We start from the raw sequence: 144,179 nt of genomic DNA on the forward strand, positions 1-144,179 counted from the left end.
ATGATACTTTGTACTTGTCTCATTCTCTCCAACTCGGCCTCTGCATCAGCTTTCATCTCCTCCTTTGATTTTTCATATAATATCCCTTTTCCTTTTCCTACAACATCTGTCTGAGATTTTGATCTTGAACCTCCTTCATTTTCTCCAATAACAACACCTTTGGAAACTGTTTTTGTGGTAATTGTAGTTGAAGAAATCGGTTTCGTAGGTATAGGAAGAGTGGCTATAAGCTGAGTCGATATCACTTTTCCAACAGTTTTTGCCTCCTCTTCTTTACTTCGTCTTTTCTCTCCCCCTTGCACCCCTGTGTAAACAGGTGGAGCACTCTTCGGTAGTAAAGAAGTGAAATTCGTAAGTGGAGCAAGAGCTTTTTGAATTGCTTGTTCTAAAGTATTAATCTTTAGAGACAAGAATTCAGGAGTAAGGATTTGAGTTGATGAAGAATGCAAAACTGCTGTTTTAAGCTCTGTTACTAACTTTATCAGTTGATCAAACTTCTCCGTTGTTTCTGCTTTATGAGCTTCAAGAACAGGAATATCAATAAGCTTTTGGAGTTTGGAAGAAATCTCCACAATCTGCTTTTGAACATCTACTTGTTTAGTATGAATATCCTGAAGATCCTTCGCAAGTTCAGACTTCAACTCTTGAATCTTGAAGTTTACATCCTCACGAACTTTCTTTACATCTTGTACAAAAAGAATATGACGTTCTTTTGTAGCAGCTTTTAGATCTTGAACAACAGAATTAAAATTGATCCCTTGTGCTTTAAGTCTAAGCTCATTATTTTTGTCTGTTTGATCAACCTTCTCCATGATACATTTCTCAGCCCCTTTTATCATGACATCAACCTCCATGGCTGATATAGAAGATATTCTACCAGAATCAGCTTGCGTTTGAATAATGGTCTTCAATTTCTGATTCAGAATTTTAAACTGTTTTCCTGTCATCAGCATATGATCAGGAATATCTTCTTCATCTGAATCAAAAGGAATATCATCAAGTATCCCTCCAAAGGCACCTCCTTCAACTTCAATATCAGACAACTGTTGCGAAGGTTGAGGATTTTCGGGTGATTGAGATGGAAAAAGTGTTGTGAATGGGTTTTGAAGAGCATGATCAAATATTGATGAAGTGGTGGATAAAGTGGTAACAGGTAATGAAATGGGTAAAGATGTTTGGATTGTTGGTGCAACACTCAGGATAAGTGCCCCCATATCAGATACGTTAACAATAGTATCTGAAATAGGTACCTCCTCAGAAACTGATTTGGTGAGAACTATTTCGAGTGGTTTGGTTTGTGGTAGAGTGGTAGAAATTTGCGAAGTGTGAATAAGTGGTAAAGAAACATTTACCATAGATGTGACGGCTGGAGTTTCTGGAACAATTTCTTCATCAGATGATTCATTGCGAATCACCATCTTCCTCCTTTTGACAAGCGTACGTTGCATATTTTTGGCAACATCTTCAGCTCGTTGTCTTTTCTTTCCTGGAGACACCGGTGCGGGAATACTACGAATAGTAACGCCTTTACTACTCACTTCAGCTTTGCGAATTTTCTTCAATACCTCAGATTTAGAAGGTATGAGTTCTTTCTTCGACTTTGATAAAGTTGCTTCAGTTGGAATAGCTTCATCTTGTACTTTTGGTGAGGATGAACCCTTCGCATTTTTCTTACTAACCTTCTTTTTCTTTGATGGAGTAACAACGTCTGGTAATACTCCAGTCTGATCTGATGTATCAATATTTCGCAAATATCTTACCAAAACTTTGTGAGTCGGAGAAACTTTGCGAAACATCGCATCTGGAATACGAGCCACATGAGAAAAAAATTGCCTCATCATCTTCTACAGTCTTTGGAAATTGATAGAAGGAAAATTCAGCAACTTCAACATCTGTCATCACTGGAATTGCTTCTTTCTCATAAACTTTTTCCAGAATTAAGCTCCAGTATCTTGCACATGAAATCCCTTTCTCCGAATTTGTATTTTCAAGACTTTTAACAAATTCCTTCCACAACTGAGTTGCATAGTCAACATTGATATCATAGTAGATGCCCATTACCATAGCATATACTTCCATTCTTCCTCTATCCAGTCCGACTGTTCTTCCTGTAAGACATCTTAGAAAAATGCCAAATAGGAAATTCCAGATACACGGCAACCCAGACTTTCTGAAGTCACTGATTTTCTCAAGCTCCGGTTGATGCCCCATCTCATTGAACATGTGAATGATCTGCGAGTTGACAGGTTTGACAAACGGAGAGTTGTTTGGAATCTGCAAGATTTCAACAAACAACTTATTGGATAGTTTAACCTGTTTGTTGTTGGTTAAATTGAAAGTAATCACATCCGCCGTGTGATTGTATGATGCCGTTGAAGCTGCCCGAGATAGCCATACCATTGGAACAGAGAATGAACTAAACATAGCAGTTGATAGAGGGGATCATTTCAGAGCAACGATAAGCATCTTCAATTCTTCAGGATAATTGGAAACATTTGGATCAACTTGGTAATTTGTGCTTTGAATCTTCATCAAGGATTGAGAAAGAACCTCATCAGGGTTGGAATGAGTGGCTGCCATTGTTAGGGTTTTGAGAAAGTTGAAGTTTTGATCAAGGTTTAAACTTTGAAGTTTTGTGAGAGTTCTTGTTTGCATAACCGTACATAGTGTTCTTGATCCCCCTTTTATAGGTTACTCAAAATTGATTTGAAATTAAAGCGGGATACATTTAATGTTATCCGATGTGGCACCTTGAAACTCGGATCATGACTGCAAAAGATAACTATGTTTCAAAAGGTAACTGTCACATCTCCTTGAAAACCGGATAAAATACCAACCATTTTGAGTATACAGCCTGTCAAGTTTCCGTTATAGAATCTGAACCGTTAAAACCCTTCGCATGGAAGCAAGGCTCGTTCACTTTTAGGATTTAAAGTGAAATCATATGCCAGATTTGCGAAATCATCAGTCTGAGTTGGTTTTACTCAGAACCTCAAGGATTTTGTGTGTGCATTGTGTCAACAGAATAAGATAAGAAACAAGAAAATTTGGAATGTTGTGATGTCAAAAATTTAATTTGACATGAATGCAGTAAAACCCCAGGCAAAGGTTGCTTCGTTAATCATCAAGATAGATAATCAACAGCTTGTGTAGTTTCCAGTGAAACAATCGAATACTTGTAGAGAAGTATCGAAGGGCCTCTTTTAAAAGACATTTTGGATTGGTTTGAAATTTCATTACATATCAGCCTTAACATAAGGTGAGAAATTGTAAATGAAATTACTTGTTTGACCAGTGTAGTCAGTGACAATTTGGCTTGTGAAAATATTTATCATGACTAGGATTTGTGAATAAAACTTACACTGAAATCATATTTAAAAGAAAATTTGTTCTGGATCTTGTTGGGTAACAAACATTCTTGGTTTTGAATATTTGATCAAGACCACACATGCGAATTGAATATGATTTGAAGTTTCGAAATTTTTGATACTGAAACAAAGGTTTCGTAAAAATCTGGAACAAAGTTCCCCGTCAATTCCTTAAGGTTTATGATTTTGGGGTTTCACTTCCATCACGGACTCATGATGTTAGATCTTAAACACAGACTTGTGATTTGTCTAGGTTTTGATTGGTTTGATCAAAGACCTCAAGGACTAATCTCTTCAAAAATTTGGAGTGTAAGAATTTTTTGGTTTAAAAAGATTGGATAAGAATCGAAGTGTACCTCTGTTATAATGAACAAAACAGAAAACTCTTAACTCATTTGAGAAGAGTAAGGTAGCTCTTTTTGACTTATGTGAATATAAGCCTTTTTGGGAAGAAATTTTCATGTGATAATTTCATTAAGGCTTTCTTTTCACACATAGAGTCGTGTTGAGGCTTTTGGTCTACATACAACAGCATGCTTCTAGGGACATCTTAACTAGTTTTTACAAGAAATTTAATACCTTCCCATAGAAACAAATAAGTATGACCTCTTCGCATTTTAGACCTGTATTAAATTCTCAGCACACAAAGTTTAAAGAACAAAGAAAACAAAATATTTTTGTGATTTTTAAATTTTTTTTTTTCAAAATTAAAGAACAAAAAAAATAAAATCTTTTTGGATTTTTAATTTTTCAAAATTAAAAACATAACAAAATAAATTTTTTTGTATTTTTTCAAAATAAAAAAAATTATTCGTAAACCTTACCTTAGTTGTTATGAGCTCAGATGTGAAAAGATGTGGATGCGAAGCCATGCGAAGCCTCTGAATGAACAGTAACCTCTGAATAATGTTGACACTTATCTGCTTAACAAAACTTTTAGTCTTGTGTTGTTGAAATTGAATTCGCATTAATCATCCCCAAACCTGCTAAAATTCTAACAAATGATTTTTCATCAAGAGGTTTTGTAAAGATATCAGTAAGTTGTTAAGTTGTTTTAACAAAATGAATTTCAATATTCCCATCTTCCACATGATCTTTGATAAAATGATATCGAAGAGCAATGTGTTTTGTCTTTGAATGTTGTACTTAGGGTTGTTAATCGGGTTAACCCGATCGGGTTTCAGGTTAAACGGGTCGGGTTAGTCGGGTTTTTTTAGAAAAAATATTCACCCGAAACCCGACCCTAATAAGGTACGGGTTAGTCGGGTTCGGGTTAATCGGGTTTCGGGTTTGTAGGGTCGGGTTAATCGGGTTAGTCGGGTTGAGGTTGAAATGTAAGATGAATTTATGTTGTGCTATTTTAATACATAATCCACATGTATAGGGACTTAAATTGTAAAGTTGGTATACGATATGAATTTTTGGAGTTTCTTTTACCATATTAGTAATGTAAACAGTAAATAAAATTCGTAAAACTGTTACAACACAACCATACTGCATTAAGAAGAGAGGAAAGTTATGTCATTTTATACATCTCTATACATAGTAATTTTACTATCTGGTTTGTTTAAATAAGAAATATGTATTAGGTATAAAATCTCATAGGATCTTGAAATCATGTCATTCAATGCAGTAAAAAAAATTTTGGTAATAAATTCTTAATCGGGTTATTCGGGTTGACCCGAAACCCGAATTGTTTTGAAAAAATCAACCCTAAACCCGACCCTAAAATAATTTGGGTTAGTCGGGTCAACCCGAATAACCCGATTAAGAGTTCTAACCCTATTAAACCCGACCCTAATCACCTTATTCGGGTTCGGGTTGGATCGGGTTCATCGGGTTCGGGTTTTTTTGACACCCCTAGTTGTACTAGATTATGACAAATGCGAATTGCACTTTGTGAATCACAATACAAAGGAATCTTTTTCATGTTTATTGCATAATCATGAAGTTGACTCTGAATCCAAATAATTTGCGAAGTACAAGTAGCCGCAGATATGTATTCTTCCTCAGCGGTTGATATAGGCACACAAGTCTATTTCTTTGATTGTCAGCTCAGCAACTTTCCATCCAATAGTTGACATCCACCAGTCGTACTTTTTCTATCCAAAGTACATCCTCCTAGATCGGAATCTGAAAAAGCTTGAATGAAAAATCCTGTTTTCGCAGGATACGAAAGTCCTAAAGAAACGGTTCCCTTTAGATAGCGAAAAATATTTTTCACTGCAGTCAAATGAGGTTCTCTTGGATTAGCTTGATATCTAGCACAACAACAAACCGAAAACATAATATCAGGTCTACTTGCAGTTAAGTACAATAAAGACCCTATCATTCTACGATATAGTGTTAGATCAACAGCAGGAGCATCTAACGAAGGAGTTAGTCTTGTTCCTACTGCCATAGGTACTCTGAGTTTTGTGCTATTAAGCATTCCAAACTTTTCAAGCAAGTTCTTCGTATATTTTTCTTGATTGATTAAGATTCCTTCCCTGTTCTGTCTTATGTTTAAACCAAGAAAATTATTAATTTTTCCCATCATGCTCATTTCAAACTGACTTTTCATTAAATTTTCAAATTCAATTGACCATGCTGGATCAGTTGAACCAAAGATAATATCATCAACATAAATTTGAACAAGCATCAGATGACACCCAACTTTCTTGCGAAATAATGTGGGGTCGACTGATCCTTGTTTAAATTTAGATTGTTTCATGAAATTTGTAAGTGTTGCGTACCAGGCTCTTGGTGCTTGTTTTAACCCATATACAGCTTTGTCAAGAATATAAACATGATTAGGATGTTCATTGTTTACAAATCCTGGTGGTTGTTCAACATACACTGTTTCTTCTAGTTTTCCATTTAAGAATGCACATTTAACATCCATTTGATAAACATCAAAGTCTTTGTGAGATGCATAGGCTAAAAATATGCGAAATGCTTCAAGTCTTGCAACAGGTGCAAATGTTTCTTCATAGTCGATGCCTTCTTGTTGCGAATAACCTTTAACCACTAGTCTTGCTTTATTTTGAATAATATTGCCATCTTTGTCGGTTTTGTTTTTAAAAATCCATTTTAATCCAACAATTGAAACATCAGAAGGTTTAGAAACTAATCTCCAAACCTTGTTTCGTTCAAATTCAGCCAATTCAGATTGCATAGCAACAACCCAATCTGAGTGTTCCATAGCATCCTTTACTGTTTTTTGCTCTATTTTCGAAATAAATACATTAAACATACATAGTTCTTGGTTTGCATTCAGTACCTCATTTTTCGCACGAAGTTGAGCTCTAGTCAACATACCTTCTTGTGGATTACCAATTACCTGTTCTTTTGGATGATTTCTTGTCCATTTCTCAAGTGGTGGAAAATTAGGATCAAATTCTAATTGTGCATCTTCATACATATCTTCATTTTCAGATCCTGCAACAGAAAAGTTATCATTAAATTCATGAAACTCTGCATTTTTATCAAGATTAATTGTCTCTGTTTCATCATGCTCCCCCTCAACATGATATGCATCTTGATACTCCCCCTCAAAATGATGTTCCTGTTGATTCTGCGAATGCTCCCCCTCAACTTGATGATTCATAATTTCTTTCTCCCCCTCGAAAGTTGGCTGACAATCTTCATGAATATTCGTCTGTTCCTCCTCCATACGAACATCAGGTGTGCTTTCACAAGTTATCGATGTTGTAGTTATCGTTGATTCATCAGTGTGTTTTGAGGATTCTGATGTTTGATTATCAGGAGCATTATTTTCTGCGTCAATTGCCCTGTCAGGAATTCCGAAAATTAAGTCATAATCAAAATCATTGATTTCAGAATTATCAAATTGAGTATTTGAATCCACAAGTATTGATTTATTTTCAAATTTACTATCAATATGTTTAAGATAGTAATCATCAAATGTTAAATTGAAAGTTTCTTCAATTTTTCTTGTTCGTTTATTAAGCACTCTGTATGCAACTGAATTCTGTGAATATCCTAAGAATATGCCTTCATCAGCTTTAGCTTGGAACTTGGACAAATTATCTTTGAGATTCATGATAAAGCACCTGCAACCAAAAACATGAAAGAATTTTACATTAGGTTTCCGATTATTGATTATTTCATATGGAGTAACATTGAATCTTCGATGAATGTATGATCGATTCTGAGTAAAACATGCTGTGGACACAGCTTCTGCCCAAAAATATTGAGGTAGATTCGCATATGTTAACATGGTTCTGGCTGCTTCACATAGAGATCGATTTCTTCTTTCAACTACACCATTTTGCTGTGGAGTATATGGTGATGAGAAATTATGCGAAATGCCTTTGCTTGTGAGAAAAATATCAAGAGTTTGATTTTTAAACTCAGAACCATTATCACTTTTAATTTTTCATACATTCTTCTTCAGACTAATTTCAATCTTTTTGATAAAATCAATCATCGTCTGAGCAACTTCAGATTTCAACCTGAGAAAAAACACCCATGTGAATCTAGAGAAATCATCTACAACAACTAAAATATACCGCTTTTTATTTATTGTTGCAACAGTTGATGGTCCACATAAATCAATGTGAAGAAGTTCCAATGGATCTACTATTTTTGAATCTATCACAATTGGATGACCTTTTCGATGTTGTTTTCCTTGTTCGCAAGTTGCACACAAAGAATCATTGTCAAATTTTAGTACTGGTAACCCTCAAACTAAATCTTTAGTTACAAGTTTATTTGTATTTCGAAAGTTTAAATGTGACAATCTTCTATGCCAAAGCCAGCTGAGATCATTAGATGCTTTTGATAGTAAACACACAACTGATTTTCCCACAATTGGTTTGATGTCCAGTGTAAACATATCACCCTATCTTTTGGATTTGAGGAGTATTTCATTTGTCTTTGCATTTGAAATGATACTTCCTTCTTCATTAAATACAACTTGATTTCCAGTACCCACAACAAGTTGTGATACACTTATCAAATTATGTTGAAGTCCTTCAACATAAGCAACTCTGTTCACTGTGAAGTTTCCATTTATGACTTTCCCATACCCTTTCACTTGACACTTGTGATTATTTCAAAATTTGACAACTCCAACATTTTCCAAGCTTCTGTAATCTCGCAAATTTTCCTTTCTTCCAGTCATATGACAAGAGCAACAACTATCTATATACCATTTCATATCATATTGCTCGTCACATATCACCTGCATTTATTGAAAGAATTTAGGAACCCAAGACTTATTGGGTCCATCATTAGTAGAATGAAACAAATTTCTGGAATTTAAAAACCATGTTTTCACTTTGTTTGTAACAGAATCCATTATATCAACATCATCAGTTCTAGATATTGAGATATAGTCATTCAATAATTTTGGATTTCCATTGATTGTAATCTTATCCTTCACAACATTCGCATTTTTGATAACTGGTTTCCATTTTTGAACCGGAACCTGCGAATTATGAGATGATGCACTAGCAATTGAAGAATTATTTGTGAACTTATCAAATGCACTCTTGATTTGTTCTTCTGAAAACTTCCCACTTTGATATTTTTTTTCTTTCCCTTCAAACCAATGATTGATCATACTTACATCAGATTTTCCTTTTGTATATGAAACTTTGGTTGGTTTTGAGATTGAAGGATTTGGAAAATTTGGTTGTTTTGGTGAAAATTTCTCTTTGGCTTGAGTTGAATTTTTCAAACTTGATGAATTATTCGTGAATTTGCCAACAATTTGAAACTTTTGATTATTTGCAAATTTTTGCGAATTCTCAATTTTTCGATTGTTGTCATACTTGCGAATATATGGAACCTTGTCAACAGAGTTTATTGGTTGATGAAAACTTGAATTTATTTGTGTATTTTTGTTTTGAGATTGTTATGTTTTCAAAATTTGTTCTTTTTCATCTCTTGATTTGTTATTAATTTGCCAAAATATTGCTTTTCTTTTTGAAACATTATTTCCTGTTGAATAATTTCCAACCATCAATTTGAATTCATGTGAATTTAGTTTCACTTCAACCTTTGAGTTTTCAACTTTTTCAAAAATTTTGTTTGATTTTTCACCTTTAACCACCCATTTTTGTAATGATTTTTGTTTTTGAAACACATAAGGATTTTGTGTTAAATTGTTTTCTTCTGTGTTTTGGTTTGCGAAAAAACCTTCTGTCGTGGACTTTTGATTATCTTTTTCAATCATTTGTTGAATTTAGGATGAACTTTCTCAGCATTTCTAGTAGTGACAAAAACTTGATTTGGAAAAATGGTTTTATCAGTACATACAAAATTTGGATATACCACTGTGTTGGTTTCCAAATAATGTGCTCCTTTGTTATTTAAAATTTTGTCAAATTCTTTTGTATTTTCAAACACTTGATCAACCACAATTCTTTGAGGTGTTTCAGTTGAAACTTTCTTTTCTTCTTTGTTTTCATCAGTGTCATCAGATTTCTAGCTTTCAACTTCCACATTATCAAACTTACAATGTTGCAAAGTTGAAGGTTTATCAACTTCATCCTCTACTATTGAATCAACTATTATTTCTTTACCTTTGATCTTAGATGTGATAATAATGATTGACAATTGAGAACACTCAACTTCTTCTTCTTCTTCTTCTTCTATCTCACTGATTTCACTCACTTTATTTGAATTTTCATCAATATCAGCATAATTGAATTGTGAGGTAAGAATTGAATTTTCGGTTTTCTTTATGATTTTTACTTGTTCACTCTTTGTCAAACTTTCACTGACAATGTTAACCAATTCATCAACATTCAGAAATTCATCAATTTTGACAATACCATATGAATATCTATCATCAGGTATTTTGTCAAATTGAGCAATTGTACTTTCACAATCATAAGAAACAACATCAACTTTTTCACGTTCATACTCAAGAAAAGGTAAAAGTTTCCTATGTTGTTCTTTGCTAACGTCAGAAGAATGATGTAAAGCAGTTAATTTTGCATACAATCTTTTTACTGTAAGATTATTCCTATCACAATCTATATTTTTGACTTGCATTTCCAGTTTTTCAACTCTGCTCTTCTTTATTTCTAAATCTCTTCGTGTCTCACTTAGTTGCAAATTTAATTTCTTAGCTTCATTACTAGTAGACATAATAACAGAATCAAAATAAGCCATAGTATCATCAAATGAAACAATTTCAGCATCATAAGCAGATAAAGGAATATTAAAAGATTCAAGAATTGCACGTACCTTGGTTGTCATGGGTGACTTGTCAGTGGATTTAGATACAAAACATCGCCCTGAAATGTTCTCTTCGTAATCCTCAAAACTTGCGAACATTGCCCCATGTGTGGGATGTCTCATTTCCTCGTCATCAGATCCTGAAGACCAGATCTGATAAGTTCCACTTTCTTCATCAGCCGATTCTCCCTTAGCAACTAAAGACACTCCTTTGGTCTTAGCACGTAATTCTTCAATCTTTTCGGAGTAGTATGCTTCATCTTTAACTTTTTCTTTCTTCTCTTCTTTCTTTCGCAACATGCAATCAGCTGCGAAATGATTCGCACCATTGCAATAATGACAGTAAATTCCTGAATCACCCTTCAACTTTTTCTCTTCATTCGCATTTTTCTGTTTTTCATCTATTTTCTCCATTTTCTTCCTCTCCTCCCCTCCAGTTCTTGTGACAGCATTCTTCACATCACTATTCTTTCCTTTTGGATTAAAAGGCTTTTTGAAAAACTTTTTAACTCTGTTGTTTGAATAGAATGCTACAGCTTCATCATCAGAGTTCATAAAAAATCCTTCTTCATCTGAACCATCTTTTTCATCAGTTTCTGATACCTTTGAAACAAGAGCCAAAGGACCACCAATAACTTGTTTTGATTCTTCATACATTTCTGAGACCTCACATTCATGTGTTTTTAGTTGATTGTAGAGATCATTCAATTTAGTTGTATCAAAACTTTGTTGATTCTTAATCATCATGCTAACACTTCTCCATTCCTTGCGAAGACCCATAATGAAAGTTAAATTGAATTCCATGAGAGATCTAGTGATACCATACCTATTGCAGCGAAACATAAGCTCATTCAAATGATCATAGTAATTTTCGAGAGTTTATGTATCCTTTTGTCTGAATTCCTTCAGTTCAACTAGACATTGCTTCACAGAGTTGATCTTCATCTTTTCGCTACCTTGATACTTTTCTTTTAGAGTATTCCAGATATCCTTGGCTGTTTTACAACTACGAATGTAATTGTAAACCACAGGAGGTAGAGCACCTCTTAGTTCCCTCATGCACCTCTTTTCATTATTCTTCAGTCGTTTTTGTTGTTCTTCAACATTAGTAGATGCAGTGGATGGTCCAATTGGTTGAACATTAGCAGGAGCTTGTACTGTTCCATCGATACAATTCCAAAGTTCTTCATCAATTCCATTTAAGTAATCTTCCATTCTATCAGCCCACTGATCATAGTATTCTGGAATTAACATCGGAATTTTGGTTGAGGAACCAAGAAAGTGAGAGAAAGAAGTCATTGTATTCATGTTGAAGTTCGCCATTGATGAACACAGAAAATATCCGAAAACTTGAAAACCTGATGAATTTCAGAATTTGATCAAATGAATTGATCACAAATCACTAATCGATTACTCGAATTAATAATTCAAATACAGAATCAATTCAAATCTGAAGATCAAAAGTGATTTTCAAAACCAAAAATGCGCGGAAAATTTTGAGTAATTTTTGCAACTCAAAAAGCAAATGATTCTTATACGAAAATCAGATCTAAGCAGTTTGAATCCTGCTCTGATACCAATTGTTGAAAATTGTTATCGAGATTTTAGAAAAAGAAAAGATAGATTTGAATGATTGATGATTAAGAACACAATGAGTAAATATTAATCAGATCTGATATTGATTAAGACTGATTACAGAATAAGCAGAAAAGAGATTTATGTTTCATTAGTTCCTCTCTACTTCTAACCTTAGTCCCTATTTATAGGAAACATGAGTGTACAAAAAAATATACTAAGTCTAGACATTTTCACTTCACATAACAAATGACTTAGTAAAATAACATAAAATGCGAAACAATACAATACACTATTTTCGACTTTTTACAATTTACATCTACATTGTGAGCATCATGCCATGTGTGACATCCCCAAAATCTCGGCCAGAAAAGACCGATTTTCATTTATGCTTTTAAATAATTTCAGAGTAAATCCTTTTGATTTGAAAGAGTTGCGGAATTTGTTCCCAAAACAAAACATGATAAAATAATATTTATCAAAGCATTTCATCAAGAGATGCATATTCATTATATAATCAAAACTCAGGATGTCATGTTCCGATACAGACCATAAAGCATAAACGATAACATTACAAGTCATTCAACAAATATATACATATACAGACTTGTAAACAAAACAACTTGATGTTTCAACCATCTTATGCCCTCGCGCCACTACCTGTAATACAATTAAAACTGAGTGGGTCAGGCTTGGGAGCCTGGTGAGCATATAGGGTTTTCAACCCACAATAAATAAGTTATATTTAATTTCACCAACCAATCACTATCCCGATTACCCATTCCCGTTATCCTCACTTTACGTCCCTAAAACAACATCTATCTCAAGGGACCTAATCTAGGATTTTCATCGGGACGGACATCACTGCTAAGGGGTTTCCTCAACAATAGATATCCTAAAGGCAACCATGAGGGGATAGAGTACACCGGTGAACACATCGTTCACAACACCTACAGGTTATGAACCTGCTAGCGTTCCACAAGACTGTCTAGAAGGAGTCTGTGGTCGTTATCCATACTTTGCTGAATAACTAGATCAACAACAACAACATCGAGGCCTCTCATCTGTTTATTACACACCAACTATCTACCCATGTTCTACCCAACATATTAGTAGATAAGAATATATTTTCATACATAGTTTAAAACCTATATATCATTTTCATTCAATATATATATTCCATATAACAGATGAGGCATACCACATAACACGTATTTCATAGAAAGCAATTCAGATCTATGAGATGGAATAAAGTGAATATCCATTCACGCATACAATCACAAAATATACACATAGCAAGTATATCGCATAAAATACTTCATAGTTACTTGTTAGAAGTAAGTAACTGCACCCACACACATATAAACCACAATTTACTTAATACACTCAAACCGCACTTGTATTATTATCGTGTTTATGAAAGGTAGTATACACTCACTTGATCAGAAGTTGATCGGACAGCACTACGACTTGCAGAAGTAGTAATCCTCAGCAGATCTGGAAGATCTCTACAAAAATCGAACTTCTCGCGGGCAGAGCTTCGACTCGGGAATCGCACTTCTCGGGCTCTTCGGGATCTCGGGACTTGCTTCGGGTCTCGGGGATATTACCGGGGCTTCGGGGTACTTCTGGCACGCAAAATGATGTAAAACGGGAGAGAGAAGAGAGAAAATAGCAACCATAAACGGCTGGCCCTTCAAATCTATTTATAGGGCAAATTTGGCCCTTGCCACGTCGTGGCAACCTTGTTCCACGTCGTGGGCTTGGTCGTCACTGCATGCGTCATCCCAAGTTGCATCTGGGGGCCTTCCGGAGGTGACAGGACACTTGCCACGTCGTGGCACTGCTTGCCACGTCGTGGTCTCTGACAGTTTTGGGGTTTCGCGCCCCGAACTTCAGAAATTCATAACTTTCGCATACGAACTCCGTTTTCGACGTTCTTTATATCGCCGCGAAGGTGAGATTATGCTCTACAACTCTCATTTAGACTCCATTGGCTAATTTTGACTTTATTTTTAATATAATATAAGTACATTACTTATATATTATCTTTAGTAGGCCGGGACAGGAAAACTCCATTCCAAATTCATAACTCCTTCATCTGAACTCCGTTTCCGTCCGTCTTTCCGTCGTTGCACTACTATCGATGAGATCTTCAATTCTCATTTAGATCACTAAGTATAGTTATCTATCTACCTTAAATTCACTATTTACGTCGCGCTGGGTCGTGCCGGTTCTGTCGCGAAACTTCGACAGGTCATAACTTCTTCGTTATAACTCGGATTTCGGCATTCCTTATATATTCGGAAACCTCATTTAGACCACTACAACTTTATGTAAAGATATCGGACTTATCTCATACTTTACTTTTGACGCTTATTTTTATTCTTAATTAATCAAACCACATAATTAAGCAATTAGGCACAAAACACATAATACTCAAATAATATACTTCTATTATTTCAAAACGGGTTACAAAAGTTAACCTAGACTATTACATTGCTAAAAACGGCAAGCCCGGAAACACAGGCGTTACAATTCTCTCCACCTTAGAATGATTCCGTCCCCGGAATCACACATCAACAAACAAATGCGGATAGCGACCCATCATGTCACTCTCCATCTCCCAGGTGAGATTCGGCCCATTCGTGTGTTTCCATCGGACAAGCACTAACCCAACCATCTTGCGTCGCAATTTCTTAGTCTTTCGGTCAACAATTGCCTCTGGTTCTTCAATCAACCTTTTGTTCTCATCAATTCTCAATTTAGAGATTGGAATTATGTCGGAAACTTCTCCTGTGAACTTCCTCAAATAACACACATGAAAAGTGTTATGAATTCCATTCAGTTCTTCTGGTAGTTCGAGCTTGTAAGTCTGGTTCCCAATCCTCTGAAGAACTTTAAACGGTCCAATAAACCTTGGACTCAATTTTCCCCTTTTACCAAATCTTATAAGTCCCTTCCACGGCGAGACTTTAAGCAAAACCGAATCTCCAATTTCAAAAGTCATCGGTCTTCACTTCTTGTCAGCATAGCTCTTTTGACGATCCTGAGCTGCTAACATTCTTTCCCTAATTATTTTCAACTTTTCAGCAGTTTGATGAACCATCTCCGATCCCATAAACTGCTTTTCCCCAACCTCAAGCCAACAAGACGGCGTACGACACTTCTGTCCATACAAAGCGTGGTAAGGTGCCATCTTAATGCTCGAATGGAAACTATTATTATAGGAAAATTCTACCAATGGTAAGTGTTCATCCCAATTACCTAGGAATTCCAGAGTACATGCTCTCAGCATATCTTCAAGCGTTTGTATCGTTCGTTCGCTCTGACCATCAGTCTGCGGATGGTAAGCTGTACTTAAACACAACTTGGTACCCAATTCCTCTTGTAGACTTTTCCAAAATCGTGAGGTGAAACGGCTATCACGATCCGACACAATCGTTAACGGAACACCATGAAGCCTCACAATTTCCTTCACGTAAGAATTCGCAAGCTTCTCCATAGACCATTTCTCCTTGGCCGCTATGAAATGCGCACTCTTAGTGAATCGATCAACGACCACCCAAATCATGTCGTGACCATTCTTTGTTCTGGGCAGTTTAGTGACAAAATCCATAGCAATGTATTCCCACTTACCCATAGGCACAGGCAAAGGTTCTAAACTCCCGTACGGTTTCTGATGTTGTGTCTTGACTCTCGCACAAGTCACACACTCGGCCACATACTTTGCAACATCAAGCTTCATCGTCGGCCACTAGTAGTAGGGTTTCAGGTCCCTATACATTTTAGTGCTACCGGGATGAATCGAGTACATGGTTTTGTGAGCTTCTTCCATCAGAAGATCTCTGACTCCTCCTGTCTTAGGTATCCAAATCCGATCTTGGAACACCTTCAGTCCATGACTGTTTACACCGAACACCAACGTTTTGCCCAAACGTTCCTCCTTTCTGTTATTCTTCTCAGAAGCTTCGCTCTGAGCTTTCTTTATACTTTCCAAAATAGTCGAGACAACTTCAATTCTCAACGCTCTTGGCCTTTTCCTTTCAAGATTGACTTTCCCACTGAGAGCATCAGCAACAACATTAGCTTTACCGGGGTGGTAAAGTATCTCACAGTCATAGTCTTTAAGTAATTCCAGCCAGCGTCGTTGCCTCATATTCAATTCCTTCTGATTAAAGAGATATTGGAGACTCTTATGATCAGTGAAAAGTTTGCACTTCGTGCCATAGAGGTAATGCCTCCATATTTTCAGAGCGAAAACTACCGCTGCCAACTCCAAATCATGAGTCGGGTAATTCTTTTCATGCTCTTTCAGCTGTCGAGATGCATATGCTATCACCTTTTCTCTTTGGGTCAAAACACAACCCAATCCAACACCAGACGCATCACTATAGACAGTGAAGTCTTCAACTCCAACGGGTAGAGAAAGTATCGGTGCCTTGCATAGCTTCTCCTTTAGCTTCTCAAATGCTTCCTTATGCTTCTCACCCCAAGCATAAGTAGCTCCTTTGTGGGTCAAAGCTGTCAACGGAGTAGCAATCGAAGAAAAGCCTTGGATAAACCTTCGGTAATACCCGGCTAATCCTAAAAAGCTTCGGATCTCCGTGGGACTTTTCGGTTGTTCCCACTTCGTTACAGCTTCAATCTTTTCTGGATCAACCATTATCCCTTCTTGGTTGACCACGTGACCCAAGAATTGGACTTCACGAATCCAAAAATCACATTTGGAGAACTTTGCATACAGCTTCTCCTTCTTCAAAACTTCCAACACTTCTCGCAAGTGTCTGCCATGCTCCTCCTGGCTTTTCGAGTAAATCAGAATGTCATCTATGAACACTATCACGGATTTATCAAGAAAAGGATTACAAACCCTATTCATTAAATCCATGAATGCTGCTGGAGCATTGGTTAGTCCAAACGACATAACCAAAAACTCATAGTGTCCATATCTAGTTCTGAATGCAGTCTTCTCGATATCTTGCTCTCTTACTTTTAGCTGATGATATCCTGACCTTAGATCGATCTTCGAGAAATAGCTCGAACCTTGCAATTGATCAAACAGGTCATCAATCCTCGGCAATGGATATCTATTCTTTATTGTTGCCTTGTTCAGCTCTCGGTAATCAATGCACATTCTCATACTTCCATCTTTCTTCTTCACGAGTAACACCAGAGCTCCCCAGGGTGATGAACTAGGTCTAATGAAACTGTTGTCCAATAACTCCTGAAGTTGCATCATTAGCTCCTTCATCTCCGTCGGTGCTAATCGATAAGGTGCTTTTGCAATTGGCGTCGTTCCTGGCAACAAGTCAATACGGAATTCCACTTGTCGATCAGGCGGTAATCCAGGAAGATCTTCGGGAAATACTTCCGGATAATCACACACCACTGGAATATTCTGCATCACCTTCTTTTCCTTCTTAGCATCAATCACGAATGCCAAGTATGATGTACACCCTTTGGTCAAACATTTTCTGGCTTTCATCAATGAAATGATTCCAGAATTCACTTTGCGTTTATCTCCATGCACCATAAAAGAATCTTTCCCAGGCGGGTTTACTTTGACTACTTTCTTCTTGCATAAAATTTCGGCGTCATTGGCGCTAAGCCAATCCATTCCCAAAACGATTTCGAAACCATTTAGTTCGATAGGCAGTAATTCCTCGTGGAACTTATTCCCATTCAGATCAATTAAGATGTTTTTCATGCGATAGCTAACAGGTACAAACTTGCCACTAGCAACTTCGACTAATAAGGCATTATCTAGTCTAACAACAGGCAAAGCTAGCTTTCTACCAAATTCATGCAATATAAAGGAGTAGTTGGCTCCAGAATCAAATAAAATTTGGGCAGACAATTCGTTAACGAGAAAGGTACCCGAAGCGACATCAGCTTCATCTTTAGCAGCTTCCAGTGTCATCTGGAATGCTCCCGCCTTTGGCTTTGGCGGAATGTTGGGTCTAGCTGCCTCCTTCTTCTTCGGGCAGTCTCTCGACATATGACCCTCCTCACCACAACCATAGCAAACTTTCTTTGTGAGGGTACACTCATTGGCATAGTGCCCTGGCTTTCCACACTTGTAGCATGTGTTCGCCACCTCACATTTTCCATGATGCTTCTTCTTACATTTGTCGCACCATTTCGCTTCACCTCCACCTCCCCTCGAACCAGACTTCAAGAACTTGTTTTTCTTGTTGGACCCTAAAGTTCCATCGAACTTCCTCTTTTCACCAACATCTATTCTTTCCATACCCTTTTCCTTCTGCTGGGCCTCCACATTCTTAGCTGCACGAACAACCGTTTTCAGAGTGGTTGCCATTTTGACTGTCGGACCAAAGTCGGCAGGCAGTCCATTAGCAAACCTCTCAATCTTGGAGAGTTCCGTTGGCACTAGGTACGGAAACAACTTCATCTTCTCAGTAAATGCAGTAGCATAGTCATCTATGCTCATCTTCCCCTTCTTCAAGTTTTGGAACTCATTGTTTAGATCAATCAGATCTATCTCTGAACAATACTGCACCCTTAGTTGTTCCAAGAACTCCTCCCATGACATTTTCAAGGCTTCTCCTCGTGGCATAGTATCTGCCAACAACTTCCACCAACTCAAGACTCCAGTCTTCAGTTGTCTAACTGCAAAGACGGTCTTCTGCTTGTTGCTACAGTTGCAACTTTCAAATACCATCTCCATTTCGGAGATCCAATCCATTATCTCAACAGGCTTTGGGCTCCCAGAAAGACTTGGCGGCTTGGCGCCCAAGAAGTTCTTGTACATTCGCCCATCCTTGTTGTTTCTCCTTTCCGGATCGTTCCTTCGTTCCCCTTGAGTCCCAACTTGACTCATCATGCGACTATTGTTCCCTTCCTCCGATTGCTCGGGAATTAATTCGGGTTCCTCAATAGGTATGATAGGTTCATCCCTATTATTATGCAACATTTGTCGCATCTCCTCCCTTTGTTCAGCTAGCATAGCCCGAATCATGGCTTGCACCGCAGCCATTGTTATTGGTTCTGGTGCTGCTGCTACAACAGGTATCTGCTCAATTACTGGCGGTTGATTCCTGTTTTCATCTGCGTTTCCAACGCCACTCCTTGTTCTCACCATTTTGATCTACACACCGAATAAGGTGAAATTAGATCCTTATTCACGATAGGTATTCAAATCATCCTTATCACTCCGAATCGTTTACATGCTAGTTCTAATATCGTAGACGCACGCTTAGAATCCTACACACATAAGGTTTCTAGATCCGGTCGGCAACAGACCGTAGATCCGAACAAATAATATCATATATGGCAACATATAACATTTAGCACATAAAGCATTTTAGGCAACTTTCCTAAAATAAACTAGTGCTCGTGTCTAAAATCCAACAGACACACATCTTAAAATTCCACTTAGCATTCTAAGTTTAAGTCTAGAAATCCTACAAATTCCTAGTTCGCTTAAACTAATGCTCTGATACCAACTGTGACATCCCCAAAATCTCGGCCAGAAAAGACCGATTTTCATTTATGCTTTTAAATAATTTCAGAGTAAATCCTTTTGATTTGAAAGAGTTGCGGAATTTGTTCCCAAAACAAAACATGATAAAATAATATTTATCAAAGCATTTCATCAAGAGATGCATATTCATTATATAATCAAAACTCGGGATGTCATGTTCCGATACAGACCATAAAGCATAAACGATAACATTACAAGTCATTCAACAAATATATACATATACAGACTTGTAAACAAACAACTTGATGATTCAACCATCTTATACCCTCGCGCCACTACCTGTAATACAATTAAAACTGAGTGGGTCAGGCTTGGGAGCCTGGTGAGCATATAGGGTTTTCAACCCACAATAAATAAGTTATATTTATTTCACCAACCAATCACTATCCCGATTACCCATTCCCGTTATCCTCACTTTACGTCCCTAAAACAACATCTATCTCAAGGGACCTAATCTAGGATTTTCATCGGGACGGACATCACTGCTAAGGGGTTTCCTCAACAATAGATATCCTAAAGGCAACCATGAGGGGGATAGAGTACACCGGTGAACACATTGTTCACAACACCTACAGGTTATGAACCTGCTAGCGTTCCACAAGACTGTCTAGAAGGAGTCTGTGGTCGTTATCCATACTCCGCTGAATAACTAGATCAACAACAACAACAACATCGAGGCCTCTCATCTGTTTATTACACACCAACTATCTACCCATGTTCTACCCAACATATTAGTAGATAAGAATATATTTTCATACATAGTTTAAAACCTATATATCATTTTTCATTCAATATATATATTCCATATAACAGATGAGGCATACCACATAACACGTATTTCATAGAAAGAAATTCAGATCTATGAGATGGAATAAAGTGAATATCCATTCACGCATACAATCACAAAATATACACATAGCAAGTATATCACATAAAATACTTCATAGTTACTTGTTAGAAGTAAGTAACTGCACCCACACACATATAAACCACAATTTACTTAATACACTCAAACCGCACTTGTATTATTATCGTGTTTATGAAAGGTAGTATACACTCACTTGATCAGAAGTTGATCGGACAGCACTACGACTTGCAGAAGTAGTAATCCTCAGCAGATCTGGAAGATCTCTACAAAAATCGAACTTCTCGCGGGCAGAGCTTCGACTCGGGAATCGCACTTCTCGGGATCTTCGGGATCTCGGGACTTGCTTCGGGTCTCGGGGATATTACCGGGGCTTTGGGGTACTTCTGGCACGCAAAATGATGTAAAACGGGAGAGAGAAGAGAGAAAATAGCAACCATAAACGGCTGGCCCTTCAAATCTATTTATAGGGCAAATTTGGCCCTTGCCACGTCGTGGCAACCTTGTTCCACGTCGTGGGCTTGGTCGTCACTGCATGCGTCATCCCAAGTTGCATCTGGGGGCCTTCCGGAGGTGACAGGACACTTGCCACGTCGTGGCACTGCTTGCCACGTCGTGGTCTCTGACAGTTTTGGGGTTTCGCGCCCCGAACTTCAGAAATTCATAACTTTCGCATACGAACTCCGTTTTCGACGTTCTTTATATCGCCGCGAAGGTGAGATTATGCTCTACAACTCTCATTTAGACTCCATTGGCTAATTTTGACTTTATTTTTAATATAATATAAGTACATTACTTATATATTATCTTTAGTAGGCCGGGACAGGAAAACTCCATTCCAAATTCATAACTCCTTCATCTGAACTCCGTTTCCGTCCGTCTTTCCGTCGTTGCACTACTATCGATGAGATCTTCAATTCTCATTTAGATCACTAAGTATAGTTATCTATCTACCTTAAATTCCCTATTTACGTCGCGCTGGGTCGTGCCGGTTCTGTCGCGAAACTTCGACAGGTCATAACTTCTTCGTTATAACTCGGATTTTGGCATTCCTTATATATTCGGAAACCTCATTTAGACCACTACAACTTTATGTAAAGATATCGGACTTATCTCATACTTTACTTTTGACGCTTATTTTTATTCTTAATTAATCAAACCACATAATTAAGCAATTAGGCACAAAACACATAATACTCAAATAATATACTTCTATTATTTCAAAACGGGTTACAAAAGTTAACCTAGACTATTACATTGCTAAAAACGGCAAGCCCGGAAACACAGGCGTTACACCATGCTGTGGGCACGTCCGGACAAAACAGATGTGATAAGTCATGCCACCATGTCGTGGCCTTCCTTGGCCATGTCGTGGTCTTCATCAAATCTGATTCCTAAAAGCTTCATAATGGATAAAGTTTCCAACTTTATCCATTAGGATGGTCCAAACCACCAAGATCTAGGCTTTAAGTCTCAAAAGGACCCAAAAATGCACCTTTCTCAACTTAATCCATTAGTCCGAGTCTCTCACTTTTAGTTTTATCCATGATAATGCCATAATCTTACAAGATCGAAACTCTAATACACAAAAATGGCCTAAAGACTAAGATAACTTACATGGATAAAAGGGAGGGCAAAAGATCATAACTTTCGTAGTCCATGAGATCCAAGAAGTATTCCAAACTGATCAAAAGATGTTGGACTCCACTCAACTCCAAGATCATTCATAAAATAAACCAAAAGTGCCAAAGAGCACAAAATGAAGAGATCTGGAGAACAAAAGAGCATGATTGGAACTTTATACTTACAATGGTCCATAAATGTAGTACATTTGATGGATCCAAACTTAAAGCATCATTCCTTGCAACCAAAAGAACCATCTTGATCTTTACACTTCATCAAAATATCATAAAAAGCATCCAAAAGAGGAGAGATTAGAAGGGAGAAGCTCAAATCTTGAAGATTGAGGCTAGGGTTTTCCAAAGGGGTTCTAAATATGATGGAGGCTATTAAAATGCCAAAAAATGTGGAACCTTATGCTTGTATACGTTGAAAACCCTAAAATTATGGGTTTGGGCATGATAGACTGCCATTCTGTGGCCACATTTCTCCACTCCATAGCCTGCCACGCCGTAGGCTCTAATCTCCACTCCATGGCGACGGTTTTTCACCCAAATCCATTCCAACTTCAATTAACCATAACTTCTTCATTTCAACTCTGTTTTTGGTGATCTTTATATGCAGAAAAATGTTTTGACGAGCCCCACAATTGTACCTAATTACTTTTGACTTAGAACACACCAAAATAAAATCCTTAATTCATGAAAGAAGTCTGGAACATCATTTTTGCCATTCTACCCTTTGATTCCAAGACACAAACCAAGGGCTTAGATCACATAACCAATATTATCAACATCCAATAGGGTCTAAACCCTATTCCCTTGAAGCCCAATGCCTTTACTTGATCCATTTATAGCCCGCAATCCCGATATAAGAAACTTCTCGAAACAGGATGTTACAATATGAAACTACTCCAGCCTTATTGACATGTAGACATCAAGATGGAAATTCTATGTGTGCACATGTTCTAAAAATGAAATCATACATTGACAAAATGGAAATGATAGATGTGGTATACCCAAAGAAGAAAGCCAATGATTTGGTTCTTCTTTCGCTTCAATAAATATGATTTTGTTTATAAGATTAAATAGAATTTTAGTACTTTTGAAAAGGTTTAAGTAGTAGCAAAGAGTAGCAGAACGACTATTAGAATCTATTAAGCAAAAAGATAAAAGATTCTTCAATCTAAAAAGAAAGACGCATACTTTAGTATCACGTTTTATGATCATCTTCACAATTGACTCCTCCTAGAACATACCAAATAGGACGGGCCCTAATTGCAATGGTAGCTTCCTATACGCCTTTACCTTTTTTTAACGACATAAACATTTACATACATCTGTGTTTTCGTCTTTGTCTCTTTGGCTTTTGGTATAAATTAAAATCAAAATCTCATCACCTCTATTATGTGATATTTTGTATCTAGGCTCTCATCGTCACACTCATCAATCTCACGGTTATGTAATTATTCACTATGTCGCTTTGTCCATTGGCTTTGTAGAAAAATGTTTTTTCACCACAAAATTTAGGTAATCTTATATTTCTATTTTGATAAAAGTGTATGGTTTGTGTTTTGCATGCAATTATTGTTTTCTTTTCATATCATCATGCAATTTTTGTTTATCAACTGTTTACAGCATATTGATTAACGTTTTAGAGAAGTTGTTCTTATTTTGCTCAATGAGTAATTTATAATATAATAACAAAAGGAACTCTTTTTAGTTTTGTAATGTCTATACTAATTTGATTATTGTTTAATGCATAACTATACTTAAGAGACAATATTTCATTTGGAAATTTTAATTTCTGTTTTGTGATTAAATTTTACTAAAGTGTCATTTAAATTCTAATTTTTGTTTTCTTTGTTTATTTGTTAGATCATTTTGTTTCAAAGATCAAATGTTTTTATTAGCAGCTTGAAACAAAATTGATGGATTTATTTATTACACTACATATTTGACAGTGCATGTTGCTATTAGAAACATACGAAGGAGAAATCAAAGTTATCTCTATGGACTACAATGACTCAAGAAATAATCAAGAAAGATTGATTTTTTTTGTTTGAACGGCAAGGAAAATATTATGTACAAAAAAGAAAAAGAAATTAAATATCCTCCTACTTTTTTTTCTATTTATATTCCTACCAATGTAAAATGATGAAAAATGTCTTAAAATATTATTAATTTTATCAAAATGTGATATTTGTCGTCACTTCAAATGGATATGAAGATAAGTAGCATGAAAAAGTAAAATAATATTTAGTTTATCAAAGGGACACAAATAGAGGAGATAGATGCAAAGAACTTTTGAGCACTACTAGAAAAAAGGTTAATAGAGTACAGTTGAAATTATGAATATAGTACGTACATAGAAGGCGTATTAGTAGAGGGGTGTATTAGATTATATGTCTAATAGAGTACGGCTATTTAGCCGTACTATATGTATCCTATCTACTTTTTACAAGCATCGCATACAATCATCTAATACGGCATATATACACATCTAATACACGAATACACAACCGTACTTGATATGAATCCTCTCAAACATATACCCATCTAATACACCATACGATCTCCTCATACAACCGTACTAGATTACTCGTACAACTGTACTAGATGTCAAGATATCAAAACCAGACTCTTTCCTAGCAACCATCCTTAATTGCATTCCAGCCCTATTCAGCATCCAATTACAAACTTCACGTTCTTTGATTCTAAATAAAGGGGACAACAGTCAAAACTAATATCAGCAGATACCTGGATATATCTTCTATCTTCTGGAGGTAAAATATAATTGAAATTTCATCTTCATTTTCCTTCTTATGAATAGAGAACATATGGAGTCAAAACACTAAAGTTCCTGTTTACATAACCAACAAAATCTAATCTTAAGGACAGTGATTGATGAAATAAGTGAATAGTTGGAAAATTACTTACATATATGAGACCATGTTACCGACAGTTGGAGCATTTGGCATTCTCATATAAAAGGTGATACTTCAAATTTCTAGGCACATTAATTGCAGATTCCTTGACAGTCAAAAGCAAACAAAGCCTCACCACCTAGGGGCACAGATAGAAAATTAGAGAAGGGAATAATAAGAACAAAATCATGTGTGTGTGTGCCAGAGGGTAGAAAATACATTTTCCTTCAATTATAAGGATGATGAGCATGAGCTCTTTCAAGTATCCTAGAAAAGGACACAAAAGGACAACAAAATATTGAAAGGTCAATCCAAAATAAGACTTACTTGTGACCATCACTCATAACATCTTGTGTGCTAATCTCCATGATATCTTTTAGGCTCCTCATTTTTGCATTGGCACAAGGTGTTCACAGAAAGCTGAAGTAACCCATATAAATCTTGAATGTAGCATGCCAAGTGTCCTTATCTAAGGATTAAACAGCACATAATGATGATGTCATATTTCTATTTCAAAATTTGGTAAACTAAATATATATGCATACTAACCTCACCCAAGTGGCTGAAGGCCACATATATTCCACCACTAACTAAAACACTCTTAAAACCAAAATCTAAAAAAATAAAGTTCGTAACTTATATTATATTACTATATGTTAAGAGAACTTAAATAGAAGATTTAAAAAGATATAAAGAAAAAAGATTATTTGTTGTATTGTTATAACACACACACCTCTGCTATGCCATACTAGTGTAATGACACATCTTTCGATTGTGCAAGTTCCACTTCTTTAATCTGTTTCTTTAACTTCTCTTGAACACCTTTTTTATGCAATAAAACAACAAGAAACATGGTTTTGAAATTTTGTTATTGTTATAAAATAATATAAAATATATACAATTATCATACCTGGTAATTGTAAAAGAAGAAGAGATTGAATTATTTTCAAGTTTTGCTACAGCAAGTTCGTTTTAAACTCAACCAAAGCATCTTCTCTCACAAGTAACTACAAATAGATGTAACTCAAATAAAACTCAAAAGAGTACATAAAATTACGTTACATATGTTTAACTGGCCTCATGAAGGCAAAAAAAAATAATTATTTTCAAGAATACACACCATGAAAATTGGATCCCAAATAGAAATAACAATGTCAATATTGTAGGTCACTACAAAATGTTCAAATAAATACGTAATCAGATCTTAATCTAATAAAAATCACAATTAAGAAAAGTTCGTATATAAGTTTTTAGATATTACTGTCAGGAAAGAACTCATAGTTGCTAACATGCATTTTCACATTATCAAATCAAAAATAAACTTTATATCCTTACTTGAAAAGAGAAAAGATGTCCTCATGTATGCCTCTTCCAAAATAGAGGTTTGGCTGTAAAAATTCACAAAATTCAGAATGAAACAAGAAGCATGTAGCATCAATAGAAACTACCAACACGTAAATGAACTTGTTTGAACAGAAGTAATGAAATAATGCTTAGAAACATGCTCCTTATTTACTTATCGAACATAGGGAGTATATACATAGAATTCATAGCAAATTGAACTAAGAAAGCTTTGTTGAAACTCGGTCACTTCACCAAAATCATGATCCTGGGGAAGAACAAAAACCTAATTTCATTGAAGGTAAAACAAACAACATTAAACCCTAACATTCTAAAAATTAATTTTGTGTTCATTGGACCTAATTTCTTAAAAAGCCCTATTCTTACAAACTAATTTAAAACTACCCTATATACGTATAAAGAACTCACCCTCCATGATCCATTCACTACTACCAACAAAATCACATCCTAACCATCTTTTATTTTGACCAAATTTATAGTTTTTAATGGCAAAATGTTGTCACACACCTCTAACAGAGAAGCCTATTATTTAAAGCTTTCTAAGATTTATTCAAAAACACAAAAATACATTACAAACTCATAACAATAGTAACCTAAAAACCCCGGCGTATCCTTAGACATTAGTTGCTCATACTCTTGTGTACAAACCTTTAATGTCAAAAAAATCATTCCCACATCCATTAGAATATAATTATATATATAATATACCCATAACATAAATTAATGCCTTTTGTATTGAAGATTGAAGAATACCTTTTCAGTTATGATACCAGATATTAAATTAGCTGGTGTAACATCAAAAGCTGGATTCCAAACACAAATCTCAGAAGCTGCAACTTGTTCTCCCATACCACCACGTTTGTTAAGTAACTCCTTTGGCGACCTTTCTTCTATAACAATTTCATTTACGGAAGATAATGACAAGTCAAGGGGGCCGCAACGTAAATTGAACACCATGATGTTTAGCAGATAACGCTAGGCTATATGTTCCAATCTTGTTCGTAGTGTCACCTAAAATCAAATTTAATTTTTTTTAGATTAAAAGTAACAAAGGATTTGTGGGTAAAATAGTAATAACATACCATTAGCAGTAACACGATCAACTCCAACAATGACAACATGGATAGATCTAGTTTTCATTAAAGTAGCAACTGCAGAATCTGCTATAAGAGTTGCGGGTATTTTGTCATGAACTAATTCATAAGCTGTCAATCTTGATCCCTACACTTTCAGAAATGAACAAAAACAGTATTGATCGAGTCAGACATTTCATCGAACACCTAGGGTGAACACACAACTAAAGAACTATTGTAAAGCCCGAAAACGGATCTACCAATGATCAAAGACAAATAACAGAAGCAAAAGATGAAACAATAAGCAAATAACAAACGAACCAAGCTTGCATACGCCTTAAAGCAATAAAACGTCAGATACAACTTGGAGAAAACAAGAAGGCATCAACAACCTTTAAAATCTGACACAACGCCCTATTTATAGGCCTGACTTACAACCGCAAGGAGTTTACGGCCATAAGGAGTTTATGACCATAAACACATAACAACCGTAAACTAAACAAAATCGGTTTTTACTACCCAATCACTACCACTACCTAGTATGCCTAGACCAAACCATTACAAAGGGTCTTTCAATCTCCCCCTTGGTTTGGACTAGCTCGAACCCATTCCTTTGTCGACAATCATCACGTCCATCTGGCCCATCGCTCCATTCCATATTCTCTTGCTTAGAATCTCCACGATCATTGTTGTGTACACCTTGGCTCCTTCCTCATAAACCTCTTCAACAACTTTAATTTGAAAGTTGCTAAGATAATGAATATCCCATTTCCTGAATTGCAGCAAGTCTCTGCGATCGTACAAACAAATACACCCATTCTTAAGTTTGATGACCGCTCCAGATGTATTTTCATCATAAACCCAGCATTCCAAAGAACTGAGATCCATCTTGATAGCCCTGAAGCATAGGAAACTGCTTGACTTGTTTCGTTGCGGGCCACATCACTACCTGTAACGGCTTGTCAGTGGACGGTTCCAAGACATCTGGGTGTTCAAATATAACTGATTCTGCCGTCGGCATCGATGGAAATCCTTTCTTTACTTGATCATCCAGAAAGTGCTTAAACTGAGTAACTTGAGGAGTGTTGAAAAGATTGATGAACAGAGCTTGAGACAACTCCGTCAGATCAATTCTTGTAAACGACCTAAATGCATGAATATCCTTATACAACTCTGAATTACCACTCTTACGAATGACAATCCACTTTCTGAGAGGGTCATGAAATCCCCAGGCAGCCACTCCTGATCTATCCCCAAATGTATCCCGGAACCTAACAACTTCAAGATCAGTAACAATTATTAAGGGTTCGCTCTGAGATGTATTCCGATTAGTATTCCGTTTAAACAGTAATTGTCCTCTCTGAACATCATCTTCTTGATTACCACGAATAAGTTCTCGAATGTGTGGAGCCAATGGAGGTTCATCTACAACACGTTCAGCAGTACCAGAGGACTGACCGACTGGTAGGTCAACCGAAAAAGCTTGTACGTGAAGGTTAATCCTTTGTTCTTCAACAGACGTCTGGTATCTCTCACCAAGATCAACTTCAAGTTTCTTCATTAGCTCAAAATAGCTCGAAGTCAGCAGATTAAAATGATCTTGTAAATCGGAGATCTGCTTGCGTTTCAGCTTCTTATCCTTTTTGAGTTCAGCCAGTTGTCCGCCAAGACTAGATTTATCTGATTGTAGCTTGGATACTTGGATACGAAGATCGACATTCTCGGTATGAAGCTCTGCCACCTGAATATCGAGTTTAATATTTTTCTGGCTAAGAACCGAAATTTCTTTCTGCAGACCAGCAAGAGTAAGATTGTCATCCCTAGCACCACCTTCTTCAATGGAAACACCCTTTCCTCAAGGATCTGGCGATACAAGTTGTTCTTCAGCCATGTGCAATGCCAGCCTTTCAGAAGCAACATCTCGACGGTATCTAGGAACTGAGAAACCAGGCGGTGCAGAGGAACCACCAACATCAAATGTTGAACTCGGACCAGTAGGAAACATCTTTGTATTGGTGAGCCTTGTAGTAGTAGCAGTGAAAGGTGGGGTAGGAAGACCACTAACCAAACTTGTCATCAGTTCAGATTGTCTTGCATCAAGTCTTCTTCTTTTAGATTGTTGTTGATCAACTTCTGGAGAAAACACACTCACAAACGGTTCGGGAGTAGGAGAAACGGACATAGGAGGGGAACATCCCATAACCATCTCCATAGGAATAGAAGTCGACACTATTTGCTTTGAAGTAGGAGTTCGCGTATCAAACGTCTTGCTCGATTTCCTTGTCTCAGTTGTGTGAAAACCAATATCATCAACATTATGGAAAATTGTGTGAAGATTTTCATGAGACACAACATTAGCACTGCTTGCCAAAGAAGCTGCAATATCATCGCGATCAAAACTAGTTAAATCAAGATCATCAAAAGAATCATTTCTCTCTTCACCAATACTCATCTCTCCACTAACTTGATCATCACTCAACTCTTTTTCATGTTCTGAGACAGTTTGAACTTTAGGAGTTGGTGAGTCTTCTTTCTCGGTTTCTTCATCCTTAGATACATCTATAACAACGTTGGATGGAGTTGATTTCTCAGCAGATGCTTGCTCCGAGGATGTTTGCTCGGACGACTCGTAAGACTCTGGTGTTTCATCCAGTTCAGTAAAGTTCCCAAACTTTTCAAGAGGATATAGTCCTTGAAATATGACTTTGCCTTTCCGATTTTGTTTGATAAGTCCCACCGTGTGGGGACCCAAGGACTTCATATCCAATGTTTCTCCCATCTTCCTCACGTTTGGAAATTGAATGTTAATGAACACTTGTACAAAACGGGGATACAACAGAAAAGTATCCCGAGTAGAAGCTCTGATGTTGATAACAAATTCCTCAAGGATGAACTTTGAGAAATTAAAGCGAAACCCAGCAACAAGAGATACCAGAGCACCAGTTGTGCGCTGAGAAATCTCATCTGCCCCAGACCTCCTTCCCGAGATGCAGCTTACAAAAACATGGCCTAAATACCTCCAGTATGGATGTAGCAACTTTTTCAGCGTCGGCAGAAAGGTTCCCTCGTAACTCATTTTTCGTAGAACCCTTTGAACATCTTCGATTCCAATCTCTGTCGGGAAATTGGGTTGATCATCAATTAGCAGCGCTTCACGAATAAAGCCTTCATTAATGACAATCTCTCGACCCTGTACTTTCGCCTTCACCGTAAAATTGCCATCATCATCCATGTGTGTCTCTGCAGTCGCCCAAAACTCACGTATTACGCTTTGATAAACCATCGGATTGATAGTGATTGCGGATGCTAAGCAACATTCACTCAAACGATGAATCATCGAACGCATATCCGAATGAATAGCCGGAGGGTCCACGAGTACAATTGCTAAGTTGTGCATATCTGCAAATTTTAAGTTCGCCATTGCCTGCACTCAAACACAACTGTAAGTTCGCTAAGTTGTACAATTGCTAAGTTTACGGTCTAAGAACCCTTTTGAAAAGTTATCACACAATATTTCCTTATTTAATACATCCAAAGTTTAAGCAGTAAACTCATTGTTCTAGGGCCGTAAACTAGGAGTTTACGGCCGAAGAACAGTCAATTGAAAAATCGCGAAAAATCGATCCTGCCTATCGAATTGATGCACAATACTTGAAGATATGTAAACGTAAACATCCGTAGCATCAATATAAATTAGAAACAAGTCCAAATCTCAAACACTTGGAGTTTACGGTCGGAGCTTACGGCCGTAAGCTCCGTTGGATCTATTTTTGCGATTTCTGGCATAATGGCATGGTGAAACACGAAACAAAATACATATTTGTGATCTAGAAGTGATTACCTTTGTGATGGTGTAAGGGGTTTTCCGAAAATCAAAGAAAATTTTTTGAGCTTTTGAGAGGGTTTAAGAGGAGTTTGCGGCCGGAATCTCGTGAATGAGGAGATTCCGGCAGTGAACTCCTTTTTACCCCTTTTCACCCTCACTTACCCTCTTATCTGATAACTACCCAGTATTTCCAACTTCCAACAATTAAAATTAAAATTAAAAAAAAAAATTTGAGGATTAATTTAATTTCAGAAAAATAAAATAAAATAAAATAAAACCTAACAAAATACAATTTAAATAAAAAAAACGAAATAAGAATAAAATTAAAATAGTAAAAGTAATAAAAATAAAATTAAAAAATTAAAATTAAAATTAAAATTAAAAAATAACATTTTAAAAATAAAAAATTAAAAATTAAAAATAAAAATAAAAATAAAAAATAAAATTGATAAAAATATTTTCACTAAAAATCATTTTTACACAACAAAATTTAACCACTTTAACTTTTGTGATGCTTGAATCAAAGTTTTTGGACGGCCTTATTCCACTTGTCGGTACCCTTATCTTCACATCTTCGTCTGACCGATTGCCAGTATTGTGGTCCACTTAAACACGAAAGATTTGTGACGTTTTTGGACATTTTACCAATGACATGATTCAGGCATATATCTAATTGTAAATTTCTGTAATTATGATACCTCCTAAATCTTAAATAAATTCACCTTATGACCATTTAACTGACTACAACCAGGGATATTGTTGTCCACCTAAATCGAGCAGCGAGATCTACAGACAATCTGTATGAGTTCAATTTTAAGTGTACTGGAACGTGTTTCCCGCTTCCTGATATGCCCCATCCATCAAGAACTTCCAGAGTACTCCTTACACCGGGTGAGCAGACAACCATTCAGAGAGAGAAGAGATTCAGAATTCTATTGCTAACTACTTCAGAGGGGTTGAGAAGAAGAAGGTTGCATATGCTGTGTACCAGGTCGGATTAGAAGTCGCACAAAGGAGACAGCATATGGCTAACAGATAAGAAGTATTTCACACACACACACACATACACACACACACACACACACACATATATATATATATATATATATATATATATATATAGCCTACAGAGAAATAGAGTTGCATATGTTGTATACCAGGTCTGATTAGAAGTCGCGCAAAGGAGACAACATATGGCTAACAGACGGAAAGAAAGAAAATGATATTCTACAGACCTAATTTATCGGAATTTACCAGTCGCCCCATCCAACCAGAATTAAGGACAGAATCCGCTCATCGAGGAAAAGTTAAGCCACGGTTCCAAGTACGGGTTCAATTAATGTGATGAGTAGATTCTCATGTATATCTCCCTGCTCAACCTATCCGAGCGTCGTGACATCAGGTTAAACGGATCTAACTAGGTCAAAGTTCGTCAAGTCCTTTAAATTCATTAGGTTCAACTTTCGTAGTCAAGTCCATTTAAAATCTTTCGTGCCTACCAGCACATCGAGTACAGAGCGTAGACGATTCAACTTAGGTACGTTACGCAGATTCAGGTTGCCCTTTATCACTTGTTAATTTCATTTCCCATCATAGTACTTACAGCCGAAGTTGTCAACAATAAATTTTTAAATGCTGAACAGAAATGACACTATTTTTGGATTTTTTTTTTAATTTTTCTTTTTTGTTGTTTTTGGATATTTATTTCTCCCCCTAAATTTGTGCATGGGTGAGAATACGAAACAAAATAATGCGCAAATTTTAAACTATCCTAAAACAAAAAAATTTAAAATGTAAACTAATAAAGCCAAAATTAAATTGAGAAAAGAAAAAAAAACAGAAAAAAAACTTAATCTTCAAAACGTATCATTTTCAGAAATCCGACAAGCACATCGAAACGAACTTTGTTAAATGGCTTTGTGAACAAGTCCGCCACATTGTTATCAGTGTGGACTTGTTTGATTCGAATTAAAGATCGTTCATAACAGTCTCTGATAAAGTGAATTTTAATGTCGATGTGCTTGGTTTTAGAGTGTTGGACTGGGTTTTTAGCTATTTGAATTGCCGCTTCATTATCACAATAGATAGGGGTTTCGAAGTAATTCAAACCATAGTCCAACAGCTGATGTTGGATCCAGATAACTTGAGAGCAGCAAGCTGATACAGCAACATATTCCGTCTCTACTGTTGAGGTCGAGACAGTGTGCTGTTTCTTGCATTGCCATGAAACTAATCTGTCACCTAGGTATTGACATCCTCCTGAAGTTGATTTCCTGTCAAGCTCACAACCTCCATAATTACTGTCAGTAAAAGCATAAAGATTAAATTCAGAATTCTTCGGATACCAAAGACCCAATTTAAGGATTCCTTTGATATACCGAAAAATTCTTTTAACAACAATAAGATGAGAAAGTTTAGGATTAGCCTGATATCGTGCGCATTGACATACTGCAAACATAATGCCAGGTCGACTTGCAGTAAGATACATCAGCGATCTGATCATCGATTGATAGAGAGTTTGATCTACGGACTCGCCTTTAGGATATGGAGACAGGAGAGGTCGTTCAGCCATCGGTGTAGAAGCAGATTTAGCATCGTGAAGCGCAAACTTCTCAAGAATATCCTCCACATACTTGGCTTGATGTAGCAGGATTCCGGTTGAATTTTGTTTAACCTGAAGCCCCAAAAACATGGTCATTTCTCCCAATGAACTCATTTCAAATCTTTTCTTCATTACACTTTCGAACTCTTTGCAAAGCTTTTGGCTTGTTGATCCAAAGATTATGTCATCGACGTATATTTGTACGAGTATCTGGTCCTTGTCGACATGCTTTATGAACAGTGTTTGATCGATAGTGCCGCGAGTATAACCATGTTCGAGCAAATGCTTTGTTAGGGTTGCATACCATGCTCTAGGAGCTTAATGCAGCCCATATGACGCTCTGTCCAACTTGTAGACATGATTAGGATACTTCGAGTCGACAAACCCTGGAGGTTGATCAACGTAGATTTCTTCCTTCACCTTGCCATACAAGAAGGCAGTCTTGACATCCATTTGAAAGACAGTAAAGTTCATATACGAAGCATACGCTAGGAAGATACGAATAGCCTCCAGGCGAGCTACTGGAGCATAAACTTCAGTGTAGTCAAGACCCTCGACTTGTTGAAACCCATGAACTACCAGTCTGGCTTTGTTTCGCACAATAACTCCTGAATCGTCCTATTTGTTGCGATAGACCCATCGTGTGTCAAGAGACTTCTTGCCCTTCGGTAACTCATCTAACTTCCAAACACCGAGTTTTTCAAATTGATGCAATTCTTCAAGCATTACATCCACCCAACTAGGTTCGTTTAGAGCCATTTCTACATTCTTGGGCTCAATTTGAGAAATAAAGCAAGAGTACAGACATGTATTCACGTCTCCACTCTGAATTCTAGTTTTAACACCATCATCTAGCTGGCCAATGATGTTTTCGATCGGATGATCCCGTTGAATCCTAGAAGGTATTTCTTAGATGATGTCATTGAGAGAGACAGGTAGAGTGTGAATGTTGAGACCTCCTTCATTTGCTGGTTGAGTAGTACTAGATGGTTCTACGACATACTCGTCTGCAATAAAATCAGGGAAGAGTAATTCCATAAGGGTTGAAGAGACGGCGGAAGCATCATTTGGAACGAACTCTTTCTCTAAAGATATGTGAGGTGTCGATTCAGCATCAGAATAATCAGTGTGGACTGATTGAGGACTATCATGTTCTAAGAACGGCCCCCCTTGAGGAGTAGCGGAGGACTTTCCCGAAGATGTTGCAGAAGACTCCCCCTCAGTTGCAGCAGAAGTCTCCCCCTCAGATGCAGCAGAAGATCCTCCCTTGTGCGAGTCAGAGGACTCTCCTTCAAGTGAAGCTTTAGATTTTCCTTTCGATGAATCAGAAGGTTTAGATACAGGCTTGTACACGACTTCTTCGTCTTCATCTTCAGAGATACTCTTCCAATGTGAACCAGTTCTAGATGCATCATTTGAATACACGTTTAAGGATTTGAAAAGTGACGTATAATCAAACAACCAATCCAGAACCACTCTTGCATTTGTCTCATTCTCTTCCAACCAACGCACGTCATAGGATTCCACAATCTGTTTGGTTTTCTTATTGTAGACTCTATAAGCGGTGCCAGCAGCATACCCTACAAAATAGCAGTCATCGACTTTGGCATTAAACTTCGGGTTGGCATCTAGGTGAAGAAGGGTGCAAGGACAGCCAAATACTCGGAAATGACTGACTGACGGCTTGTGTCCATAGTAAATTTCATACGGAGTTTTCATTTGAGCTTTATTGATAAGCAATCGATTATGAACATAACAGGCAGTGTTTATCGCCTCCGCCCAAAAGAAAATAGGCAACTTTAAGTCACATAGCATCGTTCTTGCAGCGTCTTTGAGTGTTCTGTTCCACCTTTCAGCAACACCATTTTGTTGAGATGTATGAGCTGAACTAAATTGACGCAGGATACCCTTTTCAACGCAGAAGTGATTGAGAACGGAATTCTTGAACTCTGTTCTATTATCGGTACGAAGCGCCTTCACCCTATGATTGGTCTGATTCTCAACAAGTACAACGAACTTCTTGATCAATTCAGTGACACCGGCTTTGTTGGATAGAAAGAAAACCCACGTAAATCGAGAGAAATCATCAATCACAACTAAACAGTAAGAACTTCTGTTGATGCTTAGCATGTTCACTGGACCAAACAAATCCATGTGAAGTAATTGAAGAACCTGACTAATTGAGTTAACCTGTTTTGGCAAGTGCGGCTTTCGATGGTGCTTTCCTTGAGCGCATGACACACATTTTTCAAACGTGATAAAGTCCTTGACAGGCAATCCACGGACCATCTCATTTTTCGCAAGACAATTTAGATTCTTGGCGTTAGCATGACCTAATCTTCAGTGCCACAACATTGCAGTTTGCTCGGAGATCTTGGAGAATAGACAAGTAACTTGTTCTAGGAGATTGCTATTCATATCAATAATATAGGCATTCCCATCCCTTTTTGATTTTACGAGAATCCATTCTTCAGGGATGACAAAGCCTGGCTTTAAGACCATGCATTCCTTGTCAGTGAAATGCGTAGAATAGCCCTTGTCACAAATCTGGGAAACGCTTAACAGACTGTGTTTCAACTCGGGAGCGAAATTCACGTTTTCGAAACTTAGAACTCCATTTGACACGGTTCCTCTTTGAGTGATTTTCCCTCCATCTCCACCCGCAAAAGAGACATACCCCCCCCCCCCCCATTAAATGATTGAATGATATGCAGTTGGGTGATATCTCCCATCATATGTCGGGAACAGCCACTGTCGACGAACCAGGGTCTGACGACATTTCCCTGCAACTGTCCCTGTAAAATGTGCGGGTTTAATTATATTTGGGCACCTAGGTCATGATCTTCCTGGGTGATCCCGATGCCTTTCCAGACTTATTGCACTTAAACTTCTCTGAGGACACAGATGATGTATTAGGAGCAGGTTTGGGCCTCCATTTATAATTAGGTTTTCTGAAAAACTCAGTTAACTTTGTCATTTTATGCTTAACAATCTGCTTAAAGCATGTGTGACTTCTACCAGAGTTGGTTGAAGATCCACCACTACTTTGGGATGAGCTTGACCTTGGCGTGGCTATGCTCCTTTTTGGCAGACTGCTCGGGACATGGTGATTAAAAACCTTTTTAAGTCTGTGAAAAATATCCCTTTTTCTATTTCGTTCATCTGCCCAATCATCATTTCGAGAGCGACTTCTAGAGGAATTTCTATTTAAAGACCTTCCTCTAAACTCGTTCTCCCCTCTTGGAAGAATATGACTCACAAACATTCGGTTAAGACACTTTCTAGCAATATGACCACAAGTACCACAATTAAAACAAATCTGCTTGTTATTGTTAGAACTTGTGATGCATTTATCAGATTCGTTTTCCCTACAAACACCCTTTCTTGTCTCATAAGAACATGCAACATTATTAGGTTGTGAAGCAAGTGAGGGTGCTATACTCGTGGGGGGTTGTGAAACTAGTGGTGTCTCAACATTTTTATCACAAACATTCAAATTGTCAACCAAATTGTTCAAAAATTTATCTGACATATTAGAAGCACTCAAAACAGTATCATAAGTAACAACTACTGTATCAGAAGAATTAAAAACACCACAAGAAATATTGTCACTTAAAACATTTGAAAAAGAATTGTCTTTATTTAAAATGAAAACTTTAGGTTTAGACTCGATTTTATTTTCAGAAACACATCCTTCAACTTCGTGCTTTGACTGATTCAAGGATTGATCTGCAGGAGAAGTAGATATGTTAGTACTTTCAACATTAATAAATCCTCCCGAAATAAAACCGGAGGGCTTGCCATAAACCATAAATGATTCATTGGCAATCTCTTCTTTGGACAAAGGCTTGGACACATATGAATGATTGAAAGGAGGGGGTACATGATTATACCCTAGACCTTTTGATTGATTCCTTTTAAACTGCATACTTTGGTCTATCATATTTGCAACCACCTCACTTGAGAAATCATATTTTCTAACATCAAGTTTGGCGGTTTCAAATTTTCCTTTCAAAGATTCAACTTCAGCCACTAGCTCAACATTTTGTTTGACTACATAATCATAGTTTTCACATTTGTTACTGTAGTCTTCCTGGAGTTTCCTAAAGTCCTTAATTTTCGATTCTAGTTGAGCTTTAAGTGGTTTTTGTCCTTCTCAAAGTTGGTACCCTTCATATCTAAGGTCTTCTACGTTTCTTATTAATTTTTCATTAAGTTCACGAAGAATCCTAAGATTTTCTACTTCATTGCCTAATGTCTCAATTTTATCCTGTAAAATTTTTACATAATCTATACAAGCCTTAGAGCATGATGGAAAACTTACCTTAGACGAATTAGGTTCATGGGAAGAGGATACCATCAAAGCAAACTGTAGCTTCATCATACTCTCTTCCGCTGCTACAATCCCTGCTAGAGCATCATCCCTTACCTGTGCCAGATGAGCATTTTCTGGTCCAGATAAGTTGAGAGCTTGTATTTGATCATCCCAATCGAAAGATTGCGCAACCATATCCTTTTCATTGTTTGCTTGACCACTGCTTCGGCTGTTCCCAACTGCAACCATTGTTCTGTCATTATTAACCCTTCTATCGGGGTGTGGGCAATCACGAGCAAAATGCCCTGGCTTGTGGAAATTGAAACACGAAGCTTTCCTTTGTTGAATCCAACCTTCTTATCAGCACTCATTCCCCAATTGTTCTTCCCTATCTTTTTGGCAAACTATTTTGCCCTAAATACAGCCATGGCAATTTGCATGTGATGTCCATTTCCTCAACGTCCTCCGGATGAATTTGATCAAGAACTGCAAATGACAATTGAGGCGGAAGCTCCCCAGCTACAAGTGCATTGTAGCAATTCACTAGCCCTGCTGCAAAGACAAGGTTTTCATCACCCTCCTTTCCTTTTGAAGAAGAGGCTACATTTGAAGATGGAGCAGTTTGGGTAGACAGGAATGGTTGACTTTGTGGGTAGGGAATGACTGGTGTAGAGGAAGATGAACCTGCAGGGGTATAAGAGAAAGAAGAAAGAGCATTGTTAGTTGAAATGCCAAGGTTGGCAGCTGAGTAGGAGTTCACATGATTGATCTCTCGCTACTTGTCATCAATATCACACGCTTTGATGACAGCCATCACTTCAGCTAGAGAAAGGCGACTGAGATCCTTAGTCTTCTTAATCACAGCTGCGTTCATGTCCCAAGATTTTAGGAGAGCATTTAGTAGCTTCTTATTAAGTTCTGACTTTGTATAGAAGACCCCTGCCACAGTCATCTCCGTGTTGAGAGTTGTGAATCGCTGCAGCTGAGCCTCGAGAGTCTCTTCAGGCAGATAGTTAAACATGTTGAATCGTTGCCTCAGCATATCTTGGAGACTCTCACACATGTCTTCATTTCCCTCATATACTTCAATAAGGGCTTCCCACAGTGCAAAAGTATACTCTCTGAATCCTTGAGCAATGTCTGGAGATAGGGCCATAGTCAAAATGGCCAATGCCTTTTCTTGTTCTTCTACACTCTCAAAATCTTCATCAGTGTAGTTTTCAATTTTCTTGTTAACCACCTGCCCCCCAACTGTAGTGGTGATTCTGACTGGATCCTTTATAACACATTTCCAAATCTTGAAGTCCTTCATCTTTATATATTTCTCAATTCTATATTTCCATTCGGGGAAACCATCAGCGGACATGAGTCTTGGAATGCGCGTGGTTGTTCCCATCACAGCATCGAGTTCTTGATATTGATTAGGATTTTTTGATTCCATTTTTTAAAATTAAAGTTAATTAATTATTAAATAAAACTTAATTTTCGATTTAAAAAATTTAATTAATTTACTGTTTACTGTGAATTCCGAAAATCACTTAACTAAGATTCAAGACAAGTTTACTGCCGAGAAATGTTTACGGCCGTAAACTCCTAGTTTACGGCCCGTGAACCTTTTGAATTCTGAAACAGAAAAATTAAAGATGCAATTTATCTAAAATCGATTATCATGTAATCGATTTACGGCCAATGATTTTCTGTTAAAAACTTTAAGTTTACGGCCAATGATTTTCTGTTAAAAACTTTAAGTTTACGACCAATGATTTTCTATTAAAAACTTTAAGTTTATTTTTTTTTGAGAATTTAAATGCAATGAAATATGATTATTAAAGCCTTAAATCAGGAACTCGATTTTCTAGAGAAGAAAATCGTTTGCGGTGTTTGAGCCTTGAATTGCTTGCGGCCGTGAACTTGGTGTTTACGGCTGTAAGCTCGGACCGTGAACTTCTGAACACACGAAATTCGACTGGAATAAAACCCTTCTTTCGCTGTGAATATTGTTTTGAGCAAAATCGCAACTGTAGGATGTTTTTGACACTGGTCTCGCTCTGATACCAATTGTAAAGCCCGAAAACGGATCTACCAATGATCAACTACAAATAACAGAAGCAAAAGATGAAACAATAAGCAAATAACAAACGAACCAAGCTTGCATACGCCTTAAAGCAATAAAACGTCAGATACAACTTGGAGAAAACACGAAGGCATCAACAACCTTTAAAATCTGACACAACGCCCTATTTATAGGCCTGACTTACAACTGCAAGGAGTTTACGGCCGTAAACACATAACAACCGTAAACTAAACAAAATCGGTTTTTACTACCCAATCACTACCACTAACTAGTATGCCTAGACCAAACCATTACAAATGGTCTTTCAACTATTCCATATTTCCATGTAATAATGAAGATTGTTTACTTGGTTAAATGGACGGGTTTCTGTACAATAAGCTCTTTCTAGTACTCCATCGGCATGTAGTGCACAGATTACTCCAAGAGCAGTTCCAAATCCAACTGTTGCAAGACTATTGAAATGAAACAATAAAGAACAAATCATAAGAACATGTATCTCAAGATCTAGAGTTTGTCATGTAGAGAGGGAGATGACTAGCCTGTCAGTATTACAATGTGTCAAAACAGAAAATTTCTTAGATTCCTTTTGTTGAATTTGAATGAAAGAAGATCCATATGACCCGATTGCTTTATTTGAAGCAACATCATCTTCCAGCATTACTTCAGCAGCTTCAATGTAAGCCTAAAAAAGCAAAGAACAGAAAGTAACTAAATCAAACATGAATACATGATATGAATTACAAGGAGTGAGAGGAATTACAAGGAACACTTAGCATCCATAGCAGTTGCAGCAGAGTTCGTTATAATCTCTGTAAGTTTAGTTGCATCATCTGAAAGATTCACAGCTATTGGACGACTGTGAAACAATAGAACAAATCAGGAAAAAGTTCTGAGGAAACATTACACTTCAGCAGCATCTCGAATCTCCAAATAGATCGTATCAAGAGGAAGTTTTCTCTGCTCAAAACAACAGTTACACTTAGATGAAATGAAGTGTGCAGAGATGAGTCGGCTTGAGATGCCATTGATGGAAATTGGAATCAACTACAATTCAGCAGAAAAGTAAACCAATCTTAACGGAATTAAATGTTGGTCACAAATAAGTTGGATTGAGTCGCGGAACACATGTAGATGAAGACGAAACTTGGTGGAGGGACGTGAGTCGTGAGTGAGGTGATCAACGGAGTCGGAGGCGGCTTAAGGCGAATGATATTCGGAGTAGAAAGGCGAAAAAAAGGTTCTCAAATATCTACAAGAAGAACTACAATCATCTTGATGGTAATCGGTGGATTTATTTATAAGAATTTGAAATTATCGACTTACCTCAACTTGACCTTGTAGTGACTAAACGTAATTGATGATTTCATCGAGCATGAGTGCTTTTCCAGTGACTTAAGAACATGATTTCGCATTTTGATTTCATCGACCATGAGTGCTTTTCAAGGGACCTAAGAACATGATTCCAAATTGGCGACGAAGACGAACCGGAAGCCTTTAGAGGTGGCGACATGGCGGTGGTGGATTCTCTTTCTACGGCACCGGCAACTCTGAGTTTGATGACACAAGCGGTGGAGGATTGTCTTTCTACGACACCAGCGGCTCTCAATTTGATTGAGGAGGAAGACGAAGAAGTAAGCGGTGGAATGTATTTAGGGCTTAGCCAAAGAATGGGCGTTGGGAAGAAGTAGACGATAATGGAGTCGGGGTTTCGTTTGTGGAGGCTTTGCAGTTGGCAAGATATCCTATAATCAAAGAGCAACAACGTATAGGGCGGTGGTGGTGACAGAGTTTTGGCTCTGAACCGTAAAGAACAAAGACGGTGAGGTTAATCTAGTAATTTGGAAGATAGATGGTGATGGGGAAGAACGGTCGTCTTTCATTGGAAGTTGACGGCGGTGGGAGACACTCGGAAGGGTCGAAGAAGCAGCAGATGGCGGAAGGTGAATGGAAGAGCTACTGTAGACAAGCCTCCCAGATTTAAGTGTAAATATAATACGCCTTTAATTAGAAACATACATCCCTTTCTGGTACGGGTTTTATTAATATCCGTATTATATTATGGTGTATTATATTAACCTTTTTCCAGTAGTGGAGGCAGCACCAAAAATAGCAACAAACTTTAAAGTCCACCTAGAAAAGGCACTCAACTTGCAAAATAAAGGAGAAAACTAATCTAAAAGTCATCATGAGGCAGCAAGCATGTACTCAATCTGCCCCACATGTAACCGAATCCCGCACTAATTAAGTGTCTCTTAGCAGCAACAAAACTAATTCTCAAATTGCCCTTGAAGGATGGATCTTAAAAATGATAGGATAATTGAGAATTGTATTTCAAAAAATGCACAAGAGAAATTGTTTTTGGTAATGACTACATGTTTAGTTGTATGGTTATAGAATTTATAAATTATAAAAGTGATCCATTTTTATTTTATAAATTTATGTTGTATATGAGTCCCCTACAATTATAAGGGCATATTTAAGTCTTTTCAACCGGGAAATTGAAAACGTATGGACGGGCCTGGCTAGAATATAGAAATAGTGAACGAAATAGTGAACTTGAACTACAAGCTTAATTAGCTTGTTTATAGGAGCGAAGTCTGAGTGGAATAAAGTCCACATGGGCTCATACATCATGTGATGTCCCTTATTTTGCACTCCAGAAAATCACATACGACTTAATTAACAAGGGCACGTTACTTGGAAAGCTTATGAAACACAAACTCAAAAGGAGTATCACCAGTGGCAGCAAGACGCCTGACCCCCTTGTCTAAGTAAATGCTTACGTTAAAGCATGTTCCAGGACCTGCACCACAAAACGAGGGACAGTGTTGAAGCATGTAGCTGTGCACCTTCGGACTTGTTGACTTAGGATACTCCACAACCTGGAAACATGTAAAAGATTGGTCGAAAAGGCCACCAGTTGTAATCAAGCTCGAAGGTGGTGGTTCTAGGACATTGGGGATCGTCCAAAATGTCGACTTCTCACAAGCACCCTTTGGATACCCCGAATCAATGGCAAGAATGGTTGAGGTGAGGAGATACTTTTTCTTAGCAATGAGAGTGAACATGAACTGCCCACCTAGGTTAACGTCAGCCGGGTCCTGCACCACGTTGAATGGACAAATTTTGTTATTGTTCATCGTGTCGGTTAACTTGATTCTTCCACCATTGGCCGATATCACCGGACCAATGTGGTAGGGAACGCCATTCAGGACCTTTTTCCCGGTAGCATCTTTCACTACATTTTCACCAGCAGCGTTAGTGGTTATATAGCAGATTGACTGTGTAGTGATGAAGAATAGAAGGAAGAGAGCATCTGAGAGTGATGACTTCATGTTATCTAATCTTTTGGCCGATGTCTGGTTCAACAAGTAATTAAGAGGTTGCTATTTATAGAATATAGTTGCGGATGCATCTACCACTTCGCTACACGTTTTTTTTTCTGCATAGAGTAGTCGTTATCAACAACATTTTTATTATTATTATTTATTTTTTTTGCTTTCGATTTTGTAGGGAGGACATATCACTCAGTTGTGACTTGTGACAAGTGGGAGTCCCCTACACAGCTAAACCACCATAAATTTAGGATTTAATTATTATTATCATAATAATAACGAGATCGATCATCTACACATGACTACATTAACAAAAAACTATGTACATGCACAATTTATATCGAAGTCTTATCGGTTTACCCTGGTGCTTTAAATTTGAGGATAAACGTAATATACTCTATAGCGAGCAAGCTATATCTAAAAATCCTAAGATCAAAAGCATTATTATAGGTAATATGTTTACATATCTCGTCTCACGCAGCAGTGGTTGTGAAGTGAGCAAGAAAGAGGTAAAATAAATAAATAAATAAATAAAATAAAATAAATAAATAAAAACAATCGGCGTCTTCATGTTATTGGAATTAGTCGACATCCATTATTGTATGCTTTTCACAGTATTTTCGTTCTCCTGTTTTAGGCCATAAATCGAAAGATAGGATAAGGATATCGCGGAGCACCACATGTATGGATTTTGGGCAAAGTATATATCATTTCACGTGTTAAATAAATTTGATTTTAAATCTATTTTAGATTTGATATCCATAATATGATAATAATAATTAAATCTAACAAATAAAGATATTTTTGATACATGTTATATTTTCATTGCATTTGATACATGTTGTTTTGTAAGATTTTTTGATTTATTTTTTTCTACTTATTATTTTATAGGTTTTTTTCATTTTAGTAATTCTAAATAATATTTAAATATAATAATTATAATAAATATAATAATAAATGCATATCAATTTTATTAATGCAATTTTGCTTTTAATTTCTGAATTGAATCCAATTATTTTATTTGTTTATTCATTAAAAAAATTTGTTTAATTTTAGAAGAAAAGTAAAAATAAAGTTAAAAATAACAAATTAAATATTACAAACGGGCTCAATCCAGCATACTGTAACACCGTAAATTTTCAAACAAAAATTTTCATTTAAAACCCCAATTTTCTCATTTCAAAACCACAAATCCCACAAACATCAAGTTATCAAAACACATGTTCCAAAAACTGTTTATAACACGAATCCAGGATCCTCTAAAAACATATCTCCAACTCAAGTGTGTGCACAATCAAACCAGTGTCTTCCCGTGATCCTGAGATGTACCTGAAACGCATAACACATAACACGGTAAGCACAAGCTTAGTGAGTTCCCCAACATACCACACACATCACATTAGCCACTCAAGGCTAACTTAATACGACCCTCATGTCAATGTGTCTCAGTGGAGACCCTACGGTCCCACAACTCGGATGGAACCTCCGATCCTAACTCAACAAGCTCATAATAATAATACTAAGCATAAATCACCAAGACATAATGCAATATATATCAAAATATTCAATATAACACATAAGACCCTCCGATCACACATACATACCACTCATAGTAAGTATAGTGAAAAGACTCACATCGTAATCAAGTAAGTAATAATCTCATACACGAATCTCGAACTAGCCTCCGCCTAACACATAAGATAATAATCTTAATCAACACTTAAATCACAACTCAAAATAAACTAGGTAAATCTCTCTCTCTCTCTCTCTCTCTCTCTCAAACTCATGGAATGGGTAAAAGACCATTTTACCCCTCCACGGTCCCCATACTCCATGCCTTGACCAAAACCTAAAGTCAACAAAAGTCAACACTCGAGTCAATTGTCCATGTTGACCCGACTCGCCGAGTGCATCTATGTGACTCGTCGAGTCCCCCTTGTTCCTCCAGAACCTCGCAAAAACCCAACTCAACTCGTCGAGTTGTCCTGTCAACTCGCTGAGTTACCCATGTCCAGACTCATCGGGGAAAACCCTAGTCGACTCGTCGAGTCAGCACGTTGACTCGGCGATTCCCTTCAGTCTAAATTATCATTCATACGTTTCAAGGCTGGTCTACTACACTACACTCTAGATCTAGGCTCCCAAGGATCGAATGTCACATAAAACTTCGATCTTTACGTTCATGCATGACATATTTTGCTCTAAAATGCCAATACAACTCTAACAAGGGTGTTTAAGTACAACTACTCTTATATGGCTGCATAGATCTAGGACCTTTGGACTCTATGGACCTCACAAGTGTTAGGTTTTAAGCATTCTAACACTCCTATGGTGTACCTCCAACCCTATAAACCTTGGATTTATGTTTTCTCTATTATACATGCAAATAAGAACTTTCCAAGGCTTTTAATCCTAACTAGCATACTATGAGGCAACTATACTACAAAGACTAGTTAGATGACATACCTTTTGGTGTAGCTTGATGTCTTCAAGCTTTAAGAGCTTAGCCCCAATAGTGTGGAAGCCTCAAGTGGAATCACAAATCACCAAAACACCTTGGAAGACTTTGAGAATAAGAATAATTTGGTTCTCTCTAGTGAAATTAGCTAGCCCTCTTAGTGTACCCACACTAGTGCCAATTTCACCAACCAAGGACATCTTTATATAGTGTGGAGACTAGGGTTAAACACATGACCTTTCATTTCATATGATCCATGGGTTAAACACTCCATGGACTATCCATGAAAGCTTAGCCCAACCTAAATGAACTTGGACCATCACACACATATATCTAAGAGTCCATATTTAATTAGTTCATTTTGATTACTTAATTAATTCTAAATTAATTCTTGATCAATACTAATTAAATAATATGTTTCCATATTAATATATTAGAACTTATAATATATTAATATACTATTCTCAAAAGATTATCCATATAAATTGTGTCGATGAAGTGCAACCCAAATGGACCATGCCGGGTCGGGTCAAGTACATACCAAATATAGTTATGGACTTACACGTTAATCCAACAGTCTCCCACTTGGATAAGTCTAAAACTATTATTGAGTATGACTTCAAAACCTAACTGGTAATCGTAGCTCTTAAAGTCGCTGTCGAACTCTGATCTTTGTCAATGACTTGTCCATTAGATAAGGGATCATATATTCCTCCATTCTAGATATCATATGGACTGAGACATGGATTATAATCATTCTCTCTGTCCATTTGTTGTTTCCCGATTTCCGATTCATGATGACTGACTGATTGAACAAATCAAATCAGTCCTGGCTTGGCCAAGCACTCACATGTATCATCATTAAATCATCGAGGGGCCCACAGATATCGCTTTTATCCCGAAGGTAAAAGGAATGGATAAACTTCGACTCATATGGCTTGTTCTACTACTTGTTGAATCATACACAAAGGCATGTTTTATAACATCGAGTTACCAATGCGTTTTCGTGCAATCAATGTACTATCAACTCATAGTAATAGCTCATATCTCTAGGTTTGAAGAATATAAGATATTATCGTCTCATGATCACTCGTGATAAAATCCATGAAGTGATTCAAATGAGCGCGGGTTAAATCCAATACTCAGAACTTATGAGCACTCATGAGTGTTGTAGCACAAGTTTTTCCACCAACTTGGACCTCTAAAAGCCAACCCATGACAGTCTTGATTCATATCTACTTCCAACATATGACCGACTGTGGATGGTTTGAATAACTTAGTCATTCCAGAAGAGTAACCTAGTTATTATGGAAGTCAAAACATGCAAAGTGAAACACAAGAATAAATTAATCTAATATGGCATCAAAACCTATGAATATAAAGAAAACACTTTCTATTTATCACCATACTCATTACTCATTATTTATTGTTTCGGTTTTATCAGCTTTATACTTGAATTAAAACACTAGGTGTCCCATGCTCCAAGCATGTACACTACGTTTTTCTAAACAATAGCTTTTCCATACACCAAGTATGCACTCTATGTTTGCCTATGATCCTTTTCTTTTTGAACTAGATCAATTGAACATAATTTCAATGATTCTCTTTTCACACTTCCAAATCCTTGTTGTAAATGTAATAATTCCTAACATTTATCGAAATTTGTTTAGATTTTATACTTATATGCACTGTTCCTCTTGTAATAATTATGCACAAAGCCACAAAGACTTGGCAACAATCATTACAGAGTATTCCAATGGAGAGAAATTCCATGGAAACGATGTCTCAAATTCAAAGCACATTGCTTTGAACATGCTTCTTGCATTAAGTTTCTTTAACCTTACACAGATTGCTTCCACCTATGATGACAACTCTATATTCCCATTTTGACTACCACTTCGAAACAAGAGTTGCCTCTTTTTAGACTATGTCAATATGGTCCTTCCAATATTAACAGTATACTTCCCACTGTCCTTGAGCAACCAATCTTTGGTAAACCATAGATTGTCCTCGACAATTGCTTAATCACTTTAGTCATATCCAATTCTAGACATTGTTCCCCTTAATTCCCCAATGCATTTGGAAAATTCAGAAAGGATAAATATTATAGCACATGTAATCGATCTTGTACCCAAAGTAAATGGGACACGATTCATGATGTTTCACATAAAGACATGGTTCTAGACTAGTCTTTTGCCATAATAATTTTTGTTTGCCATATTCTCAAATTTTGACTATGAAAAGGGATGTCGTAATCATAATCGAATTTTGAGAACGCAATATATAGAATTTTTCTTAAGTTGAACCAATCCAACATGAAATTCATATATATTCTTGACTAAAGGTGATTAAAATCTCAATATAAGCTCTTTAGAATGATTATAAACTCAATCTAATCTTTTCATAATTGAAATGAAGTATAATTTCCTCTCCCTTAATTATAGCAAAACAACTTTTTCAACCCCTGCAACCTCACGAATTGAAACTTTTGTTTTCTATAATTAACATTGCTAACTTGCAATTCTTATCATAATTATCATGCTCCCACTAACATGATGATTATTAGCATAACACTTATGCTCCTAGTAGCTTTGACATGTACCCAGAAATCAACTAGACTTCTAGAAATCAATACTTTATTGACTTTCTTACCAAAGTTCAGATTTCTGATACTAGATTGCTTTGATAAGGCTTTATCAAAATTATACACCTTATCTTAGATAGCTCACAGGTGTGTCTAAACAATTTCAGAACTATGAAAAAGGATGTCGTAATCATAGTCTCAATTGTTTAGATTTTTTGCCAGTTCTCATAAGTCAATGTTAGTGTGTCGGTTAACCACGCATGCTCCACTAACGACTTTGAGAACTGCAAATATCACAATTGCTGTCTACTTAGAATTTACTTAGTGAAAGAGTTTCCTTACCATCATTTTCATGAGCCGAAGAGAAACCTTATGACACTTAGATTTTATGGTATATGTGTTCTTATCCACGTGAATTTGTCAAACCATAATCATAAGACTAGGTTAGTGACAAACCCTAACTCATATGGATTGAACTTGTGCAATCTTTACTTCTTGCCACCTGGCAGCTCAAGGGCCTGCCATTGCTTCCAAGTAGTTATGCAAACAATTGAGAACATGAAGAACTCCAATGTATAGCCAGCTTAACTAGAATGGGCACAGAAATGTCAACACGATATGTATAAACCTCTAGTTGTGTGCTAGTGGTGAAATACAAATTTTTATTTTTGATTACTTCTTGAAACCCTCTTAGGATCTTTTAGACTCCCACTGTCTCCTTGACCTATAAGACTTACATGCCAAATATTCAAGAGATAGTGACGATTCTAATCAAGACAGACACTTAACACAATTGGCCTTAGTTGATCTTTGTTTTATCCAAAACATCACAAATTACCAATTTCAAATGTACAAGAGTAGAAAACTTTTACTCTTACATTTGACAAGTGTTTTAAGCCTTCTTTAAGACATGTCATTCAAGTTACAATCTTAGATTATAACTCTAAGAATTGTTTTTGGAACGAAGTATGAATCATCTTCTTGATTTAACCACTTCAACAAGTCATAACTCCTCTTCTTAACTATCAGAATGCACTTAGAGGATGAATTGTGATAAGGTCTCAAAATCATTATGATGATCTTAAAACATGATACTAAAGTAGTCTCCCATCTTTTCAAATTTGAGAAACTTTTATCCTTCTGCCTAATTTGATTCTTCTTATTCGTTCTGTCATACATTGAAAATTTTCCAATGTTTCAGAATTACACTTAAACTTGTAAGTGTAACCATATTTACTAAACTTTAGTAAATCATGACGAATAGTCTTATAGATCTTTTGTGGTGGACTTGATCAGTGCACAAGAATGTGTACTCGATCTCTTAGTCCTTCACTTGATTCACGTATACATGTAAACAAGGAACTAGTCTTAATTTTTCCAAAGCTAAAAGTTCTCATTCATCATACTATACAACTTGCATGATTTCCAAGTTTCTATCCAACTGAAACCTTGGGTGATGAGAATCTTTCCTTATTTGGTAAATTTAGACACTACCACAAACGAAAAATCAAATCCATTTTCCAATATTGCTATCAATGGAATCATATAAGCAACAGTTTTTCACAAATGTCATTGTAAGGATCCTTTTTCCTTTTATTTTAAAACTTTGTGGAAAACTTATCCTTACAATCCATATGAAAACCTTGTTGTTATCTATTCCTAAGCAATGTGTCATAACTCCTAAGTAACGGATTCAAAATTCTGATGCGATCGAAATCTATCTTCGCGATCAGAAGGAGCATATACTTCCTTTAAGCTTTCTCTCTTTCTTTGATTCTTATAACATCACCAAGTGACCCAGTCACATTATGTAATAGAATCTCCAAATAGGAGCTTAACAGAGTTAGATAATGGACTTTACCTGAAGTAGAGTCAAGCTTATTGACTTTAACATCCTTAGGTAAATTTGGCAGCTTCGGAATCAATGCCCCATCCTTTGGAAATTTAACATATGGACGCTTTGGTAATGGTACATGGGACTATCACAGACTTAGCCTTTCTCTTTACCATTTGGTCAACCGAGTTGACTATGGCCGATCCCTTTCCATTGGGAAGAGAATGTTTTTTCTGGATTTCCAGTGTCACCATTGTCAATGTCCATAAAGTTTTAGGAAGTTGATCTTAGCAAATAGATAAGATCATTAAGGGTCTTGTCATAGTCTGTTTCATAGGAGTCCCAAAGGAACTCACTATGTGACTTAGAAAGTGATTGTACATCCAACTTTCTCAAGACTTTGGCACCCAACTCTTCCAGCTAGTCAATATGTGACTTCATCTCCAAGATGTGTGCACATATAGACCTTGCTTGCCAATAGGGCTAGAGTGACCTTCAACTTGTGCGATATGGAGAATAATTGGAGGAGGTGGAGGAAGTGTGAAGTTCCAAGAGTTTTTGGGAAGATCATAGATGTCTAAACTAGACATCTTTTGGGAGATATTCAAGATAGTTGATCTAAGGTCCTTAATATAACACCCAATATGAAATATTAAGGCTAGGACCCAACACAATATTTTATAACTTGGAAGAGGGATGCCGTAATCCAAGCTATAGAATATTTGAAGGTAGGTGAATGACGATTCACCAATTTCCACCATGAAAAACGAAATAAATTATTAGGTTTTTAATTGGATTTGAAACCCCTATATCTTTTGAGATTCATTGAACTGTTCAATGGCATGTTTCAATCTCGAGTGTGCCCTTCAGGTTTTGTGACTAGGATGCCGAGGATCACAAAACAAGGTGTGAAGTAACCATGCAAATTACTTGGTACCCTTAAGTGTTCGCCCCTCAATCGATGTGCCGGTTAACCACATAAGCTCCATCGATACTATGATAAACATTAAGTTACCCTTTGCCTACCTTATTAAATACGAGTTAGTGTGCCGGTTAACCACACACGCTCCACAAACCAACTTAAACAAAGTACAAAGTGTAATTTCATGGATTAGCACCTTATTCACATTTTCCTAAGTAACTAAGATTGGGTATTTATAAAAGGTTTAGTTACTTGGTATTTATCATTAATACTTTTAATGAATGGAGAATTTATAGTCTTTGTCCTACCCATTCGGCTAACAACCCTCCACCAGTCAAGGAAGCGGTGGGTGAGAGTGGACACCCATTAAACTGCCATTTTATAGGCAGTAACCTTATACCCCCCTTATAGACCGGCTTCATGAATGAGGCCTACTAATGGTAAGACTGACTTGCTATTTTATATATATATATATATATATATATATATATATATATATATATATATATATATATTATTAACTTATAATATTATAAAGTATAAGGGTTGAATTTTAACTTTTAAAATTCTAAGGGCTTAACTTGGAACTAAAGTATTCAAGAGAAAACTTTACAAATTCCAAAACTTGAGGGCAAGTTTTGAAACTATTCAAAACTCTTCAATTCCATAACTTATGTGTTTAAAATAGTTTTAATTAAAAACTCTTCAAGTTCCATAACTTGAGGACAAGTTATGGAAGACATTAAACTAATTAAGAAAGTGACTCTTCATAATTCATAACTTATGGAAGCTTTATGAGTTTAACTAAGGTTACACATATTTTATTTAATGAAGAGACTCTTGAACCTCCACAAGTTGAGGAAAAGTTATGGAGTCATAAAACCATTTAATGAGAACAAGACTCTTCATTTTGTAACATATGACAATTTTTATGAGTTTTAAGAAACTTAAATGTGACTTTTCATGTAACTTGAGGACAAGTTATGGAAAAGTTACACAAACACATTTTAGAATCAACTTTTAGATTAAAATGGATTGAAAACAACTATTTAATTAACTTATCTATTAATCTATGCAACTCATATGAACAAAGATAATACACATCAAACTTTTTCATGTAATTAACATAACTTTTAAACTAATACAAAACATGAAGCTATTGACAATCATCTTTGAAATTGGATTAGCATGAACATTACCACATCAAAAACAAGTTTATAAGTCCAAAAACATCTTAGGGTAATGTTCCTAGTCCAATTCCAGCCAAAATAGTCGAATATATGATGTCTGGGGTTCCAACTCGTAGAGTGCAAGAACAAACTCGGCGAGTTGGATGCATTTTGCCTTGGACTCGTCGAGTCCCTTTATGGACTCGGCGAGTCTACTGAGTAGACAACATAAAAATTCGATTTTTCAGCCAGTTTTACAAGTATAACAAGAAAATAAACCTGTCTCTGATACCACTGTTGGGTTTTAAGCATTCTAACACTCCTATGGTGTACATGCAACCCTATAAACCTTGGATCTATGTTTTCTCTATTATACATGCAAATAAGAACTTTCCAAGGCTTTTAATCCTAACTAGCATACTATGAGGCAACTATACTACAAAGACTAGTTAGATGACATACCTTTAGTGTAGCTTGATGTCTTCAAGCTTTAAGAGCTTAGCCCCAATAGTATGGAAGCCTCAAGTGGAATCACAAATCACCAAAACACCTTGGAAGACTTTGAGAATAATAATACTTTGGTTCTCTCTAATAAAATTGGCTAGCCCTCTTAGTGCACCCACACTAGTGCTAATTTCACCAACCAAGGACATCTTTATATAGTGTGGAGACTAGGGTTAAACCCATGACCTTTCATTTCATATGATCCATGGGTTAAACACTCCATGGACTATCCATGAAAGCTTAGCCCAACCTAAATGAACTTGGCCCATCACACACACACACACACATATATATATATATATATATATATATATATATATATATATATATATATATATATCTAAGAGTCCATATTTAATTAGTTCATTTTGATTACTTAATTAATTCTAAATTAATTCTTGATCAATACTAATTAAATAATATGCTTCCATATTAATATATTAGGACTTATAATATATTAATATACTATTCTCAAAACATTATCCATATAAATTGTGCCGGTGAAGTGCAACCCAAATGGACCATGCCGGGTCGGGTCAAGTGCATACCAAATATAGTTATGGACTTAGACATTAATCCAACAACAAGGTCTAGATCTAAAGTCTAGACCTCCTGTTAGACTCAATGCACTTAATGTCCCAATAAAAAGTGGTAAAAGCCCTAATCTCCCATAATCACGAGATCTAACCCATAAGATAAGAAAGGTGTAGGCTCCATACCTTCTACAGAAGCTCTTGGTCAATATAGCACTAGATCCAACAGCTCCTCCTCGTTCCTTTCTGGATAATCTCCTCTTCTCCTCAAAAGATGCACTAGAATACTCAAAAATTAGCTTTATAACTCTCATAGCTCACTACACACATTTAGGGTTTCACTCAAGGGTGTCAGGCTGCTGGTGAGGCAGAAATAAGGACATAAGTTCTCTTAAATAGGCTCCAAACCCAGGGATTTAGGGTTTCACCTCACAGTGCCTACTCGGCGAGTCAGGTCTCTGACTCTTCGAGTCGGTCATTAAACCCATGTGACCAAATCGGACTCTACGCGACGAGTTAGGCTCATAACTCATCGAGTCACTCATAAAACCCCAAATAAATAAATAAAAGAAATATCTGGGAGTCAGGATGTTACAGATACAAACGGACCCAACCCAACATACTAACGGACCCAACCCAGCATACCAACGAGCCCAACCCTAAATACCAATTCTAGAGTCACAAAGACAAATAGCATACTACACAGTATAGCGAGAAGACTCACCTTAATCTTGTAACACCTTGATCCATGTATTTTTCTATTTATACCCCTTAGAATCAAATTTGTTGCAAAATTGGTCCTATTGTCACTTAATGAAAAACGTGTGGTTTCTCGCGTAGGCTGGGCGTACTCTTATGTGCGTAGGACATATATGGAAAAAGTGCAAACCCTAATTTTTAGGGTTTGAGCCCTATTTAAGAATCATTAACTTCTTAAGACCTTTTCCCTTATCAGCCTTCATTTCCTAATTCATCCCTAACAAACCCTAATCCTTAATGTGAGCTTTTGAGCTTGAGAGTGCATTTTTTGTGTTCTTGAAGGAAGAAGAAGGAAGGGAAATCATCTTGGAAGCTAAAAGAATCTTGGATCTAAAAGTGTTTCACCCTCAAGCATCCTTTGGAGTTATAAAGTCCAAAACTTGATGAGTTATTTGCTTAGATCTTTCTAGCCTAGTTTTTGTATTGATTTTTGGTCCCATAGGCTTGGTGTTCATGAGTACGGATTACTCTAACCAGAAGAGTTATCCTTTCAGATATTTTTAGGTGTTAGGAACCATAAAAATGTGATATTGGTCCTTTTATTCCTTCCATGCAAGATTTATGATGTCTTAATGGATTATTAAGTTAGGGTTTTAGCTTTTGGACCTTTTCTAGACATGGAAAGTCATAAAGATAGAAACTTTATGACTTAGAATGATGTTTTGGGTCTAGATCTAAAATTGGGTGAAAGGTCTTTAAGAAATAATCACTTAATGATAAAGAGTTGGTCCAAGCGGAGTATGTCAGTTGTACTAAGTGGTATGTTGTGCGTAGGGGGCTGAAGCCCCGATAATTTCTTAGGTCGCGACTATGCCCATCATTTAGTTGAATAGACGGGTCATACTCAACCATCTTGGCTTTCCTTGACTTTTTGACCTTCTGACTTCGATATTTGACTTGGGGTTTGACCAAGTTTGGCTTAGGGTATTTTGGGTATTTTGAGTTGTAGTTTGAGTTTAGGTCACTATTTTTCGTATAGGTGACCTTTATTGTTGGCATTTGGAGCAACATTCTTTTCTGCTATCTTTTCATACTGTGAGGTGAGTTTTTCTCATTATACTTGTGGGTCAAAGATACCAATGTCGGCCCAATAGATTACATATGTTGACATAGTGTGGTTTGGATTGAGGTTGTATTGTTTTGTGTTGTCGGACAACAAACCCAGTGGCAATGCAATCGGTAGATTATGGGCTAGAGTGGCAATCCAATTGGGCGATTGTGGGCTAGTGGCAATCAAATCAGGAGATTATGGGCTAGAGTAGCAATCCAACCAGGAAGTTGTAGGTTAGGGTAATCCAGTCAGGAGACTTTGGACCCAACATGCATTATGTATATTGTTTTTGTTGTGTGTGGTACTTTGGGGGAACTCACAAAGTTTTGGCTTATAGTTTAAGTGTTATGTTCAGGTACTTTAGATGATTGGGCAAGGCGAAGGCTTGATCGTGCACATTCTTCAGTTTTTATGAGATTTGATTTTGGGATACTCTGAATTTTTATTTTGACTTTCGGAAACCAAGTTTAGTAAACATTTATGGTTGTGGTTTGGTTTTGAAAAATGAAATTTTTTCCCTGATTTTTGGGATGTTACAAATCTACAGACAGACAAATCACACACTCGAGCTGTGGATACTAGAACTCCTCACACTAACCATATACACAATAAAACCCTAATCAGAAATTAAGGTAATAATCCATATTAAAGGGTCTCAGTTCATAGCTAACCCTATTTGGGACAAAATTCCAGTTTTCCCTTCCAAGACTAAGACCCACCCCATTTGACCAAAAGTCAAACTCGTCAAAAAGCCAGTCAACCATCAGTCAACCTACATTGAGCGTACATCCTGAATCTACGATTAGCATAGAGCTTCAGATGAAAGCGGGCAAAAACTATACTACACTCAGCGTAGAGGAATTTAGGCTAAGTGTAGCTACCTGATATCTAAAAGTTGCATTAAGCTCTTAATACAGAAATGTTAACTCTTTAAACTTTTAGATCTGAATCTAATAAACGTCCTAATGGATAAAGTCTCTGACTTTATCCCTCCACATGCCAACAAAGAGCAATAAAACCAAATCCTAAGTTCATGAAGTACTCTAATGCTCAATAACTCATGCATGGGAGGACGAAAGTAACCAAGCTCTCATTTTTATGAATTTACAAGCTCAAAAATGTCTGGAAATGATACTCAAAAGACTTGGAGTGGCTCATACTCCCTAAGACCAAGGTTATGGGTCAAAAAGTATATAAACCCATGAGCTAGTTATATCTAACATTAAGGAACATCAAGATGGAAACATTATACCTCTTAGAGATGGATTATGAGGTCAAAAAGTCTAGATCCATAAAGCTTGAAACTCCCAAATGCTTCTCCTATGAACTTCTCCTTCAAAGATGCACACAAGAACACTCATAGGCCTCAAATCTCTCATAAGGTGGCTAGTGTTTCGAGATGAATGAATAAGAGAGTGGAGGCTAAGGATAGAGAAGCTCTCAAGGAGTTAGAAACCTTTAAATAGTGCTCACAACCCTTCAATTAGGGTTTTGATGCTGCGCACCTATGCTCAACATAACTCGCTCTATGCTCAGCGTAGAGCATTAAACCTCTACATGCGATCAATCAGCTACGCCCAGTGTAGAGGACTATCCTACGCTTAGGGTAGCACACCTAAAATGCTAAAATGACATTTTAGACTTAAAGAATTATACCTGAGGATACGAGTGTTACAAATCTCCCACACTTGAATCAGACTTCATCCTCAAAGTTTGCTGCTACAAATAACTCTAGGTAATACTCCTTCATCTCTTCATTGGGATCCCATGTACACTCTGAACCCTTTTGATGTTGCCATTACATATTCACCAAACCAACAACCTTGTTGCACAAGGTCTTCATCTTCCTATCAAGGATCGCAATCGGTCTTTCCACATAATTCAGACACTTATCAACCTGAATTTTATCCAAGGGAACCATTACAAAATCATCAGCCAAACACTTCCATACTGAGATACATGGAACATGTTGTGGATTTGGCTATGTTCATTAGGCAGATCCAACCTATATGCATATTACCCACCCAAGAAATAATCTTGAAGAGACCAATATATCGGGGGCCCAAATTACCCTATTTCTAGAACCAGATGACACCCTCACAAGCACATAATTTCCAACCTAAAACTCGGGGTCTAAATGTCTTTGGTCAGCATAACTCTTCTGGCAACTCTATGTGGTCTGCAGTTGATCACGTACATACTGTATCAACTTAGTGGTCTTGAGTACTACATCAGTACTCCTTATAACCTAATGATGTTAGGGTGCAAATTCATGCTTGGATGTGGAGTCTTGGTCTAACCCTCTTGTATGTGTAAATGGGTTGAGTCTTTCCTATAAATAGGAAGTGAGTGACTCTCATTATGTAAGAGAACCATTGGGAGTGTTAGACTAGATAGAGAAATTTATACAAACCCATTTGTATATCCTTTCTAGATCTAATATGAGCTTAAAAATAATTATTTACTCCATATGTTCTTGAGTTTGCATGATGATTCACTAGATCTTTTCTTATTCCGCACATGTCATCATAAGCAACACCACTACACTTGTCATCACTTTACATGCTTTACACATTTTATACGTTAGTATCAAAATACTTATTTCAAAAGTAAGGTGTCTATATTTCAAAGCATTTCAAACACATTATAATAACATTTGTTCTTCTAAAACATTCTTTGCTTCAAAAACATTCTCTCCTTCAAGGAATTCTTTCAAAACATTCTTTCCAAAAGCATTTAACATTTCCATTTCAAAACATTTCATATATCATAACATTAGAATTTCACTATAAAAAAATCATTTTGCCATGTACCCCCAAAGTCGGAAAATGCCAACACATACACACCTCAATCACAAGAACACTAGCTAGTCCTCTTCTAGTCCCTTTCCTTTGAGCAATACACTTCACCACTACCTATACAATATGGACATAAGTCATTAAAGTGACCAAAATACCCCTCATTGGTTTAATTACTAAATTTTATTTCTTCGAACCATTACTCATGTAAAAATATGAATATAAGGGAAAACCATGCATAAATCTAAGTCTATTTGCAAATGTTATGTGGAGAAAAACATTTCCCAAACAGGAGGTTCCACACGGGGCATGTGGAATTTAACATGTGGTTGTGTAGAATGATATGTATGCCCAAAAAGTGAAAATGTTCTCATAATAACATTCTACTTTGCATAGTTCTTGAAGACCTCTTCCAATAATCTTTGCACCACTTGTATGGGTTCTCACACGTGATTAGCAGTTGTTTTTGTTGGAAGTTTGAGCATTCTAACATTCCTAAGTGTACATGCAACCCTAAATACCTTGGATCTATGTTTTCTCTATTATACATGCAAATATGAACTTTCCAAGGCTTTAATCCTAACTAGCATACTATGAGGCAACTATACTACAAAGACTAGTTAGATGACATACCTTTTGGTGTAGCTTGATGTCTTCAAGCTTTAAGAGCTTAGCCCCAATAGTGTGGAAGCCTCAAGTGGAATCACAAATCACCAAAACACCTTGGAAGACTTTGAGAATAAGAATACTTTGGTTCTCTCTAGTGAAATCGGCTAGCCCTCTTAGTGTACCCACACTAGTGACAATTTCACCAACCAAGGACATCATTATATAGTATGGAAACTAGGGTTAAACCCATGACCTTTCATTTGATATGATCCATGGGTTAAACACTCCATGGACTATCCATGAAAGCTTAGCCCAACCTAAATGAAGTTGGCCCATTCCATATATATATAAGAGTCCATATTTAATTAGTTCATTTTGATCACTTAATTAACTCTAAATTAATTCTTTATCAATACTAATTAAATAATATGATTCCATATTAATATATTAGAACTTATAATATATTAGTATAATCATAAATATACTATTCTCAAAAGATTATCCATATAAATTGTGTCGGTGAAGTGCAACCCAAATGGACCATGCCGGGTCGGGTCAAGTACATACCAAATATAGTTATGGACTTAGACATTAATCCAATAGTTTTATCATCTTAAACCACTCCACTTAATCCATTAAGTTCTCATTGAAACCATTATGGATATAATGATCCTTAAGTTCATATGAAAGTTGAAGTTGTCAAATTTCCAATTTTACATTCTAAAATTCATATAGTTTGGTCCTAACTCACTGAATACGCATATAAAAGCTGTTAGGAACAAAGAACCACTATCAATATTATTGCAAGTACTTAATCCAATTATGGAATCCTCAATTCCATTCTATGTTTCCCAAAATGCCCTTATGGTATATAACTTTGTATAACAATCTAGGTATCAAGCAACACCTTATGTTTTGAATTCAAATCATTCCAAGAGTATTCATCCATAATTATGAACTTACTTTACTCATCAATTGCTCAACTATAAAGGATTGCATTGATTTCATTATGTTATCACAACAACCATTTCAATACAAGATTATACATGATTCTACCATCATTAATGTGTTTGAGTGTTCCAATTGGATTCATTGTCATCAAAATCATCTAGGTCACAGAATCCAGTCAAATTTAACATATAAACAAGAAATCCCCAATTTGGATTTCTAGGGTTCATGAGGATTTTCACCCAAATCCTCAAATCCATCAATAGGATGCATGATTAGATTGAGATTGGGATCATCAAAACAACTCAATGGATGTTAGAAACCCAAAACTTAACCATTATATGGAGCTAATTTATACATTAGGGTTTTACCAAAACCTTGAATTCAAATTTTAGATACAGAAGAGAAGAGATTATACCTAGCAAGCTTTTGATTCCTCTTTGCTTTGCTTGAATGCTCTAATCTTGACTTGAATCAATTCTTGGTTGCACAAATGAATCGAAATAACCATGGTAACCCATTTTCCTTGCAATACATGATTTAGATGCATGAGGGAGATGATAGTGCTTCTTACTTTCCAAAAGTTTACCATTTGGTCCCCCAAGTTTACACCTTTTTGCGAATTTTGACCATAACTCCTATTTTTTGTTTTTAACTTAAGTTATGACATAAGAATCCCTCCTCCATACATTATATAACCTTTTTAGTCCCTTACATTAGTTGAGTCGGCCCTTTGGTCAAGTCACTTTGCTAATTCGACACTTTTGGCCCTTTAACTTTTAAAATGTTATTATGTTCTACTTTTAACTTTCTAACCTCGTATAATTTAATGATCTGATTAACCCATAATGATTTATTTATATAAATAATTTTTTGGTAATTTACTTTACTAATTTAAGAACCTAGTCTTAATTTTTTAGGATGTTACACCCACTAAGACATTACTACTAACATTTTTTTCTTTTAAGTAATATACTTTTCTCATTTTCCAGCCAAAACTACTCAAACTTAACCAATGATTTCGTATAGTTATTATGACTCTAAAGAAATTCATTTAATGTCATTATGTGTCACATTACTCCCATGTCTAATAAATAAAGAACTAAATGTCTTTATAAGTTCAAGAGTAATATCTTTATGTTTCAAGAGTGATAAACATGAATACACATTATTAAGGAAGTACAGTCATATGGTCCAATATGCTTCCAATGGATGTATCCATTTGAAATGTGTATGAAGGATATAAAAAGGCATGTTAAAAACAAAAATAAACATGAAGGATGCATTCTTGAATATAATGTTGTAGAGGAGACAATTAAGTTATTAAGTGAATACCATAAAACCATGCAAACTATTGGTATTCCACATGAAAAGCATAAAACATTTGAGAATGATGAAAAACCATTATCAGCTGGTAATACAGTGGAAGTTTATCCAAAACTCTTCAAAATACCACAATTCTTTGTATTGCAAAATACACTTGAAGTTGAACCATATATCGAGTAAGTATTACTTGTATGTTCATTATTTGTTTAACTAAATGTGCATTTTCTTATACATCTATGTGGATTAAGATCTGATTTCATTAATGTAATAATTTTTTCAAGCACTTAATCTAGATAGTTGTATAGTGCATTAGTTAAACACATAATTTGGATAAATGTATAATATGGATAGTTATATAATGCATTAATACATTTATGTCAGTGGCGGACGCAGAACATTTTCGTAGGGGTGGCACTAAAAAAATTTTCCAAATAAATCTATATTAGTAGTGTCACTCGTGTTTTAAGCCGGTGCACCCAATAGAAAAAACATTAAAAAAACATCAAAAAAAAATTTTACACTACGTGCCGGCGTCGGAGCAGTGGCCCGGAACCCTTGGGGCACCACTATGGTCTGCCACTGATATATATATATATATATATATATATATATATATATATATATATATATATATATATATGTGTGTGTGTGTGTGTGTGTGTGTGTGTAGAGTATCTTAAGGTCTTAATATATTAAACTATAATTGTTGGCTTAACCTTTTTACTCATTTTGTCTGTATTAGGTGAAAGAAAAAAAACAATTTAAAATTATCTGGATTAAGTGCTTAAACCATAAAGCTCATTAAATAAAATAAACATTCACCGACATTGTTGGTCGATGTACTTATATGACACATTGTAGTTTTAAAAAATAAACATCATTTAGAAGAAAATCATAGTTGGAGAAAGAGAATATTCAAGCATTTGGCCACTTGTTACATGATGAGATAAAAAAATGTTCTGAGGTTAAGTTATTTTTTGAGAAAATTGCCAAAATTTTCACATTCGTTTGTCATTTAAACAAAACAATAACTAAATAATCCTCTTATATTGACATTTGGTGATCTTTTTTACATGGATTTTTTTGGAAAACAAAAATAAAAATTATGTTTCGACTTGATGCTTATCATTTTAATGATATTTAGGTTAAGAGATATGATGATCAACCGAAAAATAATATTTCAGAGGAACTAAGGCGGGTTTTTCATAGCCCACAAATAAATGTTATGAAATATGGGGTATATCACATTGATCGCTATCTATTTTATACAAATTCTCATGAAAGTAAAGTTAACCAAATTAATATGGTTTTCATAGAGGGGACTAACATCATATTTACAAACAATTTGTATCGTATAATAAGACCTTTTATTATGATGTTCTAACAAAAAATATGGGTTCTAGATTATCATATAAGAAAATTTTCTTTGTTTAAATATGATTGGGTTCAAAATAAAAAGGGGGTTAAATAATATTTTCTACACCTTGATATAACTTGATACAATAGGACATAAGAATGATATCTTTATATTGTCCTCACAAGCAAGACATGTATTTTATGTGAAAGACGAGGATGATAACAAAACATTTACAGTGATCATGACAACCCCAAACAAATTATAGAGATGCATATAAAGGTGATGATGAGGAATATAATATAATAGTTTTTCCATACAAAGATAATTATACAATGCCACATGTAGATCCACTTGATTTGGGTGATGAATCTTGTAATGATTACTTTCAGTATGATTGTTATGGCATAAAAATACATAAGGTTAAATAAAAGTTGTGAAGATACAATGCAGAGTTATAAGACAAATTCATTGTTTGTAGTTTTTTGTATTAAGTAGAATGTGATAGTTGTTTTATACTTTTTTATAAATATTTTTTGTTAAATGTTTTTGGTTCTCAATATACTAGTATATCCGGGGTCTGTTGTTGTTGTATACTGGATATTTTAATAAGTTTGTTAATTTTTTTGTCTTTGTTAAGGATTTATTTATGTTCAAATCAAGCTCTCTCAAATTCTTCCTAGTATACATTTGTTTTTCTTTGTATATATTGGAGTTTACATATTTTTTATAAAAGTACGTGGTACTTGAATAAAAGTACGTGACATCAACATTAAACTATTCATATCACATGGAAAAACAATATAAATAAAATATGATGAATAATTTAAATGATCAAAAATTTGTTATATATATATATATATATATATATATATATATATATATATATATATATATATATATATATATATATATATCATGACCATTAAAAACCGGTAGTCATAATTTTTTTTCTTTTATCGTGACAAATGTTTACTATTAGACAGACATTAGACATAAAATCATCACCATAAAATATGTATAGTAACATGTTTTTTAGTTTTACATGACTATAAACGCATATAAGAAATAAAAATATGACCATAAAAACATATACTCACAGTTTCGTTTTCTTAAATCGTGAACATAAATTACTTATAGCCATGTGTTTTTATTCATATCATAACAATTTTATATTCAAACACATAATAAACTAAATGTGATCATAAAATACTTATAGTCAAAAAAAATTATATTTTATCAATACCATTGTTTATTTTTTGACACGCATATGTAATAAAATTGTGATCGTAATTTTTAGTCACATGTTTAAATGACTATTGTTAGAATTTAGCCACACATAAAAAATTTCAGTCGTAACCAAAAATTATTTAGTCACACTAATATTTTATTTATCATGGCTATTGACATCTTGTAGTACCAAGTTATAATTTACTTTTGTTATGACTATTGTTTACTTTTAGTCACAAATCAAATATTAAATCGTGACCATAACAATGTGACTAATAAACACTACTCTTTGGTCACACAAAAAATGTTATTATATACTTTACATTTTCACGCTAGTTTTTGCATGCGATTAATTCGAATCTAAAATTTAGTCAATTAAAATTAGACCACGTAACCTTTTGTTTTTATGTCACACTTAATAATCGTCACAAGGTAAATATACATATCAAAGAAAAACTTTATAAATGATGAATTTTTTACCATAAATTTTTACAGTAACAATTGTTATGTAGAACCGTGGCTAAATGAGTAAATTATGATTTAAAATAGTTGAAATTTTGAGTAAATTATGGCTAAAATAATCTTGGAAATTCGTTAATGGCTATTAGTTACGGATATGAAAAATCGTGCCTACGTTGTTTTCAGAAAACCATCACCAAAAGCCATGTTGTGATAGTGCGGCCCAGATAACATGTAAAACATTAAACTGAGTACACTATATAACCAATTGCATAATGAAAGGGTGCAACTCATATGGTTAAATCCAGTTTAACACAAAGCTATTTCAAATAATTCATGTTAATACAAACTACAAAAAAGCTAAATGACCCTTCTTATCAAGGAGTCATGAAAATTGGAAAAATATATGTTTATCTCCCTTCTTATTAAAGGAACCATACAACCTAAAGTAGAACCATACAGGGACAATATTGTTGTCAGATTAGCCACCCTCGGTCAACCTCTTTACTTTCTTTTCAGAGTTATTCTTTAGTTCTAGTATTGCAACCTACAATGTCTCTAGCTCTTTTAATCACAGATTCTCCAAAGGAGCATCCCACAAAAAATCTTCTTGCCTCAAATTGCTTATCTTGTTAAGTTCTTCACTAGTTTTTTTTTTCACGGTTTCTAACTGAAAACGCAAGCTAGTTAGTTGCCTATTGAGTTCTTGGATGTAGGTATTGTGATAATGCTGCATAAGTTGAGATAACCTCCATCACTAAGGAGGATTTTGTTCTAGAAAGAAATCTAGAATAGTTTGAACGTATGGATGGCCGCCAAACGAGAATACCTTTTTAGTTTTGGAAAACATAATGATTGCCATCTCCAACACCACAAAGGGTGCAAAGCTCACCAGCCTTCTTAAAAACACTAGAATGCCTCTTCAACAAAACGACCAACAAGTTGCTCTTATCTTCTAATCTTTTCATCTTGATCTTCTATCATCCTTTTTTTCTAGCATTTATGGAGAATTTGATGAAGTTTACTCAAGAAAGTAAAAAATGTTAGATTTTTGGATGTATGTTTTCTGATTTCTCTTTAAAAAACTAATAGATTTTAAAGGGTTAATCCAACCTTGCAACCGTTGGTGCATTAATGGTACAATGAATTCAATGTGATCCGTATAATAGATATTAATCTTTAAATATAGAAAAGTAAATTTTTATAGTCTGGGAAAGTTTTGGGTAGAATAGTTTTCTATTAATATACTTAAAATAATTAATCTTTACGGCCTTAGCAATATATATTTTCCATAAATTATCTTCTTTAAAATATATCACATATAAGTTCTTGGAGATTTATTTAATACGCCTTAGCAGTAGCAGTAGATATTTGTTGACTAACCATATTTAAAATTTTTCCAAGTAATGGCTTATCAAAGATTTCCCCATAGTAAATTTTGGCAAACAATATCTATTGCTGCTAAGACCGAACATTTATTACTTTTCCATCACATCATAAAACTATACCCATCACTTGATGAGGCTGTAAAAATGTATTTCTTCTATTTAAATATTAAAATCTATTAATCGAATCAAAGTTTAATTGTATTATTAATGCATGAGTTACTTGCAAAGCCATATGAACCCTTTAAATATTGATTAGTTTCAACACGAACAACAAAAAAATATCCAAGAAGCTAACATTTGTTACCCATTTAAAAAAAAAAATCCACATAATCCTCTATAGCCTAAAAAAATAGAGCAACGAAGGCATATGATGAAGATGAAAAGAATAACCAATGAGAGCAGCTTTTGATCGATTTTTCATAGAGGCATTTTGTTATTTACAGAAAGAATGACTCTTTGTGAAAATGACCAACAAGTTGCTCTTATCATTTATGTTTTTCATATAAAAAATAGGGGGTGTTGGAGGACAACTCATATCGACCCCAATTAGATATACTAAATCAGTGCATCTTGTGAAGCCTTTCTTATTTTCTATAGCTAGCACTTTCATGTATTTTAAAAAATTGTTAAAATATGATAATCAAGATTTTGAATTATACATTTTTAACGAGTCTAAGCTTTATGTCTCTGATAATATTTCATAAATGTTGATACAAAACATCATACATGTATATACATGTATCCGTTTATGGCTTTCCATTGACATTTTATTCGTGAAAAAGATTCCATTGTTTAAACATAACTTATAAAGATTTCCCTATATACAATCAAATCCAATTACATTGGAATTCAAGAAATCATGTTGTTTTTTCACATGTTGTTTTTAAAGATAAATATTAAATTAATAGCATTTAGTTTTGAAACATTCGGTAAAGCTTTATGAATATCAAGATAAAAACCACTTTATAGTTCGAGTTCTTAAGGTATCCAAAGATATGTTATTCCAGGGTATGTTATAGAACTTTCGATACTATGTTGTCCGAGCAAACAACGTTGTATTCGACTTCTCGGTTGCTGGCTTTCCTTTGATGAATCTTTATGATATTTTGATGGTTGCTAAGATCTTAAAGTCAGTTGATGTTTCGAAGCTTCAAGTGGTAAACCAGGAAGATTTTATGATTGGTTTCGAACATTTAAAGGTTTTTCATTAATGGTTACTATGGAGCCTTAGACTTAACTGATATTGATCTAATTACAACTTTGGGAAAGCAATTTTCAGTTCCCAAGTCATTGATTAAGAACCAGACTGCGTTGAAAGATTACGAAGATGGAGAAATATGTTTGAAACCATTGGGTATAGTTTTTGTTGGAAAGAATAAAAAGGGTACGGTGACAAAATTTATGTTTCAAATGAATGACATTGAAAAGTACACTTCTTTGCACTACACAACTTTGTTGATTCGAATGAATAGTTATGCACAGAATAATGACAAAGAGAAAGCAGAGATTCAGAAGATGGTCAACTGGTACTCAGGATAAGAAGGGTGTTACATCAAGCGGCGCAGATGTTCACAACCTAGATTCGACATGCGTCACAAAGGGGGAGAATGTTGGGGTTCCAAGGTTATGATGTGTCGAAATTATCTTAGTTGTCTGTAATGTCGAATGTTTGCTTGTATTTTATTTTAAGGACTACTCTTTGTAATGAAGCTTAGATGTCGAAGTCCTTATACTTTTTGTGCTTTTAGTTTTCCCTATAAATATGGGAAGGATAATTTTATAGGTTAAGAACTTTTCCCTTATTGTAATCGTATTCTCTTTCAACCTCTTTTATTCAATTGATCAAGCAATACAAGGTGCCAAACAGATTATATTTAGATCTCTTGTTCTAAATCATTTCTTACTCTGATTTTGTTTGATTACTCGATTCAATCGAAACTATACCTCGCATGGTATCTATAGGCTGAAAATGGCTTAAACCGGCGAGTTCTAAGCCTCCAACTCGTCGAGTTGGGTGCCAACTATCACCATCTGGTGACAAGGCATGGGGAGGAAGCAATGGCTCATGTTACCCATTTCGTATCAGCCCATCCCGACTTCTAAATTGTGTAACTTTTGCATACGAGCTCCGATTTTTACATTCTTTATATCCACGCGTAGCTATTGACAAGATCTACAACTCTCCTTTTGACTCCATTGGCCAATTCTTTACCAATTTTAAATTTAATAGTATGAGAATATTACACTATTTAACGAACGTATAAAATTCATAACTTCTACACATGGACTCCGTTTTCGACTATCTTTTTATCGTTGAGATCCTATTAATGAGATCCTCAATTCTCATTTAGGCTGTGTCTGCTAAAAATCGATTGATCTAAAATTCGAATTATAGGCTATGCACTGCTATGTTAAATCTTAGAAAAATCAAAACTCTCTCATACGAAATTAGATTTGGACATTCTTTTTATGCACGTTCTTGGTTTAACGTATACTAAGACTCTTGTTTAGATTGCTAAGGCCAAAAAGCAATTTATCAAAAAATTCACTTTTTATGTTACGCGGTGTCGTGCTGGTTTAGCCGTAAACCTTCGACGGGTCATAACTTATTCGTTATAACTCGGATTTCGGTGTTCTATATATCTATGGAATCCTTGTCATGACCACTACAACTTTCTTCATAGATATTGGGTTTATCTATTATTTTATTTTGGATGTTTATTTTTATTTTTAGTTTATTATACCTTATAAATTAGTATAATGCACATAAAATCACATAATTCACATAATATTCAAGTAATTCCTCTTTATTACTTCAAATTAGATTACAATTATTGACCCTAACCATTACATCATGATACTAATGCTTAGCCTAGAAACACGGGCGTTACAATATATGTCATGATTATGTATGAAGGCCAAATAAATCGTATGCTTATAGCATGTCGAATGATACCAGTATAATTTGAGAACAATTCATTTTTTGATTTATAAGAACATTCTAATGTACTTGCGAGAACTATAGGAATATTTTTAATCTACATAGTATTTGAAAGAAAGTTATGTTTAAAGTTGTTACACATGTGCTAAAGTTTCAAATTGATTGAGATGATTATCAATCACAATCGGGCGTATCATCTTTATGAATGAAGAGAAAGTTACATGGATAGTGTTTCCATGAAGATTTTAATTATAGTTACACATCATAGTTAGAGTATATTGTGGTTTGGAGAACCACATACAGAGATGCTTAATGTATAGTTCATTATGACTATGAGTAATCTCATTACGCATATATTGGTATCTAAGTCATATTTAAGCATCTAATACATTCTCAATAGTTTTCCTTATATATATATATATATATATATATATATATATATATATATATATATATAACTCAATATGTTTGTATTCACAAAGTTTATACAAATCAAGTTTGACAAATCTACTTAACTAAGTTCCTTCATTAGCTAAAGCATGAAAGTCAAGCTAGTGCTATATGAACTTGTTGATATAAGTAGATGTATTTGATTGAAATTTAGTATTTAGATATTGGAGCAATAAAGGCAACATATATTGTGATGAGTTGATATATTGAATATGAGTCTTTCATTGAATGATTGTTATCTTCTATATTAGCATGTTTAAATCGTTGAATAACTAAGTTATTCTAAATGCCCATAGTCGTTCATAGTTGTGGGAGCATCTATTAGGTAAGACTAATATGAGTGGATTGGTGGATTCTCATGGAGATGAGAATAGCAAGAGTTGTTACCAACTTCATAGGTACTTGATTAGGAGAATAATTATTGGACTTGACCCGCATCAAAATCACTTTATGGATCGTATTCAAGAGTGATGTTTTGATTAAGGTTGTATCTTTTTATTCTTAAACCTGAGATACATATTTGGGACTTGAAGTGTACAAATTGTTGTGCTTTGACCTGGTTTAACGTTGTTCCGTTAAAGGCAGTCATAAGGGCCATCATTGGGTATGAAGTGAACTATATTGATGGACGTATGTAGTCAAGATGGGATTTGTCTCTCTTATTAGTTGAGAGTTAGACATCTAAGGCCTTACTCAAAGTTGAACTCTAAATGAGATTGATCACGATCCATATCTCATGTTCAACAAGATGTCTGAGACAAATAAATAATTGGTACCATGCCTTTAATAACAATTGTAGCTTAGAGCTCCTGGAATTGGCTGTTGATGAGATGGCACCCTTCATATGTTATTAGGGATAGTAGCCTGTTGCTAGACGTCAACTATTGTCTATGTCAGTCTATAATGAATCTTGTGCAAATGGGAGATTATTGAATCTATATGACCAAGAATCATTATGGAGTGATATTGATAATAATATATGATCTTATAGGGTCACACCTTTATCAAGTTAGCACATTTTGTGTTTTTATTATTAATCTGATTATTAATAACTAATATCAATTTTTGTATTTTAATTAGGGAATAATTTTTGTTTTAAAAAAATAATAATTATAGGAGAGTATAACTAGTTATTATTTCATATGCATAGTATGAATTAATAAGTCATGCACAACATTTTGGAATAGTTGGATTCTTTTGTCTTTTACCTAAAGACAAAGTTTATATTTTATAAACTTAGAGTTTATAAAATTTAAAGAATCCTCCTTTTTCAAGAGGCATGGCCAAAACTATTAAACAAATATGGAGGTTGCTTTTCCAACCTCCATGCTTTGTCTCCCCATGCTTCTAAAGGCTACAAATACTTTAAATTAAAATATTATATAGCCCATATTTTATATTTAAATAATGTGTAGGCTTTACTTTGCATGGTAGTATATAAAGAAGAGTAATAGGCTTGCAAAAGTTGCTAGTTTTTTGGTCTTATTTCTACTCTTGAAGCATATGGCCGAAATTACTCTTATCCTTCCTCTTCCTCCTCTCTCTCTCTCTCTCTCTCTCTCTTGAAGTTAGTTTGGTCTTTTAAAGCTTCCTTGAGTTGTCTCCTTTAGTGCTTATTTGAGTTAAGCACTTAAAGGCTTAATATACTCAAGAATACAAGAAGAAACTAGCATTCCAAGTGCCTTACTCTTGATGGTGGATACTTATAGAGAAGATCATATTCTTTGATCTTTCCATCTTCATCAACACCCTAAAACCAAGTGGGTTTAAAGGCTTCATGTAACAAGCCAATTTTTCCAAAGACTTTTTTTCATTTTTAAATAATCAAATCATTTCCAATAAACCACAAAAATATCAAGAGTAATTGTTTTCAAATCCATAACATCAACATTTTATTTCAAATATCAGAGTGCCCCATCAAATCAAATGTCAAAGAGTGCATGTCGCTCCATCAAGCCTTTCCCTTGCCCTTAGGCTCAAAAGTATCTGAAACAAATCAATACACTGTAAGCTAATGCTTAGTGAGTTCCCCAGAGCATACCCCGCACAGTCCACGTAATCACATATACCATATTAGCTATAAAAGGCACGTAAACCACATAAGCCATGCATACAACATATAGGGATGTCGTGGGCTCCCCTCAACGTCTTACTCCAGGATGCCATGGGCTCCCCACATGGTCTTACACCTAAGTTCCATGAGCTCCCCCATGGTCTTTAACCAGAAATCCATGGACTCTCTACATGTTCTTACATCCAAGTGCCATGGGCTCCCCCTATGGTCTTTAATAGGAAATCCATGGGCTCTCCACATGGCGTGACATCCATGTTCCAAGGGCTCCCCCATGGTCTTTCATAAAGGTATACCACATATACAGTTAACATACCACATAGTATATACCCAACTAGCATATAACCAACTAGTGTACCAAATATCACAAAATGGGTTGGCCTTGGTGCCATCGACCCATTGGTATGGTGAGGAGACTCGCCTCTCAGAAATGTTGAACTGATAAGATAAGATCAAATAAGTCCCAACTAGCAGCTCCAACTCAACTGCCTACAATCATCATGAGACTGGTTTTGTCAAAATTTTGAAATACCAAAAATATCCTCCATGTCAAACTTGGTCAACCATGGTCAAAGTCAACATTAATAGTCAAGGTCAACAGTCCATGTTGGCCCAACTCATCGAGTTCCTTCGGTGTTTCGAAAACCGGGGAAAACCCAAGCCAACTCGCCAAGTTATCCCATCAACTCGTCGAGTTGCTTAACATCAAGAAACAGGGAAACCCGTCCCAACTCGTCGAGTTTCACCCATTTTCATGTATTCAGTCCTTTCCAGTCAAATCTAAAGCTCCATACTATAGATCCTTAACCATAGAGACGTCTAGAAGGATAAAGTTACCAACTTTACCCCTAAAGACCATCTAATATGCCTTAAACTCAAACCCTAGCTCCTTTGAGGAAGGTCTTGACTCATTAAGCCTTTAAACCCTCATCCCATTGACCAAAAGCACAGATCTAATGCCTAAGGGTGGACAAGTCACATAAAGTTTCTAACTTTGCGTCCATGCATGCACGAAATACTCTCCAAGATCTGTTTTAGACTTCATTGTGGACATAATGCATGAATGGGACATGGAGGCTATTAAAGTTAGCAACTTTAATCCTCTAGAGGTCTTATAGAGGCCATATCTACACTCCTAACCTCGGGAAACCTCTTATCTTGGGACATCCAACCCAAAGTTCCAAAACGAGCCCTAAACTACCAAAAGATGAGATATAAAACACTACATGTCAAGGTTATGGCTTTATACCTTCAAATGCAGCCCTTGATGTAGAGTTTCTAGATCCAAGATTACTCCTCCAAGATTTCTACTTCTCTTTTCAAGACTTCCTTCAAAAATCACACCACAACACTCAAAAATTCAAGGAACAAGAGGGGGAGGCGGTTCTAGGGTTTCTCTGAGTGAGGAGGGTGGTAAGGAGGCCAACCCTAATGGTTAAGTTCTTTAAATAGGGTGCTAAACCAAAGAAATTAGGGTTTTCCTTTACATCGCCTACTCGTTGAGTTGGGCCTTCCAACTCGTCGAGTAGACTATGATTCATGCATCTAATATCCATCTCTACTCGTCGAGTTGGCTGCCAACTCATCGAGTCCCAGTGCAAAACCCTAAAAAAAACCTTTAAAAATAAATGATACCTGGAACAAGCGTTACAAATCTCCCCCACTTGGACTAGAATTCGTCCTCGAAGTCCGCTGACACAAAAAAATCCGGGTAGTGATCTCGCATCTCCTCTTCTGGCTCCCATGTCTATTCGGAGCCTCTTCGGTGCTACTATTGCACCATCACCAACTTCACCTCCTTGTTTCGAAGGACCTTCTTCTTCTTATCCAAAATCGCAGCGGGCCTCTCAATATAGTTCAAGCTTTCATCCACCTAAATGTCATCCAAGGAAATAATCGTGGCCTCATCTTTGACACACTTCCGAATCTGAGACACATGGAAGGTGTTGTGTATCTGGATGAGCTCGTCCTTTACATCCAAACGGTAAGCCACCTTGCCCACCCGAGCTGAAATCCTGAACGGGCCAATATATCGGGGCCCTAACTTGCCCATCTTCCAGAACCTGATGACTCCCTTCCATGGCGACACTTTCAGTAAAACAAAGTCCCCCACTTGGAACTCAAGGTCCGATCGACGCCGTTGAGCATAGCTTTTCTGACTGCTCTTTGCTACTCATGGCCGGTCGCGAACCTGCTGAATCAACTCGGTAGTCTTGAGCACTACCTCGGTGCTCCCCATGACTCGGTGTCCAACCTCACCCCAGCAAATAGGGGTCCTACACCTCCAACCATACAACATCTCAAACGGAGGTTGGTCGATAATAACATGATAACTATTGTTATATGAAAACTTTGTTAGTGGGAGGTATGTATCCCAGCTTCCTCCAAAATCCAACATGCATGTCCAAAGAATATCCTCGGGTGTCTAGATTGTCCTCTCACTCTGTCCGTCTGTCTGGGGGTGGTACGCGGTACTAAAATGTAACTAACTGCCCAGTTCCTCGTGGAACTTCTTCCAGAATCTAGATGTAAATCGAACATCTCGGGCAGAGACTACTGCACCTGTTACCCCGTGCCTAGCCACCACCTCTCGCACATAAATATCCGCTAATTTCTCAGCGGAGATGCTCTCGGAGATCGGAATAAAGTGGGCATTCTTCATCAGTCTATCCACAATAACCCATATGGCATCCAAACCATCTTCGTCCTTTGTAACTTCGTGATAAAGTCCATGGTGATCTCTTCCCACTTCCACATAGGAATGGGTAGGGGCTGAACCTTTCCATGAGGCCGCTGATGTTCGGCCTTGACCTTCCTGCAGGTCAAGCACCACTCCACAAACCAGACGATCTCCCGCTTCATATAGAGCCACCAGTAGCTCGGCCTCAAATCTCTATACATTTTTGTAGCTCTCGGATGTATAAGAACTTGGACTTATGTGCCTCATCCAATATCTTCTGCCTCACACCCCCAGTTATCGGTACCTACACCCGACCACACTATGTCAAAAGACCTCGACTATCATGAACAAACAAGGGATAATGACCACGAATCCGCTCTATCTTCCAATTCTCTTCACACCCTCTACTTGAGCTTGGTTGATCATCTCCAATAATGGATAGATCACCGTCATCCTCAAACAAACATTCCCGATCGGAGCACCTGCCTCTTTGCGACTCAAAGCATCGGCCACCACATTGGCCTTCCCTGGATGGTAGAAGATCTTGCAATCATAATCTTTCAGTACATCCAACCACCTTCTCTACTACATGTTCAGGTTCTATTGATCCATCAAATATCTCAAACTTTTGTGATCAGTGAAGATGGTGCACCGAACCCCATACAAATAGTTCCTCCAAATCTTGAGGGCAAACACCACTGCCCCCAATTCCAGGTTGTGAGGGCCCCTTTGAAATGACACATTCTTCTTGGTCAAGCAGGTCAATGGTGATGGGTTTAGAGCAAATGAACAATCCTATGTGCTCATGCAAAACCCTAAATCTCCGATCTAGGTTTCTCTATTGTACATGCAATTCATCCAAGACTTGAATACCCTAATTAAGCATACTATTAAAATCGAAATCTATAATAAACTAGTTTAGATGATACCTTTCAATAGTTGCAAGAATCCTTTGATCTTCAAGAAGCTTAGTGTCACAAGTGTAACACCTCTAATAGCTCACAAACACCACAAGAAAGAGGATAATGTTTAAGAGAGAGGATGAGAGGCTAGAAATCGGATCCAAGCTTCCAAGGGATCAAGTGTCTGATTTTGCTAGCCCTAGGGGTCCTTATATACTTGTGCTGCTAGAGTTTCAATCAAAACCCTAATTGTATAGCTTAGGCCTTAAGAAGTCCAAAGAACCTTCCATAATAAGCCCCCCTTGGACGAATTCAAGATGGACTCCAACCTAAAATTCATCCATGCCCTAATCCTTATGGATTCTCAGCCCAAAATTAATTGTCTTATAATTGCAGTTCCAGTCCCCTTTAATTAATTAATCTCTTTTAGCCACAAAATTAATTCTTAATTAATTCTTGAATATTATTAATTAAACTATATGATTTCTCCTGTAATTTATTATTCATATAATATATTAATAAACCATAATAACCTCTCTCTTTCCATAAATCATCCTGTCAAGTTGCTTTGGTGAAGGCAACCCAAAAGGACCATGCACAACCGGGTCAAGTACATACCAAATATAGTTACAGGCTTAGACACTAATCCAACAAATGGTACAACGATCTAGGAAAAATCATGGATAAAACTCCGATAATAGCCCGCTAAAACCAAGAAGCTACGGATCTCATATGCATTCTTCGATACTTCCCACCGCATCACTGCCTCAACCTTGGCTGGATCAACTGAAATACCCTCTTGGTTGATGATGTGCCCCAAAAACTGCACCTCTCGCAACCACAAATCACACTTTGAGAACTTGACATATAGCCTTTCCGTTCTTAGTGTCTTCAATACATCCCTCAGATACTGTTGGTGCTGATCCTTGGTCTTAGAATAGACCAGGATATCATCAATGAAAACGATCACTGACCGATCCAGCATCGTTCTACACACCCTGTTCATGAGATCCATGAATGTTGATGGGGCATTGGTGAGCCCGAATGGCATCACCACAAACTCATAGTGCCTATACCGAGTCCTGAAAGTTGTCTTTGGTATATCATCATCCTGAATCCTCATCTGATGGTACCCCGACCGAAGATCAATTTTGGAAAACTAAGATGCACCCTGTAGTTGATCGAATAAATCATCGATCCTCGGGAGCGGATAACGGTTTTTCACCGTTAACTTGTTTTGCTCTCGATAATCAATACACATCTTGTGTGACCCGTCCTTCTTTTTCACGAATAGGGTGCTCCCCACGGGGAACTGCTCGGATAGATGAACCCTCGGTCTAGCATCTCGGGCGGAGCCATTTGGTATGGCATTTTGGTTATCAGAGCAGTACACTATACAAAATCAATGCAGAACTCTACCTTCCTCTCCGGAGGCACTCCTAGCAACTCCTTGGGAAAGACATCTCGAAACTCCTGCATAACCGACACGCTACCCAAATTTGTTGTAGGCTCAACCCTCGTATGTGAGATGTACGCCAAAAATCCCAAACAACCCTGAAAGTTGGCCCCTGAGAGGCCCTCTCTCCATGAATAAAAAGTTCTCCCCAACTTGGGGTTCGAACCCTCATCAGTTGGCGCTCGCAATCTATCATGGCCCCATTGGCCCCCAACCAGTCCATCCTGACGATCACTTTCAGCCCTCGCAACGGTATCAGGACTAAATCAACACAAAACCTCTCCCCCAGCACATTCAGGACACAGTCTTGATACACCCTCGCAACACTCACAGTGCAGTCACCTGCAATCTCCACCTCAAGCGGAGAATCCAAAGTCCCCTGTGTATCCTGGAACTTCTTGCTAAGTGCAAGAGATACAAACGATCGGGTAACACCCGAATCGAATAGAACGTGAGCCGACATACTGTTGACCAAAAAGGTCCCTATACATCAACACATATATGCACATAAGCTATAAAAATCAATATCAAGCAAGAAAGATAAAACACGTACCAACCATGATGTTTGGTGCTGCCCGAGCCTGCTTGGTAGTCAACTGAAATGCATGGATCTTCACTGCTGGAGCATCCGCCTTAGCAGGGCGGCCATCAGTGATCCTCATAGTGGTGGGCACAGGCGCCGCCACTGCTCCTCCTCCTTCCTGCAACCTCGGACAATCGGCCCATTTGTGGTCAATTTGTTTGTAGTGGAAAAAAATCAAGCCCTTCTTGGGGGCAATCCCTAATCATGTGGCCCGACTGGCCACATATGTAGCATCCCGAGCCTGTCGTTTGGCAAGCCCCACTGTGCGGTTTACCGCACTTGGCACACCGGACACAACCTTGTTGGCCCCTACTGGAATAATCCGAGGTCTTAGGATTTTTAGCCTGACCTACTGTTGTCTGTGCCTGCTCAGGCTTCCGCTTGGTGCGGAAGTCTAACTCCATCTCCCGCTCACGGGCCTTCTCCACCATCTCATTTAGGGTTTTGCACCATGTAAAGCTCACAAAACTCTCAGATATCATCCTTCAGAATGGAATGAAACCCCGTCCTCCTCATATCCTCGTCTGTAGCATACTGTGGGATCAATAGTGCTTGTTTCCGAAACTTGGCGGTGATCTCCGCCGCAGTCTCGGTGATTTGCTGGAGCTCATGAAACTCCCTTACTAGCCATTGCACCTCAAGTGGTGGTGCAAACTCCAAATCGAAACGCCTAACGGACTTTGCCCTTATCATCTTCGCCACACCGGCTGCTCCTACCTGGCTAGTCACCTCACCCCACCAATGCCGAGCTCGATCCCTCAACATACACAAAGCAAAACCCACCTTTGCCACATCAGGGCATTGTGCGCTGGGCGTTCTCCATGTCCGCCACCCAGCGTCGACTAACTTTGGGGTCCTTGACCCCGAAGAACTCTGGCGCCCCGCACACCTTGAACTCCCGGAACGAGGGAGTTCGGGCCCTGACCTGGACATCATCAATCTCGGCTCTGAATGACTTGAGCCTCTCCTCCATAATCTCTATCATGCCTTCCTTGACCCTCCCAAAAATCACTGGCATAGCATTAAGGATGCCCCTCGTAACCTCGGTCGCGATAAACTCGTGCAGCCTCTCATTAATGTGGCTCGGTATCGTAGCCCGACCTGGATCCCGATCCCCCAACTCCATGTCGCGTCACCACTATACTGCTCTATAATACTATAAAACATAATGATCAGGATGTCCAAAGAGGGGATCCTCCCACACCGGTTCTCCTTAGAGCTTCCAGATCTAACATCAGTTCGGGTTACAGCCTTATAAGTCATGTGCTTTCGGTAGTACGTGCCCAATACTACCTTCCACACCTACCCGTACATTCCCTAAAGCTCTACTTGGTAAGCCTAATTCGTCTCAGAACAATATATATCTCGCAGGCTATCGCATAGCTCAAATCCTAGGCTATCCTAAGATTTTCTCCATCTATATCAAACCAGAACTCAATCATAACAGGTTGCCTTTATGCATGCAAATTATACACAGAACAGGATTAAACAGACTTTCGAATAATAGATTCTACCCTAGGACCACAGCCAAACAAGGAGCAGGAAATAAGGCCAAATCAATCATTCTAAGGCTATAAACTCCTAACCATATACAATTTTAAAAGCATACACATACCAGAATCCATCTGACTATCATAATCTAAATATCAATATAACATGGTTAACACATTGGGAACTACTTACTTGAGCTCGGCCGATCATATGCATTGCGCTCTCCTATTTTCCCATTTTAAGAAATTTTTAACTTTTGATTTTTGAAAACAATTTTACCATTTCCTTAGTTTAAGTCCTGTCACATCTGAGAGTGTGCCTGAATCCCTCAAACCAAGGCTCTGATACCAACTTGAAACTACCTAATTTTTCCAAAGATTTTTTTGTTTCATTTTTAAATAATCAAAGCATTTTCAATAAACCATAAAATATCAAGAGCAATTGTTTTTAAATCCATAACATAAACATTTTATTTTAAATATCAGAGTGTCCCATCAAATCAAATGTCGGAGAGTGCATGCCGCGCCATCAAGCCTTGCCCTTGCCCTTAGGCTCAGAAGTACTTGAAACAAATCAACAAACTGTAAGTTAATGCTTAGTGAGTTCCCCAGAGCACACCGTACACAGTCCACATAATCACATTTACCATATTAGCTATAAAAGGTACATAAACCACATAAGCGATGCATACAACATATAGGGATGTCGTGGGCTCCCCCAGGGTCTTACTCCAAGATACCATGGGCTCCCCATACGGTCTTACACCTAAGTGCCATGGGCTCCCCCATGGTCTTTAATTGGAAATCCATGGGCTCCCCCATGGTCTTTAATAGGAAAGCCATGGGCTCTCCAAATGGTTAGACATCCAAGTGTCATGGGCTCCCCCATGATCTTTCATACAAGTATAGCACATATACAACTAACATACCACATAATATATACCCAAATAGCATATAAGCAACTAGTGTACCACATATCACAAAATGGGTCGGCCTTGGTGCCTTCGACCTATTGGTATGGTGTGGAGACTCACCTTTCAGAAATGTTGAACTAATAAGATAAGATCAGATAAGTCCCAACGAGCAGCTCCAACTCAACTGCCTACAATCATCATGAGACTGGTTTTGTCAAAATCCCAAAATTCCAAAAATATCCTCGATGTCAAACTTGGTCAACCATGGTCAAAGTCAAGGTCAACCGTCAAGGTCAACAGTCCATGTTGACCCAACTCGTCGAGTGCATCTAGCAACTCATTGAGTTCCTTTAGTGTTCCGAAAACTAGGGAAAACCCTAGCCAACTCACCGAGGTATCTCATCAACTCGCCGGGTTGCTTAGCATCTAGAAACAGGGAAACTCGTCCCAACCCGCCGAGTCGTAAGGGCAACTCGTCGAGTTTCCCCTGTCTTCATGCATTCAATCCTTTCTAGTCGAATCTAAAGCTCCATAGTACAGATCCTTAACCATAAAGACGTCTAGAAGGGTACAGTTTCAACTTTACCCCCAAAGACCATCTAATATGCCTTAAACTCAAACCCTAGCTCCTTTGAGGAAGGTCTTGACTCATTAAGCCTTTAAACCCTCATCTCATCAACTTAAAAGACAGATATGATGTCCAAGGGTGGACAAGTCACATAAAGTTTCTAACTTTATGCGCGAAATACTCTCCAAGATCCGTTTTAGCCTTCACTGTGGACATAATGCATGAATAGGACATGGAGGCTATTAAAGTTTGCAACTTTAATCCTCTAGAGGTCTTATAAAGGCCATATATACCCTCCTAACCTCTGGAAACCTCTTATCTTGGGACATCCAACCCAAAGTTCCAAAACAAGCCCTAAACTACCAAAAGATGAGATCTAAAACACTACATGTCAAGGTTATGGCTTTATACCTTCAAAATGCAGCCCTTGATGTAGAGTTTCTGGATCCAAGATCGCTCCTCCAAGATTGATACTTCTCTCTTCAAGATTTCCTTCAAAAATCACACCACAACACTCAAAACTTCAAGGAACAAGAGGGGGAGGCGGTTCTAGGGTTTCTCTGAGTAAGGAGGCTGGTAAGGAGGCCATCCCTAATGGTTAAGTTTTTTAAATAGGGTGCTAAACCTGGAAAATTAGGGTTTTCCTTTACAGCGCCTACTCGTCAAGTTGGGCCTTCCAACTCGTCGAGTAGACTCGGAGTCCTACGTCCAGTTTCGATCTCTACTCGTCGAGTTGGCTCCCAACTCGTCGATTCCCAGTGCAAAACCCAAAAAAAACTTTAAAAATAAATGATACCTGGAACAAGCGTTACACTTCAAATGTTATCATTCTAAAATCTCTTTGGTTGTTTTATTTCATTCTAACCTCTATAAATGGATCATTGATGGTTTTATTTTTTTATGAACTAAAAATAAATTTGTTATTTTTAAAGACTTCGTTGTCGGTTTTTGTGAAAAGCAAACTTATATTTTGTATCAAAATCCATCAGTTCTTCAACAATCACACTTGAATTTCGATGTGAAAATAGCCAAATTCATGGTTGAAACAATATTCGGTTTGCAGTAGATATCGATCAAGATCTTGTTGCAACTTTTCCCTCCCTCTGGGTCTGCTCAAATTCGTCTATGTTCTTGATATGGTTTTTTTCGGAACCTCATTGTTTCAAAGTGTGACATCCCCATTTTCACGGCCAGAAAATACCGATTTTGTTTATGCTTTGTAAAAATCAGAGTACTTCTTTTCATAAAATGTTGCGGATTTTGTTCCCAGAAAAACATGATAAATACGTTATTAAAACATTTTCGAAGGAAAGTATTTTATTCATTTCAAAACGTTTGGGATGTCATCGTCAATACAGAAACATAAGCATAAACAGAACTTACTTTTATTTACACTAGTGATCTACATCTCTTTAATCTTTCAGTGTAATGTGACTTCATATCAACACCTGAGATATAAATAAACTGGAGTGGGTCAGGTTGGGAAACCTGGTGAGTACATAGGGTTTTCAACCCACAATAATATAATTATTATGTTTAAATAATCAAACAATTAAACCCCATTACCCATCCCCATTATCTTCTTTATTCTTAAGGATCTACCCTAAGAATCAACTATTTCTCATTCATTCATTCATAAGGATTATCCTAAGGAATAGGTACGAATTCCATCGTTGTCAATCACACATCTGTCAAGCACAGCTGCTAGTTATGTCACTTGGGCGCAACTGCCAAAATTGTGACATTCTCTACGAGGCGCATCTGCCGGTATATTCCTTTAGACGCTACTGTCTAGGTTATAATGTTCTTTATTAGGCGCAATTGTAGATATTATCCTTAGACCGCAGCTGCTAGGATGTTTATCGTAGATCAACAACATCTACAGGTTGTGGCGCAGCTGCCAGTGCCCATCTATAGTGTACTATGTCCATTGCTGCCAATGTTCACCTATAGGGCACTAGGTCCATACCACTAATATTCCTCTATTTTAGCTTTCACCCCTCTTCCTTCATCTACCCAAGTTTTACCCAACATATTTTGTAGATATAAAAATACATATACAGTTTAAAACATTTAAAACGTGTATAAAAATCTCTCACAGTCTCACCCATCATAGACAACAAGTATTCAGACAATATGCACACATATCACGTAATTTATATTAAATACTTCATATCTATGTGTAAGATGAAAGTAACTATGCACTCACCTGATTAGGTGGTGAGTCGGCACTCGGACAGCACTTCGTTACTCTCAAAACAATTTCCTCGACAAAACCTAGTATCAATATGACTAGGGTTTAGTCTGACGTTAACCGCAACTAATTAATAGTCCAGCTATTATTATTATTATTATTATTATATAAGCATTAAATAACACTCAATATAACTCATAATAATAGCCTAAATACTTATTATAAGGTCCTAATAACATTACTATATTAAAACATAAGCTATACTAAAGATAGGTTAGACGTAGCTCACTTACAGCGGGTTTTCTCGAAAACCGGGCTTCGCTGGAGCAGCGTTTCCGAGCCCAAAGACTCTTTTCTCGAGGCTCCGGGAGCCTCGGGGATTCCTTCAGGTGCTAGGGGGTTTACCTAGGCTTTAGGGGGGAGGGGGGTTTGGGAGGCTAGAGAGAGAAACTAGAGAGAGAAAGTGAGTTTGGGAGGTGTGAAAGAAGAGGCTAGACCCGACACCTCTATTTATAGTCAAAATATCTGATGGACTCGCCGAGTAGGGGGACCTACTCGCCGAGTTGGTGCATGTGGTGGCCTTCTGGTGGTGCCACGTGTCCAATTCTGGTGGTGCCACGTCACCCCCTATCGCGTATCAGCCTTCAAACTTAGAAAAATTATAACTCTCACATACGAGCTCCGTTTTCGACGTTCTTTTTTTTCCACGCGTAGGTAAAAACAAGATCTACAACTTTCATTTAGACTCTGTCGGCTAATTCTCGGCCGATATCAAATTTAACAGTAAGAGGCGTTTAGACTGTTAAATGACCGCGAAGAATTCATAACTCCTTCATACGGACTCCGTTTTCGTCTATCTTTTTACCGTTGAGTTCCTATTAATGAGATCTTCAACTCTCATATAGATCGCGTAAGCCAAAAACTGCTCGAACAAAAATTCGAGTTTCGGGCTGTACAATGCTAAGCTGAATCTTAGAAAAATCATAACTTCTTCATACGAAGTCAGATTTGGACGTTCTTTTTATTGATTTTCTCGGTTTAACATATTCTATGACTTTTGTTTAGATCACTAAGGCTAAAAAGTCCTCCATCGTAAATTCACTATTTACGTTTCCCGGTGCCGTGTCGGTTTTGCTGTAAAACTTCGACGGGCCATAACTTCTTCGTTATAACTCGGATTTTGGCGTTCTTTATATGTACAGAAACCTTGTAACATATACTAAAACTTGGTTAAGATTATTTATTCTAAATAACGTTTTGCCGAAAAGTCGTTTTCAACACTTATTGCCTCTAAATTGACTAGCTCGGATCTGAGGGCGTTACATAAAGGGAGAAAGAGACGAAAGAGGGTGGAGAAGATGAGAGATCGCGATTTGGTGTTGTTGGAAATCATATGTGCAGGGGTCCAGAGAAGGAGGGTGACAAAGATAACTTGGGCATTGATGAACTAGATGAAGATCGTACATGATTTTTAATGAAGACGGTGAAGATCAAATTTGGGTTTGTTCTTGAAATCTAGGCTTAACAACACACGTATGAACTAAAATATAAAAACAGATCTAAAATGGAGGTTGAAGATCGAAGAGCACAAGAATTTGTTGATGAAAATGACTTTGTTTCTCATGGAAACGATTTTCGTTCGAGTATGATTGCACCATTTTGATAGTTTGTAAGGAAAAAGATGGAGTAAGTTGTAGTTTACATAGAGTTCTAGGACACCATGAGAGAGAGAGGTCATATGACCAAGAGTGATTAGTTAAGGTCTATGTAGCAAATATATAACTGAGTTACCATTTTATTTTGTCCAAAGTAACCAAATCAACCCGACAAAAACCACTATCTTCTCTTAAAAGACACATAAATAACTTTAAAGACTTAATAAACAAAGTTGTAATACGTAGTTAGACCGTTGTGCCATTTTTCTATAGTAAAATGGGCTTAGGGCTCCGGCCATAAACCTACTACAAAATTTGCAATTTCACTGTTCCCACTTCCAAATACCAAGAGAGTGTTTGAGATTAATTTTCAGGTTAAAAGTTCTTTTTGTGAAAGAACTTTTTGACTAGTGATTTTTTCTAAAAATAATTTTTAAAATGTATTTGTATTTGTTTTTAGATAAAAACCAATTTTTCAGATTAAAAAGTCCTAAAAATCACATATCGTGACTTTTAGAAAAACAACTTTTCATTTTTATACAAAAGAAAATATATTTTAAAAGATTTTTTAGTTAGTCAACATTTTTTTAGTAAATTTTTTTTACTTTTTGAAAAAGGCAAAAATTACTTTACAAACAATCCCAAACACACTCCAGTTACCCAAAATCTTCTCTCCCGACTCCCGTAATCCGTTAAGCGAACTGCGAAACCCGCCCCCCCCCCCCCCCCCCCCCCCCCCCCCCCGACACAGCCATTGAGCCACACGTATATCGCCGTTCCCTTCTCTGTTGCCATTGCTACGTTTCCCGCCAATCACAGCCCCACCCTCCGACGGGCACAGCCACATCCGATGTCTGAACTCAACAGCAGGCCAACAACATCGCTTCTCTGTTGACCATCGCTACCTACTTTGTCCATCAGTCACAGTCCCACCGATCGACGACACAGTCACCTCCGAAGTCTGAACTCAGCAGTCAGCAGCAAGAAACGTATGTAATTTCTCTTCTGAGTCATAGACCGTAGACATTCGTGATTTCTCTGGTACAGTGGCATTAGACATTACCCAAAAACCTTAGGTAATTTCATGTTACATTGACATTCGATAATTTCTCTGTGTTTCAATATCCAACTGTTGCTGATAACAACGACGCTCCGGTAAGTCCTCACCACTGCAATGGTGCCGTTACCACCTCGTTCAATGGCAGGAACTGCGTTGGAGTTCTGGCAGCAGCCGGATGGGGAAGGATACCGGCTTTGGATAGGGGCTGGTGTAATTATTTGGGTATCTATTGGTACCTATTTAAGAAAATCGCTTCCTAGAATAAAAAACCGAGGGGGTTTCTTTTCTTGAATTCTAATACTATCTCACTACTGCATATTCAATATGGTAATGAATGGGGACTGGTGTAGTCATTTGGGTTAGTGCAAGAATTAGGTTTGAAATTGAAAGTCTAAACATTGCTCCTATTTTTAAGATAGATGTAATAAAACTAAGCTCTTTAGGTAGATTTTCGAAGGTAGAAGAAGGATATCTACAAATTTCAGTAGGTTTTTGGTTTATGGCACTCTAATTAAGTCTTCTTTAGAATTTTAGGTATGTATATCAGGAATGAATTTTTTGCCTATGTATCTGTGTCATAGTTGTGCAGATCATGTCAGTTACCTTCTCTTCTTTTCTTTTCTTTTTCCCTTTTTATTGTTTGTAGTTGTAAATATATTATGGGTTTGTGAACACCTGTCGAATCTATATGATTACTTGTGGGTTTTTGTTTTTAGGACTTGATGTTTTCTCCTCCCCCCAAAGCGAAAAGGTATGTTGTGATCTCAACAAATGTTGCAGAGACACCCCGGAAAATGGGGGTACTTTTGACACATAATTTGTGAAGTTTCAGCTAAAACAATATAGTCTTGAGTATAAATTACTGGTATGCTTTGGATCTTGTCATGTATAGCTTTTCCCATTAAAGGTCTAGTCTGCCCTTCATATATATGGCTTCTCAATCTTAGACTTCTTGAAGATCATAGTCAACTCTTTAGGCTTTGCATAAATAATATTGATTTTTATTGGTGGTGGATACTTACTGAGACATGATATGTATTTATTGTATCCGTATGTCTAGACATTATATAAAGTAGGAGTCCTTATCTTATCAAACACTTACTTTGTGGATGCTGAAATTAGCCGAGACTTTCTGAATTTTTTATTTTTGTTTATGATGTTCCAATGTTTGATGTTTCTGATGTGGTTATATGTTGTTCCCTTGAAACCTTTTTTTTTTCCTGAAAATGCTATGTAGTTTGTTTAAATGGGTGGGAAACAACATTGGTCAAATCAACAGCTAAAATGCTTATTAGAAACGTGCATTGAAGAAGTGAACAAAGTTGGTAGAAAAGGTTTAAGCTTGCATAAAGATTCCTGGAATAAATTAAGGAGCGTTCTTAAAGAAAAGTTTGGGATGGACTTGACACACAAGCAAATGAAAAATGCATATGATAATCTTAAAGCCAAATACAAAGGATGGGTATATTTGAGAAACAAAACTGGAAATATATACAACCCTCAAACAAACTCGTTTACTTTAACCACCGAAGAATGGGAAGAATTTAAGAAGGTATGTTTATATATAAAATTTTAACATTTATCTATAATGTTGGTATATTAGATTTTAATATTTTTTATTAATTTGGGTTTAGGGGCATCCAAAGGCTGCATCATTGAAAACACACCCATTGCCTTATCCAGACCTCTGTGTAACCCTATTTGGACCTTCTTCTTTTCATCTTGTCCAAACACTTCATATTGCGGACAACCCTAATTATGGCCTAGAAGATGATGATGACATTTTCTATGAGACTAGTGATCCTTCTGCTGATTCACCTCTTTGTGTTGCACCTCTTTGTGTTGCACCTGATACAACTCCTAATACTTCTTCTAAAGTTGATAGGCCTCCCTGTGCTTCTGCTGATTCACCTCTCAGTGTCTCCCCTGATCCAGCTCCTGATACTTCTTCTAAAGTTGATAGGCCGAGTAAAAGGGCTAAAGCCTCAAAGCCCTTTATCAATCTTGATGATTTGACACTAGATATGCAGAAAGCTCTACATCATTTGGTGAAAGGCAAGGATGGGCCAACAGTTGATGAATGTTATGATAAGTTGAAGCTAGTTGAGTTAGACCCTCTTGATCCTTTATTTTTAGCTGCTTTTTATATTTTCGGAGTGTCTATAAGTATGAGAGAATCATGGATGACATTGCCAGCAATTCCTGAGGTTTTAAAAGGATGGATCAAGATGACCGCCACGGGTTTAGGAGTATTTAAGTAGGGATTATGTGCTTAGTTTGAATCTTTTTTTTTTTTGCTTATGTTGGAAACATTGTTTGTTAGTATTTTCTTATGTTAGAAACATTATATATTTTTTTGTTCTATGTTGTAAACATTGTTTTTTCTCTTATGCCGAAACCATTGTTTGTTTTTTTTCTTATGTTGTTTAACATATGTTCTAACAAGTGCTCATGCTTCAACATGTTTATAATGAATTACGTTAAGAAATTAATGCTGGTAAATCTTATGTACTTGTATATTCGCATTTTTTGGAGAAGAAATTTGAAGCGCATGCGAGATAATAGTTCGCAAATGTCTGAACATCAATTCACATTAGAGTTATCGCAAGGTAATGACACAATATATTGAGCTACTATGCATGTCTCGTGAATCTTTTGTTTGGCTGTACATACATCTTAGAGTAAAATGTATCGGTTGAAAAATGATGGCTATATTTTTTTTTTATGATGGTTGGTTGCAATCAATGTTTTGTTGTCGTTAAGTGTAGATTTCAACACTAAAAACAAACAGTTCATATATTTCTTATGAAGTGTTAGATACAATGGTGATTTCCTCAAAAGATATGCTAGTACCGACTTCTAATCAGATCAAAATATTATGGGAAATAAGGCCATCTGCTATACTCTCCACGACAACGGTCGTGGAGAGCTTCCAGATCGATCACCACCACCCACCACAAAGCCATGGAGTACCCTCCACGACCACGAACAGAAGAACGAAGAGAGAGAGAGAGGCAGAGGGAGAAGAAGAAGAGCTGAGAGAAGAAGCCCTGATTGGGCGTTGTCGCTCGTCTTCCCCACCACGAAAACGCCCTACCACAATAGGTCGGGGTGGTGTGCACGAACAACGCTCGTGGCCACATAGACCACGAGCCTCTTCGTCGTTGGTATACCATAAGGCCTAATAAGAGTCTACGAAGGGTTTCTAAAGGAGTGATTGGTGCATCTGGTGGAACTTTGATGCATGTTATTGTCCTTGTTGGCAAACAACATTTATGTAGAGAAAAGAAAAAGACGATTGTTATTAAATGTATTGACAATTTGTGACTTTAACATGTTTTTTTATGTTTATTGTTGTCGATTGCTAAAGGATAACACATGATTCAAGAATATTATCATAAGCATTAGTAGATCAAGATAAACCATTCTTTTTTCCACCACCAAGTATGCTTATGATTTTTTAAATATTTATAAATTTTTAAACATTAATTATTTGATTATCTTTAGAGGCAACTATTATCTTTGTGATGTTGTGTAAGCACACATTTAAGAATTTATGGCTCCATATCGTAATGTGAAGTATTGACTTGGAATTTTCGTCAAACGTTCATCGAACAATAAAGAAAATTTTAACCATGCACATGCAAAACTTCGAAACTTCATTGAGCATGTTTTTGATGTCTTGAAAGTATGATTCCTTATATTGAAGAAGATGACTCCATTTTTGTTGATTACACAAAGAAGCATTTTCATTGCATGTTTTGCATTTAATAATTTTATATGAAAAGAGTGTTTCAACGATGAGTTATTTAGTCAATACAATCAACCCAATGTGTCACTTCGAAGTAATCATGTACACGTTCATGATGATGATAATGATGAGGTTCAAGCACATGGTAGTGCAGGGATCATGAATATATGACTCGTTTATGAGATCAAATTGTTGAGCAGTTAATGGAAAATAAAGTATGATTGTTTTCAACAAACTTTGTTATGGTGTTATATGAATTAAAATTTAGTGTTGAAAAACTCTGTTATGGTGGTTGAATTTTAGTATTGTAAAACTAAAATTATTGAAAGTTTTTTTTAAGTTTGAAAAATCAGTTTTTTATGAAATCAGTAGACTTTAAAAAAAAGTATTCTTTAAAAAATAAAGACTTTTGTTTGCTGAGTGTAGAAGTTTAGACAACATCTTATAAAATGATTTTAGTTCATGAGTCCATCCTCCATACATGATTCTATTTCCAAAGGTGGAGTTGTGAGTCTTTAATTCTTATAAAATAATTATGAGATTATTTATATCCTTTAATTTACCGTTTACATTTCAGTTACATGTGGTTTGAAATCAAAATCTCCTTTCAAAGTATTTGACAATATGATTTTTAAGGTTAACATTGACTTAGAAACCTTTTGATTCCATTCAATGGTTAGTCACCATTGGAGCCACCAATTACTCATATAATATCTATAGATCATTTGAATCATCATGATACCTCTTCAATCTTAGGTACAACTTCAACATCAAGTTGAGGTTCTAAACCCTCACATTCCATCACAGAAGATGGAATTAACCATTCCATAGAATGAATAGTGATACCTTGATGTTCTAGTGTATGGTAAAAGCATCAAAACACAATCAAATCTAATATGAATCATCGAATTCATATTTATGAAGATTATTGTTAGAAACACCCAAAAACTCAGCATTTGTATTATCAAACAGTTCAATAAAATATAGTACATATGATTACATAACATGGTATCTTTATAACTTTAATGACAAATAGAATAACATACAATTTTGTCGTTTATCTGAGTTTCCATGAAGTTCCGATCTATTTCAACATCTTAGCCACTAAAAACTTTGAAAATTTTGAGTTATAACATGTTGATGAGAGTAGTCACAATTGTGCTATTTTCCTATGTAACTGAGTTTATGAAAGAAACAACAGAAAGTTGATGAAAAAAAGTATTTTTTTTTCTTCATCACATTTGATGATGCATACAACAAGAAAGAAAAAGAAACAGTGATGTGAAAAACTAAAATCTAACTCCCCGTAGGTTCTCATTTTAAATTTCCAGTCAATGACTATTCAAATTAAATGTAAATGAACCATTTTACGTACCCTTATTCCATTTAAAACCCTTATTTGACTAATTTGTGATTTAATCACAAAAACACCACAAATCTCCACCTTGACTTATAATTAAGTCAACCCAAAAACCCATTTCACAAACCATTTGAGCCTCTACCTCGAACACCACTCAACACCACCGTAAAGCCACCAACCTTAACCTTTATGCAGATACCCTCCACCTTTTCTGATTTAATCAAAAAAATCCTATCAATGAACCATCAGTTTTTCAACCGATTTGTCTCCAAACTAACCTTTGCGGAGCCTAAAACCATAACCGAACCCAACACAGTTTTACCCTCAATGGTAAACCAAAGATTCTATTTATAATCTTCCTTTCATAACAATCAAGGTGTCTTTGTAGATCCTAAGCATGTTCCATGAACCTGAGTATTCAAACTCTTCAAGTCTCTAACACCAAACAAAATCAAGTTCCTTTTAACCCGAGAATGTGTAGCCACAACTGGTCACTGTTAGTACCTAATCTTCCTCCAAATTTGAAACCCCATTTGTAACGTTTGCATTTGGTCGATTTCATTTATTCTTTAAACACTCATTCTTCCATCGACCCCAATTCACCACATATATAACAAGGATCTTGCAAGTGGGGATTTTTTTTATGTAAATTAGTGCCAATAGCCATAACACAGCCTGTAAATATTACTATAAATAGCAATGTCCTTTTGTGTTACACGCAAAAATAATAAGAAGCATATCTAAAAAGATATTTATTTGAGGGACATGTTTTGTTAATTGATTAATAGTAAATCAATGGAATATGGAATATTCCAGAATAATTTGAATACCATAGACAATTACTATTATATTTGGTATTTATCTCTATCCAATTCCGATTTTAAAACATGAGATTTACAACTCTAAGCTACAAAAAGTTTGGAATACTCAAACCCTAGGGAAATCCCAAATCGTCGTCTTCACGTCGTGACTATCTAGTTTTCACGTCGTGACGGAAGAACAGAACCAAGGTTTCGATTATGTTTGAGCTTGAAGTTCGAGGATTGCTTGGATCTGGTTCTTGTTTGTGTTCGGTTTTTATTCAAAGTCACTTTCAAAAACATGATTTTAGGCAACGGAAGACTTGATAATTTGAATAACATAAAACAAGTTTAGACCCGCCAAGGATCATCTTGCAGGTTATAAAAAGATTAAATCACCAACCAAAGAAGAGATGAAGAAATAACAACCTTTATAGTTCTTTGGGTCGTCTTGGGAGGCTTGGAAGTTGATGAATAATGATGAACTTTAGAGAAACCAACAATAATTCAACTTGATGTAGAATGCTAGTTCTTTAGATAACTCTTAAGCTTTGAACTAATACCCAAGTATTAACTTAAAGAGAGTTGCAAATATCATGCTTCTTTCTATAAAAAGCTTAACCCTTTAAAATGAAAGACAGAGTAGAAAATGAGGAAGAAAATTTGGCCATTGCTTTAGCAAAAAAGCAAAAGAAAAAACTAGTAATTTATTCACTTGAAGCATTATCTTTACTTATTGAGTTTTGGTGATTTAAGACACCATGTCTTTAGCAAAAATAGGCCACTAAAGTGAGAGAATGGATTTATGAATAAACAATTACAAGCATGTAGTAACTAGCTTTCTTGTCCCCTTTCTTTTTGCTCATGGTTTTAAAGAAAACAAGAAAGAAATATTTTATAAAAAGTCTTTCATTCTTTTATTATTTATAAACCCATGTAAGACAAAGACCCTTTTGGTCCAAAAAGATGTACATGACATATTAAATCATACCATATGATATATTAGGCTACTTGCCATTGAAAAATAATATTTCCATAATATAAATAATTTCCAAATAATAAAAAGAGTTTATTGAATATTTATTAAAATCAATTTCTTATAAATAATTAATTATATCAAGTTGTTAGTGTGACCCATTAGTATCATATGTTAATTAGCAATATCACTTTAATATGATTCTTGAGCATACAAGATCTTTCAATCTCCTACTCGCGCAAGATTCATATTAGGCTGATATAGATAGTGGTGAATGTCTAGCAACATTTCAATGCCCCCATCAACATACGACTTAGTGCCATTCTATCAACACCCAATTCCTAAAAATCGCAAAGCTACAATTGATGTATAAGGTAAGTTTATCACTTATCTATTTGTCACAAACATCATGTTAAACATGAGATATGGATCACAATCAATCTCATTTAGTGTTCAACTTTTGGTAAGGCGCCTTAAATGTCTAACTCTCAACAGATAAGAGGAACAAATTTCATCTTGACTATATAGCTTCTTGCATAGTTTATACCATACCTAAAAATAGCTTTTATAACCGCCCAGTTAAGGACCAACATTGGCGATATCTAAACATAGTACTCCTTTCAATTAAGTCCGACTATGTATCTTAGGTGTTAAGGGTACAAAGATAGTACCTTTTAATCAAGTGTCATTCATGATAGTGATCCATGAGCTGTTCTTGATGTGGGTTAGTTCAATACTAGTTCTCTGACAAATACCTATGAAACTTGGTTACAACCCATTGCCTACATTCATCCAATGAAAATCAACCAATCCAATTCATATTAGTCTTATTTCATAATTGCTCCCACAATTACAACCGACTATGAAATTTTAGAATAAAAAGATTATTCATGGATTAAACATGTTAATATAGAACACAACAAGTATTGATGTTATGATCATATCCCAGTATATCAAAACATTATACAATAGTTGTTGTTACAATGTTACAATATCTAAATACTAAATGCAAATCAAAATCCCATTTCTAGAATAATAAAGTTTTATGGCTGAAGTGTGACCATTAATACTTAGCTTAAAAGAAAGACTTTATTAATGGGTTTAACTAAACTCAATTTGTGTTAATTTTTCAAATATTATCATCTTCATATTTTACTTTACTCTAGGTAGTTAAATATCTAGGAGTATATGATTGGTGTTCTTTCATGACATAGAGTCTTTTATCTCGATTAAATATACTCTCGAAGTCACAAAGATTTCTATGTGATTCTTGCATGGAAGAAATCAACATAGTTTTTTAATAAACTCATTCATCCAATCATATTAGATTTCAATATATAAAGTAGTGTATTCTTATTTTTTAGTAGAATGAGTCATTTTGTTTTGTTCAGACCTCATTCCAACTAAACTTACTCTTTATCACATAATGAATTCATAATCCAATTATAATTCATCTATATTTTCTTAGAAATCAGAATCATATGTAGCTCTTTACATGAAGATTTTATTGTAAACTAATTGTCTCATATACATGTTGGATTAGGTGTCTAAGCCCATAACTAAAATTGGTATATACTTGAATTGATAGCAGCATGGTCCTTTTGGGTTGCCCTCAAACCTAGCAATTGGACATGATGACTTATATATATATATATATATATATATATATATATATATATATATATATATATATATATATAATTTATTATGTGAATAATAAATTAAATAAATGGTTTATTAATGTATTATAAAAATAATATATTATTTAGAAATCATTTTATTTAATTAATAATTAATCAGAAATTAATTGGAATGAATTTTGGGATTAATTGGATTAATTAAAAGTATAGGGACTGTTTGGTTATTTATTGAAAGTTGAGGAAGGAAGGCTCTAGAACCTCATTATATAAGGTGGACGAAAACTTCTAGGGAAGGCCTAGAATTTTCGTCCAAGGCCCTTGGATAAAGGATTGGGCTGCTTGGTCATCAAGCAAGGGAATCTAGGGCTTATCCGTTAAACCCTAGCTTTTGCCCCAAAATTCCTCAGCTATATAAGGGCCTCCCTAGCCCTTGAGTTCGTCCATCCCTCCCTTCTACAAGCCTTGGACGAACTCTAGGCTCTCTTCTCCTCTCTCTATAGTTTTCCTCTTGCTAGCTTGGGTTGGTGTAAACCATTAGAGGGACGATGCTTGTGGTGCTTGCTTCCAAAAGATCAGCAAGAGGATTTCTAGTTGTTTACAATAACAACTAAAAGGTATGTAACCCTAAACCTTCTTCTTTAGTAATTTCAAAAATTACCTAGGGTTCTTATTTGTTGTTCATAGTTATAGGTTCAATAGTAAAAACATAGATCTTATTTTAGGTTGCATGCACACTTACGAGTTTTAATTTTGTTTTGTTATGCCTAATTAAAACCCATCAATACATTCTTTTAGTTCTTTTAAACTACACTTACAATTGGTATATTATGATATGATCATAACATGATTATATACTAGGTATTATGCATAATATGACATAAATGATAGATTCATTTCCCAAGCAAATCGAACATAAATCATTTCAGCTAGTCCAAACCTATGAGTTAGGTTCTTTTGAGGCTGGCTCAAACTTAGTGCCACGTGACAATACCAAGGTTCATCCAAAGGAATTTTGTATCTTGATCTCTTTCAAGGTATTTTCAATATATGCAAAAAGGATATAAAACTTTCAACATTCATTTCATATATCCCAATAGATTTTACATTCCAAGAATTATCTTATTTTTCCTAAGTTTTTCATTTTAGAAATACATTTCGAGTCAATGTGAAAAAACCTGGCATGATTAGAATGTAATTTCTTATGATTAAGTATGTTTCACCCATAGAAAATTAGGAATGTCACTATGCTCCTACTAGTTCTTAGTAAACACACATGTTCTGTTCATTTTGATATAAAAACATACCTTATGGTTTTACATTTTTACATTAAAATGATGTTTGCAAAATTTAAATGTTTGCTTTATATCCACAAGTGGATCTTAAGCTCTACAAATTTTGTTAGGATAACATGGATTAAGAAAACCTCTAGGCTAATTTATATAGATATCTTCTAGTAGATGTCTATTAAGAAAAGCGGTCTTTCTTGAAATCTATTTGCTATATCTCATATTAAGAATATGAATTTATAATAAACAATATCTTTGTTGATATGATCATAGCTACTTGTGAAAGAGTTTTGATCATAGTCAATGATATGAGTATGAGAAAATCCTTTTAAAACAAATCATGTTTTAAATGTGTATGGTTATCCATGTATTGTTTTCTTTCTAGAAGAATCAATTACTCCTTCTAGCCTTGCTATAGAGAGGAATTTTAATCAAGAGCATACTTGATTATTACACATGGATTACATCTCATGTTCATGACTCTAAGACATTTATCAGATTTGAGATCTGATATACCATGTTGGTATTTGATGGATTTACCAGAAACTATCAATAAAAGCTCATCAATGAGATTCCACATTTCTCAAGTCATAAATGATTTCTACCACAAATTCAAATAATTTGTCTTTATGAATAACTATTATTCAAGTTTAACAATCCATTGTTAAAACTAGAGCCAACTATTACTACATCAGGTTCTGGTTCTTGAGCTACTTCAAGTTCAATGTACCTCCCACTCGTTTTGTCATTAGAAGCTTACTTTCTGATAACTCACCTATCAGAGGTATAAGAAAACTTATTCTTGGTGGGTTTGTATATAATAATATAAGACACATTTAGACTATTATATAATATGTATTTAGTAGATTTTGGGTTTAAAAGTTTTAGTCCAACATAGGCTTCAAATCCACAAAACATTTACCAAGATAGAGATGAAGCCTTTCCATATAAAATATTATAAAGAAAATGTATTATCTACTTACTAGTCGGTATGTGTACTCAATGTACAATTGATAGTGTTATAGGTGTTATCCCAAGGAAATAGAAGGATGACATTTCTACCAATTAGAAAGTAAATCATACTAAGTAAGATTTAATTCATCCTTTATTATTATTAAGGCTTTAGATAATTCTTATCGGTTTGTATCTCAAATTTATATTTGAAAACTTAAACAAAGATTTCACAATTATCTTTTACCATGTAAAATATAATTATAACTATTATAGTTGTTAATAAATTTGATTTAATATCTTGTGCTAAATCTTAGACAATCATTAGAAATGAAGTCATACACCATAGTGTATAGTTCCTTAAAAATTATTTTCTCTACTACTTAGTGAAAATATCATTAGGAATCTTTTATATATAAATAAGATTTACATATGTCAAATAAACTACATTATTTTCCTTCAAGAACCCCTTTCTTGAAGTTGGAATATGTAAATGTTATTTATATAATAAAGATAAATATATCAAAGATGAGTTTGATTTAAAACAAGTTTAAGTCAAAATATTTTGCATATCGAACTTGTTATTTATAAAACATTGATATTTAATTTATAATTCTTATTAAGAGATCTAGTCTCATAATCATAATTTTAATCATTTTCGAATATGAAGATGATCGTTATGAAAAACGATTTTAAGTAAATAGTCAATCATTCAGAAATTAAAATAACTTAGACATATATTTAGATAGACTAAATTAAAATACATAATGTTCCAAAATAAACATTGTTTTATATTACAAGTATATTATGTTCCTAGCATAATTAATAAACTGAACTCTGAGAGTGTAATTCCAACTTGATTGTGCTCAACTAGTTACTATTCTGTAAATATTTGCAAGCCATTTACAAATATTTGATTCACATTTAAGTACCAAGTACTTGAGTGTTATATGAAAAGTAAGAGTTTTATCTTGTAGATACCTGAAGTAGTAGTCTCTTCCAGACTTTCTTTCCATATAAGATGAGCAGATCCTCGTCCAGTGTCTAGTTTCTTTATAAAAGAAACAAGATCCATCTATAGGATATTATTGGATTTCTTTGGTTTAAAGGGATTTAGTACATAAAACACGAGCCTCCAAGATCACACAATGTGATTCTTTTGGTCCTTGTACTATTTCTACTTTGATGTTAGAAACTCCTTTCGCATCACAATGATGCCTTTACTAGGTATCATGTTCGGGCTTATTGCTCAAAGTGAATAGTTTAGGACTAGGACCTTTAAGTGTATACAATTTCATATCTCTCACCAAATTGTCTCTTAAGACATGAACTCATTCATTGAAGTTGTATTTAGTGAATGTTATTGCTTCATTAAGTCATTAAAGAAAAATGACAATTCATAGTGATGAGAATAGATTATTTAACTACAAGATTTTAACAAAATTCATTTAATATCTCCAATATTTAAACTCTTTAATAATTAATACACTTTTAGTTTCTAAAAGCACTATTTATTAAAGTCTAGGATCCAAGTTGCAAAACCAATAAATGGTTAGGTGACATTTATCCCATTTATTTGACTCCAACCCGGTAGATATCAATTATCAATTATTATTTACTATATAATTCATAGATTTGTAGGATCACTAATAACAAATTTAATTAGACATGTTTGATACCATCTATGCCTAAGACTCTCTTGCTTAGGTCACCTTTATCACAAAAGATTTCCGATCAAATCATCCAATTCGAAAAACATGTGTAATCGACTTATAACCTGGTTATAGAAATCGGGAAGACACCTCGACCATCAAAAGATAACACTAAGCGGTTAGTTGACCTTTATCTCACTAGTGCATACAATAGATGTGCAAATATTCTTCAAAATGGATTCTACAGATTTGAGGTTTGTAAAAGGGTCTTTTATAATTCTAGTTTTAAAAACATATGATATCATGGTTATTACATGCATATAATAAACCATGGTACCAACTTTCAAAATAAAATCATTTTTAAAGGTTCTATATTAAAAGTTAGCTTTTTTATATAATTTGATGTGATTCAATTTTAATAACCGATATTAAGTTTGAGTGCATTTATATATTGAATAAAACTTACTTTTCTTACTTATATATTTGGAGTTTGTATAAATTACAAAAATCACCATTTTAAAATTTAGCATTGAGTATTTCAAAATTTGCTATTATTAACGTTTTTATAAAACTGGATTTTATTTTAAAACAATAACTTGATACATCTTATGTTCACATTATAAATTTTGACAACCAAACTCCATGTGATGTTTATTTGTCCAAAATTATTATAGTATGTGAAAAACTAATTTATCAACCATACATAATAATTGCATAAAATAAACAACACAAACATGCATAAAAATAAATGTACATAATCATAACCAACTAATGTAACATCCATAAAAATCATAAGAAATTTAAACTTTTTAAATCAACCCGAATTCATAGAATGTTTACAAAGTCATTGTTTTCAAAGTATTGTTCCATATCAAAGTATCCCATAGATCAAAAGTGCATAAAGGAGAGGATGTATACGGTCACACCTTCGCCTTCCCGCGATCATTCGAAGTACCTGAAACCACAACTAAAAACTATAAGCAAAACCTTAGTGAGTTCCCCCAAAGTACCAACACATGAAAAAACAACAACATGTCGGGTCCAACCAACCATCGGGTTGGAATACCCCAGGCCCAATCAACCATCGGGTTGGAATGCCAATATATTGTGGGTCCAGTCAACCATCGGGTTGGAATACCTCAAGCCCAATCAACCTCCGGGCCCAGTCATTCTCGGGGTGGAATACCCCAGGTTGGAATGTCAAACCCTAAAAATTAGAGTTTGCATATCTGGCACGTACGCCCTACATAGTAGGGAGCGCCCTGGTACGCTCATCGTACACATGTATGCATTTCATACTCCCCAAACCCCCAAACTATTAAAATGCCACTAGGGCCTCCATTGCGCTCATTCTTATACTTAGGGACCAAAATGCAATATAATTCAATTATAGGATCAAAATTCGAAGTACCTTATCATCCGGATGTTACAATTCTCCCCCACTTAATCTAGACTTTGTCCTCGAAGTCTGCAACATCGAATAACTCGGGGTAATTCTCCCTCATCTCAGCCTCTAGCTCCCAGGTCCTCTCGGAGCCTCTTCGATGCTGCCACTGTACCTTTACCAAAGGTATCTCCTTGTTGCGCAGGACCTTCATATTTCTTTCTAAAATAGTTACCAACCTCTCGATATAATTTAGGCGCTCATCGACCTAAATATCATCCAACGAAACCACTACCTTGTTGTCCAACACATATTTCAACAATTGAGAGACATGGAAAGTATTGTGGATCTGACTAAGCTCGCTTGGAAAATCCAACTTGTAAGCTACCTTGCCAACCCTAGAAATCAACTGAAAAGGTCTAATAAACCAGGGACCCAATTTCCCCCTCTTCCTGAAGCATATCACATCCTTCCATGGTGAGACCTTCAGGAGCACCATATCGCCTACCTAAAACTCCAACTCTGATCGACATTAGTCTGCATAGATATTTTTCCGAATCTAGGTAGTCTGTAGTCTTTGTCTGATTTGCTGAATAAGCTCCTTGGTATGAAGGACTACTTCGGTCCTTCCCATAACCCTATGATCAACCCCTCCCCAACAAACCGAGGTACAACATCTCTAACCATACAAGAGCTCAAATGGTGGGGCACCAATGTTGGAGTGATAACTGTTGTTGTAAGAGAACTCTAAAGAGGTAGGTAGGAATACCAACTCCCACCAAAATAAATTACGCAAGCCCGTAAAATATCCTCAAGGTCGAAATGGTCCGCTCGCTCTGACCGTCAGTCTGCGAATGATATGCAATGCTGAAAAGTAACTTCATGCCCAGTTCCTCGTGGAACTTCTACTAGAAATGGGAAGTGAACCGAACATCTCGGTCTAAAACAATGGAGACCAGAACCCCATAACGGGAAACAATCTCCCGAACATATACATTGGCCAACTTTTCGGCCGAAGAGCTCTCCCAAATGGCCAAAAAATGGGCACTCTTGGTCAATCGATCCACGATGACCCATATAGCATCAAAACCCTTGGCTGTCTTTTGCAACATGGTGATAAAATCCATGGTGATCTGTTCTCACTTCCACATGGGAACCTCCAGAGGTTGAAGCTTGACATGCGGCCTCTAATGCTCGGCCTTGATCATCCTGAAATTCAAGCACCTCTCGACATACCAGGTTATCTCCCTCTTCATACACGGCCACCGGTAACTCAATCTCAAATCCCGATACATCTTGGTGGCTCCTGGGTTTATAGAAAAATGACACTTATGAGCCTCCTCTAGCACAATCTGCATGTTCCCACTAGAAACTGGAACCAAAACCCGACCACACCGGGTCAGTAACCCTCAACTATCCGTGACAAACTTGTCGATCTCACCCCTGATCCTCTCCTGTTTCCAGCTCTCCTTCCGAACTCCCTCTGCATGTGCCTCTCTAATCAATCTCAAAAGTGGAGAATCGACATATATCCTTGTACACACCACCCCGACCGAAGACCCAGCCGACTTGCGGCTCAAAGCATCTGTTACCACATTCACTTTACCCATATGGTAAAGGATCTTGCAGTCATAATCCTTGACCACGTCTAGCCACCTATGTTGCCTCATGTTCAGGTTCGACTGATCTATAAGATATCTCAAACTCTTGTGATTCATGTAAAGCATACAACAGACCCCATATAGATAATGTCTCCAAATCTTAAGAGCAAATACCACTGCCCCCAACTCTAGGTTATGAGTGGGATATCTTATCTCATGTGGCTTCAACTGCTACGAAGGATAAGCAATAACTCGTCCTCTCTGCATAAGGACTGCCCCCAAAACCGGTGATGGATGCATCACAGAATACCCTAAATTCTTCGACTCCCTCCGGAAGGGTCAATATCGGGGACTCACATAACCTCTTCTAAAGAGTCTCAAACGCTGACTGCTACTCAGGTCCCCATCGGAAATCCACCCCTTCTTCATCATACGAGTGAGGGGTACCATAATCTTGGAGTAATCCTGAATAAATCTCCGATAGTACCCTGCCAAACCCAAGAAACTCCTAATCTATGAGGGAGATTTTAGAACCTCCCACTGCATCACTGCCTTGCTCTTGGCCGGATCGACAAAAGTTCCATTGTGGTTAACGACATGCCCCAGGAATTGGACCTATCATAAACAAAACTCACATTTCGAGAACTTTGCATAAAGTCATTCCTGTCTCAAAAACCCAAAAGCTCTCAAAAGTGCTGCTCATGCCGCTCCCTGGTCTTGGAATACACTAAGATATCATCAATAAACACTAACATATCGGTTAAGCATCAACCTGCATACCCGATTCATAAAATCCATGAATACAGTAGGCACATTAGTGAGTGCAAATGGCATCACCATGAACTTGTAATGCCCATAACGAGTTTATAACACTGTCTTCTCCACATCCTCTTCTCTCACTCTCACCTGATGATACCCAAACCTCCGATCTATCTTTGAGTAACAAGATGCACCCTGCAATTGATCAAATAGGTCATCAATCTACGGAAGGGGATAACGGTTCTTCGCTGTTAACTTGTTTAACTCCCGGTAATCGATTCACATCCGGTGTGAACCATTCTTCTCCTTGAGGAACAATATCGATGCTCCCCACAAAGAACTGCTCGATGTGATGAACTTCTTGTCTAACCGCTCCTGAAGCTGAGAGGACAACTTATGCAACTCAAGTGGTGCCAAGCGGTACGACGCCTTGACAATCAGATCCGCACCTGGCACTAGATCAATCATAAACTAAACTTTCCTCTCGGGAGGCACACCGGGTAACTCCTCCAAAAAAATATCAACAAAATCCCTGATAATTGGAACTTCTGAAACTGAAGTCTGCTCCCCAACTGAGGTATCAACCACATAAGCCAGATAACCCACACACCTGTACTGAATATATTGTCAAGCCTTGGCTGCCGAAAAAACCCTGAACCAACCTTGGTGGCCTCTCCATAGATAACCAGTTCTCCCCCACTTAGGGTTTGAACTACCACTTGTTGGCCCTTGCAATCGATCATGACACCAAACCTGCTCACCCAGTCCATACCTACTATTATGCAGACATCCCCCATGGGGATAGGGATCAAATTAATAGGATAAGGCATCCCGAAGATCTCCAATACACAACCCTGATACACTACGGATGCAGAAACCCCGTGTTTGTTGGTGATAGAAACCCGCAACGGACACTCTAACTCCCCAATAGGCATATCAAACTCCCTATTGAATGATCGAGACACAAAAGACCGACTCACGCCCAAGTCAAATAACATAAGAGCAGGAAAAGAGTTCACTAAGAACGTACCTATTAGAAGCATAAACATGAGCATACATAAAACATAATAAACAGAATGATAAATAGAAACATATCGGTCACGACCTCGAGCCCTCGGGGGCTCCGCCTTGCCCTGACTCCCATCCGTGATTGTCAGAGTATCCAGAGCTGCAGCCTGCACCGGTCTAGTAGCAAGCAAGGGAATTGGGCCTTTATATGGCCCACCTGATCGCAATGACAACAAATCTTGATGTCGGATACTGGTGCCTGCTGCCGGAAGTCCCTCGCAATGTGGTCGTGCTTGCCACATTTGTGGCATCCCGAAGAAGATCGACAAGCTCCATCATGAACCTTGCCGCACTTCTCACAAGTGCGGCCCCTCTGACTCCCAAATCGAGCATCAACTTCCTTGAACCGCTTCGTTTGGAGCTCTATCTCGATCTCCCGCTGCCTAGCGACTTCCTGTAACTCCAACAATGTGTAACAACGCAAATTTTCAAACAAATTTTTCATTTTAAAAAAATAAAGTATTTCCATTCAAAACAAGGCATAAATAATTTAAGTGTCATGTCAAATACAAACTGTCTAAATCCCAAGATCATAAAAACATCCTTCAGTGTGTATCGATCACGCCGGCGCCTTCCCACGGTCCTCGCTAGTACCTGAAACACATACATAACAACTGTAAGCATAAATGCTTAGTGAGTTCCCCAATATACAACTTACGCACATACGCCTTTCCAGGCCCTGACCTTCCGGTCCATGTGTCTCAGGGGACTTCCGTCCCTGCTGGGTAAACCTTCCGGTCCTACCCACGCCGACCTTCCGGTCCATCACACAACATATCGCCTTCCGGCTCATAACATATTGCCTTCCGGCCCATAATATAATCGCCTTCCGGCCCATGACATACATAGCACACATATAACAAATAACTTACCACATATAGCATACATATCACATATCATATTCGACCTTCCGGTCACACAGTCAAACCCTTCCGGGTACAGTATAGTGAGAAGACTCACCTCGTGAATGCTGAAAGCTAGCAAATCCTGAAATCACTCGTGCACAATCCGACGAGCTACAACCTCCCTATAACATCACATATCCCTCATTAACACTTATATCTTCTAAGTGTGACTATCCCTAAGAAGTCAGACTTAGGTCAACTCTGGTCAACGGTCAACGGTCAACTCGACCGGACTCGGCGAGTGCCATGGCGACTCGGCGAGTCTAGACGTCCTCCAACTCTCTGAGATTCCCTATCTACTCGTCGAGTGTCCCCCTTGACCCGACGAGTTACTCCTGGAAGAATCGCGGGGCCACCCCGACTCAACTCGCCGAGTCTGAAGAACAACTCGACGAGTCCCAGTAAATCTTCAAGCTACTCGCCGAGTCTGTTCATCGAACTCGGCGAGTCCATGCCATGCAACCGCTCAAACTGCATCCTGGGATCCGTATGGTTCCGAAATACACAAGCATGGGACCTTCTGGACCTCTAAAGGTCCTAATACAGGGTTATATTCGTTTGGGTAACAAGGCCATAATCTATCTAATCACCAAATGGGTTCCATAAACCCTAGATCCATACACACATCAATATAACAGAAATGATCCAAAATATTACCTGAATAACGCACTCTCTGTGTCCCCAAACCTCAGAACTCGAATCCCTTGCAGTTCCTTTAGCCAAGACTCTCCTCTTCCTTGCACCACAATTTCTTCAAGTCACCAATGGCCTTCAATCTTGCTCTAGATGCCCACAGCCGCTTAGGGTTCTTCTCAGTCGACTAAAAGACGGACAATGACGGCATATAGTGCGTTATATATGACTCAAACCTGAACGGTTAGGGTTTTCGCTAAACAGCGTAGACTCGTCGAGTCCATATCAGACTCGTCGAGTCCAGTCGCGAACCCGCGACCAAGTCTGCGATCCTACTCGGCGAGTCTAGGCTCCAACTCGCCGAGTCCCCTCTTAACTCACCCCAAAAACATAATTTAACAATACCTGAGATTCCGGGCTGTTACAACTCTCCCCCACTTGGATTAGACTTCGCCCTCGAAGTCTCACTCTGAAAATAGTTCCGGATGTTACTCCCGCATCTCACGTTCCGGCTCCCAAGTCATTTCCGACCCCTTACGGTGTTGCCACTGGACCAACACCAGAGGTACTTCCTTGTTCCTCAGAACCTTGATCTTCCGATCCCTGATGGCCACTGGTCTCTCGGCATAATTCAGGCTCGCATCCACCTGAATGTCCTCTAATGGAACCACTTCCGACTCATCGGCTATGCACTTCCTCAATTGCGATACATGGAAGGTGTCGTGGATCTGTCCCAACTCCGCTGGCAACTCCAACCGATAGGCTACCCGGCCTATCCTGGCAATCACACGAAATGGCCCAATATATCGGGGCCCCAACTTGCCCCTCTTCCTGAATCGAATCACTCTTTTCCAAGGAGAGACCTTCAGGAGAACGAAGTCGCCGACTTGAAACTCAAGCTCGGATCGGCGCCTGTCTGCATAACTCTTCTGTCGGCTCTGGGAAGTCAATAACCTCTGCCTAACTTGCTAAATCTGCTCTGTCGTCTGAAGCACGATCTCCGTGCTGCCCATCACTCTCTGTCCCACCTCTCCCCAGCAAATGGGGGTCCGACACCTCCTACCATACAACAGCTCAAAAGGTGGCATACCAATGCTCGAATGATGGCTGTTGTTGTAGGAAAACTCTGCTAAGGGTAGATATGCATCCCAGCTACCCCCGAAGTCTAACACACACGCTCGAAGCATGTCCTCCAGCGTCTGAATCGTCCGCTCGCTCTGACCGTCTGTCTGGGGATGGTATGCGGTACTAAAATGCAATTTAGTACCCAGATCCTCATGAAATTTCTTCCAGAACCTGGAAGTGAAACGCACATCACGGTCTGAAACAATCGAGATCGGTACCCCATGCCGAGATACCACCTCTCTCACATATATCTCCGCCAACTTCTCCGCTGAAGAACTCTCACTGATGGCAAGGAAGTGTGCACTCTTCGTCAACCTATCCACAATCACCCAAATTGCATCAACTCCCCTGGCAGTCCTCGGCAATTTGGTGATGAAATCCATAGTGATCTGTTCCCACTTCCACTCGGGAATCTCCAATGGCTGTAACTTGCCATGCGGTCTCTGGTGCTCGGCCTTAACCCTACGGCAGGTCAAGCACCTCTCAACGAACCATGCGACGTCCCTCTTCATACAGGGCCACCAATACTCCTTCCTCAAATCCAAATACATCTTCGTAGCACCGGGATGGATCGAGAATTTCGATCTATGAGCCTCTTCCATCAAAGTAATACGTGTACCGCCCACGAACGGTACCCAAATCCGACCCTGAAACGTCATAAGCCCTCGACTATCCTTAACGAACTCTGAAATTAACCCCACAACCCGCTCTTTCTTCTGCATTTCTGGTCGCACAGCCTCGGCCTGTGCCCCACGAATAGCATCCAATACTGGAGTCATCACAGTCAGTCTCAAGCATACATCTCGCAATGGAGTGCTCTCCGCCCTGCGGCTCAACGCGTCGGCTACCACATTAGCCTTGCCTGGGTGGTACAGGATCTCACAATCATAATCCTTGACCACATCCAACCACCTCCTCTGACGCATATTTAGGTTGGGCTGATCCATCAAATACTTCAAGCTCTTATGGTCCATGTATATCGTACATCGAACCCCGTACAGGTAGTGACGCCAAATCTTGAGAGCGAACACTACTGCTCCCAACTCTAAATCATGCGTGGGATATCTCGCCTCATGAGGCTTCAGCTGCCTCGATGCATACGCTATCACATGGCCCCTCTGCATCAACACTGCACCCAATCCCGAAATTGATGCGTCGCAATATACTACAAAATCTTCCATCCCTTCCGGGAGGGCTAATACCGGGGATTCGCACAACCTCTGGCGAAGTGTCTCAAAGGAGGTCTGCTGCTCGGGCCCCCATGAGAATACAACACCCTTCCGGGTCAATCTGGTGAGTGGCACTGCGATCTTGGAGAAATCCTTAATGAATCTCCGATAATACCCTGCCAACCCAAGGAAGCTCCTGATCTCAGAAGGTGACTTCGGCACCTCCCAACTCATCACCGCCTCAACCTTGGTCGGATCGACCAATATCCCTTTTTGATTAACAACATGTCCTAGAAATTGGACCTCTCGCAACCAGAAGTCACATTTGGAGAACTTTGCATAAAGCTTCTCCGACCTCAATACCTCAAGGACCTCCCTCAAATGCTCCTCATGCTGCTCTCTAGATCTCGAATACACCAGAATGTCGTCGATAAATACAATCACTGACCGGTCCAACATCGGCCTGCATACCCTGTTCATGAGATCCATGAACACCGTCGGGGCATTGGTGAGCCCGAAAGGCATCACCACAAACTCATAATGCCCATAACGCGTCCTAAACGCTGTCTTTTGGACATCCTCATCCCGCACTCTCACCTGATGGTACCCTGACCTCATATCGATCTTGGAAAACCAAGATGCTCCCTGCAACTGATCGAATAAATCATCGATCCTCGGTAACGGGTAACGGTTCTTGACCGTCAACTTGTTCAACTCCCGGTAATCAATGCACATCCGGTGTGAACCATCCTTCTCCTTGACGAACAGAATAGGTGCTCCCCATGGCGAGCTGCTCGGCCGAATGAATCCCTTCCCCAGCAACTCCTGGAGCTGCGAGGACAACTCTTGCATCTCTGGAGGTGCAAGACGATAAGGCACCTTAGCAATAGGCGCGGCCCCCGGAACCAGGTCAATACCAAACTCTACTTGTCTCACAGGAGGTACTCCCGGCAGCTCCTCGGGGAAAACATCTGGAAACTCACGCACCACTGGGACCTCCTCCACTGACTTCGGTCTCTCGGAAACTTCCCGCGTATCCATCACATACGCCACAAAACCCTTACAACCCTGCTGTAGACACTGCCTCGCCCTAGCGGCCGAACAAAAAGCAGATCCCGAACGGGTACCCTAGCCGTACACCGAAAGAACTCCCCCACTATGGTCTCGTATAGTCACCAGCTGACGCTCACAGTCGATGACAGCGCCGAATCGGCTCAACCAGTCCATGCCCACGATGACACAGACGTCACCCATCGCAATAGGAATCAGGTCTATCGGGAACTCAACCCCGAAAATCTCTAGCACGCATCCCCGAAGGACCTCCGTGGCATAAATCACTTTCTCGTCAGCTATAGAAACTCTCAAAGGTCGACTCAACGACTCACGACTAACGCTGATATGCTGACTAAAGGCTAAAGATACAAAGGACCTACTCGCACCCGAGTCAAATAACACTAAGGCAGGCACAGAGTTCACAAGGAAAGTACCTACGCATATAATAACATAAGCATAACATCTCAACATTAAAAATAAATACATGAATTACAGCATACCTGCCACAACATCGGCCGCAGCGCGGACCTCCTCCGCAGTCAGCTGAAAGGCTCTCCCCCGAGCCCTCGGGGCCTCGGCCTTCACCGGTCGAGTCGCAGTAGCTCCGGCAGCAGGTGCAGATCCCTGAAGAAGCTGAGGGCACTCGGCCTTCCTATGGCCTGTCTGGTTGCAATGAAAGCAAACCGTAAATCCCTTGGGACACTCCCTAGCAATGTGCCCCTCCTTGCCACACTTGTAGCAAGCACCAGATCGACACGCCCCCTCATGACCCTTGCTGCACTTTCCGCAAGTGCGGCCCTTCGAACCTCCTTTGCTCACATCGGCGGACCTTATCCGCTTGGCTGCCAGCTGGAACTGAGCCGGTCGCCGGTCTACCCGCTGAGACTCGGCCTCCTCCCTGGCCTGGGTCTCCAACTCGATCTCACGCTTCCTGGCATTCGCCTGAAGCTCAGCAAAAGTATGGTAAGTGGAGTTTGACACAAACTCCCGGATATCCCTCCTCAACACTCCCAAGTACCGGCTCATCCGAGCCTGATCAGTGGACACCAGCTCGGGGCAGAACATCGCCCTCTCATGAAACTTTCGCGTGATCACCGCAACAGAATCAGTACCCTGTTTGAGGGTTAAGAACTCCTGAACCAATCGTTCCCTCTCCACCGGGGGAACGTACTCATCCCTGAACATGGCAGTAAACCCCTTCCATGTCACTGCTGTAGTCTCTGCCAAAGTGAAGTTCGCCGTCACGAACTTCCACCAGTCCTTCGCTCCCAGACAGAGCTGGTTCAATGCGAACCGTACCCTCAGGTGCTCCGGGCATGAACAAGTGTAGAAGCACCCCTCTATATCCGCGATCCACCTCATCGCAGCAATCGGATCCTGCGTCCCATCGAACTCCGGTGGCTTCGTGTTGCTGAACTCTCGGAACAGCAACGAGTCACCCCCTGTGGCCTAGCAGCGGCCACAGCTGCGGTAGCTGCAGCGGTTGCAACCTCAGTCAATGCGGCGTACCGCTCATCAAACGTCTCCATCAGGGTGGTCTTAATAGACCCAAACATCTCCGGGATCTCAGCCCGGATCGCCGCAGCTACCTCCTCGTGAATCATCTGACGAATCTCCTCGTCACTCACACCGCTCGTACTCGCTCCGTGGCGTGGTCTAACCATGATGTCTCTGAAATACAACATAAAACCATCAGAGACTCCATCGAGTATAATCGTACTCGCTAACGCAACCCTACTCAATCCCCGATATCCAGGGATTCTTACTTGGGTCTCCCACTGACCCAGTGTCCTCGGTAGTACGGGCCCAATACTACCGACCACACCGCATCAGCGTTCATCCCAAGTCTTCCTCCCCAAACTCCGGATAGTGAGTACTCTACTTCTGATATGCACTATCTACCTGCATACTAGCAAAGCATCTCATATAGGCAAACTTCCCTAGACTAAGGCATCACAAATCAGGCCACTCTAGTCCTATCATGAATACCTAGTCTTCTAGCATGCATAACAATTCATATCATATAATATTGTAAGGTATTTTGGGGATCTTTACCGTTCGGGCGCTGACTGATCGTACACACTGCTTCTTTCTTGCTTACCACAAAACCATTTACAAAAGTTTATGCCTTTATTTAAAAAGTTTCCTCAAATCGTCGGTTTGAGTTCAGTTACCCCCGAAGGTGCACCCGAATCCCTCAAACCAAGGCTCTGATACCAATTGTAACAACGCAAATTTTCAAACAAATTTTTCATTTTAAAAAAATAAAGTATTTCCATTCAAAACAAGGCATAAATAATTTAAGTGTCATGTCAAATACAAACTGTCTAAATCCCAAGATCATAAAAACATCCTTCAGTGTGTATCGATCACGCCGGCGCCTTCCCACGGTCCTCGCTAGTACCTGAAACACATACATAACAACTGTAAGCATAAATGCTTAGTGAGTTCCCCAATATACAACTTACGCACATACGCCTTTCCAGGCCCTGACCTTCCGGTCCATGTGTCTCAGGGGACTTCCGTCCCTGCTGGGTAAACCTTCCGGTCCTACCCACGCCGACCTTCTGGTCCATCACACAACATATCGCCTTCCGGCTCATAACATATTGCCTTCCGGCCCATAATATAATCGCCTTCCGGCCCATGACATACATAGCACACATATAACAAATAACTTACCACATATAGCATACATATCACATATCATATTCGACCTTCCGGTCACACAGTCAAACCCTTCCGGGTACAGTATAGTGAGAAGACTCACATCGTGAATGCTGAAAGCTAGCAAATCCTGAAATCACTCGTGCACAATCCGACGAGCTACAACCTCCCTATAACATCACATATCCCTCATTAACACTTATATCTTCTAAGTGTGACTATCCCTAAGAAGTCAGACTTAGGTCAACTCTGGTCAACGGTCAACGGTCAACGCGACCGGACTCGGCGAGTGCCATGGCGACTCGGCGAGTCTAGACGTCCTCCAACTCTCTGAGATTCCCTATCTACTCGTCGAGTGTCCCCCTTGACCCGACGAGTTACTCCTGGAAGAATCGCGGGGCCACCCCGACTCAACTCGTCGAGTCTGAAGAACAACTCGACGAGTCCTAGTAAATCTTCAAGCTACTCGCCGAGTCTGTTCATCGAACTCGGCGAGTCCATGCCATGCAACCGCTCAAACTGCATCCTGGGATCCGTATGGTTCCGAAATACACAAGCATGGGACCTTCTGGACCTCTAAAGGTCCTAATACAGGGTTATATTCGTTTGGGTAACAAGGCAATAATCTATCTAATCACCAAATGGGTTCCATAAACCCTAGATCCATACACACATCAATATAACAGAAATGATCTGAAATATTACCTGAATAACGCACTCTCTGTGTCCCCAAACCTCAGAACTCGAATCCCTTGCAGTTCCTTTAGCCAAGACTCTCCTCTTCCTTGCACCACAATTTCTTCAAGTCACCAATGGCCTTCAATCTTGCTCTAGATGCCCACAGCCGCTTAGGGTTCTTCTCAGTCGACTAAAAGACGGACAATGACGGCATATAGTGCGTTATATACGACTCAAACCTGAACGGTTAGGGTTTTCGCTAAACAGCGTAGACTCGCTGAGTCCATATCGGACTCGTCGAGTCCAGTCGCGAACCCGCGGCCAAGTCTGCGATCCTACTCGGCGAGTCTAGGCTCCAACTCGCCGAGTCCCCTCTTAACTCACCCCAAAAACATAATTTAACAATACCTGAGATTCAGGGCTGTTACACAATGAACCATAACGTTGTGTGGATACAAACTGCCAGATATCCGTATTGAGCATGCTCAAGTACCAGGTCATCTGGGATTTTTTAGAAGCAGCAAACTCAGGGCAAAACATGGCTTTCTATGTAAACATCTTGGTGATCTCCGTCACTGACTTAGTCCCCTGTCTCAAATCCAAGTACTCATGGGTTAACCTCTCCCGCTCCACCTGCAAAACGTATCCAGAATGGAACACCTCAAAGAACTGCTCCCAAGTCACAACAACCCTCTGCTCAGACAACCACCTTATGGCTATGATCGGACCCTGAACTCCGTTAAATGTTGGGGGCTTCATATTGTCAAATTCCCGATACTGGAAGGCTCTCCTAGTGACAATCTCGGCAGCAGCAATGGCTGTTATGGCTGCAACAGCCTCAGAAAGTGCAACGTATCACTCGTCAACGTACTCCACCATAAAGGTCTTAATAGACCCAAACATCTCCAGTAACTGTACCCGAAAGAGGGAAACAACCTCCTCCTGAATGATCTCCCTAACCCGGTCGTCGGTTATTGTTGGCCCATTCTGGCCACCTGTCTGTGATCCTGACCCGGATCCTGCCTCAAATCGTCTCATAATCACCATACTGAAAATAAACCAGGGAGATATTAGATAAAATGCATATAACACCATGGGGACCAATTCCCAACAAAACCCTAGGGGTTGTGACTTATCTACTATGCATACGGGTCTTGTGCTTCCAGTAGTATAGGCCCATACTACCTTCCACACCTACCCATATTTGTCTCAGAGGATCACCACAACAACCCTAACAATACACACTAGCATACGCATACACTCTATCCTCACTTCCTACAAGAAGGCTACCATTACATGAATGGTCGGCTGACCCCACACAACTCATCCATGAAACTTCCACCAACCATGCAACACTCGTGTATGCTAATCATACATAACAATGGATCCTATAGACAGTCGAATACACAATTGTACTCTAAGCCCTTCATCAAACAAGAATATGAAATATGGCTAAACCAAACATTCTCAGGCTATAGAATCTTAGTTATGTACAACTATGATGCATACTCTAAGCAATTACAATTATGATGCCAATTCCATATAAGTAGGAAACCCTAGGCTACCCGACATCATATAATCAGGCAATTCTATCAAGCAATTTCTGAAGATCCCTAGCCTATCACTAGCATGATGTTCTAACATATCACAATATCTAATAACAGTGTGGTAATTTGGGGTCTATTTACTGGCTTCGGCTGATCGTACACATCACATCCTCTTTGATCATTTTGAAAACAATTTGAAAATTGTTTTTTTAAAAAAAAAAAACCTTTTCCTTAGTTTGAAATTGCATTCACACGAGTGTTTCTCCAATTCACTCAAACCAAGGCTCTGATACCAACTTGTAACATCCATAAAAATCACAAAAAATTTAAACTTTTTAAAACAACCCCAAATCATAAAATGTTTACAAAATCATTGTTTTCAAAGTATTGTTCCATATCAAAGTATCCCATAGATCAAAAGTACATAAATTAGAGGATGTATACGGTCATGCATTTGCCTTCTTGCAATCATCCGAAATACCTGAAACCACAACTAAAAACCGTAAGCCAAAGTTAGTGAGTTCCCCCAAAGTACCAACACATAAACAGATAATATATATAATAGCATGTCGGGTCCAATCAACCATCGGGTTGGAATACCCCAAGCCCAATCAACCATCAGGTTGGAATGCCAATATACTATGGGTCCAATCAACCATCGGGTTGTAATACCCCAAGCCCAATCAACCTCCAGGTCCAGTCATCCTCATGATGGAAAACCCCAAGTTGGAATGCCAATAACAACGGGTCCAGTCATCCTCAGGATGGAATACCCTCAGGCCCAATCACCCATCAGGTCGGAATGTCCCTCGGCCTGTTGGCTCATGTACAAAGTAGTAAAGCCTTAACCACCCACCAAATATGTGCACATATAGCATATAAACATATAATCAGTCAACTATTAATCGGACAGATCTACAGATCACTAAGCATAACATCATCATATCTACCAGGATACCGATCTAACAAATCACTATGACATGATAACATACTATCACATAACATGATATCCAATCCAATGGGCCGGCCTTGGTGCCTTTGACCCTCAAGTACAGTGAGGAAAACTCATCTCACAGACAAAATTTGATGAGGTCTCAACTCCGAATCTCAGCTCTAATCGTCACCTATCTAACCAAATGACCAATCACAATCAAAATCCCAAAATACCCTTAGGTAAAACTTCTCCAAACTTGGTCAAAGTCAAAGTCAAAGTCAAACTGGCCAAATCAAATGAGTCAACCCAGCTGAGTCACCATAGAGCAAGTATACGAGGCGTACTCCAAATGTATGATGGGCGTGCTCGAATGTTGACCACCATCAGGGTGGTCAACCTTGTACGCCGTGCGTACTCCAGGTACGTGAGGCCTACTCCCAGATGCCCAAATCATTCACTAAGAGCTTAATGGCTTAAGCTCTCACGTCTATCTTTCAAATCCATGGCTAAAATACCCTCAAGAGTCATAAATTTTCGAACTTTATGACTTTGCATGTCCATTAAGTGCTTAACTCAACTTCTTAATCCATTAAGACCTTCTAAATGATGCATGGAGCAAAACCAACCATTCGGAACCTATTTTTATGACTCGAGACCCTTCCAAAGGTTTGAAAGGACAACTTAACGGATCAAGAACATGATATGTTCATGAATCTCCACATTTGGGACAAAAGGACCAAAAACCATTCTAACGCAAGATCTAAATGAAACTTCACCAAGCCCAAAACTTGATACCTCAAAATGGTGCCAAAAGGTGGTGTGATCCTGTATCTAAAGAGCTTCAGTCTTCCAAGGTGGTCTCTCCTTCATTCCTTCTTCTTCAAAAGCACAAAACACACACACTCAAGCTTAGAAATGCTTCACAAGATGGGTTAGGGTTGCAAAAAAGTTTTAAGAGGATGAAGGCTGATGAAGTGAGGGAAAATGAGGCTATAATGGGATTTAAATATGAGCCAAACCCTTAAAATTAGGGTTTGCATACCTGGCATGTACGTCCTGTGTACTAGGGCACGCCTTAGTATGCTCAGCATACACACGTATGCATGGCGTACTCCCTAAATCCACAAATTACAAAAATGCCACTAGGGCCTTCATTGCGCTTATTCTTATACTTAGAGACCAAAATGCAATATAATTCAATTATAAGGTCAAAATTAGAAGTACCTTAACATCCGAATGTTACAACTAATGACATTTTTTGTGAGCCACCATAAAAAATGTCAATTCCATTCCTAAAGGGACATTTTAAGGGACTAAATATCTTCTTGTAATGTTGTTGTAGAAGCTCCCACTTGAGAAAACATCCGCAACTTGCAAAAGATTGGAAAAGCTTCTTGAAATCAATATTTCAGCAACTGTCGCTAATAGTATAACAAGCCTTAAGAAATAGAATTAGTGGCACTTTTCCGAAACTTTCACTAACTTTCAGCATGCTATTAAACTCGAAAATTGCTCTTTGGTCTTCATAAAATAGATCCAACTTCATTTCTTGTTACATTTTTATACAAATAAATTATTTCTAACAACTAACCTATTACTTACAAAAATAAACCAAGAAAACTAAATTATTTAATTTATTACATACCATATGAATAAATAAATTATTATAGCCATTTTTATAATAAAAACACCAAACACAACAACACAACAAAGACAATGGTCATTGGCTAGTTTATACACATCATACATATTAACATACACATTAAACAACCTTTGTTTTTCTAAGACAACTTTAAATGACAAAAGATGCATGAAACTTTTGTCACATAAAAGATAACAATTATAAAGTTGTGATAGAAAATATGTATGAACTTGTTTTTATACAAAACCAAGTTATCCATATTCTCCAAAAACTAAGATTTCTAAAATAAAAAAATCTAACCAAATTTGCAAGGTGGCTCTAATACCAATTGTTGAGTTTTTATTAAAAATTAGTTTCAAAAACATGATTTTACGCAACGGAAGACTTGATAATTTGAATAACATAAAACAAGTTTATACCCACCAATGATCATCTTGCAAGTTATAGAAGATTAAATCGTCAACCAAAGAAGAGATGAAAAAATAACAACCTCTGTAGTTCTTTGGCTCCTCTTGGAGGCTTGGAAGTTGATGAAGAATTATGAATTTTAGAGACACCAACAATAATTCAAATTGATGTAGAATGCTAGGTCTTTAGATCACCCTTAAGCTTTGAATTAATACCCAAGTATTAACTTAAATAGAGTTGCAAGTATCATGTTTCATTAAATTAAAAGCTTAACCCTTTAAGATGTAAAAAAGAGTAGAAAAGGAGGAAGAAAATTCGGCCATTTCTCTAGCAAAAAACAAGAGCAAAAACTAGTCACTTATTCACTTAAAGCATGGTCTTTACCTATTGTGTTTTGGTGTTTTAAGACACCGTGTCTCAAGCAACAAAAAGCTACTAAAGTAAGAGAATGAATTTATGAATAAGCAATTACACGCATGTAGTAACTAGCTTTCTCGCCGCCCCCCCCCCCCCCCCCCTTCTTTTTGCTCACGGTTTTAAAGAAAAAAAATTAAAGAAAGATTTTATAAAAAGTCTTTCATTCTTTTATGATTTATAAACCCATGTAAGACAAAAACCTTTTTGGTCCACAAAGATGTACATGCCATATTAAATCATACCATATGATATATTATGTTACTTGCCATTGAAAAATAATATTTCCATGAAGTAAATAACTTCCAAATAATAAAAAGTGTTTATTGAATATTTATTAAAATCAATATCTAATAAACAATCAATTATATCAAGTTGTTGTTAGTGTGACCCATTAGTATCCTATGTTAAATAGCAATATCAGTTTAATATGATTCTTGAGCATACAAAATCATTCATTTTGCGTCTTGGGTGCGATCACAAAAGTGGAACTCTCCTTTGGGTTGTCTAGTTCAATCCACTGGCTCGAAAAAAGAAGAAACCAACTAAGAAATCAAAGTATGTTTTCTTTAGAGTTCTACTAAGTTGTATGAACTAGAGAGTTTAGATTCTTCAGTTTTCGAGTTTAGATCAGAATTGTTAATCGTTTCCGTTGCTCTATATTTGATCTAACGAGGTTCAAAACCATCACTTTTTACCCCGAGACCTTTGTTGAACACAATTGATAAACAAAATAGTTAAACAAATGATTCTTATTATAACTCAAGAAAATAACTCAAAACTTAGGTTACAAAAAATGCATAGGAGCTCACTTAATTAATCTACACAAAGATGATACATAGCCCTTATTTATAGATCCTAATCCTTGCTCACCAAGGAAACTTGACCCTTACTATAATTCCTAATATCCTACTCGAACTAGGATTCCTAATTTCCCCTTATACACCAACTTGTACATAAGGGTAAATTCAAAAATTACATAATATTTACCCCTAATTTCTGAATAGGAATTGAGAGGTATTCTAATCCTAACAACTTGCGCATTTCAGTAAACTTAATCTTGGCAAGTGCTTTTATTATAATGTCAGCTCGTTTCTCCTTCCCGTTGATATGCTCCACCATGATTTCCTTTTCGTCTACCCTCTCACGTATGTAGTGGAAATCTGACTTGATGTGCTTGTGTCGACCATGACAAACTGAACTCTTGGCTAACGCTATTGCAGAAGTGTTGTCGATTCATAATACCACATCTTGTATCTTCTCCCCATTTATTTCCATAACAAGGTCACGAAGCCATACAACTTGACAGCTTGTTTCACTTACAGCCATGTACTCAGCTTCACATAAAGATAGTGTAATGGTTTCTTGTTTTTATGAACACCAAGTAATTGGTGATTCACCCAGATAAAAAAATATAACTAGTTGTGCTCCTTCTATCATTCTCATCAATCTTGTGTCTGCTATCACAATAACCAATAATGTTGAAGGACCCTCCTCGAGTGTAACCTATCTCATATCCAAGAGTCCTTTTTACATACCTTAGGATTTGTTTGATGGCTACCATGTGAGACTTCTTTGGTTCTTGCATATACTAACTTGTAATGCCAAATTCATATAAGAGGTCTAGCCTGGTTTGAAGCAAATATCTTAGTCTTGCTACTAAGCTTCGATATTTAGTGGCATCAACTCCTTCTTCACCTTCTCCTTTAGAAAACTTCACATTTGAGTCCATTGGGATTAGAGTAGGGTTACAATCAAACATTCCTGCATCTTTAAGTACTTTTTCGTATATCCCTATTCTATGATTGTAATATCCTTCTATCATTTCCATTGCTTGCTTGAATTTTAATATTGTTCGAGTGTTTGATTCTATGATAATAAGATTATCAACGTACACACCAACAATGATTAAGTTTACCTCTGTTTGTCTCGTGTATATTGTATGTTCTTGTATACACCTTTAAAACCTCATGTCTTTCAAGATTTTATCAAGTTTCATATTCCATGTTCGAGGTGCTTGCTTTAAGCCGTATAACACTTTCTCGAGCTTATACACCAAGTTTTCTTACCCTAGTTTTACAAACCCTTCTGGATGATAACCAAACATTTCTTCTTGTAGCTCACCATGTAAAAAACGCATATTTGACATCAAGATGATGCAACTCCTATCCTTTGAGTGCTGGGAGAGATATAAGTACTTGAACAATCTCTATGCGAGCTATTTGAGCAAATACCTCTTCAAAGTCAACCCCTTATTTTTGTAGGTAACCTTTTGCTATAATCCTTTATTTGTACTTGATGATGGACCCATTTGCATCTCCTTTAATATTAAACACACATTTTAAACCGATGACGGTTGTATTGCTTGGTCTTGGGACTAGTTTCCAAGTTCCATTCTTTTCAATTGAATCCATTTCTTCCTTCATTGCATTTACCCATATTGGATTGTCTTTGCCTTCATGATAAGTTGATGGACCATCTTCATTTGAAGACAATAAGTGTTTGAGATTTTCAATAAGAAAATCCATCTCAAAGTCTTTAAATTTCTTTGGTAAGTGAGTAACTCGACTTGATCTTGGGCGGGTACCCGTTGCTTGTGTTGGCTCATTGTAACGTCCCGAAAATCCAAGGTAATTTTTTTTTTTGTATTTTCAAAACAATAAATCATACAAACGAGTTGTTCCAGGATCGTATTTGGGGTATGATCGCAGGTAGGATCGTAGGATCGAGATCCGATCCAATCCTACCTTCCCTTGATTTTTTTTAGCATTTTATGACTTTTACCCTTTACGAACATACCATTTATCATTTTGTGTTGTAACCTATGACTAATATTTTGAAGTTCTTAAAACTTTTGAATGATAAATTGAATGTTTGATATATTTTTCATGATTAAAATTATAAATTAAAATTATGTTTCATTTTGTAGGATCTTAGGATCCTGATCTCGATCTTACAAACCTATAAACGATATTACGTATGATCCTGATCTTGATAACCTTAGATACAACAAAACCACGAATAATTATATAATTTTCCTACAATTTATGAAAACCCACATAGGATTATATATGATACACGATACCATTGGCGATTCCAACATTTCTTTTGTTGGGGGACATTATTGAATTTATTCAAATTAAAACATAGAAGGTCTTGCAAATAAACTTTAAAATAATTAAAGTGTCATATATAAAAAAATTTAGTTATTGGAGGAATGTGTTCTCACTCTCAACACTAGATCCCCATACAGGATAAATAAAATATATATAATCTCAATCTTGATTGTTTTGTCGTGATCAGGTTGTTTTGGAATCATTGAAAACAATGTAAATTCTCCAAAAATGAATAAAATATGGAATCGGAATGAACTTAATTTCAATTAGGAATTCCTTGTGCGCCTTACGAATTATTATACCAAAATAAATGGCAGCATATGCACTAATATTATTAGGTGTTATTATTTTATTAATACTTATATGTTTTACACCATCCTGCATCGGTCTACGTACACACTTTTTTTTTTCGTTAAGCTTGTTTTTTCTTGCCCTGGGATATATAGTATCTTGGTGGTGGGTGAGAATGTGAGATGTAAAATTCTACATATATGGTTCAGCTCAAATATTAACATTCACACATCAAAAATATTGTTAGTGTTCCATCATATACTTTTCATGTAAACCCTGGGAGGTTGAGACAGGTTTCATATATAGATCGTTTGGATGGTACGCTTTACCATTTTTCTTAATTTGTTGTCAAGAAGATGAATTAATATAGCATTAACATCTATGGTGATGGACGAACATACAAACTTATATCTTGAGTAAGTAAAGGAAACACTGAACTTGAACTACAAGCATAGCTTGTGTATTGGATCGAAGTCTAATTAGTGGAATAAAATCCACACGGGCTCATACATATAACATATGACATCCCTTATTTTGCACTCCAGAAAAGCACATACAACTTAATTAACAAGGGCACATTACTTGGAAAGCTTATGAAACACAAACTCAAAAGGAGTATCACCAGTGGCAGCAAGACGCCTGACCCCCTTGTCTAAGTAAATGCTTACGTTAAAGCATGTTTGAGGACCTGCACCACAAAACGAGGGACAGTGTTGAAGCATGTAGCTGTGCACCTTCGGACTTGTTGGCTTAGGATACTCCTGAATACGAAAGCATGTAACTGCCTCCTCGAAACCACCACCAGTTGTAATCAGATTAGAAGGTGGCTTTGCTTCAGCATCTGGGATCGTCCAAAATGTCGACCCCTCACAAGCACCCTTGGGATACCCCGAATCAATGGCAAGATTGCGTGAGGTGAGGAGATACTTTTGCTTACCAATAAGAGTGAACATGAACTGGCCACCGAGGTTAACGTCAGCTGGGTCCTGCACCACATTGAATGGGCAAATTTTCTTATTGTTCATTGTGTCAGTTAACTTAATTCTTCCACCCATAGTCGATATGACTGGACCAATGTGGTAGGGAACGTCATTCAGGACCTTTTTCCCGGTAGCATCTTTCACTACATTTTCACTGGCCGAAGCAGCGTTAGTGGTTGTAGAACAGATTGACTGTGTGGTGATGATCACAAATAGAAGGAAGATTGCATCAAAGAGTGATGACTTCATGTTATCTAATCTTTTGGCCGATATCAGGTGTAACAAGAGGTTGCTAGTTATATATAGAATATATGGACTGCTGATGCATCTAGAAAAGAAAAAAAATAAATAAAATATTTAATTTGCTACACGTTTTTTTTTCTGCATACAGTAGTCGTTATCAACAAGATTTTTTATTTTTACTTTTTAATTGCTATCGATTTTGTAGCGACGACGCATCACTCAGTAGTGACAGCTGGGAGGCCCCAGGTAAACCACCAGAAATTTAGTTTAAAGATAAAGAAATGAATATATAGTTGTTCTATAGATTAATTAATACGTGCACAATTTATATAGAAGTCTAAAGTTCTTAATATGCTAATTGCTATATATGGTATAAATTATATAGATTTATCGGTTTACCTTGGTGGCAGTTTAATATATTTATGGATAATATATGAGACGATGGGACTTGAGGTGCTCATGCTTTAAACTTGATGACAAAATCTATAGCGAGTAACCTATCTAAAAATCCTAATTACGATATAGAATATACCCTGACCTATCTAAAAATCCTAATATGTTTACATATTTGGTCTCACGCTGCACTGATTTTGAAGTGAGCAAGAAAGAGAAAAAAAAAATACAAAGGAATCTTCATGCTATTGGAATTAGTCGACATACGACATATCCATTATTGCATGCTTTTCACAGTGTTTTCGTTGTCCTGTTTTAGACCATAAATAGAATGAGACAATAAGGATATAAAGTAATTTCAGAAAAATCATAATATTTTATTTTAATTTATGATAAAGCTCCAAACTAAAATTTGCTTATAAAAAGTCTCAATTACCGGTAAAAAGACCATTTGATCTTTTTTTCTCAGTTTATTGGTTTCATTATTTACATTGGTTTCATTATTTACCCGATTCAATTAAAGTCTTATTATTTCATTATAATTTACAAATAAGTATCAAACTAAAATTAGTTGATGATTTAGCCATTTTCTCCCTGTAACATACATATTACCGGTGTCATTGCTGACCTGGACGCATAGTCATTAAATAAGCTTATGATATGAATATGTTGGGTTATATAATGTCATGTTTACCATAAAAAAAATTATATCCTGATCTACTGTATAATTTTTGAATTATAAAATGCATCCACCGAAAACTATAATAATTACATAAATTAGCAACAAGTTTGTCATTTTTAAGTTTATAAGAAATTTCAAATTGTCTGTTTAATCTTATGTAACCCAGTATATCTATCTCATCATCTTATTTCTTGCCATTTATTCCAAAAACACATATTTTACCGGTTTTATTGCCGACTTGGATACAAAAACAAAAATTAGTTGATGAGATAGATATCAAATTTACGGTAAAAGTAGCATTATATAATTCATTATATCTATCTTATCAACTAACTTAATGAATAGACGACAAGATTAGCAATGAACCAGTAAAATGTACGTTAAATGGAGAAAATTGTCAAATCATTAATTAGTTTTATGTAGGGACTTATTTGCAAATTATGGTAAAATAATGGGACTTTAATGAAACCATTTAAGTAATGAAACCGGAAAAATGGGTCAAATCGTCACTTTTACTGGTAATTAAGATTTTTTCATAAACAAATTTTAATTTGAGATTTTTTCGTAAATTAAGGTAAAATATTAGGATTTTTCTGAAAATTTCCTTAAATAAATTTTAATTTGAGTTATTTCATGTGTTAAATAAATTTGATTTTAAATCTATTTTAGATTTAATATCGATAATATGATGATAATAATAAGGAATATTATGAAAAAATGACCATGCACTAATTTAAAGAAAAAAATTAAATACCTTTTTAATTTTTCTTTCTTACTTATCCTCATACTCATACAATAATATGGCGCATACATACCACTAATTTTTCTTTTAATTTTTTTTTTTTTTTTTGAGATTTGTTTTGACATACTGTGTAGGATGAACAATCCTTCTTGAGGCTCAAACACACACTTCTGCTATTTAATCTGGAAGGTGTATGAGTTAGACAATCCTAGATAAAGTCTTATTGAAACATTTTGTATCAGAAATCTGAACTTTGGTAAGAAAGTCAACTAGTATTAATTTCTAGAAGTCCAGCTCATTTTTTGGTACATGTCAAAGCCAGTGGGAGCATAAGTGTTAAGCTAGTACGATAATAATTAGTATGCTAGTGGGAGCCTAATTATCATAATATGTGTTGCGAGTTAGCAATGTTAACTATAGAAAACAAATATTTCAATTTGCAAAGTTGCTTTGAAAAGTTGTTTTGCTATAATTAAGAGAGAGGAACTCATACTTCATTTCAAATCTAAGAGCTTAGATTGTGAGATTTTAATCAAATTTAGTCAAGGACATATATGAATGTTATGTTGAAAATATTCGACATAAGGAAATTCTATATATGGAAATCTTATAGCAAGAGACTGGTAAAGTATCGGGTCATTATTTAAGACAATATGAATCGTGTCCCATATGCTTCGGGCATAGGATCGATTGCATATGCTATAATATTTATATGTTCTGAATTTTCCAAATGCCTAGGGCATTAAGATGAAACAAGGACTAGAACCGAATATGATTAAAGTTGTTAAACAACTGTCAAAGACGATCTGAGGTTCGCTAAGGATTGGTTGCTTAAGGACAGATGGAAGTATAGTAATGTATGGACCATATTGATATTATTCTGAATAGATACGATCCTATTAAGAATGGATAGTCATATGGAAATCATGGAAAATTTCCATAATGAGACTTGGATATCAAGAATCTATGAGTAAGTTAGAAACTTTTATGCAAAAAGGATGTTCAAAGGAATGTGCTTTGAAAATGAGACTTTGTATCTATGGAATTGTCTTGTAACAATCTCCAATGGAAAGTTTTGTAATTGGCAAAGTCACTGTGACTTGTGTGTATAGTCATTACAAAAGGATCACTGCATATAAGCTTAGAATCTAATAGATTACAGTAAGTGGCAATGACTAGGTATTCTTACACGTACGATAAGGATTTGGAATTGTGAAATGAGTTTCATTGGAAATGTTTACAATTGATTTATTTCACATAGTAAGGACCATAGATAAACATAGTGTGCATGCTTGGAGCATGGGATAACTATTGTTTAATTCAAGTATTTAGTTGATAAATCTAAACATTATACAATAAATAATGTGTAATCAATATGGTGATTAAATAAAAGATGTTTTATTTATATTCAAAAGTTTTGAGACCATATTGGATTCAATTATTCTTGTGTTTCACTTTACATGTTTTGACTTTCCGAGTAACTAGGTTATTCAAACTATCCACAGTCGATCATACTTTGGAAGTAGGTATTGAGGCAAAACTGTCATGAACCCGTCTGTAGATTATCTAAAGTGTTTTAGATATAGCACAACTTTGCTGCAGTGTTCATGAGTACTTCTGGAATAAGATTCGAGTATTGAATTAAACCCACGCTCATCTGAATCACTTCATGGAATTTATCACGAGTGATTGTGAGACGATAATATGTTATATTCTTAAAAGTAAGATATGTGAAGTTGTAGTTTACAAGTCGGTTGCACATTGGCATATGTAAACGCACCAGTAACTTAGTGTTATAAAACATATTGTTGTGTGTGATTTGATGAGTAAGTACAAGCAAGCATTTGAGTCGAAGTTTATCCATTCCTTTTACCCAATGTGGGATAAAAGCGATATTTGTGAGTCCCTCGATGATTTAGTGATGACAACCCTAAGCGCTTGACCAAGCCTGGACTGATTTGATTTGTTCAATTAGTGTCATAAATTGGAAATCGGGAAACAACACATGAACAGATAGAATGATTATAATCCATGTCTCGGTTCATATGATATCTAGAATGGAAGAATATATGATCTCTTATCTAATGAACGCATCATTTGACTAGGTCAGATTTCGACAACGACTTTTGAGAGCTACGATTGCTAGTCAGGATTATGGAGTCGTACTCAAAATAATAGTTATTAGACTTATCCAAGTGGGAGACTGTTGGATTAGGTGTCTAAGCCCATAAATATAATTGGTATGTACTTGACCCGAGAGTAGCGTTGTCCATTTGTGTTGCCTTAACCAGAACAATCTGATAGGATGGATATTTGAGAAAAATGCTATTTATGATTTACTAATATATTATAAGTATGATATATTAATTGAGAAATCATAATATTTAATTAGTATTGATCAAGAATTAATTTGGAATTAATTTAGTGATCAAAAGAGACTAATTAAATTAACTGGGACTAATTATGTAAATCAGTGATATATATTGTTTAGGCTATTGATCCATGATAGGCTAAGTTTATGTAAGTATCCATGAAGAGTTAGTCAGCATGAGATATGGATCATAACCTAAGTGTATGGATTAGGGTTTACTTATGACTCTTGGAATCCTACAATATATGTGTTATCCCTTAGCTAAAATCGGCCCTAAGTGTTCTAGGAAGAGAGATAACCGATTTTAGAGTGTCTATCCTCTCTCTCAATGTCTTCCTTTGTTCATGGGGTTTGTGAACCATTTGAGGCATCATACTTGAGGTGCTAAACTCTTGAAAGGCCAAAACTACAAGCTACAATAAAGAGGTATTATTCTAACTAGTTTTATGATTCATGTACCAAAATTGTATGCTAGTTGTAGGCTTCATGCTTTGGAAATTTTATTGCATGTATAACTAGAGCAAACTTAGATCCAAAGCTATTGGGGTTTTATTTGCACCATAGGAGTGTTATAGTACACGAAACCCAAAAATATCATCAAGTTCCCCCAGTCCGATGTTATTGGTACGTGAGCAATGGCATTGGACTGGACTCAATCATATAAACCATGTGTCTTCATGCCCCCTAGTCCGACGTGATTGGATTGTTGACAGTCGGATTGGACTAGACAAAGCACTAATGCATCAAATAACAAAGATAACGAATGAGCCTCGTTCACGAGAGCTGTGGTGATGCGTAATGAGCCAAGCATGGGTTGACTGAATGATCTTTCCTTGTTAGGAGTACAATCTGGTTGATGAGATGCAACATAGCTATTTCTACGATCATGTAGAGCGAGACTGCTGATGATGTTTTGCGTAGCGGGGCTGCTATGCGACAATAATGTCGATAAGGCGGCGGGCCAAGGTAGCTAAGAAGTGTAAGCTCGCCATGTAACCTTTGAGGCTATTATCCGATGCAGTTGTTGTTGTAGTCACACGCAGATGGAATGTCACTGATAACCATCTACGTAGTCTGCTTTGCATGAGCATTAATAACCGTCCTGAAAGTGTTTCTTGCTTGGGCTACACCTAGTTGGATTCCCCAGTCTGATGTGAGTAGCATAGGTAGCCAGATCAGACTATGATGAATAAGGCAAGGTTGTTGTATCAATACACAACGAAGTTGTTGGCATAATAAAAGTAGCAAAACTCTTGTCCGAGATGGATGTTGTTAAACCGATAAGCCGTGAGGTTGTTTACCATATAATAGGTTGTAGAGGTTCTGGGAGCTGGGCGATTAGGTTGCTAATAGAGGTTACACAATGAGGTTGTTTCCGAGAGCCAAGAGACAAAGTTGCTGAGGGATACGTGGCGAGGCTATAGGTGGGGGTTGCGCAGCAAGACCGTTGCCATGAGCCAGACAATAGAGGTGCTATGGGATAGGCACCAGGGCTATAGGTAGGGATTGCATAACAAGACTATTTCTGAGGGCCAGGCAAAGATATGTGGAGGGATTGCATAACAAGACCATTTATTCATTAATTGCCCCAGCTGAAAAACAATAGTCCATGCCCGAGTTGTGAGCCTAGTTAGGAGATAGTCAATCCAGTAGGAAATTGTTGGAGCCTACATGTGAGATGTGGGCCAGTGCCCTAATTTCTTTACTGTTGTCTATGTGAAATGAATGGGGCCGCTATGCCCTTCCTGATGAACACGAAGATGAAAATATCGTATCCGGATTTTAAGTAGTAGATCGACGATGATGATAATGAAGCAATAGGCGGGAATCGGTTGTACAAAGAAATAATAGCTTAACTTTGTCAGCCTCGTTGCTGTGGAGGATCGACGGGTGGTTTTATTGATTCTTCACCTGAAGTCCGTTGTCGGTAAAGGGAGAGTCAATCGGCAATCCGACTAGGTGACAGGCGATGACGAATCGGGAAAATAGGTAACTGGCAGGCGCTGCTTATCGGGGCTGTAGTAGTTTGGAGACGCCTCATCATTCGCTGAAGGAGATCGAAGCAAAAAGGGAGGCCGGTGGTGGTGATGGTGACGCGTTAGTTGCTATTTCCGGTAGGTCTACAAGTGGTTCGGAGTCTGTTGTGGTAGGCTCTTCGTTGGATGCAGGAGAAGATTGTGGCTACAATTACTATTGGCGGTAATTTGGTCCCAATCGGCAGCAACGATCGAGAAGAACGAGGTCTAGTGCTCGTTGCCAGCGGTGGTGCTTCGTCGAAACTTAGATGCAATCGGTGATGGTCAAGCTTCGCTCGGCGGCGAGACCGGTTTGTCTAGGAGCTCCAGTTGAGGCAGATTGATCTTGTTGGCGTCGACAGGCGGCTTACATCGGAGAAAATTTTCGATGGTGACACTTCGATTTCAGTATCTGGTAGAGAGACTGTAGTTGTTGGCGGAGATGCTTCGTAGAAACTGCCATCGGTTGGCTGAGCGTAACCGACGATGGCACCAGGTGGCACTTCCGAGGAGAGCTAGTCTGACCAGAAGAGATGGTAGCGGTAGCTGATTTTCTTGAGGAAGGAGATGATCCAGGTGGGTGCTATGTGGATATGTTTGTGCGTTTTGTCTTTCTCTGAATACTATGGACCATTATGGTTTTTGTCATCTAATTAGAATATACATTGTATAGACTATCCCTCTCCTTTTTTGTTTGTCATCTTGAGATGACAACAAATACGCTTGTTGTAATATTTTGTAAGCATGAGCTGTAAAGATCTTTTTCTGTGTATATACACTTGTTTTTATTAAACCATTAACTAAAATGGTAAACTGATGGGAAATGCAACTTTCATCAGTGTTTTTGAATGTCCAACTTAAACAAACTTTAACATATAAATTCATTACTTAAATGAACTGTTGATATTATCTAAACTAAAGGATGGTAAAATTCATAAAAGCCTCTTTTCTTTTCAACTTTCTTATTAAGTCATAAAAACCATGGCAAAACTGATCTGAGATGAAAATGGATTTTCTGAAAAATTGATAAGGTAAAAGAATTATAGAAACTTATTTCCTTCCCTCAAGCTTCTAAACAACTTGAATAAATTTGTATACAGAAAATCATAAATATGAAATTTTCTGGAAAATGTATGGACTGAAAGTGGGGTAAGACCTATCAAAACTTCTCCTCCCTTCTCTTTTTTTTTTAAGGTTTTGTAAAACATACAAACCATATAGCTGTGCATACATTAGTTGTTGCAGTGGGTCAAAATGTATATGAAAATGCACAACTAGAGAAGAGTTTTTTTGATAATGTATGAATAAAAGATGGGGTAAAACTCATAGGGAACTTCTTTGCTCCCCAACTTATTGAAAAAACCTCGAAATATAAACAAAAAACAGATCTAACAAGGTTTTCTTCGGATAATTTTTTTTTTTTCTCTTCAGCTTGTTCAACAAGACATTAGAACATGAACAAGAAACAGATCTGGAAAATTTTCATTTTCCTTCTCTAAGTTTTTGAAGAAAACACCAAATAGACAAATTCAAAGAAGTCCTGCAAACAAAATCATAAACCGAAGGTGATTTCTTTATAACATAAACTGAAAATAAAATAAATATTTACCAAAAAGTTCTTCAACTCTCAAGTTGCTTGTATAAAACACTAAAATATGAACAAAGATGGAGAAAAGCTTATAAAAACCTCTTTTCTCCTCGAGAATATAAGTAAAAACGGGACTGAGCTGGTGTTTTTAAACTTGAGAGGTGATTAAGTGAACAAAAACGTTCAGATCTAGAGATTTGAGCTAAAAATGAAGTAGATCTACACATCTGAAAAAAGAGTGCAATAGATAGACTGAAACATAGCTAATCAGATCAAGATAGATCTTTGCCAAGATCCAAATGGATCTGAACTAAGGAATGTAGAAATGAACGTATGTGATCAAACCTTAGATGAAAACACATCGGATCTGAACAGATCAGGGAAAAAAACGAGCTTGAAACCAACTAAGATGGTGGCTACTCGTTCAAGTCCGGGATGGCGCCAAATGATGTGACATTAACTCCGACCACCTGCTCTGAGGATATGCTTCTATGCCGGAGAGGATCTGCGAGGTCATAGCAGACAAGGTTGTTAGAACCGCCCCATGGATTGTGCCTCGGTAGCGGGCTCCGACGATCAAGTTAGATCATCCGGTAGACCTGAGATGGTTCTCTTTAGCTAGAGAGAACCATCTTGGTGTTCGTAATTTATGGTGGCTGACGACGGAGGGTGATGGCTGAGCCGCCAGGGAAGGATCCCCCTCTATGGAGGAGATACTGTTCACTATATAGGGGACAATTAGGTCAGGTCTTGGGCCAGCCCAATTTAGGCCCAACTGACAAGGAGTTGGGCAAGGCCAACCGAGGCGCTGTGTGAGGCTAGCGGGCACGCCCTAGGCAAGGCTAGCGGGCGCGCACCAGGAAAGGCTGGCAAAGGAACGCCAAATCGGGCCAACAAGAGTGTCATAAGCAAGGCTGACAAGGGAGCGTCATGCAAGGCTGGTAAAGGAGTCCCTAGCAAGGCTGGCAAGGGAGTCCTCAACAAGGCTGGCACGCCAGAGCTGTCTAGACCATGCTAATGGACCATATATATATATATATATATATATATATATATATATATATATATATATATATATATATACACAGAGAGAGAGAGAGACGTACTCTCGGTAAACTCGCCTTAAAATCTACAAATTCGAATATGCCTTCTTCAAGGATTGAATTCCTTAAATCGCCACCAAATGATTCCAAACAAGATAGTTATGTTAACCAAAATACCCATACTTTAATCTACAACCATTATATATTGCTAATACTCATATGCCATCAACAAATAAGTTGTGAGAAAAATATGCAAGGGTCGACATCATACATTCCCACTAAAACATCAAGTTTATATATCATGACGTTGTGGCATCTTAGTATGGCATCCAAGACGCCCACTAAGACATTACCACTAACAATTTTTATCTTTTAAGTAATATACTTTTCTCCTTTTGCACACAAACTTACTCAAACTTACCAACGATTTCCAATGCTTACTATGACTCTAAATAAATTCATTTAATGTCATTATATATCACATTACTCTCATGTTTAATCAATAAAGAACTAAATGTATTTATGAATTCAAGAATAATAAACATGAAGACACCTTATTAATGAAGTACGATCATATTGTCCAGTATGCTTCCAATGGATGTATCCATTTTAAAGGTATGTGAACATATAAAACGACATGTCAGAAACAAAAATAAACATGCAGCCTACATTATTAGACAAAATGCCGTGGAGGAGACAATTGAGTTATTAAGTGAATACCATAAAACCATGCAAGCTATTGGTATTCCACATGACAAGCATAACACATTTTAGAATGATGGAAAACCATTATCAACGGGTAATAAGGTTGAAGTTTGTCCAAAACTCTTCATTAGAGCGCAATTCTTTGTATAGAAAAATACACCTGAAGTGGAACCATATATCGAGTAAGTATTACTTGTATGTTCATTCTTTGTTGAACTAAATATCCATATTCTTATACAACTATTTTGATTAAGATCTTAATTCATTAATGTAATAATTTTTTTAAGCACTTAATCTAGAGAGTTGTATAGTACATTAGTTAAACACTTAATTCAAACAACTGCATAATATAGATAGTTGTATAATGCATTAATACATTGATGTATACATAAAGTATCTTGGGGTCTTAGTACATTAGTCCATGATTTTTGGCTTAGCATTTTTACTCATTTTATCTATATTAGGTGAAAAAGAAACAACAATGTAAAACTATCCGGATTAAGTGCTTAACCTATAAAGTTCATTAAGTAAAATAAACATTTGATAACTATATTGTTTATCAATGTACTTATACGACACATGGTAGTTTTAAAAAATAACCATCATGTTAGAAGAAAACCATAGTTGGAGAAGAGCATATTCAAGCATAAGCATTTGGTCTGTGGTTACAAGATGAGGTAAAAAATGTTCCAAAGTTAAATTGTTTTTTAAGAATATTGCCAAAGTTTTCACTGTCATTTACCATTGGCTTATACAAAACAATAACTGAATAATCTCCTTATGTTGACTTTTGGTGAATTTTTATGTGGAATTTTTTGGAAAATAAAAATAAAAATTTTATTTCAACCTAATGCTTATCCTTTTAATGATATTGAGGTTGAGCGAGAGATGACGATCGATAGAAAAAAAATCAGAGGAATTAAGGTGAGTTTCTCATGGCCCACAACTCAACGTCATGAAATATGTTGTATATCATATTGATGGCTACCTATTTTGTACAAAATCTCATGAAGGTAGAGTTAACCAAATTAGTGGGGTTTTCATAGAGGCAACTAACATTCATATTTACAAATAATTTGTATCCTATAACAAGACCTCTTATTATGGTGTTGTACAACAAATATGGTTTCTACATCATCATATAAGGAAATTTTTCTTTGTTTAAATGTGAACAGGTTCACAATAAAAAAAAGGGTTAAAAAAAACACAACCTTTGCTACACCTTGGTATAACTTGATACATTAGGGCATAAGGATGATCCATTTATATTGTCCTCACAAACATGACATGTATTTTATGTGAAAGAAAAGGATGTTAAGAAAAACTTTACTCTGATCATGACACCTCCAAACAAATTATAAAGACGCATATAAAGGCAATGATGATAAATATAATAGAATAGTTTTTCTATACAAAGATAATTATACAATGCCACATGTATATCCACTTGATTTGGATGATGAATCTTGTAATGATTACGTTCGGTCATAATGTTAATATACAAAAATATATAAGGTCAAATAAAAGTTATGAAGATACAATGCAGAGTTGTCGGACGTAACAAAATATTATTCTTTCTTTTTTGTATTTACTAGAATGTAAAAGTTATTTTATGTTATGTTTGTAAATATTTTGGTTAAATGTTTTTGGTTCTGAATATATCTAGTATATCCGGGGTTTGGTGTTGTATACCCAGTATTTTAATAAGTTTATTAATTTTTGTTTTTGCTAAGATTTACTTGTGTTTAAATCAAGACCTCTAAAATTCTTCCTAGTATACATTTGTTTTCCTTCCTACATATTGGAGTTTGCATTTTTGTTTTATAAAATGATGTGATATTTGAGTAAAAATATGTGAAATCAACATTAAACTATTCATATAAGTTAGAAGAACAATATAAATAAAATATGATGAATAATTTAAATGATCAAAATTATATTTTTAAGATATTTGTATATTTTTAAATCGTGACCATAAAAAACTGGTAGTCACATTTTTTCTTTTATCATGACAAATGTTTACTATTAGAAAGACATTAGACAAAAAACCATCACCATAAAATCTGTATAGTCACATGTTTTTTAGTTTTACATGACTATTATGAAATTAAAATATCATTAGACAAAAAACCATCACCATAAAATCTGTATAGTCACATGTTTTTTAGTTTTACATGACTATTATGAAATTAAAATATGACCATAAAAACATATAGTCATAGTTTCATTTCCTTAAAACGTGAACATAAACTACCTACAGTCAGATGTGTTTTTTATTATATCATGACAATTCTATAGTTTAAACACATATAATAAACTAGACCGTGACCATAAAATACTTCTAGTCATAATTTTTTATATTTTATCACGATCATTGTTTATTATTAGACACACATATGTAATAAAATTGCGATCATAATATTTAGTCACATGTTTAATCATTTACAATGACTATTGTTAACATTTAGCCACACATAAAAATTCAATCGTAACCAAAAATTATTTATAGTCACACTAATATTTTATTTATCATGGCTATTGACATCTTGTAGTGATAAAATATAGTTTATTTTTATTATGACTATTGTTTACTTTTAGTCACAAATCAAATATTAAATCATAACCATACTAATGTGACTAATAAACATTACTCTTTGGTCACACAAAAAAAATGTGATTATATACCTTAAATTTTTGCCTTAGTTTTTTTTTTTTTTTTTTTTTTTTTTTTTTTTTTTTTTGTGATTAATTCCAATCTAAAATTTAGTCGGTTAAAATTAGACTTTGTCACCTTATATGTTTCTACATCACACTTAATAATCGTCACAAGGTAAATGTACATATCAAAAAAAAAACCTTTATAAAAGATGGCATTTAACAACAATTTTCGACAGTCACAATTATTATGTAAAACTATGGCTAAATGAGTGAATTCTAATTTGCAATGGTCGCACATTTTGAGTAAATTGTGGATAAAATAATTTTGGAAATTCGTTAATGACTTTTAGTCACGAATATGAAAAACTGTGCCTACTTTGTTTTTTAGAAAACCGTCACCAAAAGCCATTTTTATACTAGTGCGACCCCAACAAAATGTAAAACATTAAATTAAGTATACTATAAGCAATTGCATAATGAAAGTATGCAACTTATATGGTTTAATCCATTTTAATACAAAGCTAGTTCAAATCATTCATGTTTATACAAACTACCAAAAAAAAAAAATCGGATGACCCTTCTTATCAAGGAGTCATGAAAATTGGAAAAAGATGTGTACATTTTCCTTCTTATTGAAGGAACCATGAAAACTAAAGTAGAACCATACATGGGAACTATTATTGTAGGGTTAGTATTACAACCTTCAATGTCTCTAGCTCTTCAACTCATAGATTCTCTAAAGGAGCATCCCACAAACAATCATCTTTCCTCAAATTCCTTATCTTGTTACGTTCTTCACTAGTTTTTTTTTCTTAGTTTCTAATTAACAAGCAAGTTGGTTAGTTGCATATTGAGTTCTTGGATGTGGGTATTGTGATAATGTTGCATAAGTTGAGATATCCTCGATCACTAAGGAGGATTTTGTTCTAGAAAGAAATCTAGAATAATATGAACTTATGGATGGCCAAATGAGAATACCTTTTTAGTTGGGGAGAAGACAATGATTGCCATCTCCACACCACAAAGGGTGCAAATCTCACTAGCCTTTTTTAAAAAGACCTGAATATTTCTTCAACAAAACGACCAACAAGTTGCTCTTATCTTTTATTCTTTTCATCTTGATCTTCTATCGTCATGTGTTTTGTATAGGCATTTATGGAGAATTGGATGAAGTTTTCTCAAGAATGTAACAAATGTTAGCTTTTTGGATGTATGTTTTTTGGTTTCTCTTTAAAAAAACTAGTGGATTTTAAAGGGCTAATCCAGCCTTGCAATCGTTGGTGAATTAATGGTACAATGAATTCAGTTTGATCAACATAATGGATATTAATCTTTAAATATCGAAAAATACATTTTTATTGCCTCAACAAGTGTTGGGTAGAATAGTTTTCTATTAATATAATTGAAACAATTAATATTTGTAGACTTAGCAATAGATATTTGCCATATATTCTCTTCTATAAACATATATTGCATATGAGTACTTGGATATTTATTAAATACACCTTAGCCGTATATATTTGTTGACTAACCATATTTAATAAATTTCCATGTAGTGTCTCGTCAAAGATTTTCTGACAATAAATTTTGACGAACAATATCTACTGCTGCTAAGACCAGACATTTACTATTTTTCCATCACATCATAAAACTATACCCATCACTTGATGAGGACGTAAAAATGTATTTTCCTCTATTTAAATTTTAAAATTTATTAAGAGAATCAATTCATTATATCATTAATGCATCCATTACTTGCAAGGCTATATGAATCCTTTAAATATTAATTAGTTTCAACAAGAGCAACAAAAAGATATCCAAGAAGCTAACTTTTGTTATCTACTTGAAAAAACTCTATATAATCATATATAGCCTCAAAAACAAAGCAAGGAAGGCATATGATGAAGATGAAAAGAATAACCGATGAGAGCAATTTTTGGTCGTTTTCTCATAGAGGCATTTTGGTATTTATAAAAAGAATGACTCTTTGTGAAAATGACCAACAATTTGCTCTTATCAGTTATGTTTTTCATATAAAAAGAGGAGGTGTTAGAGGACAACCCATTTCAATGCTAATTAGATCTACTAAATTAATGCTTCGTGTGCATCCTTTCTTATTTTCCATAGCTAGCACTTGCATCTACTCTACACATTTGTTAAAATATGATAATCAAGATTTTGAATTATTATACATTTTTAACGAATATAAACATTTTGTATCATACAATGTCATAAATGTTGAAACAAAACGTCATACATGTATCCGGTTTTTGCTTTCCATTGATATTTTAGTCGTGAAAAAGATTCCATTGTTTCAACGTAACTTTATGCAACAAAATCCAATTACATTGAAATTTTTAACATCATATTTTCACAAACAATTTTTTTCATTTTTAAATAATGTAAAATCACCATTTTCATGAAAACCAAGTTATATATATATATATATATATATATATATATATATATATATATATATATATATATATAAAATAAAATAATACTCATTTGTTCCAAAATAAAGTTGTTTGAAAATCGGAGTAACATAAATAATGTGAAATCTCTATTGTTGTTGATGAGTGTGTACAGTCACACCTTCACCTTCTCACAATTACCAATGGTACCTGGAAAACATTTAATCTACAACTTTAAGCCAAAGCTTAGTGAGTTCCCCCAAAATACCGCACACCACAATACACATACAATATATATATAGACATGAACCTTCAATCTGTCTGGAGAGCCTTGTGAGGCCTACAGGACACCTGGAGCACTCTATTGATCATACAGTCTACTGGACCGCCTTGTAATGCCTTCAGTAGTTGGACCGCTCCCTTGGGCCTCCAGTCCATGACCGGTCACCTTCCTATGCCTACAACCTACAATCGGTCTACACCTGACCTATAACACATCGTTGGACTGACCGTGTATCTTAACCTACAATAAAAAGCAGGAGAACCTCAACCCAACCAACAACATATGTTGACATATAAACCAAACAAGCAATCATGCAATAACATAAACACATGCAACTTTCTACACTAGTCTACGTGTCTAATAGCTCAGTACAGCATACCGAGTCTCACATAACACTTTAAGTCACCACTGAAAGATCACTAATGAATGTGTAGCTATATGTAATAAAAGGTGAGATAGACAGTCAAACATGTGATCCTACTCTAGAGCCATAACCAAACAAGGAGCAAGCAAGAAATCCTAGATCAAGAGTTCTCACGCTATCCTACATGACTACATACAACCCCTAGGGCACTTAGTGTGACATCCCCATTTTCACGGCAGAAAAGACCGATTTTGTTTATGCTTTGTTTAAAAATCATAGTAACATTTTAAATAAAAGTGTTGCGGAATTTGTCTCAAAACAAAATATGATAAAAATTTATCAAAAGCATTTCCAAAGAAATGTATTTCATTAAAAGACTTGGGATGTCATGTTCGTTACAGATCAAAAGCATAAACAGTACAATATAAGCCTTACTACATTATTTCATATCTACAGGCCTATATCCGTAATCCCTCATCCAAAACATCACATCTATGCTCATGCGCCACTACGTGTAATACAAGAAACTGAGTGGGTCAGGCTTGGGAGTCTAGTGAGCACATAGGGTTTTCAACCAACAATAAATAAGTTTATTAATTTCATCAATCAACAATAACCCGATTACCCGTTCCCGTTATCCTCACTTTACGTCCCTAAACACCTATCATAAGGGACCTAGCCTAAGGTGATCATCAGGATGCACACTACTGCTAAGGGAATTCCTCAGCAATAAATGTCTTAAAGGCAACCATGTGGGGGATGGAGTACACCGGTGAACACATCGTTCACAAACACCTACAGGTTGTGAGCCTGCTACTGTTCCACTGGACTGTCTAGAAGAGTCCGTGGTCATCATCCATACTCCGCTAGATGACAGAATCAACAACATCAACAACGAGGCCTCTCATCATTTTATCACACATCACCTATTACATCTACCCATGTTTTACCCCAACATTTTCGTAGATATAAAATACATATACAGTTTAAATCATTGAAAACATGTATAAAAACGTTCATCCTGCATAGATAGCAAGTATTTAGATAAAATGCATACATAGCACGTAATTTATATAAAATACTTCATATCTGTGTGTACGCTGAAAGTGACTATGCATTCACTTGAAAGGTGGTGACTCAGCACTCGGACAGCGCTTCGATACTCTCAAAACAATTTTTCTTCGATAAAACCTAGTACCAGTACCACTAGGGTTTAGTCTAACGATAACTACGACAAATTAATAGTCCGACTATTATTACTATTATATAAGCATTAAATAACACTCAATATAACTCATAATAATAGCTCAAATAATTACTTTAAGGACCTAATAACATTCCAATAATTATTTGAAAGTTATATTAAAAATTGCGTAAGCGTAGCTCACTTACAACAAATTTTAAAGATAATCGGGCTTTATTTGGAGCAGTGTTTCGAAACCGAAAGACTCTTTTTCTCGGGACTACGGGAGCCTCGGGGCTTCCTTAGGGTGCTAGGGGTTCACCTAGACTTTATGGAGGGTTTGAAACCTTAGAGAGAGAAGAAGATTTGGTGTGAAAAACCGGCTGCCCTCGCACCCCTTTTATAGGTGTGAGGCCTCGCAAGTACGTTGGGCGTAGGGAGGTTACGCGGGGCGTAGTCCTCGGATAAGAACACCGGCTCGGATCCAGTTGGCTCGCACGTGCCTTCTCTCGGGGTGGATAAGAAGCGAACGTACACGGGGCGTACTTGGCCTCGGACGCGGGGCGTAGCGAAGCGACGTGTCATCATCCGAAGCGAGCACCGTGAGCCGCAAGCGACGGCTGTGATCTTGCCACGTCATCAATTGAGCAACAAGCTTCGCAAATTCGAATGAAATCTTTAAAAATTCGTAACTATCACATACGAGCTCCGTTTTCGGCATTCTTTATATCCACGCGAAGGTGGGAACGTACTCTACAACTTCCGTTTGGACTTCATTGGCTAATTTTGATTCTATTTTAAAAGCTATATAATTAACAGGCTGGGACACGATTGGTCCGTTAAATTTTCATAACTTCTTCATCCGACGTCCGTTTTCGCCCATCTTTTTCTCATTATGCTACTCTTAACGAGACCTTCGATTCTTGTTTAGGTCGTGTCAGCTAAAAACCGCTCGTTCTATTATTCGAATTTCGGGTTGTACACTGTTAAGCTGAAACTTCGAAAAATCATAACTTTCTCATACGAAGTCAGATTTGGGCGTTAGTTTTTATGGACACTCTCGGTTTAACGCGTTCTACGACTTTTGTTTAGATCGCTAAGGCTAATTCTCGCTCTATCGTAAATTCACTATTTACGCTTACCGGTATCGTGTCGGTTCCGTCGCGAAACTTCAACGGGTCATAACTTCTTCGTTATAACTCGGATTTCGGCGTTCTCTATATCCATGAAATCCTTGTTTCGACTACTACAACTTTATATAAAGATATCGGGCTTATCTCATACTTTAATTTTGACGCTTATTTTTATTCTTTATTAATTATACATTTATAATTAAATAATAAGCACATAAATACACATAATTCACATAATACTCAAATATTTCATCTTTATTACTTCAAAAAGAGTTACAATAGTTGACCTAGAGTATTACATTGTCAAAAATGCTTAGCCCTGAAACCCGGGCGTTACACTCAGCTAAATGATCACTGACCCCTAGTACTCTAACCATCATACCACTACTCATATATCCTAACATACAAGGATATATATTGTAATACATAGTATAGGAAGCAAACTCATCTGAAATGAAGACCCAAGGAAGTACAACAACACCCATACTTCTCTGCATTGATCACTTTGGCAAGACTAACTGACACCAATACACATAAACCCTTATTCAATAAACCAAGTCCTTTAAGTTTTACCCAAAGTCAAACTAGTCGACAGTCAACCAAGTCAACACTCACCACGACGTGGAGACCTCCTGGCCATGTCATAGGAATACCAAGACAGAACAGTCATGAAGCATAAAACCACCACATCATGGCAAGCCCATTTCCATGTCGTGGGAACTGTCAGATTATCATATTCTTTATTAAGATCTTAATCCTTACAGATTTAAGCCCAAAACTTCAGATCTACTTCTTATCCGTTAATACTTCATTGTAAAGCTAAATCTACATATCTAAGTCCATTAAGTCCTTGATGGGGCCAAAACTTGTTCATGGGACCAATAATTATCCAAACAAAGGCCTTTTCTCACTCAATAGAACCTATGGACCATTAGAGAGCCATAACAAGCTCTGGAGTTCCTCAAACTCCAAGAGCATTCGTGGAGAGAACCAAAACTACTCAAAATGACCACACAATTGAATCTAGAAGAAGAAATGTCAAGGTGAGAACTTTATAACCGAAATAGCTTGGAAATTAAAGAGAATTATGGATCCAAACCAGTTCCTTGCTTCCTTGATTCCTTGTGAACTTCCTTCTTCTGAAGCTTCACCAAAATCTAAGGAATAAGGTTCAAATCAAGAGAACTAGCTTTCTAAACTTCACGGAGGCTAGGGTTTCGTGGTGAGGGATTAGAGACTGAAGAAGATGCCCTAATACCATAAATTAGGTGTTTAAATATGGAGGAAAACCTAAAAATCATGGGCTTGGGCTACGGCTTCTGACATGCCATGGCCTTCTTATTGTCACGTTGTGGAAGCCATCCAGATACACGTTTCATTAGGGTTGTGCATGGGTCGGTTTGGGTCGGTTTTGGATCCAAACCCAACCCATAAATGGTCGGTTTTTGGTTTTCAGAAACCAATAGGATCGGTTTCTGGTCGGTTTAGTTTCTCGGGTTCTAAGGTCGGTTTGGTCGGTTTTTCGGTTTCTTGGGTTCAACCCTTATACTCACAGGTTATGGGTTTAAACCCATGGGTTTTGGGTGTTAACCCATTTTATATAAACGAAACAACAAGCTAAATACTTAAAAAACGTAAGTGTAACGCCCCGATTTTCGAATACCAACTTATGGTTATAAATTCTCATGAATTCAAGATCTACTCGACAAGTTGGTTGCCTAACTCGTCGAGTAGCAGCGGGTTTGGGCCACGTGTTTAAGTGACCAACTCGCCGAGTCGGAAGAGTGACTCGACGAGTTAGAGCTGGAGGGTGAAACCCTAATTTCCGGGGTTTGGCACCATATTTAAAGGATCATTGGCCTCCCCCACCCTCCCCTTTACAACCTCTTGTCTCTCTTTAACCCTAACTTGAGTGTGTGTGTGTGTTCATTGGAGAGTTTAAGCTTGGAGGAAGGATTTTGGGAAGGAATCACTTAGGAAAACAAGCTAATTGAAGCAAGAGTTCATGGGATTCAAGTTCTGCATCAGCAAGCACTCTCTTGAATGTACTAGATCATTTTCCTTGGCCCATTTTCTCCTAAACCCTCTTATGCATGAGTGTTTAAGAAAGGTTTCTCGTGCTTAAGCCAAGATCTGAAGTTGTAACTTCAGATCTGGACTCCCCTTGGCTTCTAGATTCATAAAGTTATCAGCTTTGCCTAGTATGAGCTTTCTCTCCAGGATGTGACCTCATTGCAAGCTTAGTTTTGTCATTTTAGGGTCTTAAAGCCTTGCATGCACGTAAAGTTTGCAACTTTACGTGATAAGCATGCCTAAGGAAGTTGGATCTGCAATTTGGGGCCTTGGCATGGCTCAAAAAGTGTTTGCATGGCTAAAAGGATAAAGGGACTCGGCGAGTCGCATAGTTGACTCGGCGAGTCATATGAATATAGGCATGAACCCAACAAGTTGGATGAACACCTCGGCGAGCCCGATGAAGATTGTCGTAGACTCGACGAGTTGTATGAACAACTCGGCGAGTCGGTTAAGGTTTCCCCAATTGATGGATGAATGTGAACTTATCGAGTTGCAAGAAGGAAACTCGATGAGTGGCCTTAGAGTTCGATCGCGAACCTTAGGAACTCAACGAGTCACTCTGGTGACTCGGCGAGTGGACGAGTATCTTAAGGAACTCAGCGAGTAGCTAAGGATACTCGATGAGTTTGGGTCAACATGGACTGTTGACTTTAAATTTGACCATCAGTTGACTAGTTGACTTATGTTGTACCTTGAAAGGTTGTGAACTTACCAGTATGGTTATATTATGATAATAGGTGGTGGAGTTTGTAGAAGTGATCCGAGAGTTGGAGTTTATCTACCGAGTCGACATTTGCAAGGTGAGTTATCCTCACTATACACTAAGGGGTCTAAGGCACCAAGGCCGGCCCATTAGATATGTTATCCTAGCAGTGTTAGTATGTTGACTATCAAGTTAGCATTGTATGCTAGTGGTTATGCCAGTTAGGTAGATCTGTAGGACTACCTGTGTTGTTACATGATTATCTGCATGCTCAGTGGTTATGTTATATGTTGATATGTTATGTGGGATGGGTTGAGGTGAGACTGCTTTGTGCGGTAAACCAACATACCCAGGAGCATTCCAGTTACGGGCAGAAGGAGACTCGTAATGTGGGTTCGATGGCAAGCCAGATGTGAGCTGTGGGCCGAAAGCAATCCAGACTCACACTGTAGGCCTAGGGAGGGGTAATCCAGTCTATAAAGTTGTGGACCCATTACATGATGTTTAGTTTGTTATGTTATGATATTGCTGATATTGTTGTGGACTGTATGTGTATAGGTATTTTGGGTGTAACTCACTAAGCTTTCGGGCTTACAATTTCAGTTTATTGTTTCAGGTTCAACGGATGGTCGATGGTAGGCGAAGGCGTGACCGTACACTTCCTCGATTGACGATCATGATTTCTAGGAACTCTGATGTATAAACAACTTTGAAAACAAATCGTAATAATTGAATGGTTTCAAATGATTTAAAAAGTTTTAAATTTACTCGAATTTTATAGGTGTTACAAGTTGGTATCAGAGGCTTGGTTTGAGTGAATTGGAGGAACACTCGTGTGAATCCAGTCTCAAATCAAGGAAAGATTTCAAAATGATTTTAAATGGTCTTCAAAATAAGTAAAAGAGGATGTGAAGTGTACGATCAGCCAGATCCAGTAAGTAGACCCCAAAATACCATACAATTATTTGATTATGTGATATGTTAGAACAACATGCTAGTATTAGGCTAGGGATCTTCAGGAATTGCTTGATAGAATTTCCGGATTACATGATTCCTGCTAGCCTAGGGTTTTCCTTATATGAGATTGACATCATTATTGTAGTTACTTCTGTATGCAACGTGACTATATATAATCAAGATCTTATAGCCTGAGAATGTTTAATTCGAGCTTAGGGTAGGATCGGATATCCGAAAGTCTATAGGGTCCAATGTTATGTATGGCTATGTAACATCCCAAGTTCAGAAGCAAGAAGTTGAAGGGTGTTATCGGGAAAAAAATAAGGAAGGGACTCGACAAGTAGGTCTCTTGACTCGTCGAGTCGAAGCGAGTGTCGGGCAAGTGATTAAGTGGCCTGACTCGCTGAGTCGGCGACTGCACTCGACGAGTCAGTACTGAAAGAGGAAAACCCTAATCTTAGGGTTTGCACCTTATTTAAAGGACTTAATGTCCTCCCCTCAGCCCCTTAGCGCCCTCGGAGAGCCAGAAACCCTAAATTTGTGTGTGAGAGGCCTTGGGAAGCAAATTGGAGCTTGGATAAGTGATTTGTGAAGAGATTTTGAAGATCAAGAAGCTTGGATCAAGGAGATTTGCGGAGATTTGGATTATTCTTCCGTGGGAGGTCGTTTTGGAGGTAATGAATCATTATCCTTGGCCTTCTCCTTTCTAGATCCATCTTTCATGGAGTTTTAGAGTTTGTTTGGAGATCTTGTGTTGAGATCTTGTGCATGAGTCAGATCTGGAGTTGAAACTCCAGATCCAAGTCCTATTTGAATCAAATATGCAGAAAGCCCTTTTAGTTGTTATGAAAAAGCCATTCCCCATGAGATAAGTTCCCATCTAGCTTGGTTTTGGAATTATGGGACATGAAGCACGTAAAGGTAGCAACTTTATGTTGCTAATGCACTCTAGGTATCCAGATCTATTATTTGGAGCAAAGGAGTAGCTCTGTATCTTTCGGATATGAGAATGCACGTATGAACTCGGCAAGTCTGGGAGATGACTCGGCGAGTTAGGTCAGGGTTTCAGGCATTAAGTCGCGTAGTGACTTTGCGAGTGCATGGGTGGACTCGGCAAGTCATATGAAGTTGGCCATGGACTCGACGACTTGGAAGAACAACTCGGCGAGTCTATTGAAGATTGTCGTGGACTCGACGAGTCTGTTCTTGGACTCGGCGAGTCAAGTCGCAGAACCCCAACCTCTTTTAGTTAAAACCTCAGATTAGTTAGTCGGTTGGCGACTTAGTGTGTTGGGCAGGATAGAACTTAGAGATCATTGGACTCGACGAGTCTTGGGGTGACTCGGCGAGTTGGGTCATGCTGTGAGACTTTTCTGATTTTGAGAACTCGGCAAAGTCAACGGGTTGACTCAGCGAGTAGAGTCAATCAGGAAGGTTGACTTTGGCCAGGACTTTGACTTTGACCTGTTTGACCTTCAGGGGTGTTATGGTAATTTTTGGATATTTATGTCTTTGGATCATTGATGATTATAGGTTTTGAAGTTGGAGGCAGTGCTTTGGGTTTGTGCTTTCGTGATTCAGTTCGGCAGTTGCAAGGTGAGTTATCCTCACTATATCAACAGGGTCTACGACACCAAGGCCGACCCTTTATCGGATGGGAATCTGGGTATTTGTTTGATATGTTTTGAGTTGCTAGATCTGCATCCTGGTTTTAGGATGGTGTTATGTTAGTGGCCTGGTTAAGGTCAGTATCCTGGTATGTAGGGTAATGTTATGCTAGTGATCGTTTAGGTCGGTATCCTGGATAGGATGTTGCTATGCTGCATAATCTGATAGACTCGTTGTTGGGCTAAGGATTTTTATGTGATTAACTATCTTATGTGCACATGGTTGTTTGGTTGGGGTTGGGTTGAGGCGGGTCCTGCTTTATACTGTAGGTCAACATACCCAGGGCGGACCAAATAGACCGAAGGCCCAGCGAGTGGTCTGAATAGGCTGAAGGCCCCAAGAGGGCAGTCCAGTTGTGCCGAGGCTCGGAGAGTGGACCAGGCCGACTGAAGGCCTGGCGCGGGCGGACCAGTCATATTGTAGACTCAGAGAGTGGACCAGGTGGATTGAAGGCCCGATGCGGGCGGACCAATCACACTGTAGACTCGATGTGCATGGTTGTTCTGTATTGTGATATGATATGACTATGGTTATATGTGGCTGGTATTTTGGGGGTAACTCACTAAGCTTTCAGGCTTACAGTTGTAGTGTTTTGGTTTCAGGTACTTCAGGAGATCGTGGTAAGACGAAGGCGTGATCGTACCGCTCCTCATACTTCATGATTTTGTGATCTTTTTTTGGGGATACTCTGATGTTTAAACTCTTTTGAAAACAAATTGTAATAACCTAATGGCTTTTGAAAGATTTAAAAAATTTTAAATTGCTGCAATTTTTATGAGCGTTACAAGTTGGTATCAGAGCCTTAGTTTGATTGAATTGGAGGAACATTCGTGTGAATCCAGTCTCAAATACAGGAGGGATTTTCAAAATAGTTTTCAAAAGGTTTTTCGAAATAAGTAAAGGAGGATACAGAGGGTACGATCAGCCAGAGCCAATAAGTAGACCCCAAAATACCATACAAGTTATTTGATTATGTGATATGTTAGAACAACATTCTAGTACTAGGCTAGGGATCTTCAGGAATTGCATGATAGAATTGCCTGATTATAATGATGCTTGCTATCCTAGGGTTTCCTTTGTATGAAATTTACATCATTACTGTAGTTATTTAGGGTATGCATCACGGTTACACATAATTAAGATCTTATAGCCTAAGAATGTCTGATTTGGCCTTATGTTCTGTTCTTGTATGATTAGAAGCTTAGGGTAGGATTGGATATTCTAAATTCTATAGGGTCTAGCATTATGTATGACTAGCATACACTAGTGCTGCAGGGTTAGTGGAAGTTTCATGGATGGGTGGGTTGTGTGGGACCAGTAGGTCAGTTATAAGATAGATGTGCTCCTCTAGAAGTGAGGATTGAGTGTTCGTTATGTATATGTTATTGTTACGGTGTTGTGGTGATACTTGATACAACTATGGGTAGGTGAGGAAGGTAGTATGGGCTTGTACTACTGAAAGCACAGGACCCATATGCGTATCAAGGAATTCAAAACCCCTAGGGTTTAGTTGGGAGTTAGTCCTCGGGGTTATTATGAGGAATGCCTAATATCTTGTGGAGTATTTTCACTATGGTGGTTACAAGGCGTACCGGGGATGGATCCGGATCAGGAGCGGGATCAGGAGAGGGTGGTC

At 37.1% G+C, this 144,179-nt stretch overlaps 2 protein-coding genes, 1 long non-coding RNA gene and 1 pseudogene across 5 annotated transcripts; 1 reads left to right on the forward strand and 3 right to left on the reverse strand.

Annotated features, from left to right (window-relative positions):
- Positions 1-24,427: 24,427 nt before the first annotated feature.
- LOC145090767 (uncharacterized) lies at positions 24,428-25,518 on the reverse strand. The gene is made up of 3 exons (XR_013701750.1): positions 25,383-25,518; positions 25,069-25,194; positions 24,428-24,991 (listed from the first exon to the last, which is right to left on the reverse strand). It is a non-coding gene; the product is annotated as an uncharacterized LOC145090767 (long non-coding RNA).
- A 1,128-nt stretch (positions 25,519-26,646) lies between these two features.
- On the reverse strand, positions 26,647-76,730 carry LOC145090008 (methylthioribose-1-phosphate isomerase-like; annotated as a pseudogene). Its single transcript, XR_013701425.1, has 8 exons — positions 76,622-76,730; positions 76,400-76,551; positions 45,278-45,330; positions 41,075-41,163; positions 40,847-41,015; positions 40,654-40,759; positions 27,500-27,638; positions 26,647-27,428 (listed from the first exon to the last, which is right to left on the reverse strand). The product of XR_013701425.1 is annotated as a methylthioribose-1-phosphate isomerase-like (transcript).
- A 7,478-nt stretch (positions 76,731-84,208) lies between these two features.
- Positions 84,209-86,948, forward strand: LOC145088297 (uncharacterized). Of its 2 annotated transcripts, none has more exons than XM_079026555.1 (3): positions 84,209-84,548; positions 85,770-86,084; positions 86,167-86,948. In XM_079026555.1, the coding sequence occupies exons 2-3, from the start codon at positions 85,779-85,781 to the stop codon at positions 86,791-86,793; spliced, it is 933 nt and encodes a 310-aa protein (XP_078882681.1). In that variant the 5' UTR covers positions 84,209-84,548; positions 85,770-85,778; the 3' UTR covers positions 86,794-86,948. The 2 variants fall into 2 exon arrangements, with proteins under 2 accessions (XP_078882681.1, XP_078882683.1); XM_079026557.1 differs by having other exon boundaries at positions 84,209-84,461.
- Positions 86,949-118,920: 31,972 nt separating this feature from the next.
- Positions 118,921-119,571, reverse strand: LOC145090009 (latex serine proteinase inhibitor-like). The gene has a single exon (XM_079028369.1). It carries the CDS (start codon positions 119,569-119,571, stop codon positions 118,921-118,923), a length of 651 nt encoding a protein of 216 aa, XP_078884495.1.
- Positions 119,572-144,179: the final 24,608 nt, after the last annotated feature.

This window comes from Lactuca serriola, chromosome 2 (assembly GCF_051521515.1).
Source record: "Lactuca serriola cultivar US96UC23 chromosome 2, Lser_US96UC23_V15, whole genome shotgun sequence".
Classification (NCBI taxonomy): Eukaryota; Viridiplantae; Streptophyta; class Magnoliopsida; order Asterales; family Asteraceae; genus Lactuca; species Lactuca serriola.

Coding starts and splice junctions, on each gene's coding strand:
- LOC145088297 (XM_079026555.1), top strand. CDS start 85,779: ATGGGTGGGAAACAACATTGGTCAAATCAACAGCTAAAATGCTTATTA. Junction 86,085..86,166: donor AATGGGAAGAATTTAAGAAG/GTATGTTTATAT, acceptor ATTTGGGTTTAG/GGGCATCCAAAGGCTGCATC.
- LOC145090009 (XM_079028369.1), bottom strand. CDS start 119,571: ATGAAGTCATCACTCTTTGATGCAATCTTCCTTCTATTTGTGATCATC.